Below are 142,572 nucleotides of genomic sequence, written 5' to 3'. Positions count from 1 at the left end.
ATTTCCTGAGGCCTAACCCTCGGATGCCTGGCTCAGCGCCGGAAGAATTTCTCTGAGGCTTGACAACCCTCAGATGCCTGGCTAGCCCGATGAACATCCCGGGAGCAGACTAGCCGGAAGCCCCGACCGGTCGCCTCGGCTTGCGCCAGCCTTGGCCGACCAACGAGCGGAATTTCCCTGAGGCTTGACAACCCTCAGATGCCTGGCTAACCCGATGATCATCCCGGGAGCAGACTAGCCGGAAGCCCCGACCGGTCGCCTCGGCTTGCGCCAGCCTTGGCCGACCAACGAGTGGAATCTCCCGAGGCTCGGCCCTCGGATGCCTGGCTAACCCGATGATCATCCCGGGAGCAGACTAGCCGGAAGCCCCGACCGGTCGCCTCGGCTTGCGCCAGCCTAGGCCGACCAACGAGTGGAATCTCCCGAGGCTCGGCCCTCGGATGCCTGGCTAACCCGATGATCATCCCGGGAGCAGACTAGCCGGAAGCCCCGACCGGTCGCCTCGGCTTGCGCCAGCCTTGGCCGACCAACGAGCGGAATTTCCCTGAGGCTTGACAACCCTCAGATGCCTGGCTAACCCGATGATCATCCCGGGAGCAGACTAGCCGGAAGCCCCGACCGGTCGCTTCGGCTTGCGCCAGCCTTGGCCGACCAGCGAGCGGAAGAATTTTCTGAGGCCTAACCCTCGGATGCCTAGCTTAGCGCCGGAAGAATTTCCTGAGGCTTAACCCTCGGATGCCTGGCTCAGCGCCGGAAGAATTTCCTGAGGCCTAACCCTCGGATGCCTGGCTCAGCGCTGGAAGAATTTCCTGAGGCTTAACCCTCGGATGCCTGGCTTAGCGCCGGAAGAGTTTCCTGAGGCCTAACCCTCGGATGCCTGGCTTAGCGCCGGAAGAGTTTCCTGAGGCCTAACCCTCGGATGCCTGGCTTAGCGCCGGAAGAATTTCCTGAGGCCTAACCCTCGGATGCCTGGCTTAGCGCCGGAAGAGTTTCCTGAGGCCTAACCCTCGGATGCCTGGCTTAGCGCCGGAAGAATTTCCTGAGGCCTAACCCTCGGATGCCTGGCCTAGCGCCGGAAGAGTTTCCTGAGGCCTAACCCTCGGATGCCTGGCTCAGCGCCGGAAGAGTTTCCTGAGGCCTAACCCTCGGATGCCTGGCTTAGCGCCGGAAGAATTTCCTGAGGCCTAACCCTCGGATGCCTGGCTTAGCGCCGGAAGAATTTTCTGAGGCATAATCCTCGGATGCCTGGCTTAGCGCCGGAAGAGTTTCCCGAGGCCTAACCCTCGGATGCCTGGCTTAGCGCCGGAAGAATTTCCTGAGGCCTAACCCTCGGATGCCTGGCTTAGCGCCGGAAGAATTTCCTGAGGCCTAATCCTCGGATGCCTGGCTTAGCGCCGGAAGAGTTTCCTGAGGCCTAACCCTCGGATGCCTGGCTTAGTGCCGGAAGAATTTCCTGAGGCCTAACCCTCGGATGCCTGGCCTAGCGCCGGAAGAGTTTCCTGAGGCCTAACCCTCGGATGCCTGGCTCAGCGCCGGAAGAGTTTCCTGAGGCCTAACCCTCGGATGCCTGGCTTAGCGCCGGAAGAATTTCCTGAGGCCTAACCCTCGGATGCCTGGCTTAGCGCCGGAAGAATTTCCTGAGGCCTAATCCTCGGATGCCTGGCTTAGCGCCGGAAGAGTTTCCTGAGGCCTAACCCTCGGATGCGTGGCTTAGCGCCGGAAGAATTTCCTGAGGCCTAACCCTCGGATGCCTGGCTTAGCGCCGGAAGAATTTCCTGAGGCCTAATCCTCGGATGCCTGGCTTAGCGCCGGAAGAGTTTCCTGAGGCCTAACCCTCGGATGCCTGGCTTAGCGCCGGAAGAATTTCCTGAGGCCTAACCCTCGGATGCCTGGCCTAGCGCCGGAAGAGTTTCCTGAGGTCTAACCCTCGGATGCCTGGCTCAGCGCCGGAAGAGTTTCCTGAGGCCTAACCCTCGGATGCCTGGCTTAGCGCCGGAAGAATTTCCTGAGGCCTAACCCTCGGATGCCTGGCTTAGCGCCGGAAGAATTTCCTGAGGCCTAACCCTCGGATGCCTGGCTTAGCGCCGGAAGAATTTCCTGAGGCCTAACCCTCGGATGCCTGGCCTAGCGCCGGAAGAGTTTCCTGAGGCCTAACCCTCGGATGCCTGGCTCAGCGCCGGAAGAGTTTCCTGAGGCCTAACCCTCGGATGCCTGGCTTAGCGCCGGAAGAATTTCCTGAGGCCTAACCCTCGGATGCCTGGCTTAGCGCCGGAAGAATTTCCTGAGGCCTAACCCTCGGATGCCTGGCTTAGCGCCGGAAGAGTTTCCTGAGGTTTAACCCTCGGATGCCTGGCCTAGCGCCGGAAGAACTTCGGGAATCAAAAGTCAGCAAGAAGCAACCAAGAGCTAAAAAAAAAAAAAAAAAAAAAAAAAGAGGACGAAGGCGAGATGAAGAAATATTCAACGTGCATTAATTTTCAGGGCCGAGGCCCATACAATTGGGCAAAACGCCGACATACAAAAATAAAAAAGACAATGAAAGGTACAAGAGGTCAGCTTGGAGGAACTCCCGGGTCGGGAACGCCGGGTTCGTCCGCGGGAGGTAGGGAAGCAGCAGGAGAACCAGCAGGCGATGGCGCCGGAGAGGAGTCCAGGAGGGAGATCTCGCTCAGGTCAACTTCGGGATACTTAGCCGACACCCTTGCCAGGCCCTCCTCGAAGCCCAAGGTGAAGGCTTCGGCCCCCGCGTCCGACGCGTCATGGACAAACTCGTCAGACTGGCGATAGGTCCGCACTGCCTCCGACATATCATGGGCGAACTCGGCGGACTGGCGATAAGCCTCTACCGCCTGACGCCCGATTTCCGCCCTCTTCTCGGCCAGCTCCGCCTCAGCTCGCTCCATAATCTGAGCCTTGGCCTCCAAGACCTTCGCCACAATCCGGCCTTCGGCCTCAGAGGAGACCCTCAGCAGATCAGCCTGAGCCTCTTTATGCTTCGCCTCGGTAGCAACCCGAGCGGCCTCGGCTTCCTTCAGGCGCGAACGGAGCTCTTGGACGTCCGTGCATGACTTCTCCAGGGCCGACTCCAGTTCGCCTAGTTTGGCTTCAAAAGAGCGGATTCGGTCGCAGGCGTTGTCGGCAGACCGCTGGGCCTTCTCCCACCGCTCTCGATAGTCCGCGATCTTCCGGGACTGCTTTTCAGCCCGTTCCTCCGCCTTCTTGACCCTGCTTTCGAGGCCCGAGGCGGCTTTGAGTTGCTCCCGAGCCTCTGACAGTTGCTCCTCCAGGGCGGCGAAGCCGAGTGCCCGCTCTTCGGCCTCCCGGAGCCTCGCCTCGAGGTCCCCGGTCGTCCTGCCTGCCGCAGCCCGGCCTCCCTCTTCCATTGCTTTCAGCCGGTCCTCGGCCTTCGCCAAAAGCCCCGCCAGTTCCTTGTAGCACTCCTCCAGACGGATCATGTACTGGGCGAGCTAAGAAATAGGAAAAATAAGGGAGTCAGGCGGAGAACAACAGAGCCAATAAATGGTGAAAGACGGCCAGAAGAACACTCACCGACATGAGACAGACGCAGCTGGCGGCCCCAACGTCAGAGACATCCAACTCCCGGACCCGCCGACGGTCCTTCTCCAGCAACACTGTTTCGATGAGATTTCGGGCGCCATCGGTAGTGAAGGCAGACCCCGATTTCTCCCCGGAGCCGGATGGTGGTTCTGCAGCCTTACCCTTATCCATCGCCTGGGGAAGAGTCCGGCTGATCGCGCTCGGGGCGGGGGTCGCCCCAGGAATTGATAGGGTCCCGCTCGGCCGGGGCCTCGGCGCGTCCCTCCTCGAGTCATCAGGAGCCGACCGAGTCGAAGGCCGGGTCGGGGACCGATCACGTCCGACCCGTCCGTCTTGAGCAGGCTCAGGTGGCACCTCCGGAGTAGCGGCAACCTTACCACCGGAGGGCTGATACAGCGTCAGCTGCCGGTCGGTGCCCACGACATCTCCCTGACCGGTGGGCCCGGACTCGTCGGTCGGCATCGGAGGTATCTCCTTACGGGACTTCTTCGCCGGTGGGGCCCCGCTCGGAAGAGCTCGTTTCCTCCTCCGGACTGCTTCCAGCAGGGACGCCCTACCAACAGCCTTCGACTTCACCGACCGCATGACGTCGTCGACCTCTGCAAGAAGGACGGGATAGTCAGGGACTGAGAAACCGAAAGGAAGAAGGAACGAAAGAGAAGAAAAGAGCTAAAGAAACGATGGCGGACTCACGGTCGGTGGGGACCGAGCTCAAACCGACGTTCACCAAGGTATCCTCAGAAATAAGGCGGCCCACCGGGGGAAGCTGGCCCTCGGCGACCAACCCCTTCAAGGCGGCGACGCCCTCGGATTCCTCCCTCGACAACTTCGACAGGCCAATTGGGGACTTCAACGGCGTCCCCCAGATTGCCCTGATTTCCCAGGAGGGGTCTGCATCAACGAAAAAGAAGCGCTCCTTCCAGTGGTGAATGGAGGTAGGACCCTCCTTGACAAGGCCGCACCCTCGCCGCGCTGCGAAGCACCACCACCCTTTGTCCTGGGGGTGGCCACTCAGGCCGTAGAGCTCCCAGAAAACGTTCAAGGTTGCGGGAATCGCATGCAAGCGACAGAGAACCTGGAAGACCGTCAGAGCACGCCACGAGTTCGGCACCAGTTGCGTCGGTGCCATTCCTAAACCCCGGAGCACCTGTAAGACTAGGTCTGAAGGGGGAAAGCGGAACCCGGCCTGGAGGATGCCCTCATTGATGGCGATCTTCCCTCGAGGAGGATGAGACATCCTCTCCTCAGGCCCTGGGAGCGTGACATTGCAGGCCTCGGGAAGGTGGTACCGAGCCACAAATCCGTCTAAGTCCTCGGCGACCATTTTTGACTTGATGCTATCTGCTCCCACTTCGCCCATCCCTAATGGCCAATAAATCTACGGTCAGGACGGGGTCAAGAAGGAGGGAAAGGCCGGAACGACTGGGGTGCACTAGTACAAAAAGAAAAAGTATGAAGAGCTCAAAGTAGAAGAGTGGGAAACTCACTTGAAGAGGAGGAAGAACGGCTCCGAGAGCGTCAAAGGAAAAGCAAGCGAACGTTTCGGCGGCAACAATGGCAGCGCAAAGGAGAAACTCGAAAATGTCCGTAAAGAAGAAGACGGACGGGGGAGGGCCCCCGATTAAATAGGCGAAAGGGCAAGTGACGCCTCGATGACGCCAGAAGACGCTTGGCCGCCGAAGGGTCGCTCGCACCCCAAAGGCGAATCGACACCATTAAGGAAGGATGTCCGTCGAAATCCTCAGGTTGCCAGGTCAGCAGCAACCGCCATACGCCATAAAGAAGGCGGGAAGCTTGAAGCGCGCGCGCCTCTCCGAAGGATGGCGGCAATCTCGAAACATCACTCCCTTCACCTGTTCCCCTTCTGGTTCCAGGCTCGGAAGTGGGGGGCTACTGTTATGGGGGAATTAAGCCGCCATGCCCCACGTGATCGGCACGCGTATCCAGGAAAGCTACAGTTACCCTTTGACCCAGCACTCCGACCCCGAGTCGGACCTCCTCGGCTTCGCAGCCCGACCCCGGGTCGGCTGCCCTATGATCCAGCACTCCGACCCCGAGTCGGACCTCCTCGGCTCCGCAGCCCGACCCCGGGTCGGCTGCCCTATGATCCAGCACTCCGACCCCGAGTCGGACCTCCTCGGCTTCGCAGCCCGATCCCGGGTCGGCTGCCCTATGATCCAGCACTCCGACCCCGAGTCGGAGATCTTTTGATAACGACAGGCTATTCTCCAGAGGCACGCCGCGGCCTCCTGCTCCACTACTCCCTGCAACGGCTGTACCCGATGCTGCCCACGATCTCCTGTATCAACCGTACAAAGCGGAGCTCCACTACGCCCTGTCATGGCTGTACCCAGCGCTGCTCCACGACGCCCCGTAACGGCCATGTCAGTGGCCATTCTATCGTGCCCCACGACGACAAACCCCCCTGAGGGACCTCCCAGCCAGGTATATACGCGGCTGGGGGGAGAAGGGGGGAGGTAAGCAATACCTCCCAGAGCACTCTCTCCCACTTGTGATTATCATCTCTCCTCCTCCAATCTCCTCTGACTTGACCGTCGGAGGGCCATCACCACCCTGGTGGTGGTGCAAGGCTTGTTTGCAGGTTCCTTGGCGGAAGGTGGAGCGCAACCAGCACCAACCAAGACAACTCAGGCGGAACCCCGTTCACACCGTCGTGTCAATCGTTCTCGGTTTGGACCACCAGCAACAGTAACATACAAAAGTATAAAGCTCGGCTGGTAGCAAAAGGCTATTCACAACAACCTGGGGTAGACTTCAATGAAACATTTGCTCCAGTGGCACGAATGGAAACGATACGAACTGTTCTTGCTTTGGCGGCCCAGTTGGAATTACAAGTATTTCAGCTTGATGTTAAATCAGCATTTCTTAATGGTGAACTACAAGAAGAAGTCTATGTTGAGCAACCACAAGGCTATGTGGTGAAAGAAAAAGAAGGAAAAGTATATCGGCTTCGCAAGGCTCTTTACGGGTTAAAACAAGCCCCTAGAGCATGGAACAGTAAGATTGATTCCTATTTTCATCAAAATGGATTTAAAAAAAGTCACTTTGAGCCATCACTTTATGTGAAGAAGATTGGAGCATCGGATTTTTTGGTTGTCTGTCTCTATGTTGATGATCTAATCTATATTGGTACTGATGCTAAAGTGATAACAGCATTCAAGGATGCAATGATGAAAGAATATGAGATGACAGACTTGGGGCTGATGAAGTATTTTCTCGGAATTCAAGTGAAACAATCAAAAGGCAATATTTTTATCTCTCAAGAAAAATATGTTACAGATATGCTCAAACGGTTTAATATGATAGGTTGCAAACCAGTGGCAACACCTATGGCTCTCAATGAGAAACTGCAGCAAAATGATGGGACAGAGAAGGCTGATCCAAAAGTTTATCGAAGTCTTGTTGGTTCCTTGATGTATCTCACAAACACAAGGCCAGATATTCTACATTCTGTAAGTCTAATTTCTAGATTTATGAAACAACCAAGCAAGATCCATTTTGCAGCAGCAAAGAGAATTTTACGCTATTTACAAGGCACTAAAGAGCTTGGGATCAAGTATGTGAAGGAAGAAAATAACAATCTAGTTGGTTTTACTGATAGTGATTGGGCAGGAAGTCTTGATGATCGAAAAAGCACATCAGGCTATATTTTTTGCTTGGGATCAAATGTGATCACATGGAGTTCAAGAAAACAAAGTTCTGTTGCATTATCATCAACTGAAGCTGAGTATATAGCAGCAAATGAAGCTGCACGTGAAGCTATTTGGTTAAGGCAAATTCTTTCTGACTTGCTGCAAAAAGTTTCAGAACCAACAGCTATCTTCTGTGACAATATGTCAGTTATTGCAATGACTAAAAATCCAGTTTTTCACGCAAGATCAAAGCATATTGAGCTGCGTCACCATTTCATAAGGGATATGGTAAGGAAGAAGCAGATCTACTTAGAGTTCATCAACACTTATGATCAGCCTGCAGATGTTCTCACCAAAGCTGTATCTTTTGAGAAGTTTGAGCAGTTCAAAAAGTCTTTGAAAATTACAAATTAAGAGGGGGTGTTAAGAAGTAATTTGTAATTTTCTAGATTGTGTAGAAGATATTTTTGACTGAATGTTCTCTAGCTTGAATGACTCTTTGTATTCCCTAGACTTTGGAACTTGTTGAACCAGCTTAAATGATGTTCCAGAGTCATCTTCTAGAAATATGTCGCTCATTGTAGTCTCAGAAGTAGTGGAAAAAAAAAAAGCTACAGAACTTTAAAATAGTAGTAGCCCTGATGTATCTGAGAAGTTGTAATCAGCCCCCATTTTGAATGAAAAGCAAACATCCTGTAGCAAATCCAATTTTCTAGTCCTTCTTATCCCACTTTGCTTTCGTTGCCTCCAACATGATGCAGGTTGACGCCCAAGCACACACCGCCGCACTTGAGAAATGTTACCTGCAACAATTTCGATTTGGTTTCAGATCGACCACCGACCATTTTGCAGCATCTGCTGCTGCTATCTTGAAATACAGAGGATGCGATGGCTGTAAACGAGATGTAAAATACCAAGCATCTTCATAACAAAACCACAAAGAAAACGAGTGAGAGGAGATTCTTCGGAGCTCACTTGGAACATGATCAAGATGCAAGGAGGCTCGGCGGACTCCACTGGTGGCACCAATAACGGCCTCACGTCCATTGATGGTGTAAAATCCTCGAAATCTAGGAGAGTGAGATTGGATCGGGCCACCACAAAGAGGACGCCCTCCCCCGTGCACTGTATCTCAAGCCGGCCGTCACGGTTCACTACGAGTCTCCCGGCCATGGGGTAGAAGGAGACCAGCGCCTTGCCCAGGGCCGCCTTCAAGCCCTCCACGGAGAAGAAGTTCGGGTCTCCGTTGGGCCTGTAGACATAGACGGTGGCGGTGTGATGCCTACCAAACCATAGATCTAGATTGGACAGCCAGATCTCCTGCTTTGGAGTCTCCTCGCCTGGAACCACGAAACCGGACTCCACGACCTCTACCATGCTCCCTACCTCTCTTGCGGCCATTCCCAGGTCAAAAACGTACGCCTTGTTCTCAGGCCAAGAAAGACGCTTAAATATCTCGATGCTTTGGTCATGTCCATACCACACTCTGGATGATTGGTCTTAGAAATCTCGTACACGGCCACGGCACGGCCGCGTAGCGCACGATTCATGGCCACACGACATGAGGCTGAAATTTGTCCTACAAAATAATACCAATAAAATAATATGAGGATTAACAAAAAAAAAAAAAAAAAATATTCTCAATATATTCTCAAGTATATTATTATATAATATAATTTGGTTAGTAATTATTATATAGCATTTTTAAGATTATAATACAATACATAATATAATATAATATATTATCATATGTTGTAATATATGTGATGTAATCAACTTTCAAACATATACTATATGATATTTATAATATTATATAATATATATTATATAACATATTCTAATATACTATTAGTATTTATATATATATATATTATATTATATAAGGTGGAAGGGCTATGTAGTGATTGGGAGGTTGAGAAAAGAGGATGAGAGGGGGGTAAAAATCCACTTTTTTTAAAAAAAAAGAAAGTAAGAATTTTTCACTTCCACTTTTTTTCAGAAATAATTAAAATTATTTAAAAAATAAAAATAGAAATGGGATAAATAAACATATTTTCTTCATTGGGATTTGTATTTTTTTTTCAAAAAAAAAAAATGACACCAAATATGACCTAAGAATTTTTTTTTATTCCATCTTAGTGACCTAATATGGTCTAAAATTGATATTCCTATCGTGGGATGACATGTCCCAAGCACTTTTGAAAAAGTTTGAATTCTAGGTAATTACAACTCTGCAATTAAGAAGATTTGGAAAGGGAAAGATGGCTATGCCTTATAGGGAAGTAGGTTATGGCTCATAAGAAAAGAGTTATGGCTCATCTCTAAATTTCCGCCTCCAATCATAACGAATCTATACTCCCTAGTCTATATAAACTGGGTTAAGGGATCCCAAAGGAGTCTCTTATAGCTCAAAGCTCTCATTATGAGAGGCTCTCAAACCCTCATCCATTATTCTGCTCTTCTTTCTTGCAAGTTAACAAATCTGTGATCTATTGAGGCCGAGGTGAAGGTTGAGGCTAAAGTGAAGGTTGCAACCAAACTACCAATCCCGAGGCCAAGGTGAGAAGCCCGAGTACCAAGCAGCCAGGTTCGAGGCTAACGTAAGGAGCCCAAGGCCGAGCTCCCAAAGGTTGATCTCCCAAGGCCAAGCTCCCAAAGGTTGAACGCCCAAGGCCAAGCTCCCAAAGGCCGAGCTCCTTTGAAATGTTTTGTTTTCTCCCCGCAGACTTCTATTTTTTACTGCCGGTATATATTGATGACTGAAGATAACTCATCAAAAACTTTTTCTTAAACTCTTACACCTATGAAATTCTCTTTCTTCGAGGTGAAAAGGCGGATTGAGAAGATCGAGGTAAGAAGGCCGAGGTGAAAGACCGACCTGAAAAGGCCAAGATGAAGGCTAATCAAAGAAGGCTATCAGAATCAAGCTGACCAGAATAAGGCAATATGCTACACTACTCTAATCTTTTCTCTTATCTTTTCTATTTCTTATTGTCATTCTAAAACCCTTTCTCACTTAGGCATCGAAGGGTTTGGCTGGAAACAATCTGGCGAGTTTTTCTCTTCTTTTTGTATGCAAATCAATGACCCTCCATCGGTCGATCGGTGTCCTCCAAGCCTCTACTATAGTCGAGCAACCTGGGAATTGGTCGTTACCCCCCTTCGGCCTGTGGCCTCGTCCCCCTCAGGGGGGTTTACTTATTCGCGCACACATGTGCGCTGTAATGACACAATTCACCATCAAACAAATAGCATCATTTGTGGACAAGTAGACGAGCGAAGCTGCTCTGCTCGGTTGGGCTAGAGGAGAATTGTACAGTGCTGGAGCTAATCTACTATCACAGAAATGATCCAAGGTTCGTTAGAGCATTGTACAATGCTAGGGACCCCCCGATACTTAAGTGAGGCAGAGTTTTGAGAGGGAATAAGAGATATGAAAGAGAGATTAAAGTATGAGGGTGTGGCATTTAGATTTCCTTTCTTACCTGGTGGGTTCTCGTGCCTGATATTTATAGAGGAGAAGGTGCGGATTTATGTAGTTAGGAAGGTGCAGATTTATGTAGTTAGGATCACGCGATTCATGGACAAGTAGTTGAGCTCTTTCCCTATCTGTTGAGCTAGGGTGATCACGATATTTCTTTTCAAGCATACTGAGATCAGACACTTTCTTTATCTGCTAATCTAGTCAGCTATATTATAACTTTTGGTCATACTACTGAGCTATAAATGATTGCGCTATTATTATGTTGATCGTTCGAAGATTTGATTGCCTCTAATTTTGTGGGACATGTGTCATCGCCTATTTGGCGGGCTAAGCTGTTAGGCTAGTTTTCAAGCTTGGCGAATCCAAGTCATATTAGAAAGGATGTTTATGGCCCATAAGAATGGGGGTTATATTATTTAGGAGAATCCCTTAAGTCGATATGGATCACTTTGGTCACCACAAGCAAGGCCTGGACATAATCCAGAAGCAAAACCACGACATCTAGAAGCTGAATCGCGTGTCAAACTTCAGGAAGCTATAACTTTGTCATATGATGCCTGATGGAGATAAAAAAAAAAAAAATTAACTTGGGTAGCTTTTCGAGATTTACAACTTTGGGCCGACCCCTAAGAGGTTGAATCGAGCCAAAATTTCATCGTTTGAACCCCTAAACAGACTAGTCAAATTGAATTTTTTTCTTTTTGGACAAGATTTTGATTGGATATTATTTTCCAATTCGTGAAGAATTAAGCAAAGCTACAGAAGGCAAAGTTGATATAGAATTCGAGATCAACCTACTATAGAATTTTTTTTTTTGCTAAATTATTTCTATTAGTCATATTTATTTTTGGGAAAATAATTCTATTAGGACTATGAGAGGAATCCAAACCAAATTATGCAAGGGAGGACCTTACTACTATTATAAATTGGAATTGTGTATCTCGATTTTAGGTCTTTAATAAAAGAAAAAAGAACTTAAGCCCTACTTTTGTAATTCTTCTACCTTCTTCTAATTTTATTTTGAGTGATTCCTGTTTAGAGGGTTGAGAAAAAGTTTCTTTCTTCCTAATCAGATCATTATGGAAGAAGGAGTTATGGCTCATTCCTTGACTTCTGCGTTCAATCGTAATGGATCCATGCTTCCTCGTCTATATAAACAGTGTCCTGCTAAGGCCGAGGTGAGAAAGCTAAGTTGAAGGCTAAGGCTGAGATAAAGATCGAGGCCAAGGTGAAGCCCAAGCTGAGCAATCAAGTTCGAGGGAAAAACGAGAAATTCGAGATAGCCAAGCTTCCAAGCCTGAGGTTAGAATCCACAAGCCGAGCTTCCAAAGGCTAAGCTCTTAAAGGCTAAGCTCCAAAAGCCGAGCTGAGAAGACCGAGGTGAAAAAGCCAACGTAAGAAGATCGATATGAGATGACCAAGATGAAAAGGCCGAGATGAGAAAGTCGATATGAGAAAGCCGAGGTGAAGACCGTTCAAAATAAGACAATATTCTACACTATTCTAATATTTTTCTTTATATTTTATTATTATTATTATTGTTTATAAAAAAAAATTGATTTATATATCGAAGAGCTTTTCCCATCCTAGCAGAATTTTGGCATCAATATGGTGTTAACTCAGGCGATTTGCCGCCATGCTTTTAAATAATAATAATAATAAAGAACATCAGGCATCTGAAGTTCCCCAAAGAAGTTCCCCATCGGACGTCAACTAATTTATACAGCCAACAAAGAGGGCATTATGACATGTCCGACAAAACTCAGAGCCTATTATTACGACACTCAAGTATGTTTCAGGTAATGGATACATGACAAAACCCCCAGGGATATGTCCCATCAAGATTATTTATATATAATATTATGAAGCGGACCATCCAACCAGCCATTTATTGGTCATCAATGGGCAGTTACGAAGGCCAGCGCAAAAAATTAATGCAGGTACATTCTCGTATTTGTATATGCTCGATTAATCACCTTTCACATACGTTTTACCAAAAAAAAAAATCACGTTTCCCGCGGAGCCAATCTCGAACCCTTCTACCCTGCCAAATTGAGTTGATGATTGGGTTCCGTTTTGAGTTGGGATGTCATCTGGTCTGTAAATAACTTACTCACAGTAACAACACCATTTGTCCATAACATAACATGACTTAGCATTCACAGTAACAATATCATAAAAAAACTTAGCACTCTTATTCTACAAAATAAAGAAAATAAATCATGAATCCATGATACCTATAATTCTAATATACATACATATGACGTGAAGTAGTTTTATATAATTTATTACGTAAACGTAGAGAGCTAAGTTGAGATAAAATTGAGTTATCTAGATATCGTCGACTAAGGAGGAGGAGATCTTCCCCTGCTTGCAGCGGAGGTGGGGCTTGGAGGGGGTGGAGATCTTCCGCCATAGAACTTCGAGTAGAGAGGAAGGGAGAAATGGAGAAACGAAAGAGGAACTGTGGTCCTAGTATAAAAAAAAAGAGAAACTGTACGCATCAAATTATAAATAGGTTAAATGAGTCAGACATCTAAAATATGTATCCGCCCCAATTAATAAACAGGTTAAACGGGTCAACCTATTTACGACCAATACCTGTTTAGGCCAAACCCAAACATGTTTATGGCAGGTCGAACACGAATCGGGTTATATTTTGCCACCCCTAGAAGTAACCTAAGGTGAGTGAACAATGAATTAGCCAAGGTGAGTGGACTTGGCATGGCGGAGTAGTTCTGATAATGTTCTCATCGCCTAGGAGTTCGTGTTTGATCTTGGCAGGGCCCTTAGAGGGAGAAGTTTAATGAGAATTAAACTTGACATGGAGAGGGCATATGACAGGATGAACTGAGAGTTTGTTCAGTATTCCCTTCGGTGCTTTGGCTTCCATGAGACATGGATCAGATAGATTATGGAATGTGTGAGGGGGCCCTTGTTTGCCATATTGGTAAACGGGACGACCTCTCACTTCTTCGAGTCTATAGTTAGGCTACGCCAGGGTTGCCCTTTATCCCCTTTGCTATTTATTATATGTGCTGACTCTCTATCCAGGGCTTTATGGTGTGCGGTGGTCTCCTAGAGGTTAGAGGTCTACAAGCAGGTGCAGGGGACCATGCCGATATCCCACCTACTATTTATGGATGACAGTCTGCTCTTGGCACGGGCGACCAGGCAGGCTACCCAGGTGATTAGGTCAATCCTCCGTGCTTACTGTGACGCCTATGGACAACAAGTCAACCTGGCGAAGTTAACGATCCATTTCAGCCCGAAGACCACACCACAGGTGAAGGAAGCCATTATGGAGATCCTGGGAGTTAGACAGCAAGAGAGTGGGCTAAGATACCAGGGCATCCCGATCACGGGACGATGACTATGCAATAGGGATTGCTCCTCCCATGAGACTAGTATCAGACACAGATTGGAGGGGTGGCAGATGCACTCTCTATCCATGATGGGCAGGGTCACTTTGGTGAGGTCAGTTCTGAGCTCCATCCCAATATACCTCCTCTCCGTCCAACTCTATCCTTCCAGTGGCACTGCTAAGGTCACTCGAGAGGCTCATCAAAGATTTTATTTGGGGGAGGCATGGGGATAGAGGTGGTATCCACCTGATGGCCTGGAAGGTGGTATGTCAGCCAATCAGGCTTGGCGGTCTGAGGGTGGCATCACTTCTAGTGAGACGGGAGGCATTGGTGATGCGACATATAGCTAGAGTCCTGTTGGAGCCAAATAGCATATAGTCTTCCCTGATGAGGGCCAAGTATGGCAGACCATCGATTGATACACGTACAGGACGTCATCACTCGCCCATATGGAGGGAGATGTGTACCAGAGCCCCTGTGGTGCTTCATGCGATCAGATGGGCAATGGGCGATGGGGGATCTATTGATGTCCTTGAGGATAGTTGGGTGATTGAGTTACCTATCAGTCGCTTGCCGACTATGGTGGACACAGACAGGTTACAGGGGCTCAAGGTTAATGATTTGATTATCCCAAGAGAGGGACGTTGGAGTGAGGCTTTGATACGGGAGGTTTTTGAGGAGCAGTTGGCGGCAAGGGTGATGGCCTTACCAGTACCATCACGGAAGGAGCCAGATAGACTGATTTGGGAGCCGACGGGCAGGTTGAGTGTGCGTGCCAGAGATCTTCATGCGTGGATTGGCAGGGAACTAGGCAGACAGATTGATGCAGGTTAGATATGGAGGATGAGAGTGCATCCTCATGTGGCCCTCTTTCTTTAGAAGGTGGCCTGGAGCTATCTTCCGACCAGAAGCGTGCTGGTCAGATGAGGGATGCGGATAGCTCAGCATTGCGAGGTATGTTCGGACATCGAGGAGTCCATATGCCATATTTTACTTCACTGCCCCAGGGCTGCACAAATATGGATATGTTATTCGGCGCCTCTACCCCTTGGGTGGGAGTCAGTGGAGGATTTGTTACAGTTCTTGAGGGATTCCGTTCGGAGGCCTAGCATAGACGAGTTGGGGGTAGCAGTGGCATATCTGGCTTATTATATATATGGTTAGATAGGAATGGCCGGCTGTTTGAGAGTAGACGGTTGCCCCCAAGGCTAGTGATGGATAGAGCCGTGTCCCTGGCTGTGGAGGTATCCTTACTGGTATCAGCGACTTCACCTGGGTTGGTCAGGGATACCTAGGGTACCTGTTCCGTTGTCTCAGCGTCCAGGTTATCTTCTCTTTCTTGGGTACCCCCACCCCCTGGTTATCTTAAGGTGAATTTTGATGGTGGCATGGCGATGAATGGAGCATCCGGTGGAGTGGGCTTTGTTGTCAGGGACCATGATGGTAGGCTAATTGCTGCTGGTGGTCGGAGTACACCAGGTTTGACGGTTATAGGGGCGGAGCTACGAGCAGCTTGGGAGGGAATCATGTATGCAAGACGAGTTTTGGGTGTCGACAAATTGTGTATTGAGATAGACTCTGCTACGGTGATCGATTGGATATAGAGAATAGATAGGTATGAAGATGGCCATCCGTTGATCTACGATATTCGCAGATTGGTGTCCGCTATTCAGATTGTTCATGTGTACCGAGAGGCGAACAGAGCAGCGGTCAGCGGACTGGGTCACCTTATATGTGGCATGATACTCTGGGGATATCATTTGGACGAGTTTAGCAGGTGTTCCCTATCTGTTACATTGCTTATTTTCTTCTAATTTAGCAGGATGTGCTCAAAATTGGGATATTTGAAATGAAATGGGAGAGAGAGAGAGAGAGAGAGAGAGAGAGAGAGAGAGAGAGAGAGAGAGAGAGAGAGAGATGAGTGGACTACGTGGTAGGTTTTGGTTGGAAAGTCACTTTTAATGACATATTTTTTAGGAAAACGACAAGGAGAGTAGGTGGACTCCGGTGTTTTCAGCTCGTTCTACGTGCTATGGCCCGTAGATTGGGATTATGGGATGGTGATGTGCGTGGATGGAGTTTGTACTTGATGTTAGATTGCGATGGTTGTGCAAATGCCATGGCTATAGATCTAGAACTTGAATGAGAGAGAAAATAAAAAATTAACTAAAAAATAAAAAAATAAACTTTTGAGCCTTATCTTCTTACCTGCTTTGAATGGTATGATGCAATCATTCACACATAGATGATGATCATCAGTCCCAAACTTTATATTTGTTGGGCCAGTCTCCTTTCATTTGATGCATATCCAAGCAATAGTATCATATTATATTATGAATTAGATTGATAATTTATTGCTGAGATATATATATATATATATATGTATATAAAAGGCTCCATGAGTTAATATGAAGTACAATTAAAGATAGAAAAGGCTTCATGATATCAAGCTATTTCTTCAATTCAAAATAAGTTTGAACAATTTATCATATATAAAGATATTTTTAATTTTTTATTTAATTTTAGAAAGTTAAAATCTTTGAATGAAGAGGATTTGAAAAAGTGTTGTCTTAATCTTAAAATTTTTTTAAAGCATAGTAATTATTCTGATATTGATGGTCTTGATCTGTTTTCAGAGTTAAAAGTTTTTTAAAAAAAATTTACAAACAAAAACTAGTATCCTTATTCATACTTTAAGTTTTATAAAAAAAATAGATTCTTTTTCAAATACATGCATTGCTTACAGGATATTGTTAACAATACCCGTAAAGCTGCTTTTATTGAAAAAATTTTTCAAAATTAAAGTTGATAAAATCTTATTTTTGGTCAACTATGTCAAAAAAAGATTAAATGGATTAGCTATATTATCGATTGAAAATAGTTTTTTAATGAAGCTTGAGTACAAAAGTTTGATTAATAATTTTGCATCTCAAAAAGCTAGATGAATTTTTTAAATAATTTTTTTAAAGTCTTTTATACTTATTAAAAAAAATTATTATTTTTTTAAAAAAACTTTTTGGTGAGTTTGCTTTAGGCCCCTAAAGCATTGAACCGCCCATGCATAACTTAGCACTCTATTCTACAAAATAAAGAAAATAAATAATGAGCCCATGATACCTATAATTCTAATATTCACGCATATAAATTGAAGTAGTTTTTATATAATTCAATACGTAAATGTAGATAGCTAAATTGAGATAAAATTGGGTTATCTAGATACTTTGACTATAATCAAAGAGATCTACGGTTTTTCCAAGAGAAGAGCAAGAAATGAACCACTATATGCTTAAATCCAGTTCCGAGTGTTAAAATAGGCTGAATTAGAAAAAAAAAATAAAATTAGAATTTTTTGCATATAAACCCTCTTAAAAATTTGAAATTGCATTAATACCCCGCAAAATATTATTTACATATATACCCTTATAAATGTTTTCTTGTGCATATCTACCCATAAAAAGATATTTTAGTCATTTTTAATTTTAAACTATTAGTTTTTGACCGCATTGGTGCAAGCACATATGTAAGAAAAAAGAAAAATAAAGGGCATACAAGTAAAACAAGTATTTTATAAGGATATACATGTAAATATTAATTTTAGAAAGGTATTTGTTGCTGGTGGTCCAAACCGAGAACGATTGGCACTGCGGTGTGAACGGGGTTCCGTCTGAGTTGTCTTGGTTGGTGTTGGTTGCGCTCCACCTTCCGCCAAGAAACCTGCAAACAAGCCTTGCACCACCACCAGGGTGGTGATGGCCCTCCGACGGTCAAGTCAGAGGAGATTGGAGGAGGAGGAGAGGTGATAATCGCAAGTAAGAGAGTGCTCTGGGAGATATTGCTCACCCCCCCTTTCTCCCCCCAGCCGCATATATACCTGGCTGGGGGGTCTCTCAGGGGGGTTCGTTATCGTGGGGCACGATGGTGTGGCCACTGACATGGCCGTTACAGGGCGTCGTGGAGCAGCACCGGGTACGGCCACGTCAGGGCATAGTGGGGCTCCTCTTTGTACGGCTGATGCAGGAGATCGTGGAGCAGCATCGGATACAGCCGTTGCAGGGAGTAGTGGAGCAGGAGGCCGCGGCGTGCCTCTGGGGAATAGCCTGTCGTTATCAAGAGATCTCCGACTCGGGGTCGGAGCGCTGGATCAAGGGGCAGCCGACTCGGGGTCGGGCTGCGGAGCCGAGGACGTCTGACTCGGGGTCGGAGCGCTGGATCAAAGGGCAGCCGACTCGGGGTCGGGCTGCGGAGCCGAGGATGTCCGACTCGGGGTCGGATTGCTGGATCAAAGGGCAGCCGTAGTCTTCCTGGGCGCGCGTGCCGGTCACGTGGGGCATGGCGGCTTAGTTCCCCCGTAACAGTAGCCCCCCACTTCCGAGCCTGGAACCAGAAGGGAAACAGGTGAAGGGAGTGATGTTTCGGGATTGCCGCCGTTCCTCGGAGAGGCGCGCGCGCTTCGAGCTCCCCGCCCTTTTTATGGCGTATGGCGGTTATTGCTGACCTGGCAGTCTGAGGATTTCGGCGGACATCCTTCCTTAATGGTGTCGATTCGCCTTTGGGGCGCGAGCGACCCTTCAGCAGCCAGGCGTCCTCTGGCGTCATCGAGGCGTCACTTGCCTTTCCGCCTATTTAATCGGGGGCCTTTCTCCGTCCGTCTTCTTCTTTACAGATATTTTCAAGTTTCCCCTTTGCGCAGCTGTTGCTGCCGTCGGACTGTTCACTTGTTTCTCCTTTGGCGCTCTCGGAGCCGTTCTTACCTCTTTTCCGGTGAGTTTTCCCCATTCTTCTACTTAGGGCTCTCCATACTTTCCCCTCTTATACTAGTGTACTCCAGTCGCTCCGGTCTTTCCCCCCTTCCTGTCCCCGTCCTGACCGTAGGTTTATTGGCCATTAGGAATGGGCGAAGTGAGAGCAGACCAAATTAAGTCGGAGCTGGTCGCCACAGATTTAGACAGACTCGTGGCTCGGTACCACCTTCCCGAGGCCTGCAACGCCACGCTCCCGGGGCCTGAGGAGAGGATGTCCCATCCTCCTCCAGGGAAGATCGCCATCAATGAGGGCATTCTCCAGGCCGGGTTCCGCTTTCCCCCTTCGGACTTGGTCATGCAGGTGCTACGGGGTTTAAGAGTGGCACCGACGCAACTGGTGCCGAACTCGTGGCGGGCCCTGACGGTCTTCCAGGTTCTCTGCCGTATGCACGAGATCCCCGCCACCCTGAATGTTTTTTGGGAGTTCTACAGCCTGAGCGGCCACCCCCAGGACAAAGGGTGGTGGTGCTTCGCAGCGCGGCGAGGATGCGGCCTTGTCAAGGAGGCTCCTACCTCCATTCACAAATGGAAGGAGCGCTTCTTTTTTGTTGATGCAGATCCCTCTTGGGAAATCAGGGCGACCTGGGAGACCCCGATGAAGTCTCCGATCGGCCTATCGAGACTGTCAAGGGAGGAGTCCGATGGCTTGGCCGCCTTGAAGGGGTTGGTTGCCGAGGGCCAGCTCCCCCCGGTGGCCCGCCTTATTTCCGAGGATACTTTGGTGAATGTCGGTCTGAGCTCGGTCCCCACCGACCGTGAGTCCGCCACCGATTCTTTCTTGACTTTTTCCCTTCTTTCGTCCCGTTCTTTCCTTTGGTTTCTCCGTCTCCGACTATCCCGTCCTTTTTGCAGAGATCGACGACGTCATGCGGTCGGTGAAGACAAAGGCTGTTGGTAGGGCGTCCCTGCTGGAAGCAGCCCAGAGGAGGAAACGAGCTCTTCCGAGCGGGGCCCCACCGGCGAAGAAGTCCCGTAAGGAGGTGCCTCCGACGCCGACCGACGAGTCCGGGCCCACCGATCAGGGAGACGTCGTGGGCACGGACCGGCAGCTGACGCTGTATCAGCCCTCCGGTGGTAAGATTGCCGCTACTCCGGAGGTATCATCCGAGCCTGCCCGAGACGGACGGGTCGGACGGGATCGGTCCCCGACCCGGCCTTCGACTCGGTCGGCTCCTGATGACTCGAGGAGGGACGCGCCGAGGCCCCGACCGAGCGGGACCCTATCAATTCCTGGGGTGACCCCCGCCCCGAGCGCGATCGGCCGGACTCTTCCCCAGGCGATGGATAGGGGTAAGGCTGCAGAACCACCGTCCGGCTCTGGGGAGAAATCGGGGTCTGCCTTCACTACCGATGGCGCCCGAAATCTCATCGAAACAGTGCTGCTGGAGAAGGACCGTCGGCGGGTCCGGGAGTTGGAGGTCTCTGACGTTGGGGCTGCCAGCTGTGTCTGTCTCATGTCGGTGAGTGTTCTTCTGGCCGCTTTTCACCATTTATTGGCTCTGTTGTTCTCCGCCTGACTCCCTTATTTTTCCTATTTCTTAGCTCGCCCAGTACATGATCCGTCTGGAGGAGTGCTACAAGGAACAGGCGGGGCTTCTGGCGAAGGCCGAGGACCGGCTGAAAGCAGTGGAAAAGGGAGGCCAGGCTGTGGCAGGCAGGACGACCGGGGACTTCGAGGCGAGGCTCCGGGAGGCCGAAGAGCGGGCACTCGGCTTTGCTGCCCTCGAGAAGCAACTGTTGGAGGCTCAGGAGCAGCTCAAGGTTGCCTCGGGTCTCGAGGGCGAGGTCAAGAAGGCGGATGAGCGGGCCGAGAAGCAGTCCCGGAAGGCTGCCGACTACCGGGAGAGGTGGGAGAAGGCCCAGCGGTCAGCCGACAACGCCCGCAACCGAACCCGGTCTCTTGAAGCTAAGCTGGGCGAATTGGAGTCGGCCTTGGAGAAGTCCCGTGCGAGCGATCAGGAGCTTCATTCGCGCCTGACGGAGGCTGAGGCTGCTCGCATTGCTGCCGAAGCGAAGCACAAGGAGGCTCGGGCTGAGCTGCTGAGGGTCTCCACCGAGGCGGAAGGCCGGATTGTGGCGAAGGTCTTGGAGGCGAAAGCCCAGATTATGGAGCGGGCAGAGGCGGCGCTGGCCGAGAGGAGTGCGGAAATCGGGCGTCAGGCGGTAGAGGCTTATCGCCAGTCCGCCGAGTTCGCTCATGATATGTCGGAGGCAGTACAGACCTATCGTCAGTCCGACGAGTTTGTCCGTGACGCGTCGGACGCGGGGGCCGAAGCCTTTGTCTTAGGCTTCGAGGAGGGCCTGGCAAGGGTGTCGGCTAAGTACCCCGAAGTTGACCTGAGCGAGATTTCCCTTCTCGACTCCTCTCCGGCGCCATTGCCTGCTGGTTCTCCTGCTGCTTCCCTACCTCCTGCGGACGAGCCCGACGTTCCCGACCCGGGAGTTCCTCCAAGCTGACCTCTTGTACCTTTCGTTGTCTTCTTTTTTTTTTCGGTATACCGGCGTTTTGCCAAATTGTATGGGCCTCGGCCCTGAAACAATGAAAATTAATGCAAGTTGAATGTTTCTTCATCTCGCCTTCGTCCTTCTTTTTCTTTTAACTCTCGGTAGCGTCTTGCTGACTCCTGGCTCCCGAAATTCTTCCGGCGCTAGGCCAGGCATCCGAGGGTTAGGCCTCAGGAAACTCTTCCGGCGCTAAGCCAGGCATCCGAGGGTTGGGCCTCAGGAAATTCTTCCGGCGCTAAGCCAGGCATCCGAGGGTTAGGCCTCGGGAAATTCTTCCGGCGCTAAGCCAGGCATCCGAGGGTTAGGCCTCAGGAAATTCTTCCGGCGCTAAGCCAAGCATCCGAGGGTTAGGCCTCAGGAAATTCTTCCGGCGCTAAGCCAGGCATCCGAGGGTTAGGCCCCAGGAAATTCTTCCGGCGCTAAGCCAGGCATCCGAGGGTTAGGCCTTAGGAAATTCTTCCGGCGCTAAGCCAGGCATCCGAGGGTTAGGCCTCAGGAAATTCTTCCGGCGCTAAGCCAGGCATCCGAGGGTTAGGCCTCAGGAAACTCTTCCGGCGCTAAGCCAGGCATCCGAGGGTTAGGCCTCAGGAAATTCTTCCGGCGCTAAGCCAGGCATCCGAGGGTTAGGCCTCAGGAAATTCTTCCGGCGCTAAGCCAGGCATCCGAGGGTTAGGCCTCAGGAAATTCTTCCGGCGCTAAGCCAGGCATCCGAGGGTTAGGCCCCAGGAAATTCTTCCGGCGCTAAGCCAGGCATCCGAGGGTTAGGCCTCAGGAAATTCTTCCGGCGCTAAGCCAGGCATCCGAGGGTTAGGCCCCAGGAAATTCTTCCGGCGCTAAGCCAGGCATCCGAGGGTTAGGCCCCAGGAAATTCTTCCGGCGCTAAGCCAGGCATCCGAGGGTTAGGCCTCAGGAAATTCTTCCGGCGCTAAGCCAGGCATCCGAGGGTTAGGCCTCAGGAAATTCCACTCGTTGGTCGACCAAGGCTGGCGCATGCCGAGGCAACTGGTCGGGGCTTCAGGCTAGTCTGCTCCCGGGATGGTCATCGGGTTAGCCTGGCATCCGAGGGCCGAGCCTCGGGACCTTCCACTCGTTGGTCGGCCAAGGCTGGCGCAAGCCGAGGCGACCGGTCGGGGCTTCCGGCTAGTCTGCTCCCGGGATGATCATCGGGCTAGCCAGGCATCCGAGGGCCGTCAAGCCTCAGGAAATTCCGCTCGTTGGTCGGCCAAGGCTGGCGCAAGCCGAGGCGACCGGTCGGGGCTTCAGGCTAGTCTGCTCCCGGGATGATCGTCGGGTTAGCCTGGCATCCGAGGGTTGTCACGCCTCAGGAAATTCCACTCGTTGGTCGGCCAAGGCTGGCGCGAGCCGAGGCGACCGGTCGGGGCTTCAGGCTAGTCTGCTCCCGGGATGATCGTCGGGTTAGCCTGGCATCCGAGGGCCGAGCCTCGGGACATTCCGCTCGTTGGTCGGCCAAGGCTGGCGCAAGCCGAGGCGACCGGTCGGGGCTTCAGGCTAGTCTGCTCCCGGGATGATCGTCGGGTTAGCCTGGCATCCGAGGGTCGAGCCGCGGGACATTCCACTCGTTGGTCGGCCAAGGCTGGCGCAAGCCGAGGCGACCGGTCGGGGCTTCCGGCTAGTCTGCTCCCGGGATGATCATCGGGCTAGCCAGGCATCCGAGGGCCGTCAAGCCTCAGGAAATTCCGCTCGTTGGTCGGCCAAGGCTGGCGCAAGCCGAGGCGACCGGTCGGGGCTTCAGGCTAGTCTGCTCCCGGGATGATCATCGGGTTAGCCTGGCATCCGAGGGCCGAGCCTCGGGACATTCCGCTCGTTGGTCGGCCAAGGCTGGCGCAAGCCGAGGCGACCGGTCGGGGCTTCAGGCTAGTCTGCTCCCGGGATGATCATCGGGTTAGCCTGGCATCCGAGGGCCGAGCCTCGGGACATTCCACTCGTTGGTCGGCCAAGGCTGGCGCAAGCCGAGGCGACCGGTCGGGGCTTCCGGCTAGTCTGCTTCCGAGATGATCATCGGGCTAGCCAGGCATCCGAGGGCCGAGCCTCGGGACATTCCGCTCGTTGGTCGGCCAAGGCTGGCGCAAGCCGAGGCGACCGGTCGGGGCTTCAGGCTAGTCTGCTCCCGGGATGATCATCGGGTTAGCCTGGCATCCGAGGGCCGAGCCTCGGGAAATTCCACTCGTTGGTCGGCCAAGGCTGGCGCAAGCCGAGGCGACCGGTCGGGGCTTCCGGCTAGTCTGCTCCCGGGATAATCATCGAGCTAGCCAGGCATCCGAGGGCCGTCAAGCCTCAGAAAATTCCGCTCGTTGGTCGGCCAAGGCTGGCGCAAGCCGAGGCGACCGGTCGGGGCTTCAGGCTAGTCTGCTCCCGGGATGATCATCGGGTTAGCCTGGCATCCGAGGGCCGAGCCTCGGGACATTCCGCTCGTTGGTCGGCCAAGGCTGGCGCAAGCCGAGGCGACCGGTCGGGGCTTCAGGCTAGTCTGCTCCCGGGATGATCATCGGGTTAGCCTGGCATCCGAGGGCCGAGCCTCGGGAAATTCCACTCGTTGGTCGGCCAAGGCTGGCGCAAGCCGAGGCGACCGGTCGGGGCTTCCGGCTAGTCTGCTCCCGGGATGATCATCGGGCTAGCCAGGCATCCGAGGGCCGAGCCTCGGGAAATTCCGCTCGTTGGTCGGCCAAGGCTGGCGCAAGCCGAGGCGACCGGTCGGGGCTTCAGGCTAGTCTGCTCCCGGGATGATCATCGGGTTAGCCTGGCATCCGAGGGCCGAGCCTCGGGACATTCCGCTCGTTGGTCGGCCAAGGCTGGCGCAAGCCGAGGCGACCGGTCGGGGCTTCAGGCTAGTCTGCTCCCGGGATGATCATCGGGTTAGCCTGGCATCCGAGGGCCGAGCCTCGGGAAATTCCACTCGTTGGTCGGCCAAGGCTGGCGCAAGGCGAGGCGACCGGTCGGGGCTTCCGGCTAGTCTGCTCCCGGGATGATCATCGGGCTAGCCAGGCATCCGAGGGCCGAGCCTCGGGAAATTCCGCTCGCTGGTTGACAATGAAGCCGAGGAACCTCCCGGCCGAAGCACCAAAGGCGCACTTCGCTGGGTTTAGCTTCATACGAAACTTCCGCAAGGTGGCGAAGGTCTCCTCCAGATCCGCAATGTGCTGATCCGCATGGCGGCTCTTTACCAGCATATCGTCCACGTACACCTCCATGTTCCGGCCGATCTGCTCCTTGAAGATTTTATTGACGAGGCGCTGGTAAGTAGCGCCAGCGTTCTTCAGACCGAAGGGCATTACCTTGTAACAGTACAGCCCCCTGTCTGTTATGAAGGCCGTTTTCTCCTCGTCCTGTGGAGCCATCATTATTTGGTTGTAGCCGGAGAAGGCGTCCATGAAAGACAGCAGCTGATATCCGGAAGTCGCGTCGACCAGTTGGTCTATTCGCGGAAGCGGAAAGCTATCCTTGGGGCACGCCTTGTTCAGGTCGGTGTAGTCGACGCACATCCTCCACTTCCCGCTCGCCTTCCGGACAAGTACGACGTTTGCCAGCCACTCGGGGTAGCTCACTTCCCTTATGAAACCTGCCTCCAAGAGTTTGTCTACCTCCTGGTCGACCACCCGGATCCGATCCGGGGCACAGTGTCTCTTCTTTTGCTTTACTGGTCGGTGGGTCGGGTCGACGTTGAGGGCGTGAGAAATGACCTCCGGGTCGATCCCAGGTACATCGGCCGCCGACCAGGCAAACACATCAGCATTGGCTCGGAGGAATTCCACTAACCGGAGCCGAGCTTCCAAGTCGAGGTTGGCACCGACCCGGACCGTGCGGTCCGGGCGGCCTTCTTCGAGGGGAACTTTGATTACGCCCTCGGCCGGCTCCCCGTGCCGCAAGGCCACTTCGTCTCTGGCGTCAAGGGACTCGACGCTTAGGGCCTCCATGGGCTTCTTCCCTTTGAGAGTTGCTAGGAAACACTGCCGTGCGGTTGGTTGGTCACCTCGGACCTCTCCAATCCCGGCCGCCGTGGGGAACCGCATGAGCAAATGGTAGGTAGAAACCACCGCGCGAAGGGCGTTCAGTCCGGGTCGTCCGAGGATAGCGTTGTAGGCCGAGGGGACACGGACGACCAAGAACCCGAGTCGCACCGTGGCTTCTGCGGGTGCAACGCCCGCAGTCACAGGCAGCTCAATGACACCTTCGGCCGAGATAGCGTCTCCAGTGAATCCTATGAGGGGGGTGGATGTTTTGTGCAACAATTGTCGGGACAAGCTCATCTTTTGGAAGGCCTCGTAATACAAAATATCAGCTGAGCTTCCACTATCCACAAGAACACGCCTTACATCATAGTTCGCCATAGTGAGAGAGATCACCATGGCGTCATCGTGGGGAGTCTGAACCCCCTTTACATCTTCATCACAAAAAGCGATTACATTTCCGACCCGCTGCCTCTTCGCGACGGCCACTCCTGATGCTTCCGCCGAGCCCCCTGCGTTCCTCACGGGCCGAGAGCAGCCCCCAGTGATGGTGTGGATCACTCCCGCAACGGGTCGATTCTGCTCCCGAGGCTCCTGAGGGGCCGGGTCGGCCGGACGCGGGTCTGCCGGGGGACGTCGGTCATTTACATATCGACCGAGACGCCCTCGGCGAATGAGAGCCTCGATCTCGTCCCGAAGCTGGAAGCAGTCTTCGGTATCGTGGCCGTGGTCTCGGTGGTACTCACAGTATGCCCGAGAAGGCCTCCTCCCAGGGATCTTCTTCATCTGTCTCGGGACCGGGAGGTCCTCCCGCCCCTTGATTTCCATGAGGATCTGGGCCCGGGGAGTCAGGAGAGGAGTGTACCGGTTGAAACGTCGGGGCGGAGAACGAGGGCGTAGGGCGCCGTGGTTCCTCGCCGGCGACAGGCTTCTGCGCCGACGTTGAGGCGTCGGGCTCCTCCTCTGGGGTGCCTCTTTTCGCCTTTTCTTCCCGGGCTTCAGAGGGGCCTCGGCGGCCTCCTTGTTCCGGTGGGAGGCTGCCTCCTCGGCGTCTGCATACTGGTTTGCCCGAGATAACAGCTCCGGGAAGCTCCGCGGCAGGCGTTTGTCCAGGGAGAAGGTGAGTCTGCCCTTCCGGAAGCCACGCTTCAGGGCTGAGAGAGCCACTTCCTGGCTCAGGTTCCGGACCTCCAGTGTAGCCTTGTTGAAGCGGGTGAGATAATCCCGCAGGCTTTCTCCCTCGTTTTGCCGGACATCAAAGAGGGAGTCGGAGACCAGTCGCCGCCTGCTACTGACGGCGAAATGGCTGATGAAGAAGCGGGTGAACTGGTCGAAGGACTGGATGGAGTTAGCCTCCAGGCCGGCGAACCATGCCCTTGCCGGGCCACGGAGGGTCGCCGGGAAGGCCTTGCAGAGGAGCGGATCCGATGCTCCATGGAGGAGCATAAGAGTCCTGAAACTCTCCACGTGGTCCCGCGGGTCCGCCGCCCCGTCGTAGGGTTCGATCGCCGGCATTTTGAACCCCGGCGGGTTCGGGGTCCGCAGGATCCTCGAGGCAAGCGCCGGCTGGGAGGAGATCTCCAAGTCAGCGAAGGGATCTTTGGAGTGGCCCTTCAGGACCTAGAGCTGTCTGTGGAGATCGTCCACCCGCCGGTCCAGGGAGCGCGACCGGTGGGTGGGGGACAAGGAGCGGCGCGAGGGGGACCGACTGGAGTGCGGGCCCCTCGAGGACTGGGGTGTCTGAGAACGCGCCCGGGTCCGCCTCTCGTACCCCGCACAGCTCCGATGAGAAGGTCCTGGCAGAATGGACCGCACTCGAGAATCCTCCTCGCGCCGGCGCTCCTCTCCATGGGAGAGGAAGGAGCGCGGGTTGTGAGGAAGAGGCGAGTGCTCGGGGGGCAGCGGCTCCTGAGCCCGTTGCGGCACCCGAGAGATCACACCCTGCAGATTCTGCACTGCCTCCGCGAGGGTGCGAACCTGCTGGGCTAGCTGGTCGAACTGAGCAGCTTCGACCGTCTGAATGGGAGAAGGGGCGGTGGAGTGCTGCTGAGAGTGCGTTGGGGACGCAGCAGCCTCCCGGCCGGAGGCGCGAGAGGCTCCGCGACCGGAAGCATTGGAAGCTCCACGACCACCTCGCCGTGCCATTACGATCGTTCTAAGATTCGGCCCTCCTTCTAGCGCTTGCTGGTGGTCCAAACCGAGAACGATTGGCACTGCGGTGTGAACGGGGTTCCGTCTGAGTTGTCTTGGTTGGTGTTGGTTGCGCTCCACCTTCCGCCAAGAAACCTGCAAACAAGCCTTGCACCACCACCAGGGTGGTGATGGCCCTCCGACGGTCAAGTCAGAGGAGATTGGAGGAGGAGGAGAGGTGATAATCGCAAGTAAGAGAGTGCTCTGGGAGATATTGCTCACCCCCCCCTTTCTCCCCCCAGCCGCATATATACCTGGCTGGGGGGTCTCTCAGGGGGGTTCGTTATCGTGGGGCACGATGGTGTGGCCACTGACATGGCCGTTACAGGGCGTCGTGGAGCAGCACCGGGTACGGCCACGTCAGGGTATAGTGGGGCTCCGCTTTGTACGGCTGATGCAGGAGATCGTGGAGCAGCATCGGATACAGCCGTTGCAGGGAGTAGTGGAGCAGGAGGCCGCGGCGTGCCTCTGGGGAATAGCCTGTCGTTATCAAGAGATCTCCGACTCGGGGTCGGAGCGCTGGATCAAGGGGCAGCCGACTCGGGGTCGGGCTGCGGAGCCGAGGACGTCCGACTCGGGGTCGGAGCGCTGGATCAAAGGGCAGCCGACTCGGGGTCGGGCTGCGGAGCCGAGGATGTCCGACTCGGGGTTGGATTGCTGGATCAAAGGGCAGCCGTAGTCTTCCTGGGCGCGCGTGCCGGTCACGTGGGGCATGGCGGCTTAGTTCCCCCGTAACAGTATTCATGCAAATTTTAATATTTAGAAGAATATGTACACTAAAAACTCTATTTTTTTATATTTAACTCGCTTTACTTGAACAACTTGCTTAACTAGGGGAAATTTTATGGTCAGATCTATGCCCATGTTTAGCCTGGACTTTTTCAGACCACCCTTTTTGGACGGAGTTGAGCTTTGTGGCCCAAGCCCACTTGGTTTAAGATGGACCTTTGGGTTGGTTTGCTTTAAGAAGCAACATAAACTTAACGGATCAACACATCAAATCTTATCATAGGGCAAGAGAGAAAAGGCAGCACTTGATAAAACCAAGAATTTTGACTTAAAAAATTCCTTGTCGAAGTAGAACTTTGAAGAGAGAACACCAAGTATCCTCACTGAGCTAATACTTCGGTGATAAGGCATGTCTCTCGTATTTGCGAAGATGACTTCCTTGAAGATGTTTTATCCAATGTTTTGAACGTTACTTTAGATTTGCAACGTCTAAAATGTTAGCTTGAGCTCCACCTAACTGCTTTGGAAGAACACATTGAACCACCAACCTAATATAATGTAACAAAACACGGGATATGTTAGAATCATCTGTTTGATCAAAAGAACCCATTCAAATGAAATTAAACATGGATCCCAGATAAATTTTCAAACTTAGACACGGCCAAGGCAATATCTGTTAAACGGGGCAATAAACATAAAACTAGTCGGCCATGTATGAGGTTGGCCCCAGTGTGCAAATCCCAAGTGACTGCCTAGCCTGGTATAAGCAAGCCTAAGAAGCCATCAGCCAACATGAAGTGCTGCTCTGCAAACCGAAAAGAGGAAAAAGGAAACTGTTGGCACTTTAAAATGGATAGAGGTTGCATCTTTTGCACAAAAGCAGGATTCATCTTCCTTAGCATGAATCCACCATTAAACGCTTCAAGATCCATGCAGATGGATAAATAAAAAAAAATTGAAATGCTTTAAGATCTATGCAGGGTAAGGCATGATATAATGGTCGACGTCGTGAAAAAAGATTACTAGATCGCATTCAGGTATAGAAAATGTCTACCATCTAATAGAACCTACTAACTCCATATAAAATTTGCTTCAGTATAGTTAACACTACCCATAATTAGATCGAATTATCGACGCCACTATTTTTGATTAACACAATTTAGGGATGGAAATATTATATTCTGAAATTATTACAGTCCATGGAAAGTGAAAATAAATAAATAAATAAGATATTCTTTTAAAGTAGAAGCGTTCTCCGGAAAGGTATTGTCAGGAAATAATTATACGGATACACCTTTATTCTCTCGACCATGGTGCAGAAAAGTTAAAAAAAAAAAAAAAAGAAAAAGGAAAGGATCCAAACACCGTAAGGCCCAAACCCATGGATCCAAACAAAACTCAACATTCCACCTTCTCTATCTTGGACTTTCAAACCCATGGATCCATACAAACAAACTCATCAGTCCACCTCCTCTATCTTGGGCCCAGCCCCTGTTCTAGTAGAGCCGCCATTGTTTCCATATCGGCCACCGTTCATCCTGGCCCCCGCCGTGCTCCACCACTCTCCTGATACATCCGGGCTACGAGGACATTTCAAGGGGCGCCAACCAGCAGCTGGGTTATACGGCACTTGGGGCTTTCCAAAGGCGTCAATATAGCAACCCAAGTGCGCTAATGCAGCAGCGGAGTTTCAGCCCAATGAGGACTCTTCAGTGCGGCAGCCAACAACCCAGTTTTATTCAGGTTGAGACCCTCCAGGGGCGCCAGCCCAGCGTCCCAAGTCCACTGTAGTTGGGACTCTACGAAGGCGTCAATGCAGGAGGCCAAATTCAGCACATATGAGACTCCTTCATCCCTTCTCATGCCTTCTTATTTGAGAGTTTTAGTAGGGTAGGACTCCTTCCTCATTCTCACGCCAACATATCCTTTCCCAATTCTCACACCATCATTAGAGAGTTCTAATGAAGATAGAACATTTTTTCATTTTTTCTCCTCACCCAAGCTAGCCAAGCCCACACCCAATTCAGCCGTGCTCTCACCCAATCTAGCGCACCCTTTTCCTTCCCCATCGCGTCCCCACTCCCCCCCACGCCCGCCCCCAACGCCGCATCACTCCACCACCCTCCTGATACATCCTGGCTACGATCGGGTTGCAGACCTCCTCCAATTGCTCAAGCTCGTCCGCCTCCGCCAGCTGATTCCCCTCCAACCATGTAATCGTCTTGTCCACCACCTTCTCTATCTTCTGCCTTTCCCCCTCGGACAACGTGGCCTTTATCTTGTCATCCCTCACCGTATTCCTCATATTGTGGGCGGAGTTCTCCAAGGCATTCTTCGCCTCCACCTTCCTCTTAATCTCCTCATCCTCCGCGTCCTTCACCATCTTCTCTATCTCCTCCTTGCTCAGCCTCCCCTTGTCATTGGTGATCGTGATCTTGTTCTTCACTCCGGCAGTCTTATCCTCGGCCGACACGTTCAGGATGCCATTGGCGTGATGTCGAAGCAGACATTGATCTGCGACACACCCCTCGGAGCCGGAGGAATTCTGGTGAGCTCGAATTTGCCGAGCAAGTTGTTGTCTCGAGTCCTCGCCCGCTCGCCCTCGTAGACCTGGATGAGGATGCCGAGCTGGTTGTCCGATTAGGTGGAGAAGATCTGCTCCTTCTTGGTGGGGATGGTGGTGTTCCTCGGGATGAGGACGGGATCATCACCACGCCGGCGGTCTCGATACCGAGGCTAAGCGGGGTGACGGCGAGGAGGAGCAGGTCCTGCACCTTCTCGTTGGCCTCCCCGTTTAGAATTGCGGCCTGGACCGCCGCTCCGTAGGCCACGGCCTTGTCGGGATTGATCCTGTAACAGCTGCTGGACTACGGATATTCTCGTGGATCAGAAGCGGCTCAATGTGTTTGGGGCCTAAGGCCCTATTTGGGGAGCTATTGGCAGTAGAGTTGTTGGAAGTAGAACTGTTAGAAATAGAGCTGTTTGAAGTAGAGCTATTACAAAAAATTTGCTGTTTGGTAACTATATTTTTAAAGTGCTGTGGCACTTTAACATATGGTTGGTAAACAAACTAAGAAAGTACTTTTATATAACAAACAGGGGCGGCTCAATGCATTTGGAGGCCTAAGGCGAACTTGATAAAAAAGGCCTTTTTTATTTTTTATTTTAAATAATAAAAAAATTAATAAGTGCAATATACTTTAGGAACCGTCTATTTACCAACCATTTGAAGTTACTAAGAAGGGTAGAAACTTATTTTTCTAATAAAAGCTTATGCTACTAGTGTTGGCGCCATCCTCACTTCACACCTCAACTCCCACATACAGGCACAGAACAAAAAAATAACAGCAGCAGCAGGACAATAATCTTCAATTAATAAGCTATCAGAGAAAATACATATCTTATCCTGTGCAAGCAAAGGAAGATGTAGAAGAATTTCAAGTGGCTCTGAATGCAATAAGCCAATAACAACAGTATGGCATATGAAAGAAACCCTATTTATATATAATTGTTCGGTAATCACAGATTTACAGAACTATTAGAAAATAAAAACAACAATCAACAAATACTTTCATGAAATAATTAGTGAATAGTGAATAGTGAATAGTGATTAGTCAATATAAAATATTAAAACTTACCCTTAGCCTAAGCCTGGGATTTGATTTTGGCTGCCTTTGCCCTTTGGGATTTGGGATTTGGGAATAGCCGAGCTGCCGAATGATGCTCCACTCCGAGTGGAGGACGGGAGTCGGGAGGAGCCGACGAGGCGACGAGGCCGGAGCCGCGGAGCGGCGGAGCCCGGAGGGCCGGAGGAGCCGGAGCCCGGAGCCCGGAGGCCGAAGCCGGAGGCCCGGAGCCGAGGACGGAGCTGAGGAGCCGGAGCCCGGAGCCCGGAGGAGCCGAGGACGGCGAGCAGAGCTGGAGAGGAGATCCGGACTCCGGAGTCCGAAGCAGGGGCGGTCGAGGCGTCGAGCCTCAAGCCGTCGACGGTCGAGCCTCCCGGCTGCCGGTAAAGAAGGAAACTAGGGATTAGGGAAGGGCCGAACTGCCGAATAACTGAAGTGAAGAAGCACTGAGGCCTGAGGGGAGATCGGGAGAGCCGGAGAGGAGAACGGAAGTCGGAAGGTACGCTATGTTTTTTTTTTTTGTGCTTTGAAGGGTTCTGTGGCTTCTGGCTTCTGCCGACTGCTTTGAGAGGAGAACGGAAGGTACGCCGTACGCCCCGGCGCCCCGCCCCGCTCTGCCTGTCTCAGGAGTCAGGTCCCTAACGAATCATAGGCTCGTAGCCTGTCTCAGGCTCTCAGGAGACAGCAGCATAGGCATAGCCGTCGGCTCGCGCCCGTCGCCTCGTCGGGAAGATGGGGACTGTAGCAGGCTGCCGTCGCCCGTCAACCCTGCAGCCAGCTTTCGGATGTGACTCAAAAAAATAAAAAGGCTCTTCACGAGTCGGGCGGGGGGCCTTCCATGAGCCGGGGGCCTTAGGCGACCGCCTCAGTCGCCTAAGGCTCGAGCCGGCACTGATAACAAATTACTATAAAGGACATTGCATAGTTTTATACAATAGAGCATAATAAAATATAACATATATTAATACATAATATACAATATAGTATAATATTACTGTAATATAAAATATTATTATTATAATATAGTAATATGACATAGCATAGTATAATGGTAATATAATTATTAGAGTAAATTAATTTTCTATAATATAACATAATATTAAATTATTTAACATAACATATTAATGTATTATGATATAATGTAATATATATTATATTTATAGTATAATACAATAATAAAGATATAAAATATTATAATTATTAGTATTAATTAATTTCTCATAATATAACATAATATTAAGTTATTTAAAATAACATATTAATGTATTATGATATAAATATTTATTCATTGAAATGTATTTATTTATTATCTTATTTATTTATTCATTCATTCATTTATATAAATATTTATTTATGCATTTATTTATTTATTTTATTTATTTATTTATTCTTTTCTTTTCTTTTCTTTTCTTTTCTTTTCTTCTTTTTTTCCTTTTCTTTTTCTTTTCTTTTTTTCTTCTCTTCTTCTCCTTCCTTCCTCTCCCCCCTTCTCCGTTCTTCTCCTCCCGTGCGGTCGGCGGCGCCGGAAGGGGACCGGGCCATGGCCGGCGGCGCCTGTGGCAGTCTCGGCAGCCGCGACTGGCCCCCTAGAAAGGGTTCTCCTCCCGCATGGCCGACAGCGCTGGAGGGGGTGCGGCACTACGGCGGCGGGGAAGAGGGAGGGGGTGCAGCGGCGGGGGAGAGGGGGTGCGGCGCTGCAGCGGCGGGGGGGGGGGTAGTGGCGGGGAGAGGGGGTGGGGGCTTGGGGGGTAGAGGAACAGGCGGTGAGATGAGGTTTTGGGGAAGAAAATTTATTTTTAAAATGAGGGTATTTTGGTCAAAAATAGAGCTTCCGACAAAGCTGAAAATAGCATTTTCAGAAAGTTCCAAATTGAAGCTTCTCCCCAAAAGCTGTTTTCAGCTTCTCGCAAAAGCTGAAACAGCTTTCCGAAAATTTTACCAAACACCATTTTTTATCTACAAGTACTTTTGGAGGGCCAGAAAGTGCTTTTTGGCCCTCCAAAAGCTCCCCCAAATAGGGCCTAAGACCGTTTTGTTTTTGAGGTATTTTCTATAGTGAGCCGGCGTAAGGTGAACTTACAAAAAGGCCTTTTCCTTTCCATTTTGTTTTTGAGGTATTTCCTACGGTGGGCCTTCTTTGGGCCAGAGCCTTAGGCGACCGCCTAAGTTGCTTAAAAGTTGGGCTGGCTTTGCGTGGATCCCCCAAGGGCCCCAATCAGCACCACTTCGTGCACCTAGCCTTTCCGATCTTGGAGTCCGGAAGGTCCTTCTCCACCGGCTCCATGCATTGCCGGAATAGGTTCATGTTCGACTCCTTGAATCGAGCTCGGGTGATGGTCGCGTAGAAGTCGATTCCTTCGTAGATGGAGTTGATCTCGATGGTGGCTGGTTGGTTGCGCTCCCACTGCGGCAAGCCTTCTGTAAGCGATGGTGGCGGTGGTGGGCTCGTTGATCATGTGAATGACATTGAGGCCGGTTGCGAGAGCTCATACGAGCGTGTTTAGTTCCACATCGATTATTCACTAGGTAAATCTTGGATACTTATACAGGGTCAAAAAATTTAAATAAAATTTTTTGTCTAGCTATTTTGGGTGAAATTTTGTATTGTTATAACTTATAAATGGTATCAGAGCGGCTCCCGTTGAAGTTGTAATAGATAAAAAAAAGTGGGGGTAGTTTGGGGATAAAAAAAAAAGCTTTTGTTGATTGGTGTTCTGGAAGCTACAGGCGGTGGCTGCAGCAAATCGAGGTCTTCAGATGCTGGCATGGCGTACGCATAGATAACGTCAGCTATGTTAGGTGTGCCGGCTAAGCTTTTTCCGGATCATTTATCCCTTTCTATGGTAATCAGTTATTGCTCTATTTTTTTCATTAGAATGCATTCTATTGCTGCCAAAAGCCAAGTTGAACGCATGGAGATCAGAGGGGCACCAAGTTGGCAAGGCCAGACATGCTCCGAGCTAAAGAGATGAGCTGGAATGATTAGGTTGTTGAGCTCAGACAAGAAGGTTGATGAGTGCAATCCAACCGAAAAATAGAAATGAAATTTTGGAGAAAACAGTGGAGATTTGAGAGATTGTATCTGAGAGAGAGAGAGCGCTTAATAAAGCATATCTAAAAGTCCCTCCGGGTATTATTATAGCGAGGGTTAATGCCTATTGCCAAGGAAGGTGGAAATTTGCCTTAATTGCTCGACAAAGACCCTCACGTTTTGCAAGTCGTGGATCTCAACTGTGCGAACATGCAATAATCACTCAATCATGCAAAACGAGCTGAACTATCCCGTAACATGCCACATAAATGACGGGATCATAATCATACCTTTAATGGGCTTTTAACTGCCTTTAATTTGCCTTGAATTGGAGATAAGAGGCTCGCTGCTGCTATTTGGTCAATGCTGAGATCAGCAACTCAATCAACTGTCGTGGTTGGTGGCTCAGTTGATGTCGAGCTTATAACCTTGGGCGGTTGCCAAGATCATAACCTCGGTCAAACTAATAAATATACATCATATCACATCACATCCTTTCAGCAACATTGGGCATGTGCCTTATTCTATGATTTTCATGAGAAGGCAACTCGACTGTAACTTGGAAAAATCACTCAAACTAGGTACTCAACTGTCCAGCACCATTGGCCTTCATTATGCGGCATATTTCATGATGCCATTAAGGGAGCGATGTGAAGACAACACTACCGCTGATCGAGGTCTTAGAGTTAGATTCTTGAATTACTGAAGCATTTTTATTGGTGATATCAAGTAGCTATTTCTGCAGTATAACATAGCTAAGAAAGTTGAATAAATATATTTTTTGAAAGATCTATTATTCAGCGTATATCATTATAAAACAAGTATTAATCTTCTATGGCACAGTTTGCTGCTACTGTAAAAGGGAAATTTGAGGAAAAAGAAAACAAAAAAAGGAATTGTTGAGAATATAAGTAGCAGTGATAATGCAATACGATAGAAAAGAGAATCACTCTTTGAAGAGCCTAATAGTGATCACGTAACAAAAAAAATAGTGACTTTCGCTATCATTTCCTATCATGATGCTTAATGTTCAAGCCTAAACTTTTCTCTGTCATCCTTTCTGATCATATTAGGCCCTATTTGGAGGAGCTTTTGGAGGGCCAAAAAATACTTTCTGACCCTCCAAAAGTGCTTTTAGATTAAATAGGAGTATTTGGTAAAAATTTTAAGAAGTTGTTTTAGGTTTTTTAAAAAGCTAAAAATAGCATTTTAGAAGAAGCTCCAAAATGGAGCTTTCCGAAAAAGTACTTTTAGGCCCGTTCAGAAATTGATTTTTTTTATCAAAATTTCTGTGATAAAATATAACAATTACACAAAAAAGAATTATAATTCTGAAAATCCGCTAGAAAATTTGTTGCAGAGAAAAATGGCCATCAAAAGGATAAAAAATTAATTTACACTAATAATTAAAATATTTTATACCTTTATGATTGTATTATACTATAAATATAATATTATATTACATTATATCATAATACATTAAGATATTATGTTAAACAATTTAATATTATGTTATATTATGAAAAATTAATTTATGCTAATAATTATAATATTTTATATATTTATTATTATATTATACTATAAATATAATATTATATTACATTATATCATAATACATTGATATGCTATGTTAAATAATTTAATATTATATTAAATTATTATGCTATAGTATATAATATTATATTACTATGTTATAATAATATTATATTACATTACAGTAATATTTTACTATATCATATATTTATGTATTAGTACATATTATATTTTATTATGCTCTATTGTATAATACTATGCAATATCTTTTATAGTCATTTTGTCATACTAAAAGTACTTTCTCAGTTTGTTTACCAAATACATGTTAAAGTGTCACAACACTTTAGAAATATCGTTACCACATAGCAAACAACTTTTTACAAAAGCGCTACTTTCAAAAATTCTACTTGCAAGAGCTCTACTGCCAACAGCTCCCTAAATAGGGCCTTAGTCGATATCCACACGAGCAAGTCAAATCAAAGACAGTCATTGTCCTCTAATATCTATATCTATTGATACATCAAAAGAAAAAAAAATGGCTAAAAAATTATGATTTAGGTCATGATAAAGTTTGGAGGTCGGAAGCTATTATAAAAAGAGTTCTACAACCATAAATCTCTGGATAAGAAGTGGGCAGTTTGTGGCTATCTAGTGGTTGTCGAAATTATGCAGTGCAATAATTGATAATAATTGATATTGACTTGGTCACATATATTTGCAAATAAGGGAACTCGGCTCATTATTATTTAGCCAAGAGGATTTTATCTTCTATCTACCAAAGGTATGGCAATACAATTTCCTGTTCTGATATTTTAAATTGATGCCATATTACACTAAAGATAATGTGCATTTCAAACTTTTCTTTTTAAATAGAGAAAAAAAAATGTTATATAGGTTTACCATTAAATCTTCACCATGGTGGTGTTGTGAGATGTATTTTTTTCATAATATTTATTTAAAAATCCTGATGCAGCATAGAGCACATATCATGATTTGTTGGCTATGCTATTCTTTACAAGAGCCAGCAAATTCAAGTGTGAAACTATGATAAATAAATACTTGATTTTACTTCCATTGTATGAGCAAGGGTGTGAGTAAACAGGATTTAGATGTCTTTGTTGGATTTTTTTAAGTTTTTTTATTGAAGATAGTGTCGAATTTTAGTCAAATTTCTATATTTCTAACATATTTTCTTATTCTCGATTCCTATTAGGAGCTAGTGTGATTTTTTACCGAGGTTAATGCCAAATCAAGGTTGGGGTCATGTCCTATATATAGCATTTAATTCATTGTATGGGGAGCATTTTGACATGTTCATAATTTTTTTTGGGAAGAATTTTCTTCACCAAATAAAGAATTTTTGATTCCAGTTTACTTCTATTTATATGTCAATATTTGAAGTATAATCTCGGTAATCAAATAGCTCTTCCCTCTTCTCACTGTATCAACCCCTATGAATATTTTTTTTTTTGCTCGCTGTCTTTTCCTTTTTCATTGGAGTTTTCCTTTTTTTTTCATTTTTTGGATAACATACCTTTATTTTTTTTAAGTAATGGGTATCCCATTCGAAGATGCCAATAGATTTAGTCATGTTATAAAATTTAAGATAATTACCATTGTAAAGCTATGATCAAATTCTCTTCAATTTTCATGCATTGATATAACAATGATTTCAAGCTGTGAACTATGATTGAAACCTTAAGCCTTGTTCGGAAATTGGAATGAAGCATGAGGTCTTGAACCTCTACCAGAGTTGCGACTATAAATAGATATTTAAAAATTTTAAAATTAAAAAATAGAGTAAATTATACCGATCCTCCTTAAAGTTTGGGCTAATTATAGATTGCACCTAACATTTGGGAAATATATATTCCAATACCTAACTTTTGTTGTGTGTATGACACATAGCCCCTATCCTTTTACCTTTCCATTAAATAAGTTAATGGAGTCATCACTCTCTAACCTATTTAAGTTTTAAAGTATCAGCCGGTTTTGGACAATGTTAAAAAGACTAAAATATCCAAAATTAAGTAACTTAGCCATAGTTTTTTAAGACTAATCAGGTCTTTTAACCTTGCCCCAAATCAGCTAAGATATTTTAAGACTCAGATAAATTAGAGAGTAATGATGTTAGCTAACTTATTTGTTAGGAAAATAACTGTAGGAGGTTATGTGTTATACATATAGCAAAAGTTAGGTAATAAAATGTATATTTCCCAAACATAGTATGAAAACCTGTAATTACCCCAAACGTCGAGGGGGTCGGAGAAATTTACTCTAAAAAATAATTATACAGAATTCTTGCAAGCAAGTTCAATTTTAATTTATTATTGGCATGACAACCCATTGGGCCAAGGATTCGTGTCCGAATCTAATAATTAACTTTCCTTGTATAACTGGTACGTGTTAATAAAAAATTTATTGGTCAAAAGAGATTCAATTTGGCTGACGCAGCAGACAACCATTCAAAACCTGGCTCCCGGCACCTAACCGTCCCGAAAACTAGATCCGAGTCGGATTCGGTCTGAGCTGGAGACTCTAACGTCCCAGCGGGCGCACTCCACGATGGCACTATCCGATATTCTCCCAAAAGCCGAAGCCTACCTAATTCCGTCCAAGAACTTCTTAAAAGGCCAAGAGGATCCATCGCAGGGGGGTGGTTCTATATACACCCCCCCTATTGCTCAGGACACCCCCCAAAAATTAAAAAAAAATTAAATACTCTCTACACCCCCCCATTTGCTAAGGACACCCCTAAAAAATTAAAAATTCCTAAATTACCCCCCACCCTCCCCACCCCCTCACCTAAATTGCTCTCTACACCCCCCAAACCCCCCCCACCCCGCTCTTCCCCTCCAAAACACCCGCCGGCTTCTCCCTTCCGCCCAAAAAACCTCGCCTCAAGCACCTCGCCGGCGGCCAAACCCCCTCCGTCTCCCTTTGAACTGTTCCGCCCAAAGCACCTCGCCAACGCCCAAAACCCCCCCGTTCCCCCTTCTCCCTCTCGTCGCCGGCATTCTCCCGATCTCCGACCACCTCGCCGGCTTCTCCCGGAACCACTTCCCCGGCCATCTCCCGAGCAACGAGCACCTCGCCGGCGCCTCCACGACCACCTCGAGGTAGCTCCCCCCCTGCCTCCCCAAATCGTTCGGCACTGGTTCTTTGAACCAGTGCCTTCGGTTCGGCCCCATGGGGCCGACCTGCTGCAATTGGGTCGGCCCCATGGGGCCGACCCGCTGCAAACCCGCTGCAATTGGGTCGGCCGCCGACCCGCTGCAATTGGGTCGGCCCCATGGGGCCGACCAAAATACATTGGTTCGGCCCCATGGGGCCGACCCAATGTATCTTGGTCCCCATGGGGCCGAATCCAATTTTTTTTTTTTTTTTTTCTGTTGCTAGACTAAGGATTATTTTTATTCCCAAATTTTAGCCTAGATCACGTCCTTAGGGTGAATTGGATACCCAACATCAAGGACAAGTTTTTCATTACTAGATTAGATAGTAATTTGAGAAGTAGGGATAATTTAGAATCATTATCATATAGCATTAACATGGTGCATCCAAATATGATGATCTTGTTACCTTCATCGATGTCATTCTTGATCTTGGAATGATTATCTCATATCAAATGCTCTATCAAATAATAAAACCACAACATTAGTTAACGAACAAAAACTAAAAACAAAAACTAAGAACTGCGGCATAGTTTTAGGTAAAATCTATTATTGAGTTATGTCTTGAGTTTACGAGTCGTATACTTTTGAATTATCATTTATGTATGCAATTGAAGTAACATTGAATTATTTATCACAAAACCCAATCATGTAGATTCCAAGAAGTAACTTGTTTCTTTTTTGGCTTGTTTTATCATTTATCATTTATGTATGCAATTGAATTATTTTCTTTAATATAGCCTAACATTGAATTTCTATATTTTCAGACATGGATCCCGGTCCCTCCAGAGTTAGACCTACGGCGTCAGCTAGGAGACGTCGTGCTAGGATTGCTTCTCCCGAGCCTGCTCATATGCCATCGCCCTCTCCTGAGTCAGAGCATGATGATATGCCCGCTAGGGGCGAAGACGATGAGTCCGTTGGACCATGTCCAGGAGGTCCAGAGGATGAGTCCGTCCTGATCAGTTTCAGGACGCATATAGCAGCTTCCATCTGGAGGCAACAGGTATTGTTTATTTGTTATAGCATTATATTTTGTTTATTGATGTTTTATAAAGTAGTAGTAATTATACATTTATATTACAGGAACGGGCTCCACTAAAGTGCATGAACCATACTGCCAAGGTTGGTGAATGGAAGTGGTGGTATCCATATGAGTGCCCCTCCAGATTCTCTGCAGCGGGATGATTGTGCACTCCACATACGACCAGTAATATCCAATCATCCGCAGTATGCAATTTCTTTCCTCTTAATGCAAAAGGGCATCCACACTTCTTTGTCCCACAGGCAGTCTTTATTCGCTTTTCTTTTTTGGTTCGGTACGTCCCACCCCTCTCACAACCTAACGTAATTCTGGGTTTCCTAGAAATGGTACCTGCATCGGATGATTTGATTACAACAACAAAACCATTTCGCCTCCCAGCTTCACGACACCAATTACACAAGTCCTCTCTACTCTTGAAGATCTATACATTAAACAATTTATGTAAGTACACAGTTGTAAAAATAGCTCGCTAAACTAATACAAAATTGCACAATACATTATAATACCTCGTAAGTTGTAAATTCGCTTGTGTAATCCAGTACAAATTCTGATCCAATTATACTCGATTCGGTTGTAGCATAGCCCTACATATAAAATAATTTATCACCAAGAATTAATGAATCAGAGGATCTGTTCGGCACAAAATTCAGCACGGCACGCGATTTGGCACCAGAAGCCTTCTGTTCGGCTGCACAGTGCCGAACAGAAGGCTTCTGTTCGGCTGCACAGAGCCGGACAGAACCCTTCTGTTCGGCTGCACAGTGCCGGACAGAAGCCTTCTGTTCGGCACTGTGCAGCCGAACAGAAGGCTTCTGTTCGGTTGAGGGTTGCCGAACAGAAGGCTTCTGTTCGGCACTGTTCAGCCGAACAGAAGCCTTTTGTTCGGCGATCCAGTGCCGAACGGAGCACGAACCGTGAAAAAAAAAAATTTCGAAACAAGGTGGAACACGTACCTTTGCGGCCGATTCTTCGTCCCAAATCACTAGTTGCTTGTCCATGCTTCGAATGGGGCTTAAATCTCCTTCAAAGATCGCCTAAACGATGTAAATGGATCGAGGGGTTTAAGGGGGGTTTGAGGGGTGTTTTTTTTTTCTTTTCAAAACGAAACGGAGGAGGAGGAAGGGGGGGTGTACTGAGAAAATTTCAAGGGCAATATGGTAATTACACTAAAGGTTAGTTTGGGTATTTTTTTTTTGGTTTTTGGGGTGTCCTTAGCAATAGGGGGGGTGTATATAGAACCCCCCATCGCAGGGTTGAGACCACGGTGAGCAACGGGTGGTTCTATATACACCCCCCCTATTGCTCAGGACACCCCCCAAAAATTAAAAAAAAATTAAATACTCTCTACACCCCCCCATTTGCTAAGCACACCCCTAAAAAATTAAAAATTCTTAAATTACCCCCCACCCTCCCCACCCCCTCACCTAAATTGCTCTCTACACCCCCCAAACCCCCCCCACCCCGCTCTTCCCCTCCAAAACACCCGCCGGCTTCTCCCTTCCGCCCAAAAAACCTCGCCTCAAGCACCTCGCCGGCGGCCAAACCCCTCCGTCTCCCCCTTCTCCCTCTCGTCGCCGGTCGGTGCAGTGCACCTCGCCAACGCCCAAAACCCCCCCGTTCCCCCTTCTCCCTCTCGTCGCCGGCATTCTCCCGATCTCCGACCACCTCGCCGGCTTCTCCCGGAACCACCTCCCCGGCCATCTCCCGAGCAACGAGCACCTCGCCGGCGCCTCCACGACCACCTCGAGGTAGCTCCCCCCCCCCCCCCCGCCTCCAGTGCTCCGTTCGGCACTGGATCGCCGAACAAAAGGCTTCTGTTCGGCTGAACAGTGCCGAACAGAAGCCTTCTGTTCGGCAACCCTTAACCGAACAGAAGCCTTCTGTTCGGCTGCACAGTGCCGAACAGAAGGCTTCTGTCCGGCACTGTGCAGCCGAACAGAAGTGTTCTGTCCGGCTCTGTGCAGCCGAACAGAAGCCTTCTGTTCGGCACTGTGCAGCCGAACAGAAGGCTTCTGGTGCCAAATCGCGTGCCTAACATTGAATTTCTATATTTTCAGACATGGATCCCGGTCCCGCCAGAGTTAGACCTACGGCGTCAGCTAGGAGACGTCGTGCTAGGATTGCTTCTCCCGAGCCTGCTCATATGCCATCGCCCTCTCCTGAGTCAGAGCATGATGATATGCCCGCTAGGGGCGAAGACGATGAGTCCGTTGGACCATGTCCAGGAGGTCCAGAGGATGAGTCCGTCCTGATCAGTTTCAGGACGCATATAGCAGCTTCCATCTGGAGGCAACAGGTATTGTTTATTTGTTATAGCATTATATTTTGTTTATTGATGTTTTATAAAGTAGTAGTAATTATACATTTATATTACAGGAACGGGCTCCACTAAAGTGCATGAACCATACTGCCAAGGTTGGTGAATGGAAGTGGTGGTCTTCAAACCAACCAAATACCAGGTTCAAAGCACTATTGAGGCAGTCGGGCCTCATAGAGTTAGTACAGTGCTCTTATCGATTCACCGATAAGATTCTGATTTCGGGCTTCGTAGAGAGATGGCAGCCCGAGACGAACACCTTCCATATACCATTTGGCGAGATCATTATCACGTTGGATGATGTATCCGCCATTTTAGGGATTCCTGTCGCAGGTGCCTCAGTAGCAGTTTCTCCTGAGAGGATGAGTGATCGGGATGCTGAGGAGCTACTTGTGGAGTTGTTGGGGGTGTCAGCTGGAGACGCGCGTCAGGAGGTACTGTCATCGCGCGGTCAGTCTGTGAGGATGGAGTGGCTGAGGACTCAGTTTCACTCTGTATCTGATAGAGACAGCCAGCAGAGGATAGAGTGTGCAGCACGAGCCTATTTGTTATTTTTGTTAGGCTGCACACTCTTTGCTGATAAGAGTGGGACCAGGGTGCCTATAGCGTATCTGTGTTTACTGCGGGATCTGGATAGGGTGAGCACATATGCCTGGGGTACAGCTGCCTTAGCATATTTGTATCGGCAGTTGGGGATTGCGTCGAGGTCATCAGTGAGACAGATCGGTGGTTATATGACGCTTCTGCAGGCATGGATTTATGAGCATTTTCCAGCACTCAGTCCTCACCCGTCGCTTGAGTATACTAATGCCAGTCCCCGCGTGCACCGCTGGATGCCCGGTACTCCATCCCGTACCACGATGGACCATTTAGTGGTTCTACGTGAGTCATTGGACCTTTTGAGCATCGATGAGGTACGTATCATATTACCATTTGCTTGTGTTTGTCAGTACTTTTAATATGCGATATAGTATAAAACTGAAATGGACCTTTTGTTTTGCAGGTTATTTGGGATCCCCATCATCGGCTTCGGGGAGATCGCCCATATGTTGATATCGCATTTTTTAGTGGCTCCATCAAGTGCCTTGATATCGTAGAACCCTATCATCCAGAAAGGGTTCTTAGACAGTTTGGTCGTATTCAGACCATCCCTCGAGCGCCACTAGCCCCTACGCGAGCCAACAGAGGTTCCACAGTAGGCTCGTACCGGATACATTACTCCTATATGGATCAGCTTTGGGAGCGGTGGGAGGACCACGTGCTGAGCCAGGCGAGCAGGAGCCACCCAGTTACCCGGCCATCAGACAGCGTACCGGGATACATGGAGTGGTATCTCCGTATCACGCACGTTGCAGTTCAGCCTCCTCATCTGCGCTCGAGTACTCATTCTGGAGATAGGGGAGGTCATGATGATGCTGACATGCACCGGCGGCGTAATGCAGATGCACTCGGTATCAGTACCGACATTGTACGGATGGGTCCCTCAGAGGCTACGTCACTAGGTGCCGGGCACCTATTTCATGCTATTTGTCAGATGCATCAGTTACTTCTGGGTGATGAGCCTGGCCCGAGTACAGCACCCTCTCATTCGGATCCAGCACCCTCTCATTCGGACGTACAGCAGTACACGCGTCGACGACGGCGTCATAGGGATTGATGATGGAGCCTTTGTAATCTTTGTAAAGCCTTTGATATTAATGAAAAATATATATTTTTGGTACATTTACGTGTAATCTTTGTAAAGCCTGGCCCGTTCTATTTTATAAACAATCAATCTAACTCTGCAATGCAAGTTAAGGTTCAAAGAGAACATCCTCATGATCTTTCAACATTTTAAATACATAGCTAACATAACTGTTGCTTATCAGAAAATCCGCCTCAATCATCAAAGGCAAACATTTAAAAGATGCTCTACCACCCCCTTAATTTCTCACTCCCCCAAATAAAGCGCGCAGCCTATTTGCGCTTCGCTCACCTGACCAAGAACATCACAGAGCCCTCTTTTCCAACAAAAGAAATGATAATGCCTGCTCAACTTTTCCTTCAGAAATGATGATGCCTGCTGTAACGTACCCTGATGTAACATACAACTAGATTCACTGACCCAAAAACAAGAAAGTGAGATGGTGCAATCAGAAGTTCTTCCCCATGATGCACTTCACAAGGTCTAAGATGCGAAAATAATCATAAAAAAGAGATGAATGTTTACCCTCCAGCCCATCACGACTATAGCGGTTGCTACCTGAAAGGTCTATTAGTTCCCCTGTTTGATTTGTTTGCTCCCACCAGCTCTTAAGTATGTTTCTGTTTACATCTGAAATCTCAACGGAAACAACAGTCTTCATATGTATTCCCAGCTGATGGAGAGCCACCTCAGCACCCCCAATACCCGAAAAATGCGAAGACAGATATTTTTTGATTTATATTGATGATGGAGTTTCACAGTACATGACTCTAAGAGCCCAAAAAAATTTATAACTTTCAAAAATTGTACATATATAAACAATCAATCTAACTCTACTGTCTCGCTAATTATAACATTAGGTGAGATGCTCTCTTTGAACTGTTGAATCCGTGCTTAATATGAATTTTTCCATCCGGTAGCACAAAGAAGATGATATTTTCGCCAGTTGGTCGCTACTGGCGGAACGGGATGTCCCGGCAACAAGAACACCTTCAAAATTAGAAATAAGAAAATATTAATAGCTACAAAATTATAAATAAGCAAAATTAAATAAGCAAAATTAAATATTCGCAAGTGTTGTGAACGTAGTACCTCAACAAAATGATTTCCATTTACGAATCCGATAGCGATATCTTTGCGGGATAGAAGAGGTACTGGCACAGAACGGAGAGGTAGGAAGGTCAGACATTGTTGCAACGAGAGATGGTATAGGACAACATTATAGCAGGATACTATAAGATAACCCATGTCCGGCATAGTCATCCATCTGTCATATGGTGGACAATCATCATAATATGATAATGCATGAGTGATCTCAGCAATCGTCCCTTCCACACCATATAATGTGCGATAGTGGTCCGAATGACATTGCAACTCTTGCAATAAATCCTTCCTAACACGCACCCAGTCATCTTCTCCAAATCCCAGTAAGTCAGCTATTGCCCTAAATCCGCAATTCCCATCAGCTTTTACATCCTTGATATGTTGGATGTATGGTCTCAAGGCAGAAGGAATAGCATCAATATAGATAATGGGCGTATGTGACTGGGCTCTAGTACGAAAAACCTGCAAATAATATCAAATGATAGAAAATATGTAACAATGGCAGAAATATCCAAATAGTTATCCGTCTCAGCACATCCCGTATCGGCACGGCACATCCCGTATCGGCACATCTCGGCACGGCACGTCCCGACATGTCCCGTATCGGCACTACCAATAAACTCTTCTCCAATGAGGCTTTAACGGAGCTGTGCTGCAACTCAATCAATCCATGTATTCTAGTCCAAGATGACTCGAAACTTCCTTGGCTTGATCCAAGCTGCTTTTTGAGCTTTGCATGTGCACTCTCGACCCTAGTAAACAAATGAAAGTTAGATATAAGAATTGAGGCAAATTAAAATTAAATGAGTCTTTATTTGTGATACCTATTTGTCGTCACATTTCCGTAGTGCCTGCATGTATCCGTCCACGCCGCAACAAATCTTTCCTTGTATTTGCTCAGCCAAGTATCTGACACATACTGTAGTGCATCTGGATAGGTACCGAACTCTCTCTGCAGTGCACTCCAGCAATCATTATACTCGTCTTCCGTGGAGGACAGCACTAGTACATTCCAACTCATAATAAATTTATCCCATTTCTCCTTCAATTCGAAAATTTTTTTGCATTTGGCCAAAACATTCCTACTAATATGCCATCTACATAATAAATGTCTAGCAGTAGGAAATACTCTATGAATTGCATTCATCAAAGCCAAGTCTCTATCTGTAACAATCAACTCGGGCAAAACATCATCAGCTATGACACTGCGCAATCTCTCTAATGCCCAAGTATAGCTTTCTTCCCGCTCAGAATTTAAGTATACAAAAGCAATTGAAAATGTCATGTCAGTAGATGTCACCCCCACAATCTCTAAGAGCGGAAGACGATACCTATTCGTCTTGTACGTGCAATCCATTATCAACACACGGGGAAATGCACGGAACAAATCAATGCTGCCAGGGTGTGCCCAAAATAAGTCATGCACAACATCCGTATTAGTACAATTCCTATGCCACTCAATATATTTAGCCTCTGATAATTTACCTAATAGATGTTGCATTTCAGACCTCCCGGCTTTCTCTGCAACCTTAAACCGTTGACGTACATTGTAGATAGTCTTGATAGTCGTAACATTGAGGGCATCTCTTTCCTTCAATGTGGATAATATGTCCTTTGGACGAACCAAACTCTTCGACATATCCACTAACAATTCCGTCTCCTGCTCAGATAATCTCCCTGCATATGAGTGCCCCTCCAGATTCTCTGCAGCGGGATGATTGTGCACTCCACATACGACCAGTAATATCCAATCATCCGCAGTATCCAATTTCTTTCCTCTTAATGCAAAAGGGCATCCACACTTCTTTGTCCCACAGGCAGTCTTTATTCGCTTTTCTTTTTTGGTTCGGTACGTCCCACCCCTCTCACAACCTAACGTAATTCTGGGTTTCTTAGAAATGGTACCTGCATCGGATGATTTGATTACAACAACAAAACCATTTCGCCTCCCAGCTTCACGACACCAATTACACAAGTTTTCTCTACTCTTGAAGATCTATACATTAAACAATTTATGTAAGTACACAGTTGTAAAAATAGCTCGCTAAACTAATACAAAATTGCACAATACATTATAATACCTCGTAAGTTGTAAATTCGCTTGTGTAATCCAGTACAAATTCTGATCCAATTATACTCGATTCGGTTGTAGCATAGCCCTACATATAAAATAATTTATCACCAAGAATTAATGAATCAGAGGATCTGTTCGGCACAAAATTCAGCACGGCACGCGATTTGGCACCAGAAGCCTTCTGTTCGGCTGCACAGTGCCGAACAGAAGGTTTCTGTTCGGCTGCCCAGAGCCGGACAGAACCCTTCTGTTCGGCTGCACAGTGCCGGACAGAAGCCTTCTGTTCGGCACTGTGCAGCCGAACAGAAGGCTTCTGTTCGGTTGAGGGTTGCCGAACAGAAGGCTTCTGTTCGGCACTGTTCAGCCGAACAGAAGCCTTTTGTTCGGCGATCCAATGCCAAACGGAGCACGAACCGTGAAAAAAAAAAAATTTCGAAACAAGGTGGAACACGTACCTTTGCGGCCGATTCTTCGTCCCAAATCACTAGTTGCTTGTCCATGCTTCGAATGGGGCTTAAATCTCCTTCAAAGATCGCCTAAACGATGTAAATGGATCGAGGGGTTTAAGAGGGGTTTGAGGGGGGGTTTTTTTTTCTTTTCAAAACGAAACGGAGGAGGAGGAAGGGGGGTGTATGAGAAAATTTCAAGGGCAATATGGTAATTACACTAAAGGTTAGTTTGGGTATTTTTTTTTTGGTTTTTGCGGGGGGGGGGGGGTCCTGAGCAATAGGGGGGGTGTATATAGAACCACCCGTGAGCAACTTGCGTAGTTGCGTAGCCTCTTCGGCGTTATACGCCTAAATACCCAAAATACCCTCATCGAAACCCTAAAATCCCACCGCTCAGACATAAGAAAAGCTCTTCCCCCACCCCCTTCCCCCTTTCCGCCTTGTTCTTCCATAGGGAGAGAGGGCTCCGCCGAAGGCTTCTCTTCCTTGCCCTTCGCGGAAGTGTACCGCGATTAGATCGGACGGTTGACGCGATCCCATCAGGGCCGAGAGAGTGGATCGATCGAGGTATGCAGTCAGATCAGACGGTCATTAGCTTGAGGCCGGGTGGCGGCGGCAACCGAGGCGGCAGACTCCTCGTTCCTCGCTTCGACTCCCCCGCCTTCGCCGCGTCCGCTGGAGGGTCATCGTCCCTGAGCTCCTCCTCGCCCTTCGACCTCCCCTTCTTACGCCCCCATGGCATCGCTGCCACCGGCAAGGTAAGCACCCCTCTTCCCCGGATCTAGGGTTTCTTCGCGTCGGCCAAAGTTGGCTTCCTTTGCTCTCCCTTCGGGAGTACGTACTGATCATGTGGGAGCTAGGGTTTTGGTCGGTCTGTTAGATTCTTGGATTGCTCCGACGGGTTTGTTGGTGCTTAGTCTGATATCTTTGATCTCGAGTGGAGTTGATTTCTTGGGAAAGATGGGTCCTTGATAGGTCATGATAGGGTTTAGAAGTGAAATCTTGAGTTGCGTTTCGTTGTGTTCTTTTAATTTTTTTCTTTTTTAGTTTTTTTTCCTAATCTCGCCCTCTCTCCGAGGCTTCTAAGAAGATGAAAGATATATTTTTGAAATTGTTTCCTGATTATCTATTCTCTATTTGGTCGTGAAAAATAAACTCCTTTTGATTGTTTAATGAAGTGTGATTAGTGCTAGGGAGCGAAGAAGTTCTTTGATACGGTACTTATACGATGGATGATTTTATCAGGATGATCCTCTTCTTGAAACTTTATCTGCAAAAATTCTCGCATCTAATAAATATACGAGGAATCAACTTGGTTATGCAATTAAAATATCCAACTAACTGTTCGTATGTTTAGGGACTCATAGCATCAGGTGTTTGAATGTTAGAATTTTTTTAAAGGAATTTTGATTAGTTGGCATATGAGCTATAATCTGTATATTCGTGGCAAGTAATAAAGTTAAGTATAATATCTGTCATAAAGTTAAATTGTGCAGAAGTGATGCATTTCTCCATCTATAAAGAAGCCAGATGTTGTACCCCCCCCCCCCCCCACCACCACCCAAAAAAAAAAAGACAAAAAAATCCACTTCTGCAAATAGTAATGATATGCATTAAGTTGATTTTTATAAGCATGAAGAGTTCCCTTTGCTTCCCATCTGCACTTGTGTGCATGAGAGTGTGTGCGTGTGTGTGTAGAATGGATGTTAATTGATCCTATTGATCAGTCTTTTTCTTAAAATTATACACCAACTTTTTAAGCCAAAAGGAGACACCATATCCTTTCATTGAGATCTCTTCTTTAACTCTCACCTTCCATCTCAATGCAATAGGGAGTTGTGGACCCTCTGTCACTTCCTTTTGACTCTTTTTCCCATCGTCTGATAATGATGTCTTTATTTCAAAGTAAGCATTAGAAGTGTCTGAATTTTAATTCGTTGACTCGAGTTCTGAGAACTTTAGCTTTGAGAACATTAGTTCCACAAGAAAAGCAATTTTTTGGGCACTAAAACTATTATTAATGATACTTATAGCCCAAGTGAGCTATACTGGTCTATATGTAAAGAGGGAGCGAGTTTGAGGGCATTAAATGTGCTTCTTAAACTTATGGATATTGACTTCATATCACCCAAAGTGGATGTGAAGTTTGGCGGTTTTACTGAACTGGGAGCCTCATTGCTCCATTTTAGAGTTACTAATGTCAAAACAAACACCCAGAACTGCACACTTCTAGATGAAGTGCAGTTCGGGCATCCGACTTACAGTGAGACAACAAGAAGTGACAAGACTTGCAATAATGGATGTAAGAAAAAGAACAAACAGGAGATTATCAAAATATTGAAGTTTTATGGCGTAAGGTATTGCAATGAGACCTGTAAGCAAGATATTAAGAGTCGGAGCTTCTTGTCCAAGATGGTGTATAAAGCTAGAATCTAGAGAGGAACTTTGAAATAGAGATTCTTGCATAGGATATTGTTGTAAGAATCAATAATAGTACAAGAAAAAATAAGATTTTTTCTTTACATGGATACGAAAAAGTAAGTAATAACAATTACCATAGAAAAGGGCTTTTTATTATGGTTTTGCCATATTGCAAATGAGCCAAGAAGCCTAGGCTTCATTTGAGATTTTGCATACAATACTGCAATTTTCTTCTTTTCCTAGATTTAGAGCATTTGAAAATTAAAGTAGAGATTTATTATTAGAAGGTGTTTCATTTGTAAAGGGAAAAGGTTGACAAAATAATGAACGTAAGATGATAAAAATAAGAAAATGTGACTTTGGAAATTTTATTTGGAGTAGAAGTTGCAATTTTGTAATTATAAGGATAATATGAAATTTCTTTGCGTAACCAAAAATTGAATTTTAGAAGATCATTGCATATAGTTTCAAAAGATAGAAAATCATGAAATATCATGATGTATTTATACATTTAAATGAACAATTACATACGAGTTCTATCATTTTGAGATTGTCATCACCGGTTTCTCTTTATTTGTTTAAATGCTTTTTTACATGATAATTAAATGGTTTAAGCTGCTAGGTATATGTTCAAAAAAAAAAAAAAATCTCCAAGAGTGGAGGTATATTTATTTATCTGGATAAATAATTACATAACGGATATCTATCCCAGCTTGTCTGGTTCATTTGAATAACTTAGGATCCATTATTCCATGATAGCATTATAATCTACTGTCAGATTGAAGCTTTGTGGCCCATAAGAACTTGTAAAAAAATTTCTTTGCTCTTGATGAGTTTTGGTGGTTTATGCTGTGAGAAATCTTCTGTAGTTTTGCTTCCTTCGATGTATTGTATTCAAGATGCTATCTTGGATTTTTATGACCTGATTTTGATGATCCTGCTGCAGACTGGAGATTCACGCTTTGAGGCTCATGAGCTAATTCGTTATTCAAGGGACCAACTTTTACAACTGCGAGAGGTACACTAATGTGTTTGTGGACTATTTATCTGTTCTGATCTCCTGCTTCAAGCTGGTCAGCTTTGAGTATTCATTGCTTTCCTTTATCAAGAAAGTTTACCTTTGTCACTGTTCCTTTTAAGTTGGTTCCTCAGTAAAACCTCAAAAAACTATGTTTCTCATAGTAATTATTGCTGAAAATCCAATGAACGAAGTTAATGGGAAAAAATCTTTTAATAAATGAAAGGAAAGCATTGAGCAACAGCTGACAAGTAAAAATTGAGCAAGACTGTTTTAGCTACACTTAACCAATATTTTATGGGAGATATTTTGTTTGTGGTCACTATGCTTTTATCTGATGAAACCGATTTAGATTTTTTTGTGCTAGCATGAGTCAAAATCCAAAGATTTAAACCTCTCCAATCACCTTTAAAGGATGAGCGATTTTATATTTAAATCTAAAATAAAGGCTATTTGAGGGACATTCTTTTTTCTTGATTAGGTCCATAATAGAAACATTACATGCCCAAAATGTTTCATGGCAGCTTGATAATTTCCCTTGCTGTTGCTTAGGAGGGGATAAATGAGAGCTTTACCTTAAAGTTTGTAATGTAAAAACCTTTTAAGAGATGAAACTTCCCTACTAATTTTTGGGCAGATGATCATTTGATTATTATTCTTATAAAAAATTTCATGGTGTGTTCATTCAGTTTTCCAATATTTTGCCACCACTAGGACGCCTATCAGCTGCGATGGAAATTTCTGATGCCAAGAACATTTCTGATGTCTTAACTAGGCATTCTTTTTGGATGCTTCTTGTGCATCATTCATATGTTTTGTAATCTGGTATCTTGTTATCTTTCTATATCCTTGGTTTAGTTGCTGTTGCCTTATGACAGGCAGTTCATGCATCTGAAGATATCTTGAAAATCAAGCAAGAGATTGAGGCAGAACTTCATGGTGAAGATCAAAGTTGGGTTCGTGCTGATGCAAATGTAAGATCTTTGAGGTCTTATTCTTTGAATGTGCATGTGTCATCCAAATGGACATATTTGATATGAATGTCCCCTCTATGTATCTGGACTGAATTTTGCTGGAGAGTATTTTGGCTCTTTTGATATCCTGCAATGCCTATTACATGTACCATATGCAATTCTTTACAAAGGGAAGCCTTTGGAAAGCATAATGCTCGCATCATTTTACATAGAAATAATTGTTTTACTATGTGCTTTTATTATTTATTCTCTTTCTGATATTTTCTTTCATCTCTTAGCTGCAAGGTCAATCACATATTCGTTATTCCGACCCAGACAATCGTGATTGGCGTGGCCGATTGGGACAACTGTCCTCAGCTGGAGAGGAGCGGTCTTGGGATAAGATTCGTGATAATAAGGAGTCATATCCACCCAACACAAGACAACCAGAACAATTTGATGGGCAGGACCAATTGAGCTCTCAATTTTCTTCAAGAGTTCAAGTATCTTCTGGCCAAGTGGTAATTACTAACATCTTAATTTCTTCCTCTGGATTGCTTTACTTGTTCTTTTCTTATCCTTTGAAACCACCAGTTAACCCCCCTCCCCTTCCTTCTGGGGGTTGGGGGTGGCCTAGTTTGTTGCTTTGTATTATATGTACATTCTTTTCTTCTTAGTCCATGATGGATGTAGAAATTTGTCTCTGCGCATAATTTATAAAGCCAAACCAGATGGGATAAGACTAGTTCATTTTTGACTAATGTAGCCATAAGTTATTTCAACCCTACCTGTTTTGAGTCATGTGACTTTACATCTTGTTTTAAACTTTTCTTTACACATTGTTTCAAGCTTTATCACTTAGAAAAATAGTTGTTATCATGTGATGCCCATGTAGACATTTTCTTTGCTTCATTTAAGTTGATATGTGTACATCTTTGCTAGCTTTGTTTTGCATTTATTTATTTCAATTCATCGTTTTCCCTGTAAGTCTATTTGTTCTGCTAGTTGAATATTTTTCCCTTATTTTTATGTGTCTTCCAATTGGAGACACGTTATTTACTGTATTGTTTTGAATCATGACATGGGGTTTCAAGAAAAATATCATGGTGCTTTGTTACATATAAAATTATGTAATTACTAAACCATTTGCATCATTTGAACTACTCACATTGAATCAGTCCGTGTGAAAGAAATCATGCACGAAATTTGCACACAGGCTTAAAGATCAACTGAGATCCATTCTCTTTAAACAGTTCACTCTTCCTTCACTGCAAGGTCTGAAGCAACTTGATTACTATTGAAATGAAGTGGAAATAATTTTGTACAGTCGGCCATACTGCCAGTGTAAGCCTGGGCAGACTGATCTTAGTTCCATTTCAGCAGCCTAGATACATCATTCTGTCTATATCAGTCATGCTAAGTTCATGTATCATCATGACAAATTATAAGCGACCATTTGCATTCAGAATTTACATTAAAACATTTTCTTTGAAATCAGAAGCATTCAATATAGTATAATTGTTGAAAGAAAAAACCTTAAGGTATAATATTCTAGCATCATTTTATACTATTTTATTATTTTTCTGTGGATATCCTAACTTTTTATTATTTATGGTCTGTGGCTAATTTCATCCAGTTTGAAACCAATTTATTTAGGAAACTCCCATCAAAATTGGGCTTTTAATTTGGTAGAGACAAGGGAGAGAGATCTTTTGAAAGAAGTTCTCTTGCTTTGAATATTGTTTTAATGAAATAAGGAGACTCAGAGAGAGTCCAGGGGATTTTGACCTTTAGTATCTGTGGTAATCAACATCTCAATATTCCTAGTGAATCTAAGATGGAAGTAATAAATATTGTGAATCTAAGATGGATGTGCTTCATTTATCTTTTAGCAACACAAGAACTACTTTCTTAGATGGAAAATAGCTTCTGTTTATGGGAAGGCATTAATGGGAAGGTATTAAGTCGTTGATGTGGCCAAGTTTGCTGAGAATTTCATGCCTTGATTAGTTAGAGAGAGCTGTTACATGCCTTGAGTTTTGTTACACTTTATTTTGCTATTCTTTTAGTCAATATATTACCGAGATTTCCTAACTGCAAATTAGGTTTGTAATAGTTTGTTGCTTGAAGAAACTTAAAGAGGGCAAAGACAAATATTCTGACCATGGACAAGAAACTTAATGAGGAGATACTTAATTGCTCTGCAGCACTGCTGAAATTGTTTTCAGCTATTTGGGGTAGTTCAGTGTTTAGTTTTACATAAGTCAGAATTCTGAAGTGCTTACTATCCACAAAAGAAGTGCTTGAGATAATATTGTGGGAACTTTGAAAGCAGTCACAAAACTTATTTTATTTTTCATAATAGGATATTCTTTTTTATATATTTTGAAGCTGTGAGTTTCTGGGATTTCTTTTTTTTAATGTTTAAAAAATTACAAGTCAAGCAACATAGTAGAAAGGGAAAAACACTGCCTCGATGTGATTATACTGGCATCATTCATGGTGATATCACCATATTTTTTAAGAAAACACTTCTTTGACGCAATTTATACTGGCATCATTCTTGGTTATCCCACAAATTTTTTTAAGGAAATTTTCTGTTGTCAACACCTTACTGTCATACAATTATTAGGTTCTGCAATTTTGTTCTTCTTTATAATGGCTTACATGAGCAATTTTGGACTTGCTTCGTGTTTTCTTCTCTGTAAGTATGTCTGCTATCTTATTGAGTTTCTTGTACACAGCATTGATCTGTATTCCGACTTCAACTGGTAGTCATTTGTGGCTCAAAAATTTGATGATAAGTTGGAATCTGGAATTCTGTTTGTTTTTAGTGCATGAAGCTTACCTGTGACCGGCAAATGGCTTTACCTCCTTTTGTCACCTTAGAGCATTTTTATTCTGATTTTTTTTAATGTGAAATATGGGTCATGACCAATTTATGTGTTTTACTTTTTTTTTTTTTGTTAATTTAAGTCCTAAGGTCTTTATTTTTTCTGACAGTTGATGCTGTTCTTGTGATCTATCAGGCAGGACCTGCTCCTGTACTACTCAAGGCTGAAGTGCCATGGTCTGCCAGACGAGGCAATCTATCTGACAAAGAACGGGTTCTGAAAGCGGTGAAGGGGTAATGAATCTGAATGCTTAGTTTAGCCTGCTGGGAAATATTGATCAGCTTTTAGTGTCTGAAAACGCTGATAGATATTTCAATTATTACTTACCCAAATTTATTTCCTTTCTATTTGCCTCTTCTTTTTGGTTTTCCTTTATTTAATTGCTATGATATTATGCAATTGAATCAGTCTGCATCAATGTAATACATATTATCATTTTTTTATACAGTATACTAAACAAATTGACACCAGAGAAATTTGATGTTCTCAAGGGCCAACTGATTGATGCAGGAATCACCACACCTGATATTTTAAAGGTAGCAATGGTTTTTTTTACAATTTAATAACCTTTTTAATTTTAATGAAAAATATGATATGGTATTGTTGGGTTCCAGTTGCAAAATTTATCTGTTGAACAAACTAATGTTGCAGGATGTTATCATGCTCATATTTGAAAAAGCGGTTTTGGAACCTACCTTTTGCCCCATGTATGCTCAACTGTGTTCTGATCTCAGTGAGAAGCTTCCACCATTTCCTCCTGAAGAACCTGGTGGAAAGGAGATCACGTTCAAGCGAATACTCTTAAACAATTGTCAGGAGGCCTTTGAAGGTGCTGACAATCTGAGGGCTGAGGTTAGAAAGTTGACTGGCCCAGGTCAAGAAATGGAACGCAGGGATAAAGAAAGACTAGTGAAGCTCCGCACCCTTGGGAACATCCGCCTGATTGGGGAGCTTTTAAAGCAAAAAATGGTGCCAGAGAAAATAGTTCATCATATTGTTCAGGTTAATATACATATTCTTTGCCCTGTTATTGATTATTTTGAATGTCTGAAGACCTCTTTTTACTTGGATAAAAATGCCTAATACAGCTAGTGCAAACAGGAGCTACTGGGACATGATGGTAAGTCATGCCCCGCTGAGGAAAATGTTGAGGCAATCTGTCAGTTATTCAATACCATTGGTAAGCAGCTGGATAAAAGCCCAAAGTCCCGTCGTTTTAGTGATACCTATTTCAACCGGTTGAAGGAGCTGATGACAAACCCCCAGCTTGCACCACGGTTGAGGTTCATGGTTCGTGATGTTCTTGATTTGCGTGCCAACAACTGGGTGCCTCGACGTGAAGAGGTTAGTTTTCCAAATCCATCAATTTTAACACAAAGTAATCTTTGTAAATTTAGCCTGGCTTGAAGTTAAAATCCAAGATTGGTTTACTGGTATAAAGACAATTACAGAATACTTGATCTTCTGACTGATTCTAGTTTGCAGAGCTGATTGAAAGTATGTTTAGGTCTGATTGATTTTCTTGGATTTTCTCTGCTTCCTTGTGGTTTTGCAGGTGAAAGCAAAGACCATAACCGAAATCCACACTGAGGCAGAAAAGAATCTTGGGTTGCGTCCAGGAGCAACTGCAAACATGAGAAATGGCCGCAGTGGAAGTGCTCATGGAGGCCTTCGCCCTGGAGCCTTCCCTATCAACCGACCTGGTACTGGGGGTATGATGCCTGGAATGCCTGGAACAAGAAAGATGCCTGGAATGCCTGGGTTAGATACGGATAATTGGGAAGTTGCACGTTCCAAATCCACGTCGAAAAGTGATGCTTTTCGCGATGAGAGTTCCTTGGTTGGCAAGCCATCACCCATCAATGCTAAGCTACTTCCCCAGGGCAGCGGGGGCCTGTTAACCGGTAAGACTAGCGCATTGTTGCAGGGTGGCAGCGGTGGGCTGCTATCCCGTCCATCTAATCTTGTTCCTGGTGCGGTGAACACACCAGGACAAACTTTAGGGCCATTGAAGCCTCTGAGTGTGGTGCCTCCTAGTGCTGCTCCAATAACTGAGAAGATGGTTGGTGCTCCAAAACTCAACCTTAACGTGCTGCACAAGAAAACAATTGCTCTTCTGGAGGAGTACTTCCATGTCTGCATACTTGATGAAGCATTGCAATGTGTTGAGGAGTTGAAGAGTCCTGAGTACTATCCTGAGGTTGTTAAAGAAGCCATCAATCTTGCTCTAGACAAAGGCCCAAATTGCATCAATTCGGTTGTCAGGCTCCTCGAGTTTTTGTTTGTCAAGGAGGTTATTACACCAAAAGACTTGGGGACTGGGTGCTTGCTTTATGGATCAATGCTGGATGATATAGGTATAGACTTACCAAAAGCACCTACTTGTTTTGGCGAAGTCATCGGAAAGCTGATTTTGGCTGGTGGATTGGGTTTCAAAGTAGTGGAGGAGATCTTGAAGAAAGTAGAAGATAGCAGGTTCCAGTCAGCAATGTTTGATGCAGTGATGAAAAGTATAGAAGCAAGCCCATCTGGTCAGGCATTATTAGGTTCACAGGCAGCAGATATCACTGCCTGCAAGGAGCTTCTCTCCTGAATAGTAGCAGTGCTAGCTTTTGGGTCTAGTTGCTCCCAATTGGCTTTCTGCAACTCTGGTTAAAGTTAAACAAAGACTCCTCCCCCTCATTTCTTTTTTTCCCCTATTTTTCCCCATGAGGTGAGCAGCTAGTGTCACAATGTTTGTTGGTGGAGAATTGGAGAACAAATAATCTAATGAGCTGTATATTTTTGCAAGGTGACGTGAGTGTTTATTATTGTTTCAAGTTGACGGGAAAAGGTCCATGGATTTTGTTCTTGGCCACAGCTTAATTTGCTTCAAGCCCAAGAAGAACAAGGCTTAATATGATTAATGCTTTACGTTTTTTAATGTAATTTTTTTGTCATATTGTTTTAAGTTTCTCTTGTTTGATTCTTCACTGATTTACTGTTGTTCATGTTGGCGGTTCATTGTGAGTTCTCATTAAATTAGAATCATATTCCTAGTTGTTATTCTATTCTTATTTTAGTTAGTTATTTCCATGTTATCCGAGCGAGGGTAGACATTGGACAGGGCAAAATTTGGTTTCAGAAAATTTTATTTTAACTATATGATCAACAATGTCCTTATTTGAGTTCTCTAGGTTTTATATGAAGGATTTCTGTGGCGTGTTGGGAAGCATTTTTGAAGTATTCTTATTGCACACATTGTTAAAGATTATTTTGCAAAGTATTCCTGGAGCAAGTTACTAAGAACTTTGATCCAATTTTATACATTTTATTTAGAAAAACAATTGTTATTTCAACTCCTCGACTTTATCCTAGTTTTCCTTCGATCTCTATAGCTCAAAAATTTTTAATTGCATATCTTGAGTTACTGAGTTATTAATATAATGCCATCTTCGTTACCGTGGCCTAAAATACTCCTGGCACTCGTTCCCTTCAGTATCCAATCCCCGTCAATAAAGCCGTCACTGAGGTCCTCCATCTATCCGATATTTTTATGATTCTCAGATTAAAGTACCTTTGGCATTTGTTTGATAGGATCTTGTCTTTCCTTTTTTTTTTTTTTTTTTTTTTTTTTTTTTTTTTTTTTTTTTTTTTTTTTTTTTTTTTTTTTTTTTTTTTTTTTTGCTAAAGCGGGTAATTCATACAACACGGGTACGAATACACCCAATAGAGTCAGAAAACAAAAGGTCCCGAAGTGCTCCGGGCATCTCTCTCTCTCCATACCATAGGGTGTCTCCTGAGTGGCTCGCAACATATGCCGCCACCCAGTCGGCCGCCCCATTGGCCTCACGGTATACATGCATGGCTCGGAATGTAACACACTCTCTTGCCATCTCAAAAATGTCGAACAGTAAGGGATGGACCCCCCATGGCTGCTTGGGCCCTTTCGGACCCAGCTGATCACAGTAGCCGAATCTCCCTCTAAAAGGATAGACCGCGCCTGAAGCACTCGCCGCGCATAGCACAAGCCCGTCCAAGCCGCCCGCAGCTCTGCCCCAGGTACCGAAGTGTCAAAAAGATAAGATCATCACTAAGATCTTGTCTTTCCCTTCGGGACCCTATCCCTGCCAGGAATAACGATAAGATCATCACTAAGATCGTAGGACTATTATTTTTCAACACTTTTTTTTTATATATATAATATAGAACTATTGTTTCTTATCACACTCTCTCGTATAGAGATCAAAGGATGGAACTCAAATACCATATATTAAGATTTTATCTAAAAATTGGAGCGTTTAGATTGATGAGTCTAAAAATATATAAGCACGGTAAGAATCCTCGATCTGTCAGATATGGAACTATCATTCCTCAACTATGAGCGATGATATCTCTTCGGTTCCCTCTCAAACATATGAGGGTAACAATGTAACATTAAAATTAACATCTATTGGCTTAAAATTGGGGATGGAATCGCACATAACTATAAAACATATTGTTGGCCGAAGAGTTCACATCAATGTTACGTCACAACATTTATTTGGATAATTAAGTGCTTAAATTGAATTGAATCTTCTCTCTTTGGTGTATAAACTCTTGAACAAAATATGAATCCGCAAGCAATTACTTTCGGTCGATAAAAAGGAATCTATTTATTTATGAGTAAGTGGATGAATTGCTTAGGTTCCTCCTCGGAATGAAACAAATTCCGGCATTGAATATGACACCATATTCCCAACTTCAGAAGCACAAGAATTGGTCCCCAAAATATATGAGAAAGGTTATAACACTACAACAATAAAGGGTTTTGGCGACTCTATATTGCCGACGCTACAAAAAAGCGTCGGCAAATTTTTTTTTTGCAACGGTAACTGCCGACGCTTGTAGAAAGCGTCGGTAAAAAACGTTCCGCCGACGCTTTTAAGCGTCGGCATAGGAAAAAAATACGACGACGCTTATAAGCGTCGTCGGACTTCACTCCTTCCCTCCACAAAACCCCATCGACCCCCTCCCTCCATAGCCCACAGCCCTAAGATGATGGATGTTTGGTTCTTGAGCACCAAGAGCCGACCTCCCAAAAATTTCGCGGATGGAGGTGGGCTGCCTTCTTCTCTTTCGAACCCTCTCCTCTCCTCTCCGTCGCCGTTCCTGGCCAGTCCCGTCCTCGCCTCTCCTTAGAGCCTCCTCTTCCCCTCCGCCTATTCCCTCTCCTCCCTCGGCTTATCCTCAGGTACGCAGCCGTACCCTCCTCTCTTCTCCTCTCTCATCTCTCTTCTTCTATAACTTGGTTTCTTTGGTGCGAAGGGGGCTTACAGAGGCCCGAAACCCCGGCGGGATTTGGTAGGCGACTGGGTCTCCAACAACGATGGGTTCGTCCGGAGCTTGCCCATCTTCGTGGGCGGCCTCTCCTTGCTCGCTGTCCTCCTTAACCGCGCCTTCTCCGGCATCGCCCCCGTCACCGATGCTTCCAGGTATCTCCGTTCTCTTTTGTTCATCCCTCGTTGCTAGTATTTTGTCCTGCTGTTGATCGATCAAAGCTAGGTTTTACCAAGATTTTGCTTCGATCCAAGAAATGAGGTGCAATGGCCATCTTGGTTTATTTGAATGTGGTAATGGCTATTCTCAGAGAGAGAGATTTTTTTTGGGGGGGTTTTCTGTGTAAGTTTCTGATTAAGAAGGGATTTAGAAACTTATGCTATCAATTAGCTCTTTATTTGTTTATTGATTACATGCCAAATAGCTGAATTACAGCTGATATGTCTTCTTTCTATTCAAAGTATGGCAGTAGATATCCTTACCAAGAATTTTTTTAAAATTAATTTCATGTAAAATTCTGAGTTCTGACCGTGAGCAAAGTTTTATGGATAGAATGCTGGCATCGACCCTCTTTCAATCCTCTTCCTTGAGCAAATGCATAGAAAAAATAATGGATTCAAATCTTAAGGATCGTATGCAAGGATTTGAAACTCTTTGTATGTAAGTTCTGAATTTTGTCAATCCAAAAGAATAAAAGTTCTCTTACCGTTTCCTTAATTATACTCACCCTTTTTACACCCTATCCGTCTAATTCACAAGCCATAAACTTGATTTTTCACATTAGGTATTTGCCATGGTTTCGGCCCGGTTTGGGCAGTACCGAGCTACCCGGTGCGAAACCGAGTTGGTTTGGCTTGTTTCTTCTGTTTCGGCTTCGAACCGGCCAGAACCTAAGCTTCTTATGGGTTGAAAGATATGTTTTAATATGTTCATTGGTTCCTAAGCTTCTTATGGGTTGAATTGGTGACATATTAAATGATGGGTAAATTTTGACAGTAACAACTAGTAAGTAAAATAAAACCAGATGATGTACTGCTTGTTTATCTATAGATGAAAAGTCTTGGAAATTGATGTTTGGTCATGTTGGTTCTTTCCCAAACTCATAACCATTTTTCTAATTCGTAGCTACCAGAGGTGATCCGAGGTCTAAATGAATGCATTACTCGATTGGAACCAGATGATGGAAGAAAAGTTTCTGCTGCTTCGTAGGTACTCTCTATCCGACTTAAATCATTTTTTAATGATTAATATCTTCATAACCTGTAAATTTTCTAACAGATTCTTTTATTAATATTTTCTGTGATCTCATGTTGTTCATCCTAGATTTCTGATTTTGTTTTTGTTAAAGCTGATTTTGGAGCTGAACTGGCTTTGAGTACAAGAATGGAGCAGGATCCAGGTAATAATCCCTACGATCAGCACCTGAAACTGTACAGCCTTGTGCATGCTTTGTCAGATGCAGCTGTTGTCTTATTGTGGGTGGTAGAATGGAGTGTTGAAACATTGCTTGTTTATTCTTGTTCTTCCTTTCATTGACAGCTTCATGGTGGCAACAACATGGGATAAATTGTCTTGAACTGGAACAAATTGCCATTCGGTTATTGAGCCAGACATGCACGTCCTTTGGTTGCGAACACCATGGGAGTATATTTGATCAAATTCATAGTACAAGGCATAACCGCTTGGCTCAGAAAAGATTAAACGATTTTGCTTATGTCCATTACAGCTTGCATCTTAGAGAGCGACAATTAAAGAGAACTACTGATGACTCCATATATCTTGACAGCGGCATGCTAGAGAGCTTACTAGATAATTGGGTTGCTGAGTCTGAGAAGCCATCTTTGCAAGAAGATGAGGTACCAGCTATATTTATCTTTTACCTTTAGCTGTTCTTATTTTTTTCGCTTGATTATTAACTGAATCAATTTTCTCTCTTGTGAATATAGGAGATTCTTTATACTGAGGCGGAACAAGCAGAGGCATATGAAAATGAGGTGAATGAGAATGCAGAGTCAGATATAGCGTCAAGGAAAGCTCATACAGAAATTGCAGCATTAACTGAAATAGTTGAGCCATTAGAGGTTCATCATGCCACTATGGGTGCTGCAGCTGATGAAGATAATGCTGAACTTGATTTCCTGGATGATGATTTGAGTGATTAGGTAATGTTTCTGGCTCTGAATTGTCTTAGAAAAGGAGCTTCACAGTAACCAGTTATTAGTTGTAAATTAATTGTCTTAGAAGAGGAGCTTCGAGGAACCAGTTTTTGCTTGTTTTAATTGTTCTGCAAATGAGTCCGCTGATGTAATTTGTGAGTAAAAATGTAAAATATTCATCAAAATAAATTGAAGTATCTGTGCTTGTCACTGTCGTTCCTATCTCCTTCTGTTTTAGATGGTCAATTGGGAGATACTGCAGCTTCACCGCTCTTGGCACATCCTCCTTGTGTGCTTTGACCTAAAAATTGAGCCTATAGGTAGCACCTTCATAACCCAACTTTCAGTGCGTTTGCTGTATGTTGAAGATAGATAAAAGGTCGCTAATATATCATCTACTTTGAGAAAGGTCATTACTTAAAACAGAGATGGTAATTTGACCCAAAAAAAAAATATTTTAGTTATTAGTAGAAAGATAATGCATCCAATTGTTTGTCATCTTTTTAAAATCACGAAATTTTTTTTTAAAAAAAATAATATTCTAACGACGCTTTAAAGCGTCGTTAAAATCACGAAATTTTTTTAAAAAGAATAATATTCTAACGACGCTTTAAAACGTCGTTAAAATCACGAAAAAAAATAATATTCTAACGACGCTTTAAAGCGTCGTTAAAATCACATTTAACGACGCGGCAAAAAGCGTCGCTAATTTATATTTTCCCCACTGTAGCATAGGCGACGCTTTACCGACGCTTAGGAAAGCGTCGGGATGGTTTTTACCGACGCTTAAATGCGTCGCTAAAGGCCAAAAAAGTGTCGCTAATGCCCAATTTTCTGTTATAGAATCGACCATGGATCAATTCCCCTTTCATTTGGAAGTATTGAATATACCCATAATTCTGAGTTTCATGTTACTTTTCCCAAAACACATGTCAGAGCCGGGGCATCCCATTCAATCTGATTGGGATGACAGTTTCTCAGTCCGAATCTGTAAAATGAAAATTTTGATCAAATCACACATCGCAGTATACCAGGCCTTCTAATTCTTTAAGGGGTTTATCTAAAGCTTCCTCTCGTAGACGTCTTCTCTACTAAGCCACCTGATGAGCAGTATGTCGCCTCACCCTTGGAAAGATAATCTCCACCTCATAAGTAGGATATCGAACTGATGTGATACCAAAACCTTCTTGCACCCTTCTAGTAGGCTTGCCTGAACCTTGAGTCGATCACTGAGTTAGAGCATGAGCGTTTAAACTGCTCTCTTCTGGAGAACCCGAAGAGCCTGTACCAAGTTGAGCTTTGATACGAATTCTCCTTTCGCTTTCACCACTACTGGCTAACAAAGTAGTGCTAAATGAACCTTCTTTAACCATTAAAGAAGAAAGGTATGGAATTCTCATTTGCCACTATCTCATTATCGTCACTAATCAATGAGGCTAAACTAATGAACCCCACAGCATCCATTCCCCGGGTCATGCCTGTCAGGCCATGATGCCTTCCCATCTATAAGCAAACCTGGCGCTCCTGTTCAGCTGCTACAACTCACATTGCTTATCCAATCACAGATATTAGATGCAGACCATCATACTCTCATGGCTTCTCCTTGTCCTATTATTCCAGTCTCCCAGGTGCTCAGCCATCAAAATGACTATTCCAGAAGGGAGTGGACCTCATCAACTGCCACAGCTACCACAAGGCCAACGGCTTCAAGGTCAGATGCCTCAATCTCTCACGAGCAGTTTACCTTGCATGCCATTCCACCAGCAGTGCCAAACTATACCATGCATTTATCTTTTAGGCTTGCCTTTCCTTATTTTTTCCCCCTTGCAAGAGATGAATTGATAAATGCTTCCTTTGTCCACCTTTTGTAGGCCCGAACAAGACCACCGAGTTGAGCGAAGTCAGGAGAGGAGGAGAGTGTGAGGACTCGGGTGCTCGGAGGAAGGAGAACCACAAAGGAGAGGGTGGTACAGCTGGTGGTGCACCTGGTGGTGCAGCTGGTGGTACACCTGGTGGTGCAGCTGGTGATGCAGCTGCCGGGAGAAATCCCGGCAGTGCAAATTCCGATTATAGTCGGTCACAACATGGACATCACAGTGCTGCACCGCAGATGCAAGTGCGATATACTTCCCACCTATCCGCCATCCCTAGTATTTGGTTGATCCTTGTACTTCTTTTCTTCTATTAATTTCTCAGGGCTTACATCCATTTATCATCGAAAGTGTGGTGTTCTAAATTGCATTCTATGATGATGACTGCTGTTAGATTGCAATCTATATATAGTGATGATCATCTCATGTATCTTTCATTTTCAGTAAACAGCAGAATGTACGTAATTTCATTTTCCTTGTTGATATGAACCATTTAGAAAAAAATAACAGTCTAAAGAAGAGATGGGTGGCTTCAAGGTGGAAAACTTGCATAAAATTCAGACTACTTTCGTGTTCAGCAAAACAAAAACATTCAAGTTGATTGAGAGTTGGCTCTGCATTAAGCCATAACTTGGCCACAAACTTTTTCAGCACAAGATTTCATAGATATAAGATTCGATCTTCTAATTTCTTTAATTAATGCACTCACGCATCATTAATTAGTGGAAGGAGTCATTCATGCATCTTTGGAAGCTCTTGGCTCAATAAATCTGCAGGGAACGAAGTCAGTGATGCCCACAAGTGTTATTTATTTATCTATCAAGCAGAAGTGTCCGTGGATTTTAGTTATACGAGTGGTGCTTCCGAAGGTACCCCTGAGGTCCGTTGTTTGCAGATCATCCGGTGTAATTTTATGAGATAAGTGTTTGCAGATCATATGGTACCCCAAAAGTAAGTTTTATTATATACAGGTCCTCCAATATATTTATTTAGTCCCTGTACTCAAGTTTCGTTATAGAATAGTACACTGATAATTATGTATTGCTCCCTGCAATGAATTGTATTGCATAAATAATCAATTTAGATGCTTGCTTATGATGAATCATGATTATTTAAATTGTTCATATTTTCATGATCAAGGGTCATACATGTATAAGACAAGCTAAAGCATCTTATGTAGAAAAAGATATAAAGTTGATTAAATTTTTGCATATTTGTGGTGATGAGCCAAAGTATCCCATAAATTTTTGAATGCTTTAATTTAGTCAATAAAAGTTCTTTTATCACCATCTCATGAAATTGAACACTTGCATCATACATAATGACCCGACCCCAAAAGAAAGTCATTATACAAGGTTAATAATGGGATAAAATAATGTTATTAGTATGATATTTATGATGAAATCTTGTTGCCAAAAGGCCTTGAATTCTTTGATATTTAGTGAAATTATCCATTGAATAATGGTGTCTAAGAAAAGCTTGTCAAAAAGGCCTACGTGCCTAAGAAAGGCTGGTACTTAAGTGAGTCTAGTGCTCCACCACCGATCTGAAGCTGATCTGGCTATTATTCTTTGGATTTTTCAACTACACATCTAAAGTTCATTAACTATCATACTTAATGCATTAGTTTTATCATAAAGGGGTAAATCATGTAAAGTTATTATTTGGGATAATTAAGATGAATTATAATAATTCATATAAGGTATTTATCCCATTAAAGCTTTATGTTGATACCGTTTTTTAAAGAAAATGTCATGATAATTTGAGAGTAGCCACAACATCTTAAATTATTATGATGTGTAATTTGGATCACATTCAGAGTCGTGAGACAAAATTAAGGAATTAAATGGTATCTAATATTGCAATTAAGTCTTAATTGAGATAAGATAGTGGATTCATTACTGAAATGAGAATTTTCTACATCCACAAATAATGAAAATTTCTTATTTTTAGTGTGTAATATTTACTAGTCTTAGTAATAAAGTTTAAGTAAATTCAATACATGTTGCAACCTTTGTCCACAGGGAGGTTTGAATTTACTGTAATTTTGGAAATGTTTCATAGCATAATATGTTATTGGTTTTTACAGTTATTCTTACTGCATTTTTGAGTACTGAATCATCTCAAGTTCCATTACTGAGTGATGATAATTATTCTAACTGGAAAGATAAAATTTTGTTGACTTTGGGGGGCATGGACCTTGACTTAGTGCTTCGTGTGGATGAACCATCAGTCCCCACGGAATCAAATTCGCCAACTAATAAGGCTTCTTATGAGCGGTGGGAGCGATCTAGTCGCCTAAGTTTGATGCTCATTAAGTCTTGTATCAGTAAGGGCATCAAGGGTTCGATCCCTGATTGCCATAAGACAAAGGATTTCATGAAGGCCATAGAAGAGCAGTTTATCAGCTCTAATAAGGCATTGGCTAGCACCCTGATGAAAAGGCTTTCAAACATGAGGCATAGCAGTTCTAAAAGTGTACGTGAACACATTATGGAGATGCGTGACATTGCTGCTTGACTTAGAGGTTTAGAGATATAGATCTTAGAGTCATTTTTGGTACATTTCATTTTGAACTCTTTTCCTAAGGAATATGATCCTTTTAAAATTTTCTATAATACATACAAGAAAAAATGGTCAATTAATGAACTCTTGACCATGTGTGTTCAAGAGAAAGAGAGATTAAAGCATGAGACTCTTGAACTTGCTAATTTAGCATTTCAAAGAAAAGAAAAAACTCATAAAGAAAAAGGTGTCTCTAAAGAGAAGAATGCTAGTGTCTTTCAAGCATGAAGGCAATAACGTTGCATGCTTCTTTTGCAAGAAAAAAGGGAATATGAAGAACGATTGTACCAAATATAGGAAGTGGCTCGAAAGAAAAGATAATCTACTATCTCTTGTATGTTATGAGTCTAATTTTGTTAATGTTCCTAATAATACATAGTGGATTAGTTCTGGTACTATAATTCATATTGCCCATATCATGTAGGACTTTTCTCTCCCTAAAAGATTGGCATAAAGAGGAATATTATTAAGGAGAACTCCACGTTATTATGGCATAGGCAATTGGGACATATCTTAATAGCAAGAATAAAGAGGTTACTAAATGAAGGAGTTTAAATACTCTTGATTTTACCAACCTTGGTACTTACGTGGATTGCATAAAGGAAAAGCAAACAACATGACCACTAAAGGAGCCAAAAGGAGTTCTGAGACTCTACAGATAATACACACAGATCTTTGTGGACCATTTATCCCACTTTGTCTGAATGGTTAAAGATATTTTATCTCATTCATTGATGACCATACTCGGTATATATATCTCTATCCTTTATATGATAAGGCTGAGGTACTTGATGCTTTCAAAACATATAAAGCAGAGGTAGAGAAACAAACCGAAAAGAAAATTAAAGTTATTAGGTCAGACAGGGGTAGAGAGTATTATGGAAGGTACACAGAATTTGGACAGAAGCCTGGGCCAATTGCTACATTCCTTAAAGAAAAGGGCATAATTGCTCAATATTCAATGCCGGGGACACCACAACAAAATGGTGTGACAGAAAGAAGGAATCGTATGCTGATGGACATGGTAAAGAGCATGCTTAGTCATTCGAATATTCCTATCAAGCTATGGAGTGAAGCTTTAAAAACCGTTGTATATGTACTAAATAGGGTTACATCTAAGGCTATTCCTAAAACTCCTTTTGAGTTGTGGAAAGGATGGAAACCAAGTTTAGGACATTTACACATATGGGGTTGTCAAGTTCAGGTGAGGATTTATAATCCACACATGAAGAACTTAGACCCTAGGACGGTTAGCGGTTTCTTTATTGGGTATGCTGAAAACTTCAAGGGATTCAAGTTTTATTGTCCCGCACACACACATAGAATCATTGAAGCTAGAAATGCTAAATTTTTTGAGGATCATGAGTTTAGTGGGAGTGGTCTTCCTCGAACCATATCGTTTGAGGAAATAAAGGAACCAATTGGTGAACCAAGTGGGGAATCAATTGGGAATATGGTTGTTTTTCAAAATTCAGTTCCAAATATAATTGAAGAACAACCAATTCAAGAGCAACCACACCTTGAGGAACAAACTCATACGGAACCTCTTATTGAATCAAGACGATCCCCAAGAATAAGGAGACCAGCAATATCTAGTGACTACCTTATATACCTTCAAGAATCCGACTTTGATGTTGGACCTCAAGTTGATCCTAATTCGTTTTCAGAAGCCATGACAGGGGATCATTTCTCTCTATGGCATGATGCCATGAAAGAAGAGATGGAATCAATAGCTAAAAATCAAGTATGGGATCGTGTTGAGTTACCATAAGGAGCAAAAGCTATTGGCTATAAATGGGTCTTTAAGACCAAAAGGGTCTTCTCTAGTAATGTTGAGCGATATAAGGCTAGACTTGTGGCCAAAAGTTTTACTCAAAAGGAAGGAATTGATTTTCATGAGACCTTCTCTCCAGTTTCTAAGAAGGACTCTTTTAGGATAGTCATGGCATTAGTAGCTCATTTTGACTTAGAGCTACATCAGATGGATGTGAAAACAGCCTTTTTGAATGATGATCCTGAGAAAATGATATACATGGATCAGTCTGAAAGATTTTCATCTAAGGACAGTCATCTGGTTTGCAAGTTAAAGAAATCCATATATGGACTTAAACAGGCCTCCCGCCAATGGTATATCAAGTTTCACAATATTGTTACTTCATATAGTTTTACAGAGAACATTGTTGATCAGTGTATATACCTTAAGATCAGTGGGAGTAAATATATCTTTCTAGTCCTATATGTGGATGATATTTTAATTGCAACCAGTGATTTGGGTTTGCTACGTGAAATTAAAGATTTTCTTTCTAAACACTTTGAGATGAAAGATTTGGGTAAAGCCTCATATGTCATTGGCATAAAGATTAATAGAGATAGATTCCGAAGGATATTGGGATTATCTCAAAGGGCCTACATCGAAAGAGTTTTAGAAAGATTTAATATGAAATTTTGTTCACCTTTAGTAGCATCCATTGTCAAAGAAGACAAATTCAGTTTGAGACAATCACCACAAAATAATTTGGAACTGGAGCATATGAAAAGCATACCTTATGCTTATGCAGTTGGTAGCTTGATGTATATTCAAGTATGTACTGGTCCAGTCATTGCATTTACAGTAGGAATGTTGAGGAGATACTAAAGCTCCAGGGTAGAAACATTGGAAAGCTGCCAAGAAAGTACTACGATATTTATAAGAAACCAAGAACTTCAAACTTACTTATAGACATACGGATTCCTTGGAGGTTATCGGATATCCAAATTCAGATTTTGCTGGATGTTCGGATACAAGGAAGTCTATAACTGCTTCATCAATCATATAAGCAGAATTTGTTGCATGCTATGAAGTGACTTCACAGGCTATATGACTAAGGAATTTCATAGCAGGACTAAGGATTTTTGATTCTATATCAAGACCAATAAAGATCTATTGTGATAATACGGTTGCAGTTTGCTTTTTTAAGAATAACAAAAGTGGCAGCCATAATAAGCACATAGATATAAGGTATTTGGTTGTGAGAGATAAAGTAAGTAAGATCTGGAGATGTGTTTATTGAACATATCAGTATTGAGCTGATGATTGCTGATCCCATGACTAAACTATTGCCGGCTAAAGTTTACACAAATCATGTAGATCATATGGGACTTATTAGCTCATTTGATGTATGATCTTTCTTTTCATTTTTTGTATTCACATTTTGTGAATAATGCTTAGAGCTTTGATACATGACTATGGTTGTGCACATAAAGTTTATCTTTTGTCATGTATGGTATTTTTTGATGCATAAAGAGATACATAAAGAAAAAATCCTAAGGGACTATTATTTAATCATTTAGTAAGATATGGATATATCTTATAAAGAACATATCAATAAATACCTTACATTGTAATACATGGAAAGAAATATCTTCATAATAAGATATAACCGCTATGATTCATGTAATGATATTTGTTGATAACGGATACAAGATTGGATAAATTTAATTATGGCCATAATATAGTTTTGTCATCTTTATGTTATGTGGGCCAAGTGGGAGAATGTTAGCACGTCTCCTAATTTAGGAGACTTGATGTGGCCCACTTGATCAAGTTTACCCACATCAAGATAAACACAACCTCGTTTAAATGGTGACTTAATCCAATCTAATTAGAGATTATTCAGAGTTTATCTTATCAGATAGTTTTCGTGATGGATGGAAAGTAATTAGAGATAAACCTTAAAGATAAAGATTCGGGTCGCTAACCTAGCTCTATAAATAGCCTGTGGATCCATCACCTAAGGCACTCAAGTCCTGCATAGGTTAGAAGCTCCGGATCTCCTCTCTCTCTCTCCCACAGGTCTCTTCCTCTTCCCTCTCGTGTGGGCGCTTGGATCAGAGGTGGAATGTTGGTGCTTAATCAAAAATGTTTAATCTCAAGGGTGCTTAATCAACGATGGCCGGAGGTAAGTAAAAATTTATTTATTTTATTAATTATTATAACTGGATTCGGATTTGGGCCGAATTTCAAAGTCCGAAACCCAAATCCAAAACGTCTTCTTCCTCCTAATTGAAAGGAGGAGAAAAGGGGGCCAAACCGGCGGCCCCTCTTCCCTGAAGGCGGCGGCGGCGGCCTCCTCCTTTGGACGGTGGCCCGCCGCCTTCTCGCCTCCAGTTATAATAATTAATAAAATAAATAAATTTTTACTGACCTCTGGCCATCGTTGATTAAGCACCTTTGAGATTAAACATTTTTGATTAAGCACCAACCACCCACCTCTGATTCAAGCGCCCACACGAGAGGGAAGAGGAAGAGACTTTCGGGAGAGAGAGAGAGGAGATCTAGAGCTTCTAACCTTTGTAGAACTTGAGTGCCTTAGGTGATAGATCTACAGGCTATTTATAGAGCTAGGTTAGGGACCCGAATCTTTATCTTTAAGGTTTATCTCTAATTAGTTTCCATCCATCACGAAAACCACCTGATAAGATAAACTCTGAATAACCTCTAATCAGATTGGATTAAGTCACCATTTAAACGAGGTTGTGTTTATCTTGATGTGGGTAAACTTGATCAAGTGGGCCACATCAAGTCTCCTAAAATTAGGAGACATGCTAATAATAAGAACTGAGTGAATAATATGTCCAAGTGTCGAAGACTGGGCCCGAAAATGAATAGAATGTGCTGTGCAATTTCAGGAGGAACAAACAAAAACAGTGAAAGATATTTAGAACAAAGTGGATGAAGAGGAGGGGTTTCCTGGGCAAGTGCAATCATCCCATGGGCATGAGACTGATGGGAAGTCTCATACAATAAAGATGTAGCCAACAGTCATGCACAGGTTGAAATAAATGAAGTACCGTTAAGTGCTAAAGCAATGAAATGATAACGATAAAACCAGATTGTGCTTAAGCAGTTACAAGATCTAATCAAACCAAGAGCAGATTCCCACCACCTTCTAGTAAAATCATCTTTTTGGTTAAAGTAAAATGACTCATAAGCAATGACTTGAAATAGTCTCATCATTACTAAGCAAGCTTTATCCTATCAAACTTTTTCTCAACTTTATGAATAGATTATGTTCCGGAGTTTCAGAAACAGCTGATGATCGGCTCTCATACTGATAGCAGTCCTTAATTATAAATTGATGTTAAATTCCAAGCCAAGACAATCTGAGAAATCAAGTGGCCCCTTATATACCTAGAGGATAAGGTCAGAATTAAAAAGAAACCTGCATTTTCTTGAAATATTAAACAGTTTGACAGACTTGGTTACAGGGGTGAATGATCATGGGTGATGAAGAAGATTTCACTTGACTCACAGAATGAAGTAAGCCCTTGCCAACTTCTAATCAACCACCAAGATCCCTCTTCTTTGATGCAAGAGATCTATGCTTTCAGCACACTTTGTATTGAAAATAGATCAAATAGTGGCAAGCATAACATACATGATTCATATCCTATCTAAAGTAATACGTTGTTCCAGAAAGATGAAAATGGATTAATTTAAGGAATTATATGCCACTAAGTAAACTTTCACTAGGTACAATCTTTTGATATCTATAGGCAAGAAATCCCCTGTATCTGTACCTGTTAAACTGAAAATAGTGATTAGCAGTTCGCACAGATACAATCAGCTGATTTTAGTTTATAGTGCTGGAATTCGCCATTGTCCATTTGGATGTAATTATGAAAGAAGCTGGCGTGCTGCATCCAGACTCATCACTCACAGGAATGTGGTTATCAAGTTCAACATTGTCTTTTTAGCATATAAATTTGCATTCATGATCATCTAAATGCAACACCAGTGGGTACTGTGATTGGTAAAAAGAAGCCTGAGACTCAACTATTCATGAATTAAGGTTGATGAATTGTTTATGGTTCTATTTTGGTGTGAAACATATTCTGGCATTGAAAGTGGGCAAGGAACTCAAGCTCCAAAAGACTGGATCAGTCTCGAAGCTTGTCCTAATTATTCCAATCTCTTTGGAGTTTGCCTATTCAAAGTGCCTTTGTGCCGAAGGGCGGATTTCGCCGATTGTCACAACTACCATGATGCACACAGCCCCAAGGTTAGATGCTTTCATCCCACAGTAGCTAAGAAATTAGCGTTGCGAGCCATCCCTCAACTGCTACATCTCTACAATGACCATGACTTATTAACTTCACATTCCGAGACTTTTCATGATAGACTTGACAAGTGCTTCATTTCTATTTTCCAGTTACAATGAGGTGTCTGTAGGCCTAAATAAGTCGAAAGAGTCGGGCAAATTTGAAACGAGAGAGGATGAAAGTGAAGAGTTGGATGCTAAAAGGAAAGACGAGCCATGAAGAACAGTGTGGGGCAGCTGGTACTAGAGGAGGCAAGGGAGGGAGCAGCCCAGGTGGGACAAGATCTGAGGTCCATCCTTGGTCACCATAAGGACATTGTGGTGCTGCAGCTTGGATGCAAGTGCTATATAATGTTCTTCCATCCACCATTCTTAGCATTTGGTTGATCCTTCCTTTTGTTATGAAAGACCCCTCACTAGATAAATAACTTTTCTATCTTTGTGTGAGTAGAATAAGAATACCACAATAATTAATTAATGCAAGAACTACCAAAAACAAACCACAAGAAACCACAAGCAAAAAACAACAATTTTTAGGTGGAAAACCCTCCAATGTGAGGAAAAAAACCACCGGACCTAAGTCTACCACAAACCTCCACTATCAACAATAATGGGCTTACAAAGTATCTTTTCTAGGCTAAGCTAGAGGATCACATACATCAAAGATCTCTTCCTTGGATCACAAACAAATAGTTTATATGAAAAAGAGTTTAGGCTCTAATAATAAAATGAGAACAATCTCACCGAGTGTAGATTTGCATAAGGCTTTTCCTCCTCTTGAGATGCCTTGAATAAGATCTTCACCTCCTCCTTGAGATGGATTTCATAAGCACTTTACCAAGACGGCTGCCCTTTTTTTCTTTTCATCCACCCTCTAAGAAAATAAACCATAACACCTCTTTTCCTTTTTTTGTTTCCTTTTATTCTTTTCTTTTTTTTTACTTAAATTGCTGGGTCCCACCTCACATAAGGTGGGACTCGGCCAACAATTCTCCCCCTTCCACCTTATGTGAGAGGCTCCACTAAACTTACCTTAAGTATACAAATATCATGCTTCTTCTTAGGCAAAATTTTAGTCATCATATCCGACCCATTCTCATCGGTATGGATTTTCTCTAGATGCAAAATTTTTATTCCAACAGATCTCGAATCTAATGATACCTCATATCAATATGTTTCGACCTTGAATGAAAGTTAGGATTCTTGCTAAGATAAATGACACTCTGATTATCACAAAAGATAGTATACTTTTCTTGTTTCAAGCCCAATTCTTGGAGGAATTCTTTTATCCACAACATTTCCTTACATGCCTCTGTCACCGCAATATATTCAGCCTCTATAGTGGACAAAGCAACACATTTCTGCAATTTGGACTGCCATGAAAGAGCTCCCCCTGCAAAAGTCATCATGTATCCCAATGTAGACTTTTTAGTATCAATATCACCAGCCATATCTGCATCTGTGAATCCCTCTAGCATAGTTTTTCCATTTCCGAAGCATAAGAAAGCTTTGGAAGTACCTCTAAGGTATCTAAGTATCCATTTGACTGCAGCCCAATGTTCTTTGCCAGAATTCGAGAGAAATCTGCTCACAACACCAATTGCATAGGCTATGTCTGGTCTTGTACACACCATGGCATACATCAAACTTCCTACTATTGAAGCATAGGAAACCTTTTGCATCTCCTCTTTCTCTCTTTTACTTGTAGGACATTGCTTGTTTGTGAGTTTGAAATGATTTGCAAGTGGAGAAAAAATCGGTTTAACCTTTTTCATATTAAACCGCTCAAGCATCCTTTCAATATACCTTTCTTGTGATAGCCAAAGCTTCTTGTTCTTTCTATCACGAAAAATTCTCATGCCAAGCATTTGCTTTACGAGCCCCATATCTTTTATGGCAAAAGACTTGCTTAAGTCTTTCTTCAACCTATCAATTTTGTTAGTATCATGGCCAATAATCAACATATCATCTACATAAAGCAATAGAATGATAAAATCACCATCACTAAATCTTTGCACATAGACGCAATGATCGAATTTTGTCCTCTTATAGCCATGGCCCATCACAAAAGAATCAAACTTTTTATACCATTGTCTTGGTGCTTGTTTGAGCCCATATAAGTTTTTCTTCAACTTACAAACAAGATGTTCTTTGCTCTTAGTTTTAAACCCCTCAGGTTGCTCCAAATAAATTTCTTCCTCTAAGTCTCCATGCAAGAGGGCTATCTTCACATCAAGCTGCTCAATCTCAAGGTCCATACTAGCTGCCAAACACAATATAATCCGAAGAGATGACATTTTTACAACCGGAGCAAAAATTTCATCAAAATCTATATCTTTCTTCTGACCAAAGCCCTTGACAACTAGTCTTGCTTTATACTTGGGTTTTAAGCCGCTCTCATCCTCCTTTAATCTGTATACCCATTTGTTCTTGAGTGGTCTCTTGCCCTTAGGAAGCTTCACCAAATCAAAAGTATGATTTTCATATAAGGATTTCATTTCCTCTTGCATAGCTTGAAACCATTTATCCTTGTCCTTATGATTCTGCACTTCTTGGACGCATTCTGGCTCCCCCTCATATGTAAGAAGAACATACTCTGAAGCAGGATATCTAGATGATGTTCTGTGCCATCTAGTGGACCTTCGACCTCTGGTTCTGTCATTTCAGACTGACTTGATAGCTCACCATGTTTTGAAGCTTCGCTGTGACCATTATCACCTGTAGAACCCTCACTAGCACCTGTATCACTATGCTCACTGTCATCCTGCACATCTCTCCTATCATCATCATGTACCATAGGTGGAGGAACTGGATCAAGATTAATTGGAGAACTATTTAAATACTTCGGCTTCTCTTGCTTTCCAAAGTCTTCAATAAACTGATCTTCAAAGAAGACAACATCTCTACTCCTGATCACCTTTTTGTCTTTTAGATCCCATAACCTGTATCCAAATTCTTCATGGCCATAACCTAAGAAAATACATTCTTTAGACTTTCCATCAAGCTTAGACCTTTCATCTTTTGGTATGTGAACAAATGTCTTACATCCAAATACTTTCAAATGACTGTAGGATACATCGTTTCCTGTCCAAACTCTTTCTAGCATATCACCATCCAAAGGAGCCGATGGAAAAAGGTTGATCAGATCCACTGCAGTCCTCATAGCTTTATCCCAAAATAGTTTTGGCAACTTTGCATGAGAAAGCATACATCCGATTCTCTCTACAATTGTTCTATTCATTCTCTTTGCAACTCCATTTTCTTGCGGTGTTTTAGGAACTGTCTTTTGGAGCTTTATCCTATACTCATCTTTATTATCTGCTCTAATGCACTTTAGCTTCTTGTCTGTCTCTCTTTCAACCATGATATGAAAGTGTTTAAATATATCCAAAACTTGATCCTTGGATTTCAAAGCAAAAGCCCATACCTTTCTAGAATGATCATCAATAAAAATAGCAAAATAAAGTGCACCACCAAGAGTTTTACTATCCATCATGCACACATCACTATGTATCAAATCTAGAATGTTAATTTTTCTAGATATAGGTGTTCTATGAAATGCAACTCTATGTTGTTTTTCGGCTAAACAATCAACACAAGTTTTCAAGGACATACTTTTGGTATTCGGTAGCAACTCCTTGGCTAGAATTTGAAGTCTTTTCTTACTCATGTGCCCAAGCCTTTTGTGCCAAAGCTTTGTAGAGAAATCATCATCAATTGCATTCACCTCTTCTTTCTTTAGCTTTGCTTGCATCATGTAGGGAGTATTATTTTTCTTTCCTCTTGCTATCAACAAAGAGCCTTTTGTGAGCTTCCATTTTTCTTCACCAAAATGATTGCTATAACCTTCATCATCAAGCTTACCGGTGGAGATTAAATTGAGGAGGATGTTCGGAACATGTCTAACATCTTTGAGTAGCAACTTGTAGCCTGTGTTGGTTTCTAAACATACACCTCCTATGCCAACAATTTTGGATAAACCATCATTTCCCATCCTAACATAACCAAAATCACCATAAGTATAGGATGTGAAGAAACCACCATGTGGAGTGACATGAAAAGAAGCACCGGAATCGATCACCCAGTTACTGTCTTCATATGCAAGGTTGACACAACCATCACTAATAACAATGACATCTGCATCAGCTACAACTGCTGTAACATTCTTTTCTTCTGTCTTTGCTTCATCTTTTTCTATATTTTGCTCTTTTTTCAATGCTCTGCACTCTCTTTTCATGTGTCCTAGTTTGCCACAATGATAGCATTTTATACCTTTCCTTGACTTTGACCTGCCCCTGGATTTATCTCTATTGTAAGGATGCTTGCTTTTACTTCTACCTGTTCTTTCTGTCACAAGAGCCTCAGCTTCAAGAGATATTCCCTGTTTCTTTCTTCTAACCTCTTTATTTAGCATGCTATCCTTTACCATATCCAAAGTGACCTTGCCGTCAGGTGTAGAATTACTTAGAGACACCACAAGAGTCTCCCAACTGTCTGGCAAAGAACTAAGAAGTAACAAAGCCTGCAACTCCTCATCTAGGACAAGCTTCATAGTAGTCAATTGATTCACCAAGCCTTGAAAGTCATTCAAGTGTTCTGTCACACTTTATCCATCTTTATACTTCAAGTTGACAAGCCTCCTAATCAAAAAGGCTTTATTCTGTGCAGTCTTTCTCTCATATATGACCTCCAATTTCTTCCACAAAGAAAAGGCATTAGTTTCTTGAGAAACATGATAAAACACGGTTTGATCAACCCATTGTCTAATTTGTGCAACTATCTTTCTATTCATTATCTCCCATTCCTTATCGGTCTTCTTCTTTGGCCTAGCCTCATCTCCATGGATAGGTTCATACAAATCCTTACAATAGAGGATATCCTCCATCCTAGGTTTCCAAATGGCATAGTTAGAAGATATTAATTTGATCATGCCTCCCATAGAATCCTCCATTTTAGCCACACAAGAATTTTATCAAACACCTTGTAGGCACAAAATCTTGCTCTGATACCACTTGTTAGGAAAGACCCCTCACTAGATCAACAACTTTTCTATCTTTGTGTGAGTAGAATAAGAATACCACAATAATTAATTAATGCAAGAACTACCAAAAACAAACCACAAGAAACCATAAGTAAGAGACAACAATTTTTAGGTGGAAAACCCTCCAATATGAGGAAAAAAACCATCGGTCCTAAGTGCACCACAAACCTCCACCATCAATAATAATGGGCTTATAAAGTATCTTCTCTAAGCTAAGCTAGGATTACATACATCAAGGATCTCTTTTTTGGATCACAAACAAAGAGTTTATATGAAAAAAAGTTTAGGCTCCAATAATAAAATGAGAACAATCTCACCGAGTGTAGATTTGCACAAGGTTCTTCTTCCTCTTGAGATGCCTTGAATAAGAACTTCACCTCCTCCTTGAGATGGATTCCACAAGCACTTTACCAAGACGGCTGCCTTCTTTTTTTTTTCATCCACCCTCTAAGAAAATAAACCCTAACACCTCTTTTTCTCTTTTTGTTTCCTTTTATTATTTTCTTTTTTTTTACTTAAATTGTTGGGTCCCACCTCACATAAGGTGGGACTCGGCCAACACCATTGACCTCTGGAGATTTATGGCTTTTAACATTAAGACGTGTTTTGCCTCATATTGTAATAGCTATGCTGATTGGCTTATAAACCTATAAAAATCAATGTATGAAATCTCTGTAATGAATCTACCATGCTAGTATTGCTTGTTGCCCTGAACCATTAAGTAACTCTGTTCTCCCCCTTGTTTCTTAATATTAGTCTGAAGAGGAGATAGGTTGCTTGGAAGTGAACAACATAAATGTTGTTCATAAATTCCAGTCTAAGTTTACTTAAGAAAATAGGCCCTCAAATTTATGAATTTCGATAAGGATAATGTCACGCCCCGAACTAGGCCCGTGACACAGCCGTGCTACCGCAAGCTATCGCCCATAGTAACACGAAGCCTCATTCATAAACAAAAGTGTCATTTCATTCATAAAGTATTTTTGAGCTCTAAATTTATACATCCAAAATGAATTTTCCCATCCAAAATTCTTTAGGCTCTCTGCTCCTAGCATCCTATATATCTGAAAAAAAACGATAGGGGATATATGAACTATGTGGCTCAGTAAGTGACTATATACTATCTTATTGGATCAAGCATAATAATTCATAAGCCCATACATCATTTAAAGAAAATAGCAGTTATAGCAAACTAAATCATTTCATACCATATATATTTAAATCAGTAGTAAAGCAATGTATGCTCCAGCCAGGCAATTTCATAAACATGATAATGCAAGTCATATATGAAAAAATGCTGTCATCTATCTATACTTTATAAATCCTACTCTCAGATGGATGTGCTACTATGGTCACTATAATTCCGTGATAGGGACATATTCGTAGTCGACGAGTTTTATAACTCATTCATATTCGTTACCAACTTTAACCTGTTGGCAAAGGGCCATATTCGTTGGATGTTAGCTCCAGGATATCAACTGGCCTCTATTTCTAGAGGCGGGCATAGCTATCTGAGAGTTCATAAATTATTATTCTTTTTCATAACTCATACCTTCATAAATAGATTGAAAAATAACAAATGGCATCGTTATGCATAAAATTCATGATCATGCTACAAATATCGTTTTCATGCAATTTATCATAACCATAATTCATACCCAATCACATATTCATGATGGAATGCTATTTAATCAAATTCATGAATCACATGCAACCATATGGTTGATCCTAATTTTGAGAAAATATATCATATCAAATATAATTTCATAATTTCATACTTACAATTAAATAGTGATTAAAAATCAATAAGATTTGTGCAGGGTTACTTATCTCGATTCGCTCACACAACCTTAATCTCGTCCGTCAAATTCTCTGTACCTATCAAATAGTTCAAGATGCATTATTAAATTAAAATTCTAAAATGAATCTAAATAAATCTCAAGTTCCAACCGGATAATTTGGACTAAAATCCTTTATATTAGCGTGATTTCTCTTAATTATTATTTTATTCACTTTTCTATTATTTTCATTTTATTTTTCTTTTTTTTTTCTTTTTTTTTTCTTTTTCTTTTCTTTCCTTTTCTTTTCTTCTCTTTCCTTTTCTTTTTCTTTTTCTTTCTTTTTTTCTCCTTCCTAAGCTTCTCCCGACTCCTCTCTTCCTTCCCCCTTTCTTCTCCCGCGAAGAGAGAAGTGTGAACTCGGGAGGGGCCGGGCCACGGCCGATGGTGCCCACGGACGGGCCCGTGATGCCCTCGGCTGCGCCTGCGGCCGACGCTCGACGCTCGCGTCCTCGGCCGGTTTGCGGCATATGCCCACGCCGGCGACTTTCGCGGCCGAAGCCGGCGGTCGCCACACGCGACGACGAACCGTGAGTCCCCTCTTCCTCTTTTCTTCTTTCTTTCCTTCTTTCCTTCTTTCTTTCTTTCTTTTCTTTCCGTCTCCCTTCTTCTTTGCACTGAGGCACCCTGCCCCACTGAAGAGAAGGAAGGGGACAGGACTCTGGCTTGACTGCAGCCCCCACCGAGAGCCAGCAGCGGCTGCGGCCACGGCCGAGAGCCATGGAGTCTCCCCTCTATTTCATTTCGGAAACTAGAAAGAAGAAAAATAGGGAAAAAGTAACATGATCAGGGCTTACCGTGCTCCAGGAATGGACTACAACAATCCTTGCTCCGGCTTCTCTGATACTCCTGATCCAGGGCGACATTCAATGGTATCAGAGCTATAAGTTTAACCATGGTTAAAAACTTTAAGATTAATCATGAAAATGGGTAGCTAAGTTAGCTTTCGCATAATTAGAATAACAATAATATATATATATATATAATAATAAAATAATAATAATATATAAAATAAAATAATAATTTTGGGTTATATTATCTTAGGTGACAATAAGCATCAATGAGGATGAAGCACTGACAAATTATTAAAAAAAAGAAGTAAGAGCATCATCTCGAGCAGCTTCCAACATGCCAGCTCCTATTTTTATTATAAAATTATAAATACATTCACTAGAATCAGTATACAAAATTTTCATTAGAGAAGAAGGGAGAGATTTTAACCAAAAAAAAGAAGGGAGAGACGTGTGGTGGATCCCAAAAGGTAACTCTTGTATGATTGGCTATATAAGATGCAGTCTGACTCACCGCATTAGTTACCTCCTAATAGATGTGAGTCATGATAAAAGAATCCAGGAGTCTAGTATTTGTGATTTTCTTTTTTCTTTTTTTTTTTGACTGGAGGGAGCAAAGCTTGACCAACATAATTCAGAAAACAAAGGTTCAAAGTCAATCCAATACAAATATTAGAAAGGTGAATTGGTATAGGAGAAAGAGTGGATACAAGAAAACTGAAAGAAGGGAGAAATTTTACAGATATGATTAGCTTACAAGAAGAGAGTACAAAGACTGCAATTACAGCATTTGGGATCAACTTAATATCATACTCAATAGCATGGGGCAAAAATGATCTATGCGCAAGGAAGTATATAGGGCCGTTTCCTTTCATTAGAATTTTTTCTATCAATTCATTAACTTCACAAAACACTCTGAGGATGCAAAATATAGTTCTTGCAGTTGTTCTTTTTCTTGCATCAAGAAGAGAACAAGAAGGGGTGCATTCAATTAAGATTGGAGTTGTCAAAGGTGCCGAGAGTGGAAGCTCCCACACAGGTTCATAGGTACGTGTGGCCACGAAATTTCATACCAAGTCTACCACTTTGTAATTCTATACAAACAAGCCCTTTCCCGTAGCACCGTTGGATACGAAGAGTTGCTGTGTAACGTTAATCTTTTTGTTTGGACTAATCCCGGCAATCCATACACCGGGACCTGTTCAACTTTGACTTACCAACTCATAATATTTGACTTGGGCATCTTCTCATCTAAACTTGAGCTAGTACCGGCAATCAGTGTACCGGGACTAGTTTAATTCCAAGTTAAAACTACTAGCGTATTACATTCGATTTCGCTAGGGTGTTTCATGCAAAATCCATGCAAAGTTTGAGCTGGTACCGGCGCTGCATCTTCCGAGACTAGTTCAAGCACGACTAGTTTGTATTGTTTGATTTATCTAGGAAGTTTCATGTAAAATTCCCATGTCGCCAGTCCCGGCATTTGGTTTGCCGGCTCTAGTTCAAACTTCACGTGCGGTGTTCCGCATTTGCGACTCCCCACCTATCCCCCTTCCGGCCCCTAGTCGATGGGAGCAGCGGAGAGGAGGGAGCCGAAGCCGATGGGAGGAAGCGCTCCGCCAAGAGTACGAGTCGCCTGTTTGCTGAGGTAAAAAAAAGTGCCCTCCTTTCTCCCGAGATTTGCCCAAAAAGATCCTCGCCTTTCCGAAATTACCCATGAAAAATGTTTCCAAATTCCAATGAAAGGAAAGCGAAAACAAAACTGTAATGTATTATATTAATCTTTTAGAGAGTCTTTATGAAGGTTTTTGCTTGATAGCACTTTTAATTTATATTAAATGTCCCAAAGGAACCAAATTACCCATCTCTTTTAGGAAAGAGCAAGAGGTGAGTGCAAGAATACATTCTTATGTTCGCATAAAATTCAGGCAAAATCTTCATGAGCAAATGATAGCCCCGACCTCGCTTTGAGTACACAATGTTTTGTCATTGGATTAAGTGATCGTCATCTCTTTTTGAGAAAAATTAAGTGATCCTACGTCAACAGCTATGCCGGTATCTTCGACCATCTAAAAGCAAATCACCTTTGATCAAACTAAAATTACTTGATTACTATATCATCATGCGAACCACTGACCATGACCATGTGACATAATGTTCTAGACTATAGAAACAGGGGAGTTCTTGTGTAATGTGTAGTGAACACCAAAACATGTAGCAAGTGAAATTTTACTTGGTGCCATCTAGTTCACTGAACTTAATCCACCATCGGCTTTCTTGAAAAATATATGAATCTAGTTTATGTTTGGACCTGAATTATGTATCTTTATGCTTGTTATGTTTGATCTACTTTTGGCCATCAATTATGACAGTTCTTGGTGGTTAATGGCAAGGGGGTTGCTTTTTCATACATTTCTTTGCTGATTGCCCTGAAGGAATCACCCTGTAAGATCACATTGGACACCGAGTTTGCTAAACTAATTATTTTTAGAGAAGGTATGTCTTGGATCATGTCACCTTGTGTCCTCTAGGTGTGATGGGACCTTGTATGCCCAAAGCTGTCTGGGCTTGGAATTCTAAATTAGTTGGGGTCGGGTTGATGTCAGTTTTCAGAACTGGTCATAAGCTTTTCCCTCTATTTGAGAAAAAGGAACTAGCTGCACCTCCATCATGCTTGTTCCGCTCTCAGCATGGAGATAGAATTCATTACCTTTTCCTAATCTGCCTTTGGCTCAATTAAATTTGGAAATCCTCTTGGCTTTTAGGGTGATATGGTTTCATGGCATCGGTGTCTTAGCACCTTCAATACTTCACATATAATTCAGCTTGAGAATTATTGTTAGCTTTTTGTTATTTTGTAAGATTCCCCTTCATTCTTGAGGGCATAAGATGGTCGTAGAATGCCCCAGAAACTCGCCACTATATATCACTTAGTTCTAAATTTACTCAATAAATTGGCCCATGTATGTGTGTTAGAGAGTGATAGCATGCAAATGGTCACTTTGAGGCATAGCTTGTCCAATAAGCATGACATGGTTCTCATTTTTATTTGTGCTCCTCTAGTATTACATTGCATATACTACTCTATTTATTTTCTTCCCAAGCTCTTTTTGATATATTATTGACTTCTTTTTGTCTCATCAAATTAACATTACATGAGTCAGACTGCATAGACCTTAGGGCTTCCTTCAGAAACACCATTTTTGAAAGTAAATAGCTGCGTAGCTTCTGCTTTGCAGATAGATTATTTTAACACACTTCGGTGTTATTGACATCATTTCCTGCAATTTTATTGAACCTAGCACTCCCAAGCCTTAAGGCGCACTGCTGGTGATATGTGAGCTCATTAATCCAATACTAATTTTTGAGAGAAAAAGACAATTATGATCTCATAAAGTTATCTCCAAATCCAGGTAGAAAGGAAAGAGGAAAGGCCCATTCTCATTAGAACAATTCAATAATCATGCCCTGTGTCCTGTTTTCCTCTGAACAAAATGGTAAAAGTTATCACATGCAGGGCCAAATTTAAATTTGTTCAAATATTATCCTTATTGAAATTCATAAATTTGACGGCCTGTTTTCTTGAGTAAACTTAGACTGGAATTTATGAACAAGGGGGAGAACAGAGTTACTTAATGGTTCAGGGCAACAAGCAATACTAGCATGGTAGATTCATTACAGAGATTTCATACATTGATTTTTATAGGGTTATAAGCCAATCAGCATAGCTATTACAATATGAGGCAAAACACATCTTAATGTTAAAAGCCATAAATCTCCAGAGGTCAATAGAAGGATCAACCAAATGCTAAGAATGTTGGATGGAAGAACAATATATAGCACTTGCATCCAAGCTGCAGCACCACAATGTCCTGATGGTGACCAATGATGGACCTCAGATCTTGTCCCACCTGGGCTTCTCCCTCCTTTGCCTCCTCCAGTACCAGCTGCCCCACCCTCTTCTTCATGGCTCGTCTTTCCTTTTAGCATCCAACTCTTCACTTTCATCCTCTCTCGTTTCAAATTTGCCCGACTCTTTCGACTTATTTAGGCCTACAGACACCTCAATATAACTGGAAAATAGAAATGAAGCACTTGTCAAGTCTATCATGAAAAGTCTCGGAATGTGAAGTTAATAAGTCATGGTCATTGTAGAGATGTAGCAGTTGAGGGATGGCTCGCAATGTTAATTGCTTAGCTACTGTGGGATGAAAGCATCTAACCTTGGGGCTGTGTGCATCATGGTAGTTGTGACAATCGGTGAAATCTGCCCTTCGGCACAAAGGCACTTCCAATAGGCAAACTCCAAAGAGATTTGAATAATTAGGACAAGCTTCGAGACTGATCCAGTCTTTTGGAGCTTGAGTTCCTTGCCCACTTTCAACGCCAGAATATGTTTCACACCAAAGTAGAACCATAAACAATTCATCAACCTTAATTCATGAATAGTTGAGTCTCAGGCTTCTTTTTACCAATCACAGTACCCACTGGTGTTGCATTTAGATGATCATGAATGCAAATTTATATGCTAAAAAGACAATGTTGAACTTGATAACCACATTCCTGTGAGTGATGAGTCTGGATGCAGCACGCCAGCTTCTTCCATAATTACATCCAAATAGACAATGGCTAATTACAGCACCATAAATTAAAATCAGCTGATTGTATCTGTGCAAACTGCTAATCACTATTTTCAGTTTAACAGGTACAGATACAGGGGAGTTCTTGCCTATAGATATCAAAATATTGTACCTAGTGAAAGTTTACTTAGTGCAATATAATTCCTTAAATTAATCCATTTTCATCTTTCTGGAACAACATATTACTTTAGATAGGATATGAATCATGTATGTTATGCTTGCCACTATTTGATCTATTTTCGATACAAATGTGCTGAAAGCATAGATCTCTTGCGTCAAAGAAGAGGGTTCTTGGTGGTTGATTAGAAGTTGGCAAGGGCTTACTTCATTCTGTGAGTCAAGTGAAATCTTCTTCATCACCCATGATCATTCACCCCTGTAACCAAGTCTGTCAAACTGTTTAATATTTCAAGAAAATGCAGGTTTCTTTTTAATTCTGACCTTATCCTCTAGGTATATAAGGGGCCACTTGATTTCTCAGATTGTCTTGGCTTGGAATTTAACATCAATTTATAATTAAGGACTGCTATCAGTATGAGAGCCGATCATCAGCTGTTTCTGAAACTCCGGAACATAATCTATTGATAAAGTTGAGAAAAAGTTTGATAGGATAAAGCTTGCTTAGTAATGATGAGACTATTTCAAGTCATTGCTTATGAGTCATTTTACTTTAACCAAAAAGATGATTTTACTAGAAGGTGGTGGGAATCTGCTCTTGGTTTGATTAGATCTTGTAACTGCTTAAGCACAATCTGGTTTTATCGTTATCATTTCATTGCTTTAGCACTTAACGGTACTTCATTTATTTCAACCTGTGCATGACTGTTGGCTACATCTTTATTGTATGAGACTTCCCTTCAGTCTCATGCCCATGGGATGATTGCAGTTGCCCAAGAAACCCCTCCTCTTCATCCACTTTGTTCTAAATATCTTTCACTGTTTGGCCCATGTATTGTTTTATAAATAATAATAGACACAAATATTTGGTATAGGAATTTCTTATCAATTAGCAAAACATGCTTCTTGCTTTTGTTTGTTCCTCCTGAAATTGCACAGCACATTCTATTCATTTTCTGGCCCCAATCTTCGACACTTGGACATATTATTCAACCAGTTCTTATCTCATAAAATTACACCATATGATCTGCAAACAACGGACCTCAGGGGTACCTTCGGAAGCACCACTGGTATAACTAAAATCCACGGACACTTCTGCTTGATAGATAAATAAATAACACATGTGGGCATCACTGACTTCGTTTCCTGCAGCTTTATTGAGCCAAGAGCTTCCAAAGATGCATGAATGACTCCTTCCACTAATTAATGATGCATGAGTGCATTAGTTAAAGAAATTAGAAGATCGAATCTCATATCTATGAAATCTTGTGCTGAAAAAGTTTGGGGCCAAGTTATTGCTTAATGCAGAGCCAACTCTCAATCTACTTGAATGTTTTTGTTTTGCTGAACACGAAAGTAGTCTGAATTTTATGCAAGTTTTCCACCTAGCTAGAAGCCACCCATCTCTTCTTTAGACTGTTATTTTTTCTACAAGGTTCATATCAACAAGGAAAATGAAATTAAGTACATTCTGTTGTTTACTGACAATGAAAGATACATGAGATGATCATCACTATATATAGATTGCAATCTAACAGCAGTCATCATCATAGAATGCAATTTGGAACACCACACTTTCGATGATAAATGGATGTAAACCCTGAGAAATTAATAGAAGAAAAGAAGTACAAGGATCAACCAAATACTAGGGTTGGCGGATAGGTGGGAAGTATATAGCACTTGCATCTGCGGTGCAGCACTGTGATGTCCATGTTGTGCCCCACGATCGGAATTTGCAGTGCCAGGACTTCTCCCGGCAGCTGCACCACCAGCTGCGCCACCCTCTCCTTTGTGGCTCTCCTTCCTCCAAGTACCCGAGTCCTCACACTCTCCCCCTCTCCTGACTTCGCTCAACTCGGTGGTCTTGTTCGGGCCTACAAAACATGGACAAAGGAAGCATTTATCAATTCATCTCTTGCAAGGGGAAAAAATAAGGAAAGGCATGGTAAAGTTTTGCACAGATGGTGGAATGGCATGCAAGGTAAACTGCTCGTGAGAGATTGAGGCAATCTGACCTTGAAGCCGTTGGCCTTGTGGTAGCTGTGGCAGTTGATGAGGTCCACTCCCTTCTGGAAGAGTCATTTTGATGGCTGAGCACCAGGGAGACTGGAATAATAGGACAAGGAGAAGCCATGAGAGTATGATGGTCTTCATCTAATATCTGTGACTGGATAAGCAATGTGAGTTGTAGCAGCTGAACAGGAGCGCCAGGTTTGCTTATAGATGTGAAGGCATCATGGCCCGACAGGCATGACCCGGGGAATAGATGCTGTGGGGTTCATTAGTTTAGCCTCATTGATTAGTGACAATAATGAGATAGTGGCAAATGAGAATTCCATACCTTTCTTCTTTAATGGTTAAAGAAGGTTCATTTAGCACTACTTTGTTAGCCGGTAGTGGTGAAAGCGAAAGGAATTCGTATCAAAGCTCAACTCGGTGCAGGCTCTTCGGGTTCTCCAGAAGAGAGCAGTTTAAACGCTCATGCTCTAACTCAGGGATCGACTCTAAGGTTCAGGCAAGCCTACTAGAAGGGTGCAAGATGGTTTTGGTATCAAATCAGTTTGATGTCTTACTTATGAGGTGGGAGATTATCTTTCCAAGGGTGGGGCGACATACTGCTCATCAGGTGGCTTGGTAGAGAAGACGTCTACAAGAGGAAGCTTATGACTTTTCTCGTATATTTTGGGGACCAATTCTTGTGCTTCTGAAGTTGGGAATATCGTGTCATATTAAATGTCGGAATTTGTTTCATTCCGAGGAGGAACCTAAGCAATTCATCCACTCACTCATAAATAAATAGATTCCTTTTTATCGACTGAAAATAATTGCTTGCGGATTCATATTTTGTTCAAGAGTTTATACACCAAAGAGAGAAGATTCAATTCAATTTAAGCACTTAATTATCCAAATAAATATTGTGACATAACATTGATGTGAACTCTTTGTCCAACAATATTTTTTATAGTTATGTGCGATTCCATCCCCAATTTTAAGCCAATAGATGTTAATTTTAATGTTACCCTCGTATGTTTGAGAGGGAACCCAAGAGATATCAGCGCTCATAGTTCAGGAAAAATAGTTCCATGTCTGACAGACCGAGGATTCTTACCGTGCTTATATATTTTTAGACTCATCAATCTAAACGCTCGAAATTTTGGATAAAATCTTAATATATAGTTCTATATTACATAAAAAAAAATGTTGAAAAATAATAGTCCTACGATCTTGGTGATGATTTTATCGTTATTCCTGGCAGGGATAGGGTCCCGAAGGGAAAGACAAGGCTTTTACCAAAAATAAAGGGAAAGACAAGGTCTTATCAAACAAATGCCAAAGTTACTTTAATCTGAGAAAAACATCGGATGGACAGAGGACCTCAGGAACGGCTTTATTTTTTTCCTGGGTACGTGCGAGGAGGTGCCGCTCTCCTACCACTTGGCAGTCAACCACGGAGTTAGAGACGAGAAAATCTGGGCCGGTATTGGATACTGATACCACTGAATGTCATACCCCGGATTAGGCCCATGACATAGCCGTGCTACGGCAAGCTATCGCCCACAGTAACATAAAGCCTCATTCATAAAAAAAAAAAGTGTCATTTCATTCATAAAGTATTTTTTCAAAAGTACATACCTCCAAATTTATACATCCAAAATAAATTTTTTCATTCAAAATTCTTTAGGCTTTCTGCTCTTAGCATCCTATATATCTGAAAAAAAAAACAACAGGGGATATATAAGCTATGTGGCCCAGTAAGTGACCATGTACTATCTTATTGGATCAAGCATAATAATTCATATGCCAATGTATCATTTAAAAAAAAATAGCAGTTATAGCAAACTAAATCATTTCATACCATATATATTTAAATTAGTACTAAAGCAATGTATACTCCAGCCACGCAATTTCATAAACATGATAATGCAAGTCATATATAAAAAAAATGCTGTCATCTATCCATACTTTATAAATCCTACTCTCAAAAGGATGTGCTGCTATGGTCACTATAATCCCGTGACATGGCCATATTCATAGTCGACGAGTTTTGTAACTCATTCATATTCGTTACCAACTTTAACCCATTGGCAGAGGGTCATATTCATTGGATGCTAATTTCAGGGTGTCGACTGGCCCCTATTTCTAGAGGCGGACATAGCTACCTGAGAGTTCATAAATTATTATTCTTTTTCATAACTCATACATTCATAAATAGATTGAAAAATGAAAAATGGCATTGTTATACATAAAATTCATGATCATGCCATAAATATGATTTCCATGCAATATATAGTAACCATAATTTATACCCAATCACATATTCATGAAAGAATGCTATTTAATCAAATTTATGAATCACATGCAACCATATGCTCGATCCTAATTTTGAGAAAATAGATCATATCAAATACAATTTCATAATTTCATACTTACAATTAAATAGTGATTAGAAATCAATAAGATTTGTGTAGGGTTACCTACCTTGATTCGCTCACACAACCCTAATCTCGTCCGTCAAATTCTCTGTACCTATCAAACAGTTCAAAATACAATATTAAATTAAAATTATAAAATAGACCTGAATAAATCTCAAGTCCCAACCGGATAATTTGGACTAAAATCCGAGGATGGCCTTGGGGTTCTGTCTCTCCTGGAGAGACAGGAGGTGCTCATTGCACAGCATGCAGTCCGATTCTCTTTGGAGCCGCAGGGGATCTGGAGCCGAACCATAGCAGCCCGCTATGGGCAGGTGGGCCCTGAGGCACTGGGCCGAGGGCAAAGATGTTATAATCTGTGGTGAGAGATTGCGAAGTACCTGCCTACTGCATTGGTCCATACTAGATGGCTGATAGACGATGGGCGCAATATTGATGTGGCTGGGGACCCATGGGTACCTGCCTACTGCATTGGTCCATACTAGATGGCTGATAGACGATGGGCGCAATATTGATGTGGCTGGGGACCCATGGGTAGATGCCCTCCCCTTGCAGCATTGGCCGATAATGGTTAGTGTCGAGGCTGCGGAGGGCCTACGTGTCTGTGATCTCCTTATCCCTGGGGGGCTGCATGGGACGAGACTAGGCTGGTTCAGCTTTTTGGGGGGCATTTGGCGGAGAGGGTTCGATCCCTCCTGTTACCTAGGTGTGCAGGTTCTGACATGCGAGTTTGGAGCACCTCTACCAGGACCAGCGTCAGGATGGGCGACCTCTCCCGCATTCTCCGGTGGCAGTATGAGCCTGGGCCAGACTGTGCCTAGATCTGGCGCTTGGGACTCCACCCGAGGATAGCACTGTTTCTCTGGAAGGTGATCTGGGACCGGCTTCCGACGAGAACAGTTCTTAGTGGACGAGGATTGAAGATTCCTTCGATATGTAGGGATTATGGTGTGGACGAAATGGTGGACCACGCCTTGTTTCAGTGCACATGGGCTAGGGCGACTTGGCGACTGGCAGGTATCCCACGGGCCATGCACCGATGCTCGGAGTCCCCTTTACTTCGCCAGAAGGGGGCTTGGGTGATTTACATGTCCTACCAGATTTGGCTTGCTAGGAACGCTCGAACCTTTGGCGAACACAGTATGTCCTCGAGTCTTGTGGTGGAGAGTGCACGTGTGCAGGCGGTGGAGCTCAGTCACATCTTACCTGACGAAGGGACCTTAACAACTCGAGACATCTAGGGTTTTCATACTACTTCGGCAGCATCCTGTATGGTGTTTTTCACCTGGGAGCCCCCACCCCCGAGTTTCCTCAAGGTCAATTTCGATGGGTCTGTCTTGGACGGAGGTACGAGGGCGGCGCGGGTTTTGTTATTCAGGACCCGTCTGCCAGGGTCATGGCTGCAGGAGGCAGTCAACTCTTCGATATATTGGCTCCGAAAGCAGAGCTGAGGGCCGTTTCGGCGGCCTTCGTCACGCCTGATGTGTTTTACGGGCCAGTTCCATCGTCCTGGAGAAGGATTCGGCCACAGTCATCAGTTGGGTCCGTGGGGGCCCAAGGGGTATTAGTTGCGTCCACCCTCTGCTCTGAGGTATCTGGGCAATGGTGGGGGCTGGAGGGGCCTTCCAGGCCAAGTATATTTTCCGTAAAGTTAATGGAGCGGCGGACTGGGTGGCTGCTTATGTAGCCAGTCACTCTAGTAGTACTATGTGGGCTGAAGATAGGAAGTTGCTCCTGGCACTCCGAGGTATTTTGTTTTTCAATTTTATTGGATGTATCCATACTTGTCAAGTATGATTCACCCGCCTTAGCAAAAAAAATTAAAAAAAAAAAGCAGGCAACTCGTACTCTTGGCGGAGCGCTTCCTCCCATCGACTTCGGCTCCCTCCTCTCCGCCACTCCCAGGGGCCGGAAGGGGGATAGGTGGCTGTGAGCCTGTGAGGGTGACTCCCATCAGATACTAAATGAGAAGGGAAGTCGCCCATGCGGAATGCCGCATGTTAAGTTTGAACTAGACCCGGCAAACCGAATGCCGGGACTAGCGACGTACAAGATAAATCAAGCAATACAAACTAGTCGTGCTTGAACTAGTCTCGGCAGATGGAGTCATGGAGAGCCAGTACCAGCTCAAACTTTGCATGGATTTTGCATGAAACACCCTAGCGAAATCGAATGTAATACGGTAGTAGTTTTAACTTGTTATTAAACTAGGTCCGGTACACCGATTGCCCGAACTAGCTCAAGTTTAGATGAGAAGATGCCAAGTCAAATATTATGAGTTGGTAAGTCAAATTTGAACAGGTCCCGGTGTATGGAGTGCCGGGATTAGTCCAAACAAAAAGATTAACGTTACAAAGCAACTCTTCGTATCCGTCGGTACTACGGGAAAGGGCTTGTATGTATAGAATTACAAAGTGGTAGACTTGGTGTGAAATTACGTGGCCACACGTACCTATGGACCTGTGTGGGAGTTTCCACTCTCGGCACCTCTGACAACTCCAATCTTAATAGAATGCACCCCTTTTTGTTCTCTTCTTTATGTAAGAAAAAAAACAATTGCAAGAAGTATATTCTGCATCCTTATAGTGTTTTGTGAAGTTAATGAATTGATAGAAAAATCTCTAATCAAAGGGAACAGCCCTACATACTTCCTTGCGCATAAATCATTTTTCCCCCATGCTATTCAGTATGATATTAAGTTGATCCCAAATGCTGTAATTGCAGGCTTTCTACTCTCTTCTTGGAAGCTAATCATATCTGTAAAATTTCTCCCTAGTTTCAGTTTTCTTGCATCCACTCTTTCTCCTATATCAATTCACCTCTCTAATATTTGTATTGGATTGACTTTGAACCTTTGTTTTCTAAATTATGTTGGTCGAGCTTTGCCCCTCCGGCCAAAAAAAAGAAGAAAATCACAAATGCTAGACTCCTGGATTCTTTTATTATGACTCACATCTATTAGGAGGTAAACAATGCGGTGAGTCGGACTGCATTATATGTGGCCAATCATACAGGAGTTACCTTTTGGGATCACCGCATGTCTCTTCTTCTCTAAAGAAACTTTTGTGAATTGAAGGCCCAGGCTGATGAATGATTAGATTTGGGTCTAATTCTGAGATCAAAAGCTACTGAGATTCAACTCAACCAACACCCAGTCCTATACATCAAATGCCATGAAATAAAAAAATTTGAAGCAGATTTTTAGAATTATTCAAAACAACAGGCTTTCTTGCTTGAATTATCTTCAGCGTTGCACTAGCTGTCCCACCAATCAAAGTGCTCATAACCATCCATCGCAGGCACATTTTTTAGGTAAATCATAGACTCATTGCTGCTGATGAGGCCTCATGCAAATATGGTGGCTTGATGAAAGACCTTCCACTTCTAAAATTAAATATCCTATTTGGATTGGCAAAGAACCGACTGTTTGAACAAGTCCTTAAATCCTATGATATGTTTAGTTGAAGAACGTTGGGTTTTGTAATAGAAATGAGAATGAGTAGCTCCAAATTCAGTTATTTGGTTATGGAGATTTTCATTCAACTTTAAAATCCCATTCAACTGGATGCATTTAAAACAATTGATTTTCCAGAAGCACATATTTGTTTAATTAATTTTTCAATATATCTTTTGGTTTAATTGATTTTTCGATTCCGATTTTTATTGACTAAATATATTAAGAAATATAGTTGTATCGATTTTTATTTCAATCTATTTTGATTCCGGTCACAAACTAAATACAAATTTGGATTTCAATGTAGTGAAGATGTTCAACTGACGAAGAGGGGGGAAAAAAAAATATTAGTCCCACTTGTCCACTAACATAATGGAAAAGGCTCGAGACCCGCCCGGAAGTCAAAACCCTACTTCAATAAAAGAAATCAAAAAGCCCCCTTAACAAATGCACCAGAAAATCTCCAAGATTTTCTAGGTTATTATATACGGATGAGGCTCTCCCATAATTATATACAATAGAGTCAGACTCCGGTTTGTAAACGAGACCACTGAGGGACACAACCGGAATTATTCCGCATAGAGAGGCAGATATGCGCGACGTCTTCTGTAGGCCAGCTTCATCTGATGGAAGAAGGCTCGGCCGATTAGATGAATCCAGAGAGCTCGACCGGGATGAGATTGGACCACCTCTTGACCCGAAATATTTGGAAGATAGGCAGTGATGGAATGGCCTTTCAGACCAAACATGTGTATAGAGAGACAAACGAGGCCGTGAACTGGATTGCTGCTTACGTGGCTAACCATGCGGGAGGTACGCTGTGGATGACCGAGGGAGAGTTGTCTAGAACACTTCGAGATATTTTATTTTCTAGTTTTACTGGGTGTGTTCGTACTAAGTAGTATGAATTGCCCGCTTCAGCAACAGGAAAGAAAAAAAAAAGCCAGCCGGAATTGTTGCCCTTGCCCATGTTGCCATTAGGTTGTCTGGTCCAAGCTCGAACAGCAGAGAAATACACGTGTCTAACCCACTGAGCTTGGGTCCGTTCGTGGGTGCCGGTTCCATTCGTAACCCAATCGGTTCATTCAAAGGCGATTCCATCTCCGGTTCCCCATGCGGCCACCGTGGTACAAACAGTGTAGGGGATAAGGTCCGGCCAAGGCCTATTCCCCCTCTCTCGCTCCCAACCCAACGTCTGCCTTCTGTTTCTCTCCATCTCCTGGAGTTCCACCTTCTATTTGGAATATCCCAAGAACGATCAAAGAACGAAGAAAGATCTAATTTTTCTTATGGGCTTCGACCGAATCCTCTCTCCCTTCCCTCCTCCTTCCCCTCGCGTCCCTTACTGAGAGTAGAAGCATCCGTTTTTTTTTTAGAAGCCGAAGCTAAAGCAAGCCATGTCCGGAATCGCCGCTTTCCAATTCAAACCCTTTACTACTTTGTCTCGCGCGCCGACCGCCTCCAACCCTATCAAGCCCTTCTTCCATGCTGTCTTTCTTGTTGGATTGCCCAAGAAACGAGTTCGGTCTTGCGGGCCCCCTTTTGTTACCAAGGTAGCGGTGGTGGCACGGTATGGCAGCGGTTTCCGTCCCGGCCCAAGCTCCGGTGATTCCAGGAGGTTCCGGCGTGATAACCGTGTCGCCGATCCTGACTACGATCCCGCCCTCGATCTTGACCGGGTCAAGTACGAGAACTCTATTTCGGCTCCTGATTTTGTTTTATTTATTTATTTTTTTGAACTTCTTGAAATGATTCATCTCGGTCTTGTTTCTATATCTGCATGTCTGTTAAAACTTTCTTTGAGTAGGGTGAAGTTGATATTTTTATTGCCAAGATTTCGTCTTTTGATGGAAATATTACTGTTTTGAGGTGTGAATGTTGAGAGGCGACTAGATGGTGAACTTTTTTGTTTGTTTGTTTGTTTTCTTGAATTAATAGACAATGTACAATTAGTTGTTAATGGAGATGCTTTGCTGTGATGTGAATTCGGAAGAACTGGAATTATTAGTTATCCGAGGAGAGAGTATTGTTAAGCGCAGAAGATAGGGATGGATACTTCTTTTAATCGGTGTTCCTATTGTGGGTCAAGTGCGTGTCTGCTCTGTTGATTAACTAATTGGTTCTTATAGAGATAACTGAAATAATTTATCTGATTGTTGCTTCTAGGCCTGCATGCATGCTGAAGTTTTCTTTGGGTAAGGCAGGGTCCGGTTCTTGATCATTATGAGCTTGATTTCTTGTTAAAAAGAGTACCGTTTCAAGATGGATAAGGTAGTTTATGCTTTTTCCCCTTTCCCCTGAGAGGATATATTTTTTCAAGATTAAATTTCAGAAGTGGTGGAATCAATGAAGTACCTTAGGCAAAATATGAAATCTAAATGCAGAAGAGGGGAAGAAGGTTTTTTTTCTTTTTTCCCCTCTATTGTGGGTCAAATATGTGCGCTCTCTTCTTATGCATGCTTTTGTAGCTGAATTTTAAGTGCTTTGCTTTGTTTTGTTTTGTTTTGTTTGTTTTTTTTTTGAGATCTTTGAAGTAATTTAGTAGGGTAGTGATTCTAAATCTGTATGTTTTTATTTATTTTTTAACTCTCTTTGAGTCAGATGAAGTTGAGATTTTTATTGTTAAATGTTCTTCTTTTTTTTTTCTTTGTTGAAGTCCTAGCATCTTGAGGTGTGGGTGTTGAGGGATGGATAGGGCAGCGAACATGGTTCTATCTTTGCCTGAAAGAATACATAATGTGAAGAATAAATGGTTGTGAAGATTAATTTGTGACATGAGACCGTTTGGAAGAAACAGAAACTATGAGTTATCTGAGGAGAAAAATAAAAGTTGGAACATAAAAAATAAGGAAGATGGATATTTTGGAGATGTTCAGGCTGAGAGGCCTTCACCAAGCTCCACTTAAAATACTAGAAACTTCTCTGTTCAACATATGATTGTGGAAACCTAAGTTTAGGAAAGGTACACTGGCATATGCTCTAACTTTGGAGTCATGCCCAGGAGAGACAAACAGTTCTCTGTTTTCTAGAAGATTTTGTCTAACAATCATAACTTAATTGCCGCACCCGCTGCATCACCGAAGGAGGGGGGACTTCTTTCTTGAATATAGCATCACCTTTGGTTAGGTCTCAGCAAAGAGCATACTTCCAACAACAATTAAAGCCTGAGTGGGAACAAAACAATGCCTCTCTTAATCCATCCTGCAGTATTACAAGGCGCAATAAAAGATGAGAATCGGCATTTTTGTCAAGTAGTTGCGATATTACCAGAAGGTGCTAGAGCACACTAAGTGCTATGAAACCAACATTTCCCTTCATTGATCTATTGCCTGGTATGTTTGCTGGTATTTCTATGTTTATCAAGATGCCTTTATGCTAATTCTTGCTGTATAAACCATATATGCAAGAAGGACGTTCTTAGAACCAACGTTTGGAAACAAACCTCTCCATGGATTTAGTGGCAGCCTAAGTCTTAGTCTGCCCTGGACTTGGTCTGGTTGCTTGCTAATCCATGGGACCTTCTATCTCTAAGCTATAGATTATATTTGCTCCTAGAATCTTTAGTACTTATCTGAGCATGTTTGTACAAAACCTTTGTTCAGTTTAGAAATAATTCCTATTGAGTACTTAGCAAAGATGACCCTTTTTCTCTTGGTATTTAACGAAGTAATTTGTTAAAACATGATGTACATTCTCAAAGTATTTTATCTGTATTATAGAACTCTTTTTTATGGGAAACATCTCGGTATTATTTTGTTTGATATTGCATCTTCTCTCTCTCTCTCTCTCTCTCTCTCACACACACACACACACACACACACACACAAAAATTTCATTCCATGTGAAACCTTACTTCTCATCTGTTCCATTCATGTATTTCCAATTTTTTGGTTCTAGGTCATCTTCTGTAAGGCTATTGGATGAGCAACAGAATATGGTTAGTCTTCCATTCTGGTATTTCTTTCGGTTTTGTCATATCTTCTACACTTTCCAAGGGTCACTTTGCTTTTTTGCAGATTGGTGTAATGTCTAAAAGTGAAGCCATGCAAATGGCAGATGATGCTGATCTAATTTTGGTATGTGTTATTTAGTAAGGAAAACTATATTTTCATACATTTCAGTGGAACTAAACTCACCTGGTTGATGTTATAATATCTTATCGAACAAATTGTCAACTAGGAACTTGATTGTCACATTAATGAACTTACAGGAATACATCTGTAAAAATACAGTAAATGCTTCAAATTTTACCAGCTCCATTCTTACAAAGATGTGAAAAATGCTGACTTCTCACTGTACTCCAAGATTTCCTGACATTTGGCTTGTAATTTATCTTGTTCTTGTTGCATGAAATTTATGCTGTAAGTTTTGGGCATGTTAGAGGGATTTGATTTGGTTGACTGAGAACTTAAAGATATTGAAACTAATTAGTATTTAATATTTGAAACTAATTAGTATCTGGTATGACATTTTGTTGGCTTAAAACCTCCATTACTCCAGCCAAGGCCAGATACCATTGTTCATTCCAGAATGACCAAGGTAATTTTGTCCTGCATAACAATTTTACCACATAAGAAACAAGAATATAATAAAAATTAGATTACTAAATTATTTGACAACGCATCTATAACAATCTGGGAGATGAAATGCTTAGATTTCAAAGTTAGTTAAAATTCCCATGGGCTAATTTTTCTCCTTAGTTTTTGTGATACCACATGCCACTGTTGTGAGATATAGGGAAAAACATCTGCTGGTCCCTAGTTTAATTGTTTAATGAAATAGTAGGTTAGGCTTAGATGACCCTTTTGCAGTACTGACTCCCAAGTTCCCTGAAATTTTTTTCCTATTACCCCACACAAGTCCTTTCTACAAAATTTGATTTTGGAATTCCAGCACCATTTTGTAGTGATAGGGAATGACATGGGAGACTCAGAAAAAATTGCACTAAAACTCAAGGATGGTTGCTATTGAAAAGGTCAAGGATCAGCCCTACCATTTTAATAAAACTAGAGACCTGCAGCTACTTTTTACCTTAAATATGCTATTGAAAAGGTCAAGGTTCGGCGTCTCGGTACCGGACTCTATATTGTTACCATCCTATTACAGTATCGGTGCATCATAGTTCGGTGCATCATGGTTCAGCGTACCGAGTGTTGGTACCTATACGGTGCCATGTACGGTGCAGTGCCACGTTCCAAGTGTCGATACAATACAGTGCCATGTACCGGTACTATATGGTGCCACATAACGGTTTAGTAGCGGTACGGTACGTTATACCTCGTACGGTACGGTGCGCCTCGTATGGTACGATACGTCCGGTACATTACTGTACCAACCGATACGGCAAACCTTGGGTTATACTAAGTTGTATGATGGTGAAATATTATCAAAATTAGGTTGGTCCTGATATTGGTTAGTGGTTCCTTACTATAAGAAACAACAACTGCAATTTGAAGATTGTACATGCAGATACAATATGCAAATGATACTCCCGATATCTTCTCTTCCCTTGCCTCTCAACTTCAGGGTGGTCATATACCAATAGCTTGCTTGGTAGGAAGGAGGAACTCTGGTGATCAGGGGATTTGATGAAAGGGAGAGGACAATAGTAGTGTTTAAGCAGCATTTAGTGGTGAAAGAAGTGGATATGTGCAACAATGATGATTGCTTATATCATGAAACAACGTTTTGAAGTTTTTTGACATTTCAAAGTGCACTAACCCAACTGAAACACACCATCAAAAGAACTAGGGGTATGTTTCAGGTTTTTCCATTTTCATATTAGCTCATGCCTGTGATGACCAATATCCTTCTCTAGAATGTTTGGAAGTAGGCTTATACATGTTCAGATGTCATACTACAAAAGATCTTAAACATAACATCTAGTGTGAATGGACTTTTTTCTTCGTATTTTTAGTTTATTAATAATCAAATAGAATAAATCCTTCATTTTCAAACTGAAAAAATACAGAATGCAAGAATTGCAGAAACTGAAATTCCCTACCTGATATGTGACTCCTTTTGCAGGCAATATTGTCAGCAGATGCAGATCCTCCTGTCCTCAGACTCTTTGAGAGCGCGGATTACAAGTATGTGCTATAGGATAATAAATAATTCCTTTCAGTTGCTATGCAGCTGCCTCAAGTAATTCATTGGTTTTTACATCTTACATGCATGTTTATTGACCACGTACATGCTTAAATCTAGTAAATAATTTTACATAATAGTCCACAGCTTTACTTTAACTGCATTTGTTTCTGAATATCCTTGAGTGTATATTGGGATAATGATATTATAAGTCGTAGTGTCTAAAGAAGCTTATTCTGGTTTAAGAATATTGGCATGTGCGTTGTAGCTCTTCAGTATCATTTAACATGGTGTCTGAAAAATCTTGCTAACAGAAAACATAAGTATGAACAGCAAAAGAAGAAAAAGGTGCAACAGAAAAGATCTGCTGGTGAATTTCTCATCCCTTGAGTTTTTTTTATTTCTTTCCTTTTGCACTATCTTTGTCTTCAGTAATCATCAATCTCATGACAATGTGCTGCAATCTTACACATGCTTTATTATTTTCAGCAAGCCGTGTGGATATCAAAGAACTCAAAATGGGGTATGAATCAAATTTTCAAGCTGTATGTAAAACATATTTACAGTTTCATTATGCCTCCTATTGTCATAATTTGTTTTTCTGTCCATTATTTTACTGATGCTATAACACTAATAAAACAATCTATCTAAATTGAACAATTTAAATTTGACCAAGCTATTTCTTTTAATGATGAGTTTTGCCAATTATCATATTCTGTGGTCTTCCATATTGCAGTGTTTTATATTACATATTGTAGATAATGAATTGAACATAAAGTACAAAATATTTATACCTCGAATCTGAAGAGGATCTGATAGTTAGGTCCAGTCGAGGTTGATGGACAATCAATTATTAGGAATAAGATTAATTGGGATCTGCATATTTACATTTACTATCTGCATGTGAAACTTCATATTAAATTTTAGGAAGATGCGGAACTACATAATAGTCTCTCAGCTAGGATCTACCTAGCCACAATCTCTGCCAGATGGTTATTTTTCTGCTCGCTGAAGCTAGATGGGACCCAATAATTATTTTAGGATTTTGATAAGAGATTATGTGAGGATAAATTTTATATCTCATCAGGAAGTAGGTCAAAATAATAGATCTTTCATCTTAGAAGTTTGAAGGATTGTCGGCATAATTTTTAGGGCTTTTCTTGCATATATACCCTTGCAAATATGTCTAATTATTTATTTATCCTTTAAACTTCACTATTTGCATATATACCCCTAAAATCTTCCTGTTTTTTCAAGGATATCCCTCCTATTAGATTTTTGACCAACATTGTTAATAAATAAATGCTTTGAGTATAAAATAACTCTATTGCCCTTTTGCATTAATTTTCCTGAAAGATTATGCAAAAATATAACTATTTACAATATAAATTAAATGTTAATTTTTTTCAAGGATATCAATGAGCAACAATAATAGTATCTTTTTACACTTAAAATGTTATTATTTATACACAGTCAGTCAGAAATCTTACTGAAGGGGTATCCTTGGAAAAACAAGATGATTTGAAGGCTATATATGCAAATAGTGATTTGCAAAGGCTAAATATGCAATAAGCCATATTTATAGGGCTATATATACAAAAGCTCAGACTGTGATGTTCTGTTTTGTTTCTCGTGATCTTCAATTTGAGCTGATATGCTGATGTAGATCACAATGATAGGCTGGTTCATTAGGGTTCTCTTGGATGTTTTAGAAATTCCTATACTTCAATATGATTTAGGAATCAATTATCCATCTAGGTGAGTCAGCTGCCACTTGAAGGTATGTCTAATTACCCACACTTCCATATTTGGTGCACAAGTATTTGTTTCCAAGTTGAGTGAACTCTTGCAATGTCCACAGCGGTTTTAACTGATATGATCATTGTGATTTTCAAATATTATCTGGAAGTGTGATGATGGGATAATCATTATTTATGATGTCTTGTTTGAGTCCTACTAGGTGCCTAGGTTTTGGATGATTGCAGAAGTTACATTGCAAATGATCATTATCTGAAAGGATCTTAATTAGAGTTTAGAAGTATTGTTTTATGCCATCTTCCTCTCCAAATTTATCCAGAGCACAGCAGTTGTTTGGGTTCAGGTTGGTTTCGGCCTATCCATAAGCAAAACCAAAGTATATATGTTAGACCCAGATCCAAAAGTAAAACCAAGTTTACAACCCTATAGCCATACACAATAGTGGATCAAAAAAAATACTAAGATATTGAGTAGTAGCTGGTGTTCAATAAGCTATTTTCTGTAAATTTTTGAACTACTTTCTCAGGTATCTTAATGCAAAAATATTACCTCATAACTTGAGCATCATTAACATTGTGCCAAAGAACTTTATGGCTAGAGGTGGAAGATGCCTTTAATTTATGTCTCAGTTTTTTTCTTTTTCATTTGAGAGAGGAAATATTTAAGGGGGAATTACTTTCCCTGCTTAATTGATATGACAGGGGTTGAGAAAGTTCTTGCTACTGTACCCACCTAATGGTTTTTAGTATGGGGGAAGCCCTCCATACAAGTATAGATCATGCGCCGTATCCCTTAAGTAGTTTATGTTAACAACAGATTTATCTTAATCAAGGGTGGAGCAAGGAGTGTGTATTCCCCCCTGGCCCAATAAAAATGCCGATACACCTTTCCCCCTCCATTAATTGTACAAAAAATAATCCCCCTGTCTCCCCCTCTTTTTCGAGCTTCTATTTTTAGTAAATTGAAGCTGAGACCCAATTGAGACTAGTCCCACCAAAGATCCAATCTCTCCAATAAGAGAAAAAAAAATGCCCTGTTATATAAAGGAACTACTCTTTAGGGCACCATTGATCTCTCTTTTTTATTATTCTTAGGTGAGTGGAGTCTAGACCATTGAATTTTGAGATCTAAGTCCTGGCATGACCTTGTGGAGTTAATTTTAGACCTCAGTCATTGTTTGGAGTCAAGTGGATCCAAAGCCTAGTTCTGCCCATCCTTAAATAAAAGAAGATTTGAAACAGGACGCTTTCTTGTATTTGGTCTGGTTTCTCTCAAATTGAAATCAATCACTCCATGAGTATCATCCTCACAAGCTGCTGAATCTGCTGTCATCATTTGAAGCTTTCTTAAATTTGATATTTCTCTATTTCTTTTTCATTTTTTTATTTGTCATAAAAGCCTTTATGTTTTTTTTTTTGGGAAAAAGGGTCGAAAGGGATGTCATTACCTTGCAGTATGGGATATGGTTGGTGCTGCTGTCAACTATATTGCGTATCTCATCTAATTCCTAAAATAGGCAATCATTTCATGCTAGAATAGTGTAGCCTTGAGGCTGATTTTTCCTCTTTACTTGAGGGGGAGGTTCTATAATTTCGCATGTTAAAATTTCAATCTTAGAAACTTAAGTAGTCCTTCAGTAGATTGTGTCCTTCAGATCATATCCTTAATTAAAGAAACTTGTTTCCTTAAAAATATGATTAATTTTTCCAAAAGAGAAGTTTATAGTTGATAAGGAAATTCTTTCATTTAAAAATTTTGGATCGGTTTTACTATTTGTCAGAGTATAGCTACATATTAGCTCCATCGAACTTTGCATGAAATTTGTGAATGATAAAAGGTTAGTTCAGCAATCATTGGTTAACTAAAAATACTGCTGCCTACATATATATCCTGGCTCTGACACTGACGTTAATGTTAATCCAATAATCATCATAAGATTCTTGTTTGGAAAAAAAAAAATCTAACCCGCATAGATAGCATGGATCTTTCCAATTTTTGTAATCATCAAGCATCACAATGCCAAGCATATATGAGGTCTGATGGAGAGAGGTGGAATAAATAAGAATTAAAATACAGAGAACTTGTGATAAGGAGCTTGAGGTTGGCAGAGAAAAGCGCAGGGTGATTGCAAATTTTTAATTGTGGTCACTTGCAAGCGTAAGGAACAATCTATGATTTCTAGATCAGGGTAGTTATTGAAAGCATTGCACTTGCTGCATGTGAGCTCATGTTGCCTTGAGTGAAATTGTTGACTTTTCTTCATGGCCTGTCTTATTCTATTCAACTATCAGTTATCTGTAGTGCAAATCATGAAAACCAAATATGTTAATTGTGACCTTCACTTTTATTCAGCGAAAGTGATGGGCAAGGAGATTTCTACACCTTACGACTTTGTTTACCAAAGCTCTGGCATGACAAATATATACATATGCATGGATGCATACATGCAAGCATGCATCTTGTAGGGCATTGGTTGCCAATTAGCGGACCCTTAAAAGTCATGATTCTGTCTAATTAGGTCTTCAACTATGATCAATTAAGATACAGCGTGTAATACTGATTGGCCATTAATAGAGTTGCCGCCCTTTTTTTCACCTTAATTAGTGGCTGGGCCTGTTGGGGGCAGTAGAGACTGAAAATGACCCCTTTTCTCCCATTTCTTTGTGCATATGTTCATATATGACTTTCTTAATACTGGTATATTTAGTGCCATGCATTTTTGCCCTTACATATTTGTGCTTATAACAAAAGTTGTGGCTAGATATATGTATTATTGTTTCATTACAGGTATAACATTGATTCTCATGATTATTCTGTGAGGCTGAAGGCTGCTCAAAAGTTTCTTAAAGATGGAGACAAGGTTGATGAAGCTTTTTTTAGCATAAAATTTTTTTATCCCACCTCTTGTATGATTATTGCCAGGTTAACATATCAGATTTTCTTCAGGTAAAAGTCATTGTGAACTTGAGAGGCCGGCAAAATGAATTCAGGAACATTGCTATTGAACTTATTAAGCGTTTTCAGAGTGATCTTGGAGAGGTAATGATTATGTGGAGATTTACTCAATTACTCGATAAATGTGCTACATGTTCGTTCCCATCTCTTTCATGTCTCTTTAAGATGTTTTTTTACTGTTATCACTTTTATTTTTGAGAGCTAAACTACATTATTTGTAAACCCTATATAAATAAAATAAAGTTTTATTCAAAAATTATATAGCAAGGAAAGCAGATGCCCTCATCTCACAAGTGACACCATTATTTTCAGCAAGACTAGATTATCAATTATGAGCCTTAACATGATCCAGACAAAGCAGTGAGCTAGGTTTGTATGGGAAACCTGGCCCAATATAGTGGTTGCTCTAGAAGGACCCAAAAGTTGATGAATTATCTGTTGTCTATACAAAGATCATTGTGGTTAATTCTTCTCACCCATTATTTATTATTATTGGCTTTTGAAAGGACTGAGTCCTTCAAAACTCTAGAGAGGCGACCCATTTATAAAATCATGGATCTTGTATGCTAAAGTCGCCATATCTCTTTGACCACATTAACATGGAAATTGCTAGGAATTTCATGAGAAAGCAACATATTTTAAAAAACACATGCTCCAGAAGAATAAAAAAAGCCTGATTAAAAAGTTGAATCCAGGATTCCTTGTATATGCTTTTCTGACAAGTAGGCTGCAGTCTGACAGTAAAGTGATAAGCCAACCAGTCCATAATTACTTACCCCCCTCCATGTACCATTTATAGAATGAGCTTATGTTTCAGAATTTCTTTGGTTAGTAATTCACCATTCGATGTGTCTGCTACTGGTAAAAGTTGTCTTTTCTTCTTTTCTTCCCTTCTTATTTGCCAGCCCACTTGATTCCACAGCCTTTTTTTCCTTCATATTTTCACTGAACCAGATCAAAAGCTTATGTGTCATCCTCTGATTTGATCACCATTTGGCATTTCTAGATGGCAACTGAAGAGAGCAAAAGTTTCAGCGAGAGGAACATTTTCATGGTACTCATGCCCAATAAAGCGGTTCTACAGAAAGCTCAGGAGCAGCCAAAGAAGAAGGAAACACCAGTTACAGAAGTTTCAGCAAGTGCCTAATTGAGTCAAGGTCGTGGTTTTGCAGTCACATCAACAGGTAATATTCGTCTTTAATTCTTAAGTCGAGATTATATTGTATTACTTATGTTTTCTCTATTATGAGGGAGAGCCTTGGTGCAATGGTAAGGTTGCTCTATTGTGACCTTGATGTCATGGGTTTGAAACATGAAAACAGCTTCGCAATGGTAAGGCTGCTCTTTTGTGACCTTGATGTCATAGGTTTGAAACACCAAAACAGCTTCTCCGTACATGAGGGTAAGGCTGCGTATATCTGACCCTTCCAGAGCCTCACAGCAGTAGGAACCTTATGCAGTGGGCCGTCCTTTATATTTTCTCTATTATGGTCCTGTCCTGGTTTACTGCTTTAGCTTGGTGTTATCAGCATATTATTGTGTCAAAAAATTGTTATTTTTTCATGTATAATAGTTGTGATGTTTTTTTTTACTGCAGATATTTTTCTTGCCTAGATTTGATTGGTAGGCGGAGAGATGATTGCAACATATTACGTTTGTAAATATTTGAGGCAAGAAATTGTAGTAAGGTTTATGTGCAAGGAGGCAATGCTAATTTATTCTATTATCACCCAAAAGCCAAATCATTCTTGTTATGCAATGCACAAATAAACTTCTGGCAATGGTATTGAGAAATCTCATGCGTTTTTCTGAGATTGACGTATGATCTTCTGTAAGGTGGCCTAAGAGGACTTGAAGTTTCTGGCTTTGGACAGGGACTTCATTCATGCGACAGTGAATGTAATGTCTCGATCAGCCCGCACTGTTGAATTACTCTACTCTCGTCTCATGTTTCCTTTGATAGGGAATTGGGCGAATCTTTGTAATGTTAAATGCTGAGGCTCACATTCTTAATAGCAAAGTCTACTTTGAAAGACTGTACATTAGAAGGATAGCTGTAATTTTTTCTTGGTAATCTTCTTTACACAACCTATGAAAGAAGAATGCTATCAGGATTATTAGATCTATGTATTGATTTGGGCATGATGCATCATCGGCCAGGTTTATTTCCATAGTCTTGCGTATCCGACATGCAATGTGCAGTAGCAAATCGTGGTGAAAGGGGTGTGTTAGGACTGCTTATAATGAAATTTCTGTGCATATAGTGATGATGGCTGAAACCCATTGTTCTGAATGCAGTACTTTAGCCTCACCAAGCCCTTACTGCTTAATGGTGCATAAGTTGTTTCATGGGGTTCAGATACCCGGCTGCCATTAGAACTTAAAGGAGTTAGTGGCTTGATCGTTGTCCTTGAACTTTGTTGTTCTTTGTTTCCAGCTTATATTCCTTAACGAGTTTTTGTTGAAATGGAAGCATAAGCTTCTAGAGTAAGATTTGAACAAATATTCCAGTAGAGTAAGAGATTTGAAAATATTACAAGAGAAAATTTTGACAGAAGATTTATAGGGTACTCGCCCAAAAGTTGGAATTTGGAAGTTCTCAGCCACGCCAGTCTGTGCAGTAGGTTGTACGAGTCTCCCGAGCCAAGTGATAGCTATTTGTCACCAACCGTAGAACTTGTGAAAGTTTATGTTAAAATGGAAGCATACGCTTCTAGGGCAAGATTTAAACATAAGTTCCAAGAAAGAAATTTAATGTGGATTGGAATTTTCAGCCACATCTATTTGCAGACTAGGTTTGTTTGTTTAAGGGTTGGGCGGTGCATTTTCTCTGCACGAAAGAAAGATTCACCTTCTTTTCCACGAATCCATTATTAGGTCATCCACTGATAGCTTTGAGATCTATGCAGATAGGTGAATAATGGAGTTGGATTGCATTGAGATCTGTGTGACGGGCGATCCGCTGGTAGGTTTGAGAACTGTGCAGGTAGGTGGATGATAAAGTTGAGAGCACTTAGAGATATGTTCAATGGGTGATCTAATTGTGCATTCTTGTGAAAGATATAACCTCGATCCACTAGTGATGCTCTAAGTTGGCAACTCCTTGTCATTAATCAAATGGATGTGGAAACAAAAAAGCAAAGTAGGTGTTGGGTCACTATGTGATTATCCAGAGAGGACAAGGATTGAGTCCAGCCTCCTTTCAACAAGATTTTCAACAGTAGGATGTTGTTAGTATATGCTTCACATGTTGATGGAGAAGTATCCAAGCAACCACACCCTTTTCCATGTCTTCAGGCGCAAGTTCTCCCAACCCCAACCCCCTCTCTCCCTCTCTCTCTAACAAGCAGCACGGGACCCACCTGATGGCTGCCTCTCTCCCTCTCTCTCTCTAAAAAGCGCACCTGATGGCTGGTGGTCGCAATTGCTGGGCTAATTAGCCGGTGCGCTATCTCATTTTCCTCATGGATTTTAGCTTTCCGGCTCCTTTTCAATGGGCTGATCTTGCCGTTTGTCTCTATCGCCGGGCTCTCGTCAAATCCGAGGATAATCTTCTCCTATTTTTAACTGATTGTCTTAAGACCCACCATAGTTTTGAGCAACCGTGTTATAATTATTTAGTGTATCAGTACTACTTTCTGGGGGGGAAAAATCAATTTATGAGTTTTTGCATTTTGAGTCTATGAACACGATAGTAAAATCATATAACAATCATCATGAGTGCTATCCCATATCATTTTTTTTTCCGTTTAAAATTATTTATCTACTATCTGATACTTCTTTTGATGGAAGGAAGCTACTCGATCTTGAATGCCTGGTGATGGCAGGAGAGTCTTTTAGCTAGAATTGGCCGCTGGTATTCCAGCACAGCTATATTACTCTCTTGTGATGTACTTATCATGTAAGCATGCAAGAACTAGAATATAATACTCCAAAATGGTCTTAGAAAAAAAATAGGGCTAAATATTGCTGCTTTGATGATTTCTAAATGACATAAATAAACTACTCTGGCAATTGTTATATTGCTATATATATATATATATATATATATATATATATATCTTTAGACAATCTTGCCACGGTGGTAAGGTTGATAATGACGAGAACCTAATGCACCGAATTGTTTTATTTTTCATCTTTGGACAGCATTAACCAATCACCCCTTAGGATGGAGCAACACTAAATTTATTTTTGACATATCTATCACATTATTTTAAAAATAAATATTTTTGCACTGCCAATTGCATAAAAGAATAGTAGATAATAAAAAATTAATGAAAAATATCTAATATAAAAGACTTGTTTGATATTCTTCCTGTATTATTATGACCCATAATCTACTTTTGAGACATTCTCTTATTAAAAAATAAAGCCATTAACAAAGCCATACAACCCTAGGTAACTTATCTATGAAGCTCTTCTAGGAGCCTAAATAGGATAAAATATTTGACCTATTTTAACGAATCTGTTTCCTTAAAAGGTTACTGATCTTCGCTCTAGAGTTATTGCTAAAACATGGCCCAAAGTCTAAAAAACAACCTTTCACCTTAATAAAAAAAAAAGAAAAAAAGACCCAATGATGGATGCTACAAAATATCAAAAGTAATAATATGGCTGCCCAACTCGTCTAACTCATTTAACTTGATTTAATTTATTGTAGATCCAATCGATTACCTATTTAATAGAATCATATTGGATTTGGATTGATAGATATTTTAACCTAATTTACATTCAATCCAAACCGTATTTGATCTGACCTGACCCCACTCCTAAACATGGTCACAAAAAGGCCAAGCCTGCGTCAGTTTCTTCCAATGGGGCATGAATTACCGAACTGGCGAGGTGGTCGTCAAGAAAAGAGCGCGCGGGGGGAGATGCGGATTGGAGAAGGGTTGGTTGAGCGGGAAGGGACATGCCCCATAGCTTCACTTAGCGGCAATGGAGACTCTGCAACCAACCAACCTTCGGCAACCAACGCATTAGGTGAGGGAATGAGACCTAAACTGAAGCCTCCTCGCCACCCCACCTTAAAAGACCAAGACTCTCAAGGACCGATCCAAAACCTCCTGCTCCCAATCCGTATGTGCTCGTCATCCAATCCCTGAACCCCGCGCGAGACTCAATGGAAGCAAGTGCGGGATTGGTCGCCGGGTCTCACAACCGGAACGAGCTTGTGCTCATCCGCGGCCATGAGGAGGTATTATGATTGTTTTTTGGATCATAAATACAATTCCAATGAGCAGATATAAACATGATCAGATTAGCTGTTCTTCTCGGAATGTCGTTTTTGGTGGTTTTAATGGTCTGCTTGGTTCTCGATTTGTAGCCGAAGCCGCTGAGGGCGTTGAACGGTCAGGTGTGTGAGATATGCGGCGATGAGATTGGGCTTACGGTGGATGGAGACCTCTTTGTGGCTTGCAACGAGTGTGGCTTCCCCGTGTGCCGGCCATGCTATGAGTATGAGAGGAGGGAGGGAACCCAGCTCTGCCCCCAGTGCAAGACCCGCTACAAACGCCTCAAGGGTCTGTTGCTTCTTCTCATCGCTTGGCATTTAACTCGATAGTACAGTAGCTCATAGTTTTGACAGATTATTCGCATTTCATAGCGCGATCCCAATAGAACATAATCATGAAAGAAGGAATTAATCTCTTGATTTTATTATAATGGCATCAGCCATGGAATCATGGTTTCCTGAAAAATAGAATCAAGAAGGTGATTAGAAGACGAATCTCACTAGATTAGGTTAGAAGTAAGTCACAACGATGTGTTCTTAACGAGTGAGCTTTCTGAAACTTTGAGTGGTTTTTCATCTTTTGTGGATGAACATGTCATGTTTCTAACAGAACTGCTTTTAGAAAACTTGATTACAAAATGTACTAAAATTCAATTTAGTGTTTGGAAACTGTTTATAAGGATATATATAGTTTTGACAAACAAATAATTAAATATAATTATATACCTAATTTTGAATTCAATTAAACTTTTATTCTGCATTAATAGATAGTATAACTAAACTGAGCAATTTAGATATTCTGATGATTACATTTTGTTTCATACAACATCTTGCTGTAGCACCTGGAAAAGATTTGTATGGGCAATTCTGAAAATTAAAAGAAGATGGAAGGCAAGCAATGTTATATTCGTAGGCAGATAATGAGCTAATAAATATTGATTCTCGAAAAATTAAAAAAAAAATTAAGTTTCACAAATCAGTATGGCCATTCTTACCAAGCGAGATGCATCAGAATTGCACTCGGTTCATCCCTTCTATTCAATAAAGGAGGGTGACAACAAGATTTTAAAATGTGTAGGGAGCCCAAGAGTGGAGGGAGATGACGATGAAGAAGATGTCGATGATATAGAACATGAATTCAACATTGATGATGAACAGAACAAAAGGCAACAACAGCTACAGCAGAACAAACACATCACAGAGGCAATGCTTTATGGGAAGATGAGCTATGGCAGGGGCCCCGAGGATGATCAAAGCAATCCTCCTCAGTTCCCACCCATCATAACCAGAGCTCACTCTCGACCAGTAACCTAAACTTCTTCCTCCTTATTTCCTTTCATTTCATTTTTTTCTGTGAATACATATGATTGAGTGTTCTAATGCACTTCCGCTGCATATTGTTTCAGGTAAGTGGCGAGTTCCCAATATCTAATAGTCATAACTCTGGAGAATTCTCATCATCTCTCCACAAGCGTGTTCATCCTTATCCAGTGTCTGAGCCTGGTGGGTGTTGTATTTCTTGTTCCATAATCAACTGCCGCGAAAAGAGGATAACTTAACCTTTATGGGGTTGAGCAGGGAGTGCAAGATGGGATGAGAAGACAGATGGAGGGTGGAAAGATAGAGTGGATGAATACAAATCAAAGCAAGGCCTTCTTGGAGGTGACCCAGATGACGACCCTGACATGTCCATGTAAATCTCCAAAAAATTGTTCCACTGTATGTTTCTCAAATTAAAAAAAAAGAAACGAAGCAGCAGTATGATAAAATCTATAATGCAGGATGGATGAAGCAAGGCAACCACTATCACGAAAAGTATCGATAGCTTCGAGCAAGATCAACCCATATCGCATTGTGATCGTGATCCGTCTTGTGGTACTAGGCTTCTTCCTGCACTACCGAATTCTCAACCCAGTCCATGATGCAATTGCACTGTGGCTCACATCAGTTATATGTGAGATATGGTTTGCCTTCTCATGGATTCTTGATCAGTTTCCTAAATGGTTCCCAATTGATCGCGAAACTTATCTCGATCGCCTCTCTCTCAGGTGACCACATTATTTCCCACTCTTACTTGAACACATTGTTATTTCAAACTTGACAGATCTGGATTTGCTGCAGATATGAGAAGGAAGGTGAACCTTCATTGCTTTCTCCTGTGGACATCTTTGTTAGTACAGTGGACCCACTGAAGGAGCCTCCTCTTGTCACTGCCAACACGGTGCTATCAATCTTGGCTGTGGATTACCCAGTGGACAAGGTGTCATGCTATGTCTCAGATGATGGTGCATCGATGCTCACATTTGAATCCCTCTCAGAGACTGCTGAGTTTGCTAGGAAATGGGTACCTTTCTGCAAGAAATTCAACATCGAGCCTCGGGCTCCCGAAATGTACTTCTCTCAGAAGGTTGATTACCTCAAGGATAAAGTCCAGCCAACTTTTGTTAAGGAACGGCGTGCAATGAAGGTTGATTAAATCCATATGCTGCAAATTTCAGGATTGCATACTATATCATGCATATTTAGGATTATGATCAGTAGTCCCTTAATTTAAGGAGACCATGTTTTTTATGGTACTGCTTACTTACAAGTCATTACAGTCATTTTCTTGAATTTGTAGAGTGATAGATTCAGGATAAATAGATGATACTAAGCATATCATGTTTATTTTGAGCTAGGTCAATAACTCTGATTTTTTTTTTTCATTTTGAAGATAAAATAGCTTTCATTTAAATCTTTTTTTCATTTTGTCTCCTGCATTTAGCTTGAAACATTTATCACCTACACATGATATAACATTTCAATATTGTATTTTTTTCTCTTCTCGAGCAGAGAGAATACGAGGAATTTAAAGTGCGTGTAAATGCTTTGGTTGCAAAAGCTCTGAAAGTTCCTCCTGAAGGGTGGATTATGCAAGATGGCACCCCATGGCCTGGTAACAACACCCGCGATCATCCAGGCATGATCCAGGTCTTTTTGGGCCACAGTGGTGGTCACGACATTGAGGGTAATGAGCTTCCTCGCCTTGTTTATGTCTCTCGTGAGAAGCGGCCTGGATTTCAGCATCACAAGAAGGCTGGTGCCATGAATGCTCTGGTATGATAAGATTCTGAGTCTCTATTTTATGATGTGATCATTCAGTCGAGTTCATTCATCAAATGGTTTTCTAAGTTCAACACATATCAAACGAATCTAGAAACCTAAAAGAAATGAAAAATCATCTGAACTTCTCTTTGCTTTTCTTTTCAGATACATTAACACATGATCTATATAATTATGAAATTTTGAAAGCAATTTGAGTTCGATTTTGGACTCTATAGTTGAGATCTTCCAACTCTGCTAATAACTGGGGTGCTTTGTAGGTCCGTGTCTCTGCTGTGCTCACAAACGCACCCTTCATGCTCAATTTGGACTGTGATCACTATGTGAACAACAGCAAGGCCATTCGAGAGGCAATGTGTTTCTTGATGGATCCACAGATTGGAAGAAAAGTGTGCTATGTCCAGTTTCCCCAGAGGTTCGATGGCATTGATAAGCATGATCGATATGCCAATAGGAATACCGTCTTCTTTGATGTAAGAAGTCTAAGCTGCAATCTTCATTTCCTTACAACTGATCATCGAATCAAGATAACTGAGCATAAGCATCAATTTCCATTATTGTTTTTCAAAGATAAGAGGAAATACACTGAAATCTGATGACTATTGCCTTTTTGCAGATAAACATGAAGGGCCTAGATGGAAGCCAAGGTCCAGTGTATGTGGGTACCGGGTGTGTCTTTAGGCGACAAGCCCTCTATGGTTACAATCCTCCTAAGGGCCCCAAGCGTCCAAAAATGGTGATCTGCGACTGCTGTCCATGCTTTGGACGCCGCAAGAAGCTCAAGTACTCCCAAGGTGGTTCAAATGAGCAAGCAGCAGATGGAGGTAGGCCAATCTAAGCCTTCAGTGCTGCTTCTCATGTTAGAGTAATTAATTTGTGCTCAAGTAATGTGGTTTACTTTTTATTCTGAAGTGCTCCACTCAAACTAAAATAGAAGCATTTCATTACTGAATAACAATTAGGGCTCGGTGACGACGACAAGGAGCTGTTAATGTCGCAGATGAACTTCGAGAAGAGATTTGGGCAGTCAGCTGCATTTGTGACATCAACTCTAATGGAGGAAGGTGGAGTTCCTCCCTCATCAAGCCCTGCAGCTCTGCTCAAGGAAGCCATTCATGTCATCAGCTGTGGCTATGAAGACAAAAGTGAATGGGGATCAGAGGTAACAAATAAATCACCTGCTTGATGGTAATCTACGAACAAAAGTGTAACCCAATATACAAGTCTCCCGCGATTGCGGCATCTAGGGAGGGTCAAATGTATGCAGCCTTACCCCGCATGGTGAGAGACCGTTTCCATGTTTTCAATGTGCGACCTTAGGTCAAAATGAAGCTAACTTACTATAGTGCCATGGCTCACCCCTCATGGTAATCCATGAACAGAAGCAGCAAAAGTCTAGAACAACTTTCCAGGAGATAAATTTAACTAATTAGGCATTTGAATTAGGCTATAGCTTGCATGCTCATTTGCTGCAATCTGAATCCCTGGTGACTTGTTGTTTATATTGTGCAGCTGGGTTGGATCTACGGGTCGATCACAGAGGACATTCTCACCGGGTTCAAGATGCACTGCCGGGGCTGGCGCTCCATCTACTGCATGCCAAAGAGGCCAGCATTCAAAGGGTCAGCCCCAATTAACCTCTCCGACCGGCTGAACCAGGTGCTCCGGTGGGCGCTTGGCTCGGTCGAGATCTTCTTCAGTCGCCACAGCCCAGTCTGGTATGGTTACAAGAATGGGCACCTCAAGTGGCTTGAGCGTTTTGCCTACATCAACACCACCATCTATCCCTTCACCTCTCTCCCCCTCCTTGCCTACTGTACTCTTCCTGCCGTCTGTCTACTTACCGGAAAGTTCATCATGCCGACGGTTCGCATCTTCTTATTTGTTCTCTCCAATCTGATCTCTCTTGAATTCCAACTTCCGAATGTTCATGGTAACTGATGATGCTATCTCTGCTAATTATCCAGATTAGTACATTTGCCAGCCTCTTCTTTATTTCACTCTTCATCTCCATCTTTGCGACGGGCATCCTTGAGCTAAGGTGGAGCGGAGTGAGCATCGAAGAATGGTGGAGAAACGAGCAATTCTGGGTCATTGGTGGCGTCTCAGCCCACCTTTTCGCTGTCATTCAGGGCCTGCTTAAGGTTCTGGCTGGGATAGACACCAACTTCACAGTCACCTCCAAGGCTACAGATGATGAGGATGAATACGGGGATCTCTACGCCTTCAAGTGGACTACTCTTTTGATTCCCCCTACAACTTTATTGATCATAAATCTTGTCGGGGTTGTCGCAGGGATATCGGATGCCATAAACAATGGGTACCAGTCATGGGGACCTCTCTTCGGGAAGCTGTTCTTCGCCTTCTGGGTTATTGTCCATCTCTATCCATTCCTCAAGGGTCTCATGGGCAGGCAAAACAGGACCCCTACCATTGTCGTCATCTGGTCCGTGCTCTTGGCTTCCATTTTCTCATTGCTGTGGGTTAGGATCGATCCGTTTGTGATCAAAGCCAAAGGTCCGGATGTCAGGCAATGTGGAATCAATTGTTGATCCATCTTCTCTGCCTACCTGGAACTGCTTGTGCTTTCTTCTTCATCAAACGAGTGACACCAATGTGAAATTTTGTATTATACATGAACTGGATTTTCTTTTCGTATTGAGATTGCTTAATTGCATTAAAAAAAAAGGCATATTGAGGTTGCTCGAAGAATTTTGCTAGAACTGCTTGATGTAGTTGACGCGTGTTTGGTATCTTAAAGTGTACATTGTTGATTACTTTGACAGAAAGAGATAGAGAGGGAACAAAAAAAAAAAAATCTTCCTCGAACTCCCCATCAATCTTACTAGCTAGAGGTTTGTCTGTCAATTTATGTTGTCCATCCTGGCATGGTTGGCAAGTCATATTCACCTCCGTATCTTTGCTTATAAGATGACTAATATTTCTCCATCTTAATGTATTTAATAGTCTTCCATCTCTGAAATCATCATTAGAAGTGAATGCCAATTACTTCTGGTACAATGTTCCTCATATAGACCTCTTCAGCAGAATTAACTGGCAACCGCTTTGTGCATTTCATTGCCCAATGCATTATGCAAGATAACATGCATGGTTCAGATACAAGGATCAGGTATGGATCACACAAACCTGGACTCAGACCCATGCAGCTGTCCAAGGATCTCCTGAGCTTGGACCGGACTCAAGGGGACCTTAACGAACCTCACCCGACAAATATCAGTGAGGCTTGAAGTAGACACCATCCAAGGAAGAACCCTAACAAATGACCACATAATATCTAGGTCCGCTTTTTTTGTTTGGTAAACAGAATTTATTAAACCATTATAGGATAAATACAACCATAGGCATCAGAAAAAAGAAATATTTAACATATCAGTGAGGATATCTACAACAGTTGTCTACAAAGCAGATAATGCCATCCAGTCTGCAAGTGTTTCAGACTCTTGCTTCAAATATTCTAAATGCAATTCAATTTCGTGTTAAACTTTTGGTCAAGTTGGACTAGGACTTGCTCCACATGGTTCAAATCCATTCAAATTTAATCAATCACAAGCACCATGATCAGCCCATGGTCAGCCTCCATAAATCTGTACTGTAGTATCCCCTAGTCCATATAGGCCATAAGCTAGGACTCCTCTGATACTATTTGTCACAATTTAAGGCCTCACCGAGAAGGACTAGAAGAAAAATGTTATTTAGGTTCCTTGACCCTATATAAATATGATGCAATTCAATCTATATGAACCACCATTCGAACTTTTCTCATCAGATCGACTAGTTCTAAGATCTATCCAGTGCATAACTAATGTGAGACTAAACACAGTCCGCACGGATCCTTAAACGTTTCATCTTCGATGAACTTTGCAATGTGGATACTGTCTCATGGATTGCTATGTTCTTTGGGTAAACAGACGAGGGGGTATCCCATTGAGTCTATAAAGTTCTTTTCTGATGGGAAATGGACAGGCATATATAGTTCCTAATTCAGCTACGGTAGCAAGTGCTTCTTTCTGCTTCTGCACGGTTGAAAGACTCGAATCTGGGCACGTCTCTTCAGATGCTTGGGATTAGGCTAGGTCTAGAAGAGCTATGCCGGAGTAATGAATGCACTTGTTGATATGCAAGGAGGAGGTATTTCAGTAGCACTGTCACAGACTCAGCATTGAAGTATTGTTCCCTCCTTGAAACATTGTACATGTATGGTTGATATGCTAGCTCGAGCTGGAAAGGCTGAGGTGGCCTTGGAATTCATAGAGAGGATGCCGATGCAAGAGACGTCAGCATGTGGGGAGCTTTTCTTCGTGGTTGCAGACTCCATGCAAGGTTGGAGTTTGGAGGAGTGGCAGCGAAGAAGATGATGTAGTTGCAGCCTGACATTTCCAGATTACTATGTTCTGATGTCCAACTTGTACGCTTTAGATGGGAGGTGGGATGAAAATGCCAAGACCAGGGAATTGATGAAGGAAAAAGGGCTGATCAAGTTACCAGGATGTGACTCCATTGTAAGGGATGGTGGATTGCATTCAGTTGCCTTGAAAGATATATGTTCCCCACACATGGGAATGCATCACCAAATTTAAAAGGTTCTCTGGAACCTTTGGCACAGTGACTGGTTCTCTTATGGACGCCAGTTATCTTATAGACAACAGCTTTCATGTTAACAATGTCGCATTCAGCTTTCACTACTGGATGCATAAACATCTTGTTTCAATGCTCCCAATACATTTGGAACTACCAGCCATGTTCAGACAGGATGCGATGAACCGAAGTGTCCCTTACGGGGTTGCCCCAGAAATCAGAGCAACTTGAAACTCCAAATCAATAGAATGCAATGATTTCCATCAAGAGAGGACGGGCTTTTGATAGTCAGGAGATCTGTCATGTGGCAACACCTGCTCGTGTGATGATAGCATTGTAGCAGTCCTTCGTGAAGAGGCAAAGAAGAGAAAAATTATCTATCAAAACTAACCTCATTTATTTTGGATAGGTTTGAAGCTTCGAATTTTTTCTATCACATGATGCTTTATCTACTTCTAGTATTAGCCGATCTTGGAGATATGGAAAAAAGCCGGTGGATGCATGGGTTTGTGGAGTAGGCTGTGCGGCAGACGCAGATATTTCCTATTAGACCCTACAGATGTGAGCAAATTTATGCCAATCAACATTGCGAAGAGGGTTTCTCATCAGATAATGAGGAAAAATTTAAACCTCATGGATGGCATAGTGATGGGTTATGTAAATTAGTAATGCAGATGTGATCTTACATTGTTTCAGCCATGACGTTAAACAGCAGAGAAGCTCAATCCAGTATGCAGCACTCCCATAGCTGGAAGTTTTTCTGAAATGAGGAAATTTCTCTCAAATATCTACTAATTCTAGTATAGAGGGAGATCACTGTCAGTAGTTTATTTACAACTTCATATTCATAATTTGAGATGCTTTAGATATAGGCACTGCTGTATCCAATAGTATGATCGAATGAGAAACGATATTGGGGAACACGTTTGATAAACATAAGTGCCCCTGTATATGCTAACATCAAGTTAGTAGAATGTAGTGTTTTATCTTTTCTAAACCAGTTTTGTAATACTCAGTCTCAATGGAATTAATAGAGCTGTTTCTCAGAAAATATTCATCTTCCCTATTGGACAGACCCTGGCTTGAACTTCCTTCACTTGTCTTCTGTTATAGAAGTCTGTTTTAGCAAATCATATGGCTCAAACCTCGGTTTCTGTACAATATTATGTAAATGTATACTTCAGTTACATGAGATCATTTAGATACAGCTCATCGAAGATTCTTACACGTGTGAAATTCATTATTATGTGGGGGTACATTATGAAGTTCTTACTTTGTGGAGCAGATGAATATTACAACCATCTGTCTCAATAATTTTACAACAACAGCTTCCCCACATGAAATGATGCAAAATGATTCATATCATCGATCATAATTGTCAATTTCACAGGAATATGGTGATCATGACTTTGATATTTATAGGACAATTAATGAAAGCACAAGTCTTATTAACCCCATGTAGAACTGTTGCCTTCTTGTTTTGCCAGCATATAAGCCCACTATTTATCCAATTCTTCTCTTGTTTTAGATTGTCAGTGTCCAGGAGAAGACTGCAAGCTTCTATAACTGGTTGAAGGCATCTCTATCAGTGAATATTAAGCCACCTCTATCCTTCGGAAATGCTGTTGTAGTTGGTTTAGCTATATCGTTTCTGCTCAGTGATTGACAAGAATCAGGATCTATCTCAGATACCTGAAGTTCAGACTTACTGCTCCCAACAAAGGATTTCTGAAATGAAGTCCAACAGACGTGCTCCTTGTCCATGCATAGTCTGCATCATTTATAGCTTCATATCTGCTGCATTTGTGAATTCTCCCAAAACCATTGCAATCGATCCATCTTATTCCTGTTCACTCAAGGTCATATTGATCTATCTTATTCCAGTATGACCATAAACCGATTTTGCTGATTCAAGAATCTTAAATCACCTCCAACTTGAAGTAGGATTGACAAAATAAGTTGTGTAAAAACTCATGTAAAAATGCCACCATATGCATATGTATAACACAACTACATTTTCAAAATTTAACAATATATTAAATAGATAGACACCCTTCTTTTATTAGTTTGAACAATGTGAATTGCCTGTAACACTTTCAAATGCAAAATTTCCAGAGCAGAACATATCTGCTCTGCAGCCTGAACTCACAACTCGGATCATTTAAAATTGCAACAGATCCACCAGAGCACAACAACATGACTTATGCATCACCAGAAATCCCCACAGGAGCATGCCCCATCTTTAAAATGGTGGAACCTTGTGGCATCCCTCACAATAATCAAACGCTGAGTAATCCTTGATATGAATTTGGTTGCAGTATGACAGTCTAAACACACCCTAAGGTTCTTGATGATCCTAATCTCGCTCCCTGGCTCAGTGCTAATAAGCCCAAAGACAATAGCCAGCTTCTCACTATGAACCTTCACCATATGCTCCTTCTCTTCCTCCTCCACATCATATAGTGCAACATCAGTCTCTGCACGATACCCTGCCTCAACCATCTTTCCAGTCAGTTTATCCAACATCGAATAGATCAACACTGACTGCGGGTGAGATCGATCACCAGAAGTAAAAATATGCACCTCATCTCTAATCTCAATCAGAGTGCATCCAGGTGTTTTTGGCAGCTTTCTACTCTTAGCATCTTGTTGTCTCACCATAGCTGCTTCGGGGTAATTACGATTAGCAGAATATATGTTAGAGAGCAGAACATAGTAACTAGTATTCTCAGGTTCTAGTTCAAACAACTTCTCCGAAGCCAATCGAGCAAGACTAGTTTCCTTGTGTTTCATGCAAGCACCAAGCAAGGCACCCCAAACACCAGGACCAGCACTCTCGGGAACTGTCTCTATAAACTCAAGGGCCTCTTTTAGTTGCCCAGCTCGTCCAAGGAGGTCCACCATGCAAGCATAATGCTCTGGCCCAGGCTTAATTCCATGGTCACATGTCATGGACCAAAAGGCAGCACGGCCCTCTTCAACCAATCCCCCATGGCTACATGCATATAAAACCGAAAGGAATGTAACTCCGGTGGGAGCAATACGAGCATTTAGCATCTCCTTGAAAAGCTTCAAAGCTTCAAGGCCTTGACCATGAAGGCCATAACCCAATATCATTGCATTCCAAGATACCACATTCTTCTCCACCATACCATCGAAAATTCTTCGAGCTTCCATGATGCTCCCACACTTTGCATACATGTCAATAAGAGCCGTCAAAACATAAACATTAAGCTCAAGATCCTCCTGGGTGATTATCTGGTGGACCCATTTCCCCAAGGTGAGAGCTCCAAGCTGAGCACATGCTGAAAGGGTGCTCGTGACCGTGATTTGATTAGGTCGGACATTGAGATCTTGCATTTCACGAAACAGAGAGATTGCCATCTCCGTCAATCCATTTTGGGCGTACCCCGATATCATTGCATTCCAAGAAGCCATGCTCTTCTCTGGCATTGCATCAAAAACCTTCCTTGCAGCTTCCATGTCGTTCAATCTACAGTAGACGGTAGTAAATGCGGTCGACACTGGCGAATTCAGATAAAGCCCAGATTTTATAGCAAAGCTATGAATAGATCGAGAAAGGGATTCATGCTCAAAGGGACTGGACACCGGAATCAACCCTACCATGGTGCTTGAATTAGGCCTCCCTCGAAAAGCTAGCAATTCCCTGAACACGTCCACAGAAGATCCAACAAGCCCATTTGACGAGTACCCAGATATCAACGCATTGCAAGCTATCAAATCCGGCTCATCAATCTGTTCAAACAAGAACTTTGCAGCTGGGATCTCACCACACTTGGAGTACATGGAGATAAAACCAGTCACGACATGGGAATGGAATGCCAAGCCCGATTTCATACCTAAGCAATGCACCGTCATTCCCAAGATCAACTCTTGGAGCTCCGCGGCAGCTGGGAGGACCACAGCCAGGGTCGTGGAGTCAAACCGCGCACCAGTCATCACCATTTGCTTGAAAACCCTTAACGATCTCAAGAAAGCGCAGTTCTGAACCAACCCAGATATGAGGGTGTTCCATAACACGGTGTCCGGGTCGGGAACTCCATCGAATACCTTCTCTGCGGCCGAGACCTGGGAGAAATTGAGGTAGAAGTCGGTGAGGGCGGAGCCGACGAAGGGATCGGCGGCGAAACCATCAATGATGACGCGGGCGTGGAGAGCGCGGCCGGGGGCGGGGGAGAGGAGGGAGGCGGTGGCGGAGGCGGCGAAGGCGTAGGTGAAGGAGTCCGGACGGAGGTGGTGGTGGGCGCGGCGAAGGGAGGAGAGGAAGAGGAGGGCGGAGGAGGGGGGAAGGGAGCGGAGGAGGACGTTGAGGAGGAAGAGGTCGGGGCGGGGGACGGAGGAGAAGAGGCGGAGGAGGTGGGTGGGAGGGGAGCCGAGGTCGGCAAGGCGGTGGAGGAGCTTGGTGGTGGTGACGAGGTCCGGATGGCGGCCGGAGAGGATGGCGTGGGCGAGGATCTGGTCGAGATGGCGGAGGGTGGAGGCGCCGGAGATGAGGTCGAGGTAGAAGGATCGCCGGCGGAGGCAGAGGGAGGTGACGGCGGAGGAGAGGTAGGAGGGGCTGCGCCAAAGCATCTACCCATCCAGTCGTAGAGTTCGGCGGCAAGGAAAGGAGGCAAAAGGCGGGAGGACACTCGAGGTCGAGGTTTGCTCCTGAATTATAGTGACTATCGCTGGATGCTTACATTATTTTTGTGATTTTATGCAAGTTATTATTAATTGTTTTTATAATTTCCTTTTTTAATTGGAAGAATAATTGTCCAAGGCTTTTTTTTGGAGGGTATAATGGTCGGTCCAGTGTTGGACCGGACTATAAGTTTTAGTCTCTGTTGACCCTTTTTGTAGCAGCCGGTCCATCCCGATTCTGCCTTTCAATTTGAGACGAAAATAGCTCTCTTCCTCTCACCGATTCGGCTTCATCTCTTTTCATGTTTCACTCCTATCTTTCCACGGATATAGCTCTCATCGTTAAGACTTCATCTTTTCCCCTTTTTGTAATCCTATCTTCCCACGAAGTTTGCCATCTTCCTCGACCGATTCCGCTTGATTTTTAGTCCCCTGTTTCAAACCCTAAGACCTTAAACTTTATCCCACCGGCAAATCGCTCTTGTTCCCTTGTCCTGTTAATATGTTCCTCTCTCGACTCTATTTTTCGGCAGATCTCCGACTGCGAGTTCTGAGTCGACGGCATTTTGTCGAGTCCCATTCCAGAAGCTATCCTTGGCGCTCGCGACTTTGCCCTGATAGTTGGTAGCCGGCGCTTCGCTCGACATTGCTTCCCAAACCTTCTCTGAGGCATATTTCTAATCCTTCGACGGTTTGTAAACCCCTGCATCATACTTCCTCGAATTGTTTTTCCTAACAACAAACTGTTCTATAGTATTGTAGGGCATTTTTTTAAAAAATGTGCGAATGCTTAGGATTTGAGAAATTAACAGACAGAGATGCTGTGATAGCAAAATGGAGATTTTTGTCTTGAAAAAGTCTGATTATTTGGTTCCATTTATGTTCATTGTTATAGTTTTTAAGATCATTCATTATTCCATCTATGTTTTACTCAATTATATGTTTCTATATTTGAGTTGATTTTATTCACAATTATTGTTTGAATATATTTGTGTTGCAGACATTTTAGATGGCTTCAATTCAGACTAGACGCAAAGCACCTGCTGTTGGCCCAAAAAATATGGTCAACGATAGGTGTTACTTCAGCCATTTTGTCAATTTCATCGTCACCCTATGTCTCATGAACAGAAGGTTAGGATCACCGGCACACCTTTTGGGCATATGCTCGGTCTTCCATATATTAAACAGAGTAGGCCTGTCCTGGACACTCTGCTCTCCTTCTAGGATGATGACGAGGAGGGTTTTTGGTTTGGTAAGGTTCTAGTGCCTTTTGTAGGGAGTGATTTTGTACTAATCCTTCGTTTGAGTGCGACGGGCGATGAGGTAGAACCGCATAAGAAGGGGAGGATTACGTCTGACCTCATCATCCATTTTTTTAGAGGGACCACAAAAAAGCCAATAGAAATGCAGTTAAAAATAGATTAAAATTTCTTGTTGAAAAGAGCAGACAACAAGATGTAGAGGATTTCACAAAATTATGGGTTCTATTTCTCTTTTGTGACTATCCTCTTTCCAACTATACACTATTATGTTCCTAAGGCATTATGTTCATATCTTGATGATTTAGACCGCTGAGGTTCATATAGTTGGGGTCTTGCCGTTTTTGCTTTTCTTCGCCAACAGATACCTAGTCTAGCCAACAGTATGAGGTCAAGGAATATCACCGACAAGGAATCGACTAGATATATGGATGGTTGCTGGTCGCTTTGGTGGTAAGCATCTTAATGTTTGTTTTAAATTTCATTGTTAAGATATGTATTTACCTCTAATTTAATGTTTACATTGATTTTTTACAGGCATGAGCTGTTTAACATGCGAACAGCCTTGTTGTAAGCCAGCGACCACCCTTCATATATCCACGCCTCCTGCATTGGAGCAATGCCCCATTCCCTCGCAAGGTGGACGTGATTGCCAAAATCATGAAGAAGTTAAAATGATATCAGGTTTGAATTTTTATTTCTTACATCGAAAATAATTTAAGTTGATGCCAAACTTAACTTAAGTTTTCGCTTGCATCAGGTAATCAAGAAGCTAGAGCCTAGAGAGGAGGAGTTGCACATTCTCTCGCGAGGAAGGCCACAAGTGATTGCTCCGATAGAGACGCGAAGAGATAATGCACTGCAAAAGGGTGTACAAAAAAGTTACAATGTGTGTACAAAAAAATTACAAGCATTCTAGACGTTGGCACGTACCTTTCAATTGGCAGCACACACTTATATACATATTGAGGATCCTAATGTTATTTTGATGCTTACAAAGCCATTGAGGCTATATGGAAGTGCTAATGCTATTAACTCAATTAATCCAGTACATAAGTGAGTAAGGAAGAAATATTCGATACATCATTGATAAATGACACACCCTCGATACATTCACGATACATTAAGAATATATGGTCAAAACCACTCTCAAGAAATGATAACGAGAGAAAATTTGTAATAGAAAATGGTAGAAAGCTCAAGAATTCATTTTGGCAAAGTTTCACGTTAAAAATACCTAAAAGGGCAATTCAGTAATTTCTATTGTTAAGGGTTTGAAACTTTATTGTGCCATGCATCATAATTTGCTTGGAATATCATATTGTTGTTTCAATGAGCATAACTAACCTTCAAAGTGCAGCAAAGTGTGGATTGAGTCGACCCCAAGGATGATTGGGTCGACCCCGGCACATCAAGAAAGCATTTGGCACACTTCTGCAAAAATGGCACAGATGAACAGTGAGTTGGGTCGACCCAAGGAAAGCATGAGTCGACCCAAACATCAAGATCCTCAAACAACTCAGAAAATGGTTCTCTGGATTTACTGAGAGGGTCGACCCAAGAAGAAGTTGAGTCGACCCAAGTAAACCTTGAGTCGACCCAAAGAAAGGCTGAGTCGACCCAAGTGAAGAAAGGCTGAAATTCAAGATTCTGAATTTCCTGAGGTTGGGTCGACCCAAGAAAAGTTTGAGCTGACCCAAGGTTTGAGTCGACCCAAAGAAAGGTTGGGTCGACCCAAGGCAACAGAAGGCTGAATTTCAAGTTTCTGTGTTTTCTGAGAGGGTCGACCCAAGAAATGGTTGAGTCGACCCAAGGCAAAGTTGGGTCGACCCAAGGACAGGTTGAGCCGACCCAAACACGGGCTGAACATAACGGCTAGTTGTGCAGAAATGCTTTTTGGACTCCCAACGGCTATAAACGGCTAGTTTCTTCAATCCAACGGTCAGAAAGGACTATTTGGAGGTTGGAGAAGTATTTAAGAGGGAGTATTCATCAGAGGAAGCAAGCTTGGGGGGAAAATACATCAAGTGCATTCAAGAGAGAACCCTAGCAAGGCAAGCTTCATCCAAGTGCTTCATTCAAGAATCAAAAGAAAGGGGTTGAGCAGTTTCAAAGAGGCATCAAGAGCTCCATCCTCCCTTGAAGAAGTGAAGCATCCTTGACAAAGAAGAGCAAAGCCACTTCAAAGCGATAAATACTTTCTAACTCTTCTTTGTAGTTTATATTGTTTCATATGCTCATTTAGGAGTTTGAATCTTTCTTTATGTTTGTCAAACTACTTGTTGTAAGGTTTGTTGGTAAGCCCGTAAAACCAACATTGTAGGTTGTTGGTAAGCCCGTAAAACCAACGTAGGTTGTTGGTAAGCCCGTAAAACCAACGTAGGTTGTTGGTAACCCCGTAAAACCAACATAGGTTGTTGGTAAGCCCGTAAAACCAACGTAGGTTGTTGGTAACCCCGTAAAACCAACATAGGTTCTTGGTAAGCCCGTAAAACCAATTGTGAAGGTTCGTTGGTGAGCCCGTAAAACCAACATAGGTTCTTGGTGATCCCGGAAAACCAAATTGTAAAGGTTTTGGATTGTGAGCCCGGAAAACAATCCTACTGTAATCCGAGGGGTTATAGTAAAATTCCCAAGGGGACGCTTGGGGAGTGGACGTAGGTGCCTTGGGGTGCACCGAACCACTATATATCGCTGTGTTTGTGTTGTGCTTGTTCTTATGCTTATTCTTGCTTTATCTTTCATCTTTACTCTAGTTTAATTCATTCAAGTAATTTATGAAAGCATTCACCGCTCTTAACTAAGAAAGCATTTAAAGCACCAAAAATTTAGAAAAATCCAATTCACCCCCCCCTCTTGGATTGTCACCTTGGGCAACAAGTGGTATCAGAGCAAGGTGCTCTAATAGTACCCATTGATCTCACAATCAAGAGTTAAAGATCATGACAACCCAAGTGGGATGTTCTATAGGAGAGGGACAATTAATTGATAGACCACCTCTATTTAATGGCACAAACTACACTTATTGGAAAGCTAGAATGAGGATATTCATTCAAGCTTCAAACTATGAATTATGGTACATCATTACTAGAGGCCCTCACTCACTCTCTCACACTATTAATGAAAAAGACTTAGCACAATTGAATGCTAATGCTATGAACATACTATATTGTGCTATCCATGAAACTGAATTTAATAAAATCTCTGCATGCTTATCTGCTAAGGAAATCTGGGATACTTTAGAAAATATTTATGACAATATTCAGATTAGCTCACATGTGCTTCAATTACATACTAACAGTGAGCCTGCAGAAAACGATGTTGAATCTCCCAATCCGAAAGAAAGAACAACAAATGAAGAATTCGGTGATGAAAACAAGGATCCATACCCAAACACCGAAAAATTCAAAAGCTTCCTAAAGACAAAGAAGAAGAGGAAGCAAGAAGAAAGGAAGAAAGAGATAAAAAGCAAGAAAGCCTTGATCAAGGAAGAGTCAAGCAAGAAAATGAAAGTGAGGAGCAACAATAATGATACTAGCTCCAAAGAACTACAAGAGGTAACTAACTTATGCTTTATGGCACAAGAAGATAAGGTAAAATCTGAATCTGATTTCACACCTAATGAATTTCAGGAAGAATTCTCTTATGATGAACTATTAAATGCTTTTCATGATTTGTATGGTGAATGTAGAAAATTAGCTACGAAAAATAAAAATCTTAAAAAGCTAAATCTGGAAATGACAGAAGAAAGAAATTCTTCCGCTAAAATGAGAGACAAATTGAATTTTGAGAATGAACATTTAAGGTTAAATTCAGAAGAATTAATTCAGAAAAATCAGAATTTAATTAAAGAAAATCAAAACTTAAGTAAAAAGGTTAACCAACTGAAATCTTTTATTAACAAATTCACTGTAAGTTCAGAAAGATTAAAAACAATGTTTGAAAGCCAACATGCTGATTTTGATAAATCAAAACTTGACTGGACTTCTTTACTTAACAATAAACCCCTAAATAAAAAGATAATCAATTCACCAAGCAAACCATCAAATAAGATAACTTGTTTCAAATATGAAAAGAATAGGCATAAAAACTTTACCTATTGTTTCAATACAAGCAAGTCAAATGATAAAATTATTACAATTAAACAGATTTGGATTCCAAAAGGAACCATATGCACTAACTCCCAAAGACCCAAGCAAGCTTGGGTACCTAAAATGAAAAATTGAGATTATCTTGCAAATGTGTCAAAGCAGCCCTTGAAACTCATGTGAAACTCTTAATTGGGTGCCATGGCACGTGACTTATAAATAAATTTTATTTCATCATTTGTGAATGTAATTTAAATTGTCATTTTATGTCTTGATATGCTTAACTTTATAAATTCAGTTAGGCTATTGAATATTTATTAAAATGCCTTGTATGTATGACAAATCTTATCTACACGATCTTAGCATGAAATTTTCTAGTGCTTGCATGATGATAAGAAAACAATGAATGAATATGTATAACTTTTTCCTTCAAGTTTTCAAAATCTAAATTTTCTCTCTAGTATAAATGATTGATGCTGATTTCATGCCTTCATGTTAAAACTTCATTGAGCATAATCTTTGTATCCATGATTAATATCTTTCTCTAAAATTATCTCAAATTCTACTGATTAATTGTAACATGTCATGCTTAACTTGATCATAAAAAAAAAATCTTTTAAAGCATGAATATTAATTCTTTTAAACTATCACTCATAAGTCAAAATAAAATCCTAATTGCTCTAAAAGTAGATTGCTCAACTCCCTGAAACATGATTATTAGTGTTGAAAACTAAATCATAATCATAATTTTTGATAGAAACAACTGTTTAAGATAATTTGATTAAAACTCAACTTGTATATCTTATTGATAATTATCTTAAGCAAATAGAATCTAAGCTAAATTAATTCTGAAAATAAAAAATTTTGATTTGACCTTGATGAATCCTTCTATTGCCTCACATGCTTGTCCTTGAACCATTTTACTTAATGAAGTTATCTCTTTAGTTCAAGTGACTTGTGCTTGCTTATATTCAGACAATCTCTTGAGAAAAGTGACTTAATATTCAATTATTGTCATATCTTATGTTGAGTCATCTAGCTAAGAAATATATTGGATGAATGTTTTGTATCTTGAAGAAACTAATGACTTTCCTTCAAGAAAGAAAAAGATTTCATTAATGATACAGGATTTATGAGCAAGAAATTTCAACTTGAAGGACACCTCGATGAAAGATACAATAAACATTCCCTTGCAAACAAAAAAAAAGAGATTTTCTTCAGCCAAGGGTGTAAAGAATCTAAAAGGAATTGGGCTTGAAGAATGCTAAATGCCTTGGTAATCTAAACCCTTCTCTTGTGAGTTAGTTGAGCAAAATTAATAGTCTAAAATTATATGGTAGCATGATTAAACATTTAATTGCTAATCTTCTTGATATCATGCTTCATTCTCATGCTAATGAAAATTATTTCATGGTATGATTAAATTGAAGTTCACTTTTGCCTGTATAATGCATAACCATGAAATACACAAGTTTATGCCTCAAGTTTCTAATTCAAAATAACTTGTGATAAGCTATGAATCATTGGGCATAATGAAAATGCTGTTTGCAAGATATATATCTATATGCAGCATATTAGATTAATTCTGCTCTTTCATGTAACTACTTGAAAATAACAAAAAGAGAGAGATATAAAGAAAAAGAAAATGAACATTGCTCAGAAGAAGTAAAAGCTAAGTAAATACTCCAATCTTAAGTAAAAGCAGCGCAAGCATAATATATTCAGCATATTTGTGAGACTCGTGTGAACATTCTTTTGGAAGGGATAAAATCCGTAATTAATTATATTTAACTAGGGAGAGTTTGGAGTGAATATCTTGTTGCTAAAGAGAACAGTTTAACATTTCTACATTGCTCATTATAGGGATGGTGCCAATGGGGAGGCTAGTGGTAGTACCCGGCACTATTTGACCCAACTATTCGGTGTAGGGCATATTAGGGACGGCACAAGAGGGAGGCTAGTGGTAGTACCTCGTGCCCCTTCCAACTCCACCGGATAGGGAGCAAATAGAATATAGAGCATAGAAAAGTAAAACCGAAAAATAAATGAAGATAATCAAAATGTTCATTGAATGGTTAAAGAAAGAAATTAAAAATTTGGGGAATGAATGATAAATAAATGAAAATATATAAGAAGGTTGTGAAAAATCAAATGAAGTTTCAATCACTTGAAAACATACCTTAAGGATAAAATCAGTGCTAAATTGTATTTAAATAAAGAAAATTTTATTTGAAAAGAATTGATTTTGATCCATGACATGCTTGTTATGTTTTGCATACTTTGAATTATATGTTTTCAATATTCAGTTTGAAATGCTCCATGCTTGAATAATTTGATTGAAACATATTTCTACCAATAGCAAATTTGTTTTTCTTTTTATGACGCTCATAATTTGGAATAGGCTTTAACTTTGTATACAAGTTTTTGCTTCACCTTTGACTTCGAAATAACTTGTGTTCCAAAGCCTAATGAAAACTGTTTTTACTTGTATTCTATACTCATCAATGATATCTTGGATTTCTTTTGTACTCTCTTGATCAAAAACAAAATTTCTTATTAAATTGGTTCCAATGCTTGAGTGTTACATAAGAATTTTTTTTTCTAAAAATATTTTAGATTTGTCGTTCATGATCATCTTTGAAATCTGAAAGTTGAATATATTTATGACAAGAAGAAGAAAACGATACTTCCATTTTAATAAATATCATCTGAAAAATAAAAGAAAAGAATAATCCGAATTTGCAAATTAGGCAGAATATATTGATGCTAATTTATCTTTTAATTTGCCTAACATTAATACATAATGTCCTCCAATTTGTACCAAAATTCAATATGAATTACAAAGATTCTGGATGTGCTCTAATATTTTTGAAATATGTATTTTCAATCTTATTAATTTAAGATGAGCTACAACGTAGAAGATGCATATCTCAAGTTATAATCTTGAAAGCTTCTTTGAAAATTTTTATGAAATTCAGAATCTGATGAAGGCTTAAACTTAATTTAAAATATGTTTACTGTCGTATTTTTGTAACCTTCATTATATGCTTCAATGATTACATCATTTTGGGGAATAACTCAATATGATTTCTAGATGAAAACTATGGTTTAAGAAAAATAGAATTACTTTTGATATCTTGATTGTTTGCTCCGATACGCATCTGAAACATATCATTTTCTATCTTATAAGTTTATTATAATTGGTCTGAATGATGTGTCTTTTGATGATCTTGATTGCAAACAAATATTTTTTAATATATGATTTTATTTTGATATTGAAAAGATTTATTGTGCTTCATATATACATTGCTGAAAAACTTTGATTAAGAAATTAAGTTCTATAAATACATATACTTCAATGATCATCTATATATTTTTTTTCTCTCCTACATTATTAAAGACTTCCATCAAAAAAAATATATGTATATATATATTATTAAAAGAGTGAATGATCTTAAGTCTAGAAATATTTCAGCTCACTCAAATAATTCTTAAAAGAAAGAAAATGTAAATACTTTTGAAAGAATTTGAGCTTCAAATGAATCATTTTTTGATTAATATTGCAGTACATTTTCTCAAAGATTAAGAGGAAGCATAACTTGTTCTTAAAAGATTAAAAAGAGTGGTTGCTATAAATTTTGAATAATTCTAGATCACCCTACATTCTTGATATCATAAAGTTTCAGTTTTATTCACGTTTATCATTAAAATCTGAAATTCAACAAAAGATAAGAATAATTAAAGAAGAATGCATCTTTTAAGGGGGAGCTTTAGATATTCAGTATCTTACCCTAAAGTTACTTTAATTTGATGCATACCTTGAATTTTATGGATTGATTAATTAAGGAGGAGAAAGAAAATTTCAGAGGGAGAGATTATATAGAAATTAATCGTATAAATTCGCATCTAAAGATGAGACAAAGAACACTAAATGTAAGGTGGTATTAAACTTAGTGCTTCATTGAATATCTTTTGAAAGTTGGATTTCCATCTATATTCATCGTTAAATCATTTATTTCTGAAAATTAATGGAAAAGGATTCCATCTGTCTTAGTATCGAAAATTCATCTTGGAATCTACTTATGAGTTCTTATTGGCTTGCACTTTAGTGTTTCAATCCTAAGCCAATTCATTTTAATTGATTTTGATGCTATGATCTTTAAAGAAGTAAAATAAAGTCTTTAAAAGAGCTCTAAAAGAACTTTCAAAGTCTTGAATTTTATGTATCCTACATTGCATAAATTCATGTTTTGGTATCTATGCCCCAATACTTTTATATCATGAAAGAACTTTGAAGTCATTAAGAATTAAGGATTCAACATAATCTTATATTTTTCGAGTATATAAGTTTTGATCTTTATCTGCTCTTATATTATACTCTAAAAATTAATTAGATTGCTCTCATCTTGCTATATACTTAATATATTTTAAAAAAAAAAAAAATGTTGGATTTTCATTTGTGCCTTTCCTTGAATATTATTCTTGATACTCCTTGAAACAACTTGGAAAAGATTCCATCTACACTTGATTTGAAAACTATCTTTGGAATCTACATTTAGAGATATCTTCTGGCTCACATATTAAATGTCTCATTTTTAAAGCCAAACTTTTCATTCTTGATTTTGATGTGATCCAATCATAATTTTAAAACTATCTTAATTGGTTCTGATCTATACTCATTTTCTTGCCCTGACATTATTGCTTTAAGTTACGTGATTCATATGCTTGCAATAATTTGACATCCATTGAATGAAATATTGCCTTGTGCTTTATGTTTTGAATTGAATATAAATCAGCTTAGATTGAAAATATGTTGAAGCTGATTAACTCTAAAGCATTATCATGAAGTGTGTTCTTAAAGTATCTCTCAAACTTTGTATTTGTTTTGACTTATATTTGCTCTTTGTAGTAGCTTGTATTTCTTCTCTAAAACATAGTGCTTTTGGCATAGACAATGTTTCTCTTGAGTCATGATCTTTGTGATTGTCATAACAATACTATCCATTGCCATTCATTCTTTTTGATGATGACAAAAAGGGGGAGAGAGTATAAGAGAAAAACTAGAAGCAAATTCTATAAACAAAGACCGTATAAGGAAGAAAATATAAAAGGTATATATTGTATACTTACGGGGGAGACATGTATTATACACTAAAGGGGGAGACATTTAACAAAGAGAAAATCTGAATCTGGCACATAATCATAGAGATTTTTCTTGCCTCGATATATAGCTTGAAACTCTTGCTTTAAGGGGAAGCAAAGCTAAAATTCATTAGGCATTCTACTTGGATAAGATAGGGGGAGCTTTTGGTTCATTGATACATTCTCTAAATTGGACTATTTGAAACCATTACACCAAAAGGCATTTTCTATACATTAAACCTTGCTTCTCACATGAATATCAATTTGCTTATACTCAATGTTTTGTAATCATCAAAAAGGGGGAGATTGAGGATCCTAATGTTATTTTGATGCTTACAAAGCCATTGAGGCTATATGGAAGTGCTAATGCTATTAACTCAATTAATCCAGTACATAAGTGAGTAAGGAAGAAATATTCGATACATCATTGATAAATGACACACCCTCGATACATTCACGATACATTAAGAATATATGGTCAAAACCACTCTCAAGAAATGATAACGAGAGAAAATTTGTAATAGAAAATGGTAGAAAGCTCAAGAATTCATTTTGGCAAAGTTTCACGTTAAAAATACCTAAAAGGGCAATTCAGTAATTTCTATTGTTAAGGGTTTGAAACTTTATTGTGCCATGCATCATAATTTGCTTGGAATATCATATTGTTGTTTCAATGAGCATAACTAACCTTCAAAGTGCAGCAAAGTGTGGATTGAGTCGACCCCAAGGATGATTGGGTCGACCCCGGCACATCAAGAAAGCATTTGGCACACTTCTGCAAAAATGGCACAGATGAACAGTGAGTTGGGTCGACCCAAGGAAAGCATGAGTCGACCCAAACATCAAGATCCTCAAACAACTCAGAAAATGGTTCTCTGGATTTACTGAGAGGGTCGACCCAAGAAGAAGTTGAGTCGACCCAAGTAAACCTTGAGTCGACCCAAAGAAAGGCTGAGTCGACCCAAGTGAAGAAAGGCTGAAATTCAAGATTCTGAATTTCCTGAGGTTGGGTCGACCCAAGAAAAGTTTGAGCTGACCCAAGGTTTGAGTCGACCCAAAGAAAGGTTGGGTCGACCCAAGGCAACAGAAGGCTGAATTTCAAGTTTCTGTGTTTTCTGAGAGGGTCGACCCAAGAAATGGTTGAGTCGACCCAAGGCAAAGTTGGGTCGACCCAAGGACAGGTTGAGCCGACCCAAACACGGGCTGAACATAACGGCTAGTTGTGCAGAAATGCTTTTTGGACTCCCAACGGCTATAAACGGCTAGTTTCTTCAATCCAACGGTCAGAAAGGACTATTTGGAGGTTGGAGAAGTATTTAAGAGGGAGTATTCATCAGAGGAAGCAAGCTTGGGGGGAAAATACATCAAGTGCATTCAAGAGAGAACCCTAGCAAGGCAAGCTTCATCCAAGTGCTTCATTCAAGAATCAAAAGAAAGGGGTTGAGCAGTTTCAAAGAGGCATCAAGAGCTCCATCCTCCCTTGAAGAAGTGAAGCATCCTTGACAAAGAAGAGCAAAGCCACTTCAAAGCGATAAATACTTTCTAACTCTTCTTTGTAGTTTATATTGTTTCATATGCTCATTTAGGAGTTTGAATCTTTCTTTATGTTTGTCAAACTACTTGTTGTAAGGTTTGTTGGTAAGCCCGTAAAACCAACATTGTAGGTTGTTGGTAAGCCCGTAAAACCAACGTAGGTTGTTGGTAAGCCCGTAAAACCAACGTAGGTTGTTGGTAACCCCGTAAAACCAACATAGGTTGTTGGTAAGCCCGTAAAACCAACGTAGGTTGTTGGTAACCCCGTAAAACCAACATAGGTTCTTGGTAAGCCCGTAAAACCAATTGTGAAGGTTCGTTGGTGAGCCCGTAAAACCAACATAGGTTCTTGGTGATCCCGGAAAACCAAATTGTAAAGGTTTTGGATTGTGAGCCCGGAAAACAATCCTACTGTAATCCGAGGGGTTATAGTAAAATTCCCAAGGGGACGCTTGGGGAGTGGACGTAGGTGCCTTGGGGTGCACCGAACCACTATATATCGCTGTGTTTGTGTTGTGCTTGTTCTTATGCTTATTCTTGCTTTATCTTTCATCTTTACTCTAGTTTAATTCATTCAAGTAATTTATGAAAGCATTCACCGCTCTTAACTAAGAAAGCATTTAAAGCACCAAAAATTTAGAAAAACCCAATTCACCCCCCCCTCTTGGATTGTCACCTTGGGCAACACATATCTCTACATATCATTAATTCTTGGCAGCACACACTTACAACCACTCGGCACACATCTTTCTTGACTTGGCACGCACCTTTCAATTGATGGAAAGTTGTTATTTCTATATGGCACTCAATCTATCCTGTCTCTAACCATTATTATTTTGCCGTAGCACAAACTTACAACCATTTGGCACACATTTACTTCCATTCAACATGCACTTTTCACTTGCCGGCATACACTTAGCTCCATATGGCACACACCTATCTTCTCTACGCACATCATTAATTGTTGCTAGCACATGCTTACAAACATTTGGCGCACATATAATTTCATTTGGCATTTAGTTATACATACACTTAGTTGGATAATTCTTTTGTTTTAGTTACCTTCATCCAGCCATAGCGAACCACATCCAATGAAAAGCATAGAGAAATGCATGAGATTGGTTGAGAGGTGTTTAATAACACATGGCTTTGGTTTACAAGACCCTGAAACCGTTGGGGATGACGAAGGGGGGGATGATCGCCCTTTGGTCCTGATAGATAAGAGGTTGTCCAGAGTCGAAAAGGTCCTCCAAGATAAGGGTCTCCTGTCGCATGACCAACAAAGTGAGCATGCGACCGGTTCTACTGTGGTAAGCAAAGTTTGACGAATTATTAACTCAGTCTTCTTGTCGAACTTGTATTTTTATATGAGTTAAATACAACACATTATCAGGTGAGGAAAGAGAATGCTGCAGTTGGTGAAGCTATGGACCAAGCTGCAGTGGAATTAGAGGATATGCAACATAGTGCAGATGTGGTGGAGGTTTGTAATTATTTCCTTCTGGCATTTTTTGATTTTAGAATTGTAGTGTATATCGTTATTACATAAAATGCATATTCCTATCAAGTTATTTGGCCCCTGATTGTCCCATTCGAGAAATTCAAGAGTGTGCACAACAGACGCCTAATAGTGTGGACTACAGGGTGTATGTGCTCATGTTTGCAGAGGTATTGATACGTGGCACTTGCAGACCATTGCAGGAGGAGTTCAAGGATCCCTCTTTATACAGGAGCTTGGTTGCAGGAAAAATTTTGTTAAATAATCGTTGTATTACATTTGATAGGTTCTGATCATGGTACGATGAGAAGTCAAAATAGGCATAGAGATTAGAGCCTTCAGATGTAAAAAAATATAACATTTTCAATTTCTGTGTAATGTAACATTGAGACAAATATGATGATTAAATTGAATGATTTTTCAACTGTGTAATTTGCCTATCTCTCTTTGCTGTCGTGCTCTAAATTGGATGCCATGATATTGCGTCTATGTAATTTGCTAAATTTAATATGTGCCATGCCGTGCCATATTCTCATGATCGTGCGCTTTGTGATCTTATGTAATGAAAGGGGGTAATGAATTGCTGCTGTGTCTAATAACTGTGTGCATTTTTCCTCAACTGGTTTCTCGGTTTTGGCAAGCTGTGGGATCGTATTATGAAGCTTGGAGGATCAGGTGTTTCCTCTTCAGATGACTATAGATGATGCCTTCTTTCTGCTGCTACTGGTATTTTGCCTTTGTGTGATTCTTTGAATGAGATGAAGACCTACTACTCTGTTCTTCCATGGGGGCACACTAACTGTGTGCAGGTTTAATTTTATGTGTTAAATGCTAAATTTTGCACCAGCAAGGTTTCAAAGAAGAAGAACATTTGCATGCATCACATTTTAGTCAGACAGTTTCATGACATTAGAATTTGTTGAAGCTTGTGACTTCCTGCCATCACTTCACTGTGTGCCATGCTTTCCCATGGTATGCCAAGCTGTGCCATGGTGTGCCATGGTTTGCCATGGTTTGCCATGCTGCATTATTTTGATTTTGATACTGATTTCCCCTAATTACCAATTTCTTTAAGTTGGAAAAGCAGGTTTCAGATAAAGTAACAACCAGCTTAGCAGTCCTTGAGTGTATGGTACAAATATGCAAGCAATTGCAAGTGAAATGCACAAACTCAATATACACGAGGTCATTCTCTTTGTAAATGTAGATATAAAGTTTATAATTCTTTATCTTAGAAATCCATTATGCCTAGATCCAAATGCAACATAAGTGGCAGAATCAACCTGTCATGCTTCCATTGCTATTTGCTCTCTAATACCTAACCTTTCAGATTAAGTCAGACTTATTTTACGAGTTCTTGGAGCATTCCTTCCTCACATATATGTAAACTTGATTAATTTTTCCTGAGCACTCATAATGATGCTCATTATGAATTGCTGGCATCAAGATTTTTGAGGTTTGAATACTAAATGAAGCCTCTAGCATTTGAATATGTATTGGAGAGGCTGCCATTTGGTTTTTTTCACTTCTTCAAAAGTAACTGTATACAGCAATATGCCTCTTAAAATGAGCCAAGCATTCTCATGTGGCACTCTCATCACACAAGTAATTCCCTAACTCAAATCCATAAATGGACCAAAATTGTTCTAATGGCACACTGAATTTTCTAAAATACAAGGTGCCAGTTGAACCATTTTCCTCCATTTTGGGATTTTAGTTAGGAAATTTGTTTCAAAGCCAACACAACCTTCTGAGATAGACTTCAACAAGTGTGTTCCAAGCAAACATTGTTGTGTGCAAACATTAACAAATTGTGTGTCAGGCTTTTAGAAGTGTGTTCAAGCATACTTAAATGTGTTCCAAGCATACTTTATTGTTTGCATACAATTTTCAATTGTGTGCCAGGCTTTTAGAAGTGTGTTCATAGCATACTTAGATAGTTAGATGTGTTCCAAGCATACTTTATTGTTTGCATAGAAGTCTCAATTGTGTGCTAGGATTTTCCGTGCATAGTATACTATGTGCAGAAAAGAACTCAATGTGTGCTTGGCTTTAGACAGTGTGTTCGAAGCATACTTAAATGTGGGCATTGAACACTGATTTGTGTGCCATTATTTTTAGTGTCTTCCAAGCATAAGTTACTGTGTGCAGTGATTTACTAAATGTGTGCCAAGCTAAACTTCAGGTGTTCCATGCATAACTAAATGTGTGCACTATAGTCTGAAATGTGTGGCAGTCTTCGTTTCAAGGCCGACGCAAACTTCTGAAGGGTTGATGACCAAGGGAAAGTAGACTTATTAATCATCTCTGAATCTATTGTTAACTGTTTGTTGCATCAATAAGAATATAACTGAGTGTCTTGATGTTTGTGTCTGAATTTATGCAATAACAGCAACAATAACAGTGTACCAGTTCAACCATTTTCCTCCAATTTTGATATTTGAGTTAGGGTATTAGTTTCAAAGCCAATGCAAGCCACTGAAGTGTACACCAGTATGGAATGTGTGCCAGAATTTAGAAATTGTGTTCGAAGCATGCTTAACTGAGTACCAGGAACTTCCATTGGATTTTAACAGTGTGCCATGGTGCACCATGTTATATTAACTGTTTTCAGACTTATAAATACAGTGTTCCAGTATCAATAAACGGTGTGCTAGTGTTAATGTGTACTGAGAAGTACTGATGTCTGACAAGCTATATAACCTGATAATGAGCCATGGATTGTAAATGTGTGCCATGGCAATCAATGGTGTGCCAAGGGTTGCTTACTAACTGCTTACTAACATTCGGTATAGAGACACAAAAATCTGAATTTCTTGATGTTTGTGTCTTATATTTATGGAATAACAGCAACAATAACAGTGTGCCGGTGCAATATCTGAACTTCATATTTCAATTCAATAAAATCAATTGTGTGTACAAAAAACTTCCACAAAAAAAAAAGAAGCACATGATTATGAGAAAAATTAAAAATTCAGATCTCCATACATTAAAACAAATCTCCAAAATATTTAGTCAGTGGTCTCATTACAAGTTCTTCTATTGTGCCCAAGCTTCCTGCAGCGTCCACATTTTATATGACGTACTGACTCCTCTAGCGAAGGTCTTCTCTTCTTTTTAGGACTGCATGGACGAGTCTTTATGATAGGGGGTAGAATATGAATCACATCTGAGGCACTATAGGGCTCCTCGATATTAGGAATTGGACTAATTACTTCAGCATATGTTGCTCTATACTATTCAGCTTGGAAACAATTGTCAGTGAAGTGGTACAACGATCTACCAGCCTTCTCAATGCATGTGCATGCATACTTACATGGCATGCGGAAGATTCGCCTTTCGCCGCAAGAGCAATTGCTATTCTGGAGGTCAACTTTACACGAATAGTTTGTATCCTTTACGTCATATATCATTATGTTTGTCGTAAACACGCATAATCTCCGACCGTCTTTTGCATTTCTTTGCAATACTTTCTCAGGATCAGGGCATAGTTGTGTTTGAATATTGTAACCTCGATTACGCCATTCATGCATTAATGTCATTATTTGAAGCCTAATATGGTCAATCATCTGAGGCACGGGGAGATGGCGAGCCTCCATGATCCAACTATTGAAACACTCCGTCACATTAGATGTCATAATACCCCATCGTGGACCGGAAAATACTGCATTTGCCCAATGCTCCGAATTTGCATGTAGGAGAAAAGTTCTAGTCCTTGGAGCTTCAAATGTAAGCTTACTAATTTATTTATGGAAAACATTCAGCCTTGAAGTATATGCAGCAATATTTAGTAAATCAAGCAGCATCTTTTTCTCACTTGCACAATAATGGACAAGCACCTGCATTAACAATAATCAAAGGATGAGATCTATAGCATCCTAAATTACTTAGTTAAATTATGGGTTGAAAATTCAGGATATGACTATCCATACCTGATTCTTGAAGTTATCTTTCACGTTACGGAAACAATATGAGTGATAACTACTAGGAAAGTACTTCGGCACTGATTTAATAATTTCTTGATGTCTATCCATCATAAATGTAAACTGCTCACCATGATAGTCACTACAATTATGAATTGCTTCTTTCAAAATCCGACAAAACCATTCCCAATTATCATCAGTCTCTGTATCTACCACACCATAAGCAATAGGAAATATACCGCCGTTTGCATCTTTGGAAGTCGCGCCAAGTACTACACCTCCATCCTTATGCTTTATAAATGTTCCATCCATAAAAATCAGAGGTCTACATCCTCTTATGAAACCCATTACTGAAGCATGAAATAAAATGAATAAGCATCTGAATCGACCTCCAATGGTTTCATACTCCGCTATGCTGCCGGGGTTGGTCTCAATAATGGCCTTGCAATACCAGCGTATCCGATCATAAGATTTTGATCTGTGACCATAAAGGTCCTTCATAGCCACCTCCTTCCCATGCCAAACTTGATGATACGGCAATTCAACACCATATTCTCGATGAATATCCTTTACAATATCAGTCGGCCTATATAACGGCATATCTTGAAGTTTATCTTTAACAATATTTGAAACCCAATGTTTCGAAGCCTTAGGATGCGACCGGACATGCAACCCTCCGCCACATGTATGCTGACTGTTCAATTTTTTAATTGCAAATCTTTCTTGATTTCCAAGTCGGGAAGCATGGATTCGCCATTCACATTCTTCGTTTGCACATTCCACGGTCACTCGCTGAGGATTGTTCTTCACAAACACAAAATCTCTATAATTTGCAATGCAGAAGTTGCGAATCGCGTCGCGAAGAGTTTCCACATCATTGAACTCCTAACCAACGCCCTCTATAGAGGTTTTCCAAGCATCCAGAGAATTTTTTTGACTAGCTTGCTCTTCGATTGCAGCTTTTGTTTCTTCAACAACTCGATCGAAATTACTTGAGCTACCATTTGAAAATTTTCTAGATCTACAACTACACTCAACATTTTGGGATGGACCACTAACCCTACAATAAGTTAAACAAAGATTCAGCAAGCTAACTAATAAATTTGTGCTTAACATGCACAAACTAACCAGTGAAATATGCAATACAACAAAGATATAAACTAAGAATATCAAAATAGAAATAGATGCAATTATCTTGTGCATTACCTTATATCAATTACTACATCAGCTGCCTCGGTCAAGCATGGAATATGACTAACAACCATCTCAATCACCGGCGCATTTAAGTTGACATGTATTTGATGCATATTCTGAACATCCTTATCGTTCAGGAGCGTAACAAGCATTCTAGACTTGTTTGGAATATAATATTTAACTTCTACCATTGTATCAGATAGATGTCTCCACCTTTCCACTATTTTTTTGTAAATTTGATCGAGATTTGTGTCCTCGGAGATGAAAATAATAAGAGCTTCGATCCCATAAGAACAAATAGAAAACGGGGTTACTTATTTTCTTTGAAGCCATGACAATGAAAAAAGGAGGGATGAACTGATTGAAATTCCGAATGCTATTTCAACAATGAAATGAAGGGAATGTTGCCACATGAACTATTTTCTGTATAGGATATCAGCAATGGAAGACAAAGAAGAAGTTTTTCAAACAAGATGTGAGCAATGGCAGACACACAAGAAGATAATCCAGCAATCTCATCAATCTGAAACTCTCAGAGAAGAAACTCTCAGCAATCTGAATTTTCGGCAACTCAAAGAGAACAAACTCTCTGTTTCTTCTTTGGTTCTCCTATAACATCTAAATCTCCTTGGCCTCGCTCCCAATATATAAACTCTCCCAGACTATCTACCAATAGTAAGGTATCAAAAGGGATTCTCTGGAAAAAAAACCCAAGCCGTCTATGTTTCTGCAACAGGAAACACTCTGTTTCTTCTTTGGTTCACATGTCTCTTTGGCGAAAGGTTTGAAAGGGTTTTATTCTGCTTCAATGCAAAACCATCACTCAGCAGCAACGGCGGCATCTCCCACCACGCAACGCTGAAACCCTAATCGTCTCTTTGGCCACGCTACCAATGGAGAAGCTCTCCCCGACTCCCTGCCTCAATTTTTATTTTTTCTGCTATAGGAAACAGAAAAGAGGGAGGGGAACCACATGCCCAGTTTGCGAAAGATTTTCCAACCGTTTCCGCAAGATTTGAACCTTAACGGCAACGAAAGGGCATCTTCAGAGTTTAAAAACAGAACAAACCTCTGTTATGGACCGGTAATTAAGATTATCCTTCCTCTTGGACCGGACAGTTCTGTTTGGGTCAACAGGGACTTCGTGTTATAGTATAGTCATGGGGAGGGTCGGGAATTAAATAAGCCTTTTTTCCTGCTAAACGAAAAATGATTTTAATAAATATCTTAACGTTCCATCCTAATTCTAACACCATAACGGTTATATCTCTTAGTTTGTGTTGCAAGCTAGTGCGGTGCTGAGGGAGATTCGGCTACAATCATTAAATAGCTTCAGTGAATTGTTAGTGGTGTGGGCGATGTGGGCGAGTGTCACCCCTTGATCTGAGACATTCGAGCCATGCTCTATGGTGGGATAGTCTTCCAAACCAAGCATGTCTATAGAGAGGCCAATGGAGTTACCGATTGTATTGCTTCGTATGTAACAAACCACTCTGAAGACACTCTTTGGGTTGGAGAGAGTGAGATGCCTAGTGCGCTCTAAGATATGCTGAATTCTGACTTTTTTACATGTATCCATACTAAAATTATATGAATCATCCGGTTTAGAGCAAAAAAAAAATGATTATATTTCATCCGATTTTTATTTTTTATTTTTTTTCTCAAATTCTATATAATTTTAATTAAATTTCTTCATTACAAAT

The 142,572-nt window shown here is 41.8% G+C and overlaps 9 protein-coding genes, 4 long non-coding RNA genes and 1 pseudogene across 16 annotated transcripts in view; 7 read left to right on the top strand and 7 right to left on the bottom strand.

Annotated features, from left to right (window-relative positions):
- LOC103707445 (putrescine hydroxycinnamoyltransferase 1-like) overlaps window positions 1–8,653 on the bottom strand; it is a 20,785-nt gene extending 12,132 nt beyond the window's left edge. The window contains exons 1-2 of the mRNA XM_039119522.1: window positions 8,187–8,653; window positions 7,969–8,014 (exon numbers count right to left, since the gene is read on the bottom strand). Coding sequence (XP_038975450.1) covers window positions 7,969–8,014; window positions 8,187–8,612 — 472 coding nt within the window. The 5' untranslated portion in view covers window positions 8,613–8,653. The remainder of the gene's footprint in view (window positions 1–7,968; window positions 8,015–8,186) is intronic.
- A 21,014-nt stretch (window positions 8,654–29,667) lies between these two features.
- On the bottom strand, window positions 29,668–35,521 carry LOC120103968 (annotated as a pseudogene).
- Window positions 35,522–44,769: 9,248 nt separating this feature from the next.
- On the bottom strand, window positions 44,770–45,225 carry LOC120106553. The gene is made up of 2 exons (XR_005508684.1): window positions 45,186–45,225; window positions 44,770–45,003 (listed from the first exon to the last, which is right to left on the bottom strand). It is a non-coding gene; the product is annotated as an uncharacterized LOC120106553 (long non-coding RNA).
- A 146-nt stretch (window positions 45,226–45,371) lies between these two features.
- Window positions 45,372–47,898, bottom strand: LOC120106554. The gene is made up of 2 exons (XR_005508685.1): window positions 47,846–47,898; window positions 45,372–45,650 (listed from the first exon to the last, which is right to left on the bottom strand). It is a non-coding gene; the product is annotated as an uncharacterized LOC120106554 (long non-coding RNA).
- An 802-nt stretch (window positions 47,899–48,700) lies between these two features.
- LOC120106552 (eukaryotic translation initiation factor-like) lies at window positions 48,701–58,523 on the top strand. The gene is made up of 9 exons (XM_039119520.1): window positions 48,701–49,045; window positions 51,655–51,726; window positions 52,605–52,700; window positions 52,979–53,200; window positions 55,709–55,806; window positions 56,022–56,109; window positions 56,225–56,575; window positions 56,675–56,917; window positions 57,129–58,523. Exons 1-9 carry the CDS (start codon window positions 48,857–48,859, stop codon window positions 58,164–58,166), a joined length of 2,397 nt encoding a protein of 798 aa, XP_038975448.1. The 5' UTR covers window positions 48,701–48,856; the 3' UTR covers window positions 58,167–58,523.
- Window positions 58,524–61,978: 3,455 nt separating this feature from the next.
- On the top strand, window positions 61,979–63,246 carry LOC113460982. 2 transcript variants are annotated; one of them, XM_026799908.2, is made up of 4 exons: window positions 61,979–62,080; window positions 62,220–62,270; window positions 62,411–62,727; window positions 62,818–63,246. In XM_026799908.2, the coding sequence occupies exons 2-4, from the start codon at window positions 62,255–62,257 to the stop codon at window positions 63,031–63,033; spliced, it is 549 nt and encodes a 182-aa protein (XP_026655709.2). In that variant the 5' UTR covers window positions 61,979–62,080; window positions 62,220–62,254; the 3' UTR covers window positions 63,034–63,246. The 2 variants fall into 2 exon arrangements, with proteins under 2 accessions (XP_026655709.2, XP_038975447.1); XM_039119519.1 differs by having other exon boundaries at window positions 61,979–62,270.
- A 1,178-nt stretch (window positions 63,247–64,424) lies between these two features.
- Window positions 64,425–65,322, top strand: LOC113462744 (translation initiation factor IF-2-like). Its single transcript, XM_026804784.2, has 2 exons — window positions 64,425–64,738; window positions 64,899–65,322. The coding sequence occupies exons 1-2, from the start codon at window positions 64,600–64,602 to the stop codon at window positions 65,213–65,215; spliced, it is 456 nt and encodes a 151-aa protein (XP_026660585.2). The 5' UTR covers window positions 64,425–64,599; the 3' UTR covers window positions 65,216–65,322.
- Window positions 65,323–67,091: 1,769 nt separating this feature from the next.
- On the top strand, window positions 67,092–67,418 carry LOC108511326. The gene has a single exon (XM_017842882.1). It carries the CDS (start codon window positions 67,092–67,094, stop codon window positions 67,416–67,418), a length of 327 nt encoding a protein of 108 aa, XP_017698371.1.
- A 13,310-nt stretch (window positions 67,419–80,728) lies between these two features.
- LOC120106551 lies at window positions 80,729–82,549 on the top strand. Its single transcript, XR_005508683.1, has 2 exons — window positions 80,729–80,952; window positions 82,148–82,549. It is a non-coding gene; the product is annotated as an uncharacterized LOC120106551 (long non-coding RNA).
- On the bottom strand, window positions 81,805–88,748 carry LOC120106550. Its single transcript, XR_005508682.1, has 3 exons — window positions 87,986–88,748; window positions 85,437–87,844; window positions 81,805–85,286 (listed from the first exon to the last, which is right to left on the bottom strand). It is a non-coding gene; the product is annotated as an uncharacterized LOC120106550 (long non-coding RNA).
- A 6,229-nt stretch (window positions 88,749–94,977) lies between these two features.
- On the top strand, window positions 94,978–106,772 carry LOC103707442 (translation initiation factor IF3-2, chloroplastic). Of its 3 annotated transcripts, XR_005508681.1 has the most exons (11): window positions 94,978–95,541; window positions 97,755–97,794; window positions 97,874–97,933; window positions 99,885–99,946; window positions 100,259–100,314; window positions 100,434–100,467; window positions 104,490–104,562; window positions 104,649–104,741; window positions 105,664–105,841; window positions 106,024–106,059; window positions 106,255–106,772. XR_005508681.1 is itself a non-coding variant. In XM_039119517.1 (10 exons), exons 1-9 carry the CDS (start codon window positions 95,255–95,257, stop codon window positions 105,802–105,804), a joined length of 846 nt encoding a protein of 281 aa, XP_038975445.1. In that variant the 5' UTR covers window positions 94,978–95,254; the 3' UTR covers window positions 105,805–105,841; window positions 106,255–106,754. The 3 variants fall into 3 exon arrangements, 2 of the variants coding, with proteins under 2 accessions (XP_038975445.1, XP_038975446.1); XM_039119517.1 differs by lacking the exon at window positions 106,024–106,059 and having other exon boundaries at window positions 106,255–106,754; XM_039119518.1 differs by lacking the exon at window positions 106,255–106,772 and having other exon boundaries at window positions 106,024–106,247.
- Window positions 106,773–109,520: 2,748 nt separating this feature from the next.
- Window positions 109,521–115,769, top strand: LOC103707441 (cellulose synthase A catalytic subunit 9 [UDP-forming]). The gene is made up of 13 exons (XM_008791932.4): window positions 109,521–109,854; window positions 109,984–110,179; window positions 110,969–111,195; window positions 111,297–111,393; window positions 111,469–111,583; window positions 111,672–111,938; window positions 112,012–112,357; window positions 112,723–112,986; window positions 113,253–113,465; window positions 113,609–113,816; window positions 113,955–114,154; window positions 114,505–114,858; window positions 114,960–115,769. The coding sequence occupies exons 1-13, from the start codon at window positions 109,780–109,782 to the stop codon at window positions 115,542–115,544; spliced, it is 3,147 nt and encodes a 1,048-aa protein (XP_008790154.2). The 5' UTR covers window positions 109,521–109,779; the 3' UTR covers window positions 115,545–115,769.
- A 3,162-nt stretch (window positions 115,770–118,931) lies between these two features.
- LOC103707467 (pentatricopeptide repeat-containing protein At4g30700) lies at window positions 118,932–122,251 on the bottom strand. The gene has a single exon (XM_026804787.2). It carries the CDS (start codon window positions 122,179–122,181, stop codon window positions 119,797–119,799), a length of 2,385 nt encoding a protein of 794 aa, XP_026660588.2. The 5' UTR covers window positions 122,182–122,251; the 3' UTR covers window positions 118,932–119,796.
- Window positions 122,252–139,495: 17,244 nt separating this feature from the next.
- LOC103699943 lies at window positions 139,496–141,060 on the bottom strand. The gene is made up of 5 exons (XM_039119515.1): window positions 140,882–141,060; window positions 140,804–140,835; window positions 140,668–140,735; window positions 139,685–140,560; window positions 139,496–139,591 (listed from the first exon to the last, which is right to left on the bottom strand). The coding sequence occupies exons 1-5, from the start codon at window positions 141,058–141,060 to the stop codon at window positions 139,496–139,498; spliced, it is 1,251 nt and encodes a 416-aa protein (XP_038975443.1).
- Between the last annotated feature and the right edge of the window lie 1,512 nt (window positions 141,061–142,572).

Source organism: Phoenix dactylifera, unplaced genomic scaffold (assembly GCF_009389715.1).
Source record: "Phoenix dactylifera cultivar Barhee BC4 unplaced genomic scaffold, palm_55x_up_171113_PBpolish2nd_filt_p 000564F, whole genome shotgun sequence".
NCBI lineage: Eukaryota > Viridiplantae > Streptophyta > Magnoliopsida > Arecales > Arecaceae > Phoenix > Phoenix dactylifera.
Note: the sequence above shows the minus strand (reverse complement) of the source record. Positions and strands in the feature narration are given on the sequence as shown.

Bases quoted from the DNA above. Each gene is read 5' to 3' on its own strand.
- LOC120106552 (XM_039119520.1), top strand. From the start codon at position 48,857: ATGCAGTCAGATCAGACGGTCATTAGCTTGAGGCCGGGTGGCGGCGGC. The intron at 49,046-51,654 runs GTAAGCACCCCT...ATCCTGCTGCAG, and splicing joins GCATCGCTGCCACCGGCAAG to ACTGGAGATTCACGCTTTGA. The intron at 56,918-57,128 runs GTTAGTTTTCCA...GTGGTTTTGCAG, and splicing joins GGGTGCCTCGACGTGAAGAG to GTGAAAGCAAAGACCATAAC.
- LOC113460982 (XM_026799908.2), top strand. The intron at 62,728-62,817 runs GTACCAGCTATA...TTGTGAATATAG, and splicing joins CATCTTTGCAAGAAGATGAG to GAGATTCTTTATACTGAGGC.
- LOC113462744 (XM_026804784.2), top strand. From the start codon at position 64,600: ATGCAGACCATCATACTCTCATGGCTTCTCCTTGTCCTATTATTCCAG. The intron at 64,739-64,898 runs GTCAGATGCCTC...CACCTTTTGTAG, and splicing joins ACAAGGCCAACGGCTTCAAG to GCCCGAACAAGACCACCGAG.
- LOC108511326 (XM_017842882.1), top strand. From the start codon at position 67,092: ATGGACCTTGACTTAGTGCTTCGTGTGGATGAACCATCAGTCCCCACG.
- LOC103707442 (XM_039119517.1), top strand. From the start codon at position 95,255: ATGTCCGGAATCGCCGCTTTCCAATTCAAACCCTTTACTACTTTGTCT. The intron at 100,315-100,433 runs GTGAATTTCTCA...TATTATTTTCAG, and splicing joins GCAACAGAAAAGATCTGCTG to CAAGCCGTGTGGATATCAAA. The intron at 104,742-105,663 runs GTAATGATTATG...TGGCATTTCTAG, and splicing joins TTCAGAGTGATCTTGGAGAG to ATGGCAACTGAAGAGAGCAA.
- LOC103707441 (XM_008791932.4), top strand. From the start codon at position 109,780: ATGGAAGCAAGTGCGGGATTGGTCGCCGGGTCTCACAACCGGAACGAG. The intron at 111,584-111,671 runs GTAAATCTCCAA...TCTATAATGCAG, and splicing joins GACGACCCTGACATGTCCAT to GATGGATGAAGCAAGGCAAC. The intron at 113,466-113,608 runs GTAAGAAGTCTA...GCCTTTTTGCAG, and splicing joins GGAATACCGTCTTCTTTGAT to ATAAACATGAAGGGCCTAGA.
- LOC103707467 (XM_026804787.2), bottom strand. From the start codon at position 122,181: ATGCTTTGGCGCAGCCCCTCCTACCTCTCCTCCGCCGTCACCTCCCTC.
- LOC103699943 (XM_039119515.1), bottom strand. From the start codon at position 141,060: ATGGTAGAAGTTAAATATTATATTCCAAACAAGTCTAGAATGCTTGTT. The intron at 140,836-140,881 runs GTAATGCACAAG...TGATATTCTTAG, and splicing joins GATGTAGTAATTGATATAAG to TTTATATCTTTGTTGTATTG. The intron at 139,592-139,684 runs GTATGGATAGTC...TTGTTAATGCAG, and splicing joins AAGATAACTTCAAGAATCAG to GTGCTTGTCCATTATTGTGC.